Source organism: Camelus ferus, chromosome 9 (genome assembly GCF_009834535.1).
Source record: "Camelus ferus isolate YT-003-E chromosome 9, BCGSAC_Cfer_1.0, whole genome shotgun sequence".
Classification (NCBI taxonomy): domain Eukaryota; kingdom Metazoa; phylum Chordata; class Mammalia; order Artiodactyla; family Camelidae; genus Camelus; species Camelus ferus.
The window spans coordinates 63,412,762-63,541,756 of record NC_045704.1 but is presented as its reverse complement, the minus strand read 5'-3'; the positions used below and the strand labels follow the sequence as shown (position 1 = coordinate 63,541,756).

The following is a 128,995-nucleotide window of genomic DNA, read 5'->3' as shown; positions in this document are numbered from 1 at the left end:
GCTTCGGCATCCCTGAAATGCTCCCTCACTACCCGCTGTCAGGGAACCATGATCCGAGAGCTTGGACTCAGGTGAGCCGGGCATAATCCCCGCTCTTCCTGTGTAAGTGTAAGGAAGTTACGGCTACTTTTTTTCCCCATCAGCAATATGAGTATTAAACGACAGGGTGCTGTGAGAATCAAATAAGCTCTTACACCACCAAGAACAGGGCCGAGCACGTTACAAGTGCTCAGGAAATGGGAGCTGTCGTGCCTGCTACTACTGTTCATTGACTTGAGAACAAAAGGACCAGGAACAGCAATGAGGTTTGGAAATGGATCTGAATCCCTGCAGGTTGAGTCCCTCCCCACCCCGCCCCCCACGGCTGCTTAAATTGCAATACTTTTGTCTGCTCTGTGCCTGCTTTGTAGCAGGGTGAACTGGACAGTTCTGCTTGCAGTCTGATGAGTCCCACGCACACTTAAGTCTGAGAGGCGCAAGTCTGAAAATCACTATGTCACCCTGCTTAGGACTCCTTTGCTTATTGTACAGAATGTAAGCCTCAAGTCTAGTCACCTCACCTCAGTCAACCTAACTGAAATCAAGACGCACGCTCACCAAGCCTTCTGTAAAGCACGAGGTAAATCAGCAATCAATCAGCCAGCTTCTGTGAATGCTGGACCCCGAGGGTCTCAAAGAGGAATGAGGCTTATTGCCTGATTCAAGGTATTGATGGACCGTGGGAGAGGGGATCTGTCATGCGCTTGAAGCATATAAACTGTTTTGAACTAAATGTGGTCGAAGTTAAGAGAAAGGCGAGGGCGCCTTGGGCCGGAGCCACCATCGTGATCTTTCACTCAGTACCCAGTTCTTTAGGCCGAAGTTTGGCATTCTGGGTGGCTTCCAGGGTGAGTTCCCACACTTAGACTCCACACAGTTACAAGTTATCCATGTGCTGGCTGACAACAAGGAGCAGGAGTAGGTCTTTCTGGGCCACGCCTGACCTCGGCAAGAAATTTGGAATGATGTAGATCTGGGCTCAAATTCTGGGCTCGCCGCTCACTAGCTGCATGACGCGGAGTTTCTTGCTCTTTGAACCCTGCGCTCCCCATCCATCTGCCGGAATAGCAGTACCTTCTTTGTTAAGGTTCTAGGGAGGCTTAGACAGAATTTCTGCAACCCCTTTGGGGGCGGGTGTGCAAATGGTGATTATATCACAGGATCTAGTTAGTTACAGGAGAAAAGTCCAGCCTATACCATTCCTTTAAGGCTTATTTCAGAAGTCGCCTTCTCTGTGGGGCTCTGCAGGCTCCAGGCAAATGTGACCCTCTCTTCCTTGTGCTCCCGCAGCACTGTTTTTCCAAAGCTCTGTTTCAGCACTTAGCATGCCACTTATCCCTGTGCGTTTGCTTCACTTCTGCATCTTTAGTCATTTCTACATCAGCACCCGGCACAGAGCCTGGCATTAAATTTTGAAAGAATGAGTTTTAAAATGTTTCAATTTCTTGTACTGGTTTTGAATTTCAGTATAATTTGTATTAAACTGTAGGCGCTAAGACCTGAACCCCATTGCTCATAGTTTACGCTAAAATCATGTATTATGCATATGTGTCTGCGTAAACCTTGATTTCTCAATGCTGGGCTTATTCTTTAAGACCAACCTGCTATACTTGTTTTGTTTTGTATGTGATGTCAGTTGATCCTGCCCAGTAATAGTGAAAGTAGAATCTAAACTCTAAACTAGAACCGCCAGCAGGATTTTGCCCGGCATTCTCTCCCCACCCTGTGCACATCCGCTCCCCAGACCGTTTCTGGGCTTTGTGGGAAGGATCCTGAGCTAATGGGAAACGTTGTTTCAAGTGTCAGCTCTTAACACTGTTGCAACCATTAGCATTTTCTGAATTAATAGCTGCAAGATAAAATCCACCTTGAGCAACAGTTTTGAAAGTCTCGACTCTGTGCCATTAAAAATACTAGGACAGGGGAAACCTTCCCTAGAAAATGCGCTGTGAGCAGGAAGTTGCCCAAGAGGCAATTTGGTCACATGTGGTCTTGACCCTGAAGTGGCAGTAAGGTCTGTGCCAGAGGAGAGGGTAGTGGTGCTGAGGACTTAAAAATAGGTTTCTAGAAAACTTTGGGTCAAGTTATTCTAAAATCAGTCCTGTATAGTTTATACATCTCCCTCAACACATACACACAAAAGACAGAAATTCTGAGATATTCCTTGGAAATAACAACAATGAACAGCACTTGCTGGGTACGTGCTACGAGCTACGTACGCGTGAGCTTTAGACGGATGGTCTCAGCTGGTCGCCACCGCCATCCGCTAGCAGGCAGTGTTACTCTCTCCTAGTGGCAGAGGAGAAAGCTGAGGCACGCTGTAGTCCAGGAACTAACTAAAGGTCCCCTGACCAAAGAGTGGCAGAGTCAGGGTTTGGACCCGGGTGAGTCTATTTCAGAGCATCTCAGGCCTAACCACTACTCAGTCACATGGGAAAGGAATCTTTGTTTTTAAATTGTATCCTTCAAGCATCCTCAGTTAGGTTGATGATGTCCTTTTTCAGTAGTTTCTGAAATTGCATTCATTTGTGCTTTTCCCAATAGTATACTCATGCCCGACATGTGCCTTCCTGGGGTGACTTTACAGCTTGCTCTTTAATTGAAAAGTCTGTTATGACTGAAAGCAAACTTAATGAAAGATCGTGAAGTGTCTATGGCTCTGATTTTAGGCAAAATGAAATATACCAGGCCAAGAGCCTTGTTCTTAGAACTCTGTATAAATGGACCAATGATTACTAAGTGACTTTCACGTGGTAGATGCGTAGTATAAACTCAAAGTGAAACATGCGTGTGGCGTTCTCAGGAGCGACCTTCTGCGCCTAAACACCACTGGTGTGACTGTTACTACATTTCGTTTGCTTGCTACCATTTATTGAGCGCTTACAGCCACTGACCTAGGAACTTTCCACGTGTTAACTCATTAATTAAGTCTACAAATGACTGGCTCTAGCCATGAAGTAGATTATTCTAAAGATAATGAAACACTCTTAAGAGGTTTAGAGCTTCCTTATTTATTAAAAAGAAATACATTAAGATTTACCTTCTAAGGAAGGTAACTCGTTTTTCCCCCCAGGACTCAACATTTTCAGTCTTAACACCATATCACATTATGCATATAGAATGTGCCTTAGAACAGCTCAGATCACAGTTTGACATTGCCTTCCTTCAAATTTCAGTGGCATCAGCCCTGACAAAGCACCTGATTTCAGGCCTAAGGAATTACTCCTTACCTTTGACTAAGAAATGCTCTCTCACTGAGGCATGAAGCTCCGTGGCTCCAAGAAACCTTATTAGGTAGTGACACTGAAGACGTGCTTGTCGCTCACATACACGTGGCTCTCTCTCTGGGAAAGTCTGCTGGACAGTGCTCTGTATACTTAGAAAATGCTAGAACCGTGCCTAGCCGCTCTCTTCTGACACTGCCTCCCGCACTGACACAAGATACTTTTTCTTGAGCCTTTTTGGAGCTCATTTGTTAATTTCCTGAATAAACTCATGTTGTTTACCTCTCTGGGGAAAAAGCAACAAGAAAGCCTGGTTTGCCTTCTCAGTGTCAATGCGAATGCTCATTAAGAATCACTTTCATTGCTGGTAGTGAAAAGAGCGCACACTGGGATTAATAAGGCCTGGACTCCGGGTGCAGTTCTGCTGTTGACTAACTTAGCGACTTGGGACATGCCTCTTTGTATCTTTGGATCCTCAGTCTCCTTATCTGAAATGAAGGGGTTGGAGCAGGTGATTTCTTAGGACTTGTTCAGTGCTAAAACTTTTCACATTGATCTTAAACGATACATATTTTTCCTCTCTAGATTTGCCAGTAATGGATATAATCACCAACAGGTAATCAAAGGTGCAGGAAGGCACCCGTCGCTGCTGTTATGGGAAATGCGTCTGGAGCTGGGCAGACAACGTCTTCCTGAGCATCTTTCTCTTCCGCCATCCACTGCCAGCGAGATAAAGCCTTCCCCCCACTGAGGCCTTTCCAAGTAGCGTTCTGTAGTTCACTACCTTTGATAACCCTGGGAGACAGGGATCTGTGGTCAGAGTCATTAGGGGGAGTACTGTATCCCTCTTGGAGATTCACAGTGCATATTGACATGCTTAGGGTTCTGAGAAGTCCTACCTTAAAAATACTTGTTAACTTTGCTGAACCTAGCATTTCTCTAACATCATTTCCCATGGAACTATTTCCTTGGGCACATCTATCAACATTCCAAGGAGAATAAAATCTCTTAGAATAGAATATTTGAATTCTTATTCTAGAGTTGAAGATTTAGAGCCTTCATAAGATTTTCCCCCCTTGGAAAGAGAAGGGAGTTACAGGCCCTATTAATTAATTTAATGAATGCCTGCCAAGGGAAGCCCTCTTGATAGGTGCAATCTGCAGGCATTTTCCTTAAAAACAGCCACGACAGAGTGCCTGTCGTCTTTAATAAGACAGAGAGTGCCCATTCTCACTGGTAACAGTTAGCCTTGTCTCTACCCTGAGGAATACTACTTTGCCTTTACACATTTCTGTTAGCCTCTAGGCATCCTTCTAGAAATAGTTGAAGCTGGTATAAGACAAACTCATCCGTTCTGAGCACTCATTGGGACAGCACAGGATAGAGACACCGCTCCAGAGGTCTCTGGTATTTCTGCACATCTTGTGAGCAAGACACTGACCACCCTTTCTTTCAGACTAGACTTTCGAAGATATTTGTATAGTGAACAGCCTTTGGAGATACAGGTTGTATCTCTCTCTGGAGCAAAGGACAAGCATACCTCTGTCCAGTACAATAAAGACAGTATTTCCCTCCAGAGCAAAGGACAGAGAGACACTCTTGTCGTCACAGGCTCCCGTTCTCTGAGCTCACGCTCCCCTCCTGTAACACAATCTGCTGTCGATCTGATAGCGCTTGAGGACCTGACATGAAGAAACGCTGACGCTCTGGCCACTGCTGTTACTGAGAGCAATGGGCTTTTTTTTAACTCTGATCCAGGAGTTTCATGTCATCTAACAGCATCCACGAAACTGTGGCCGGCTGATTTTTTCTCTTGCAAAGAATAAAGTCTCAGACGTCTCACAGTCCTTGACAGTAACTGGCTTTTTCCTCCCTGTGAGCTGGCATTGGAAGAGTGACTTTGTATCCTCAGCTGTGCTCCCGCCCTGGTCTTGTGAATGTACTCTGCTATGAATTCTTGGCCTCTCTGGGCCTGTTGTACCACGTACAGCCTTCCGTTCCTGTTCCTGGGGAACATCGGTCAAGGGCTAATGGGAGCAATGTGCTCTGACTATGGAATTCAAAGACAGTCACCATACGCGTCTGTCCAGCATGGTAACATCTCATTAAAATGACTAGAAAGTATTTTACGTTCTATCTTGTTATTTTAAAGGAACTTAAGGGTTAATCCTCAGTGAACAGCGCGTACCATCTTACAGTAAAGAATGGAACGTGTGTGCTGGGGGAGGGGCGGGTACTTCTGAGCTGGCTACGCTGACTTCTTCCAAAAGGAGTGTAGACAGAGTAAAAGGCTGGAGTTCAGATAAGGTGAGTTGCTTCATGTAGCCAGAGGGAGAATCATTTTAACGTAACATGAAAACAACTGTGATCGCATTTAGGAAACTGAAGACGTCCGGATTTCTTGAATGTCAGCATGATCCTCTAGCTTGTGAAATGCTCCTGACAACAGTCTGTTTGCAGCCGATCTGACGACATTTCGTATTAACTGTCGGTTTCATTGGCTAAACCGAAACTCACAATTACGCTTTCTGTAATGATACCTTTGATCAATTGCTTTGAAAGAAACATTTTCTTATTGAAAGGTTTTCAGGGACTTTAGAATACAATAATAATTGGTCTGGGAGCAACCTGGTCTGGAAATTTTAAGAGGCTGTCTGACAACTTGCTATAGTGATTTGAACGCCACAAATACAGCAGTAAGTTAACGTTCGTTGAGTGCTCTCTGCCAGGCAGAGTTGAAAGGATTTTCCATGTATTATTTCATTTAATCCATGTAACACTGGGAAGTAGGTACTATCATTGTCCCCATTTCACAGACAGGGAGCCTGGGGCACAGGTAACTAATGTGACTTGCCCAAGGCCATGCTGCTAGTAAATGGCAGAGCCGGCGGAATCAAGGTATCTGGCTCCAAACCTGCAGTCTTACCACACTCTCCTACTCCCTGTCTGCCTTATAACGTCTGAATTTTTTAAACTGCTAGAAACTGTGATCTTTTTTTTCTGGAATGCTTAAGGGAAATAAACATCCATTTCCTCGCCTCTTTGGTGTTTTGACTCTGGATTATCTTCCCAGATATAGTGTCTTGTTCTTCATTTCTCTACAGTGAACATATTTCAGGACCATTACGGGTGAATTATGTCCATCATCACTGCATGCTGAGAAAGAAGATACTGTGTAGCCCATTTTGAGTAGGGAGACACTCCAATTAAGCCCCTTTGAAAAGTTCCACACAAAGTTTTGATGTATCTCAAACTCCAAATGTAAGATGTATTTGAAAAATCTTTTAATAATCTAAAGTAAACACAGTAGATGCCGAGTGTCTGTCAGTCTGTATCCAGAGAAGGAAGAGAACAGCAGTATTTTAAAGGTTGCTATGCCTTACTTGGGCAAGATTTAATTTTTCATGATCAGGAGGGACGCTGCAACCATCTTCCAGTTGCCCACAATTGCCACAGTCCCCAGAAGGGCACATTGTGACCCTGCCCAGGCTAACAATCACATCACAATGCTTTTCCTGAGGTCAGACCAGCAGCTTTTCCCATCTGAACTCCCAAGGAGCACGGAGGTGAGTAGGGGAGAGCAGGGGACTTCTGAGTGCTTTAAGGGGAGAGGAATTTTAAAAATCTTGGCTGACTACTGCTTAGAACGACAAGGAAACCATGTAATATGCAGCATTTGCAGATTGCTGGCCAGCCTCTGAGACCCCAAAATGATTTCTGAAAATGAGTGGTAGGAAGGTTTCATGTAAAACTCTCTGCATGTTGGATCTGCTCAGTGTTCTGGCTTTTGGAGAGAGAGGACATGGCACAAATCCAGCTGCGAGAGCGTGATGCGTGTCTGAACCCTGACCACCACGTGCACGAGAAAATGAGGGCGTCATCATGGGCTTTGCTGAACAACCTCTGTGGAGATTGGTGAGTATTTTGCTCTTTCTGCCAAGGACTGGAAGAAGTTTCTGCTTCTCAAATCTGGACTGAATCTAGAGGTTTAAAAGAAGCAAGTTGATGGTTGTCAAACCTCATCGGGAGCATCCCAGGTGTAATCTGAAACTGGTCCCCGTACTCAGAGGGCAGGGAGAGGCTGAAGAAAGAGGCAGACCACTCCAGATTGGTAGGTGGCAGGTTTAATACGGGAATCTATTTCCAAGGCTCATCTTGGGAAGACGCAGGACAAGTAGATGTCCACACCTGCCTGCCAGAATCCTAAAAGTTTACATAGATGCTTTAAGTGGGTTTGGTCATGTACACAGTCTAGATGGTCTCATCTCCACATTGTCACCTCCAGGTTTTATTCTTTATCTAAAGCTTCTGGGAGGAGGTGACACCAGTGGAATGCACGTTCCAAGGACAGGGGAGTAGGTGGGGAGCCTCCAGTCCCCAGAGTTTAGCTTGCATGTCAATTCACTGGCCATGTCTTCTCGATGACTTCCCCCAGCACAAGGATGGCCCCATCTCCTGATCTCTGCAAGACCTCAGGGAGCTGCACAGGAGTAGTGCAATGCCTTCACTGAAACGATTGGGATTTATCTGGATTTCGACCTGCGCTGCATGCTTCTGTAACTCGTATAACTGAACACCTACGGACCCAGTGGCTTTTTGGCAAAATCACTTTCGTGAGTGTTGCATTTGTTTGCTCTGAAGGGGACACACTGGCAGGTGCCGTCATCGGCTGTGTGACTCTGTACCACCACCTTGATGTTGTACATGTCTTCACACTGCCTTCTGCGTTCTCTCACTTCCCTTTTCTCGTCTCTCCATTCTCCTCCAAATTCCGTCAGTCTTTAAATGTCCTAGTCAAATTCTCTATAACTCTTTTTTAACACTTTCTTCTCTGTAAACTCTTACAGTAATTAGTCATCTTCTTATCTTCCATAGCTGTGGGAATTTGGGTAAACTGCTTATGCTCTCTGAGCTTCAGTGCCTCTGCAGGCGAGTGAGGCTGTGACGGTCCCTGCTGTGGAGTGTGGGTGTGATGAGACCAGCACAGCACCCGACGCACTGCGGACGAGCAATGAATGTTCATTTTCATTAATATTTAACAGCTAATTATCTCCTCTCTTTTTTGACACTTTACATTTTTTTCTGTTTCCCATACAGCTGAGGTTCAAAAATGACTTGTTAACTTAATTATTTTAATATAATGTCGAAGGAGCAGACTTTCCTTCAAGTTTTTTTTTTGAGTGTATTGAAAACATGAAGAGTTGCCAGTTGCCAATTTTCTTAAAAGTTAACATCTTGTAGCTTGATATATAATACATTTTTTACAGTAAACATAGTAATGCTTATTGCCTGGGTACACTGTATATATTTTTTACTATTTCATTTCTATTTCCAATTTAATGTATCACCCATGATACATTAAAATAATCATTTCTCTCTTCCCCCAAATTTAGACCCATGAAATTATTTTTTTGAAAAATTCTGGTCTAAAATATCTATCATATTGCAGAACTTCTGCAGATATGAGTGATTCACTGTTTTAATTACTAATGTGGAAAAAGGAGTACACACTGAGAAGTCTGAAATGTAACTTTTACTGTTTACTGAAATCTGCATGCTGAAAGAAATAGCTAGTTTTAACACAATGATGTTCTCTTTTACATGTGATTTACACAGGGCCCATCCCAGCATCCCTGCCCCACCCACTTCATGGATTTGCAACCTAGGGGAGGGAAGCCCTTCTTCTTCTTCTTCTTGTACTCAAAAATGAACACATTCAAAAGGCTATCTGAAAGGTAAAAACTGACAATATTCATTTGAATAAGCAGAAACAGTTCTTCCATTTGAAGAAAAGGGAAGGCAACATTTTTTTGTTCAGAAGAACAAAAGGGAATATGGCATTAAAGATCAGGACGGGGATCCTGAAGCTGTTCGAGAGGTAAAACATTAAGATCTTTAATGTTAGTTGAATTTTTAATGTTTAGGCTACAAAATTCTGTCAATCACCAAGAAGTCACTCTGTCAACATTACCTGGAAATCTTTAGAAAGCAGTTTGAAGCCTCAAGCAGTTTTCTTGACCCATTGCGTGGTGTTTCATAACAGAGACAGAACTTTAAATAAGTTGAAGTCTTCCTTCCAAATTTCAGCTCCTCCCTTGGCGTTTCCACTTCAGCCCAGTGCAGCGCTCGTCACTCTGTGGCTGCACAGTGACTCTGCCTCTTTCCCAGTCTCAGCCAGACCCCACCCGCCTTGCAATTACCTATCTTATTGTCCAAAAGTACTGCTCTCAGCTCTTATTTTAGGAACGGCTGGCCTGCAGTAGCTGCTCAATACATGATAATTACAACTTGCTTTGAGTAACTCCTCAGTGCCCAAAGGAAAAAACTCAAGCTCAGAGCACTGGCAGTTTGTAAATAATAAGAGGCTGTGGTACAATAAAGAATATACTTGGTGTTGTCCCTGCTCCTGAAACAGAGCTCCTGAAATTTGGAATTTCCTGAGTGATGGAGTGCCCTTGTTAAGTTGATGAGGCGACCACCTGGGCCTCTAGACAGTTTCAGGATGAGGGCTGGACATCAGAGAGACTGACCATGTGTTTAGTGTGTTGAAAGTTTGGGCCAGCCTGACCTCTGGGATTGGGGGTTCCTAGAGACTGAGTTCAATCATGAGGCCAACGATTCGCTCAATCGTGTCTATGTTGTGACACACCCTGACTATGACACCCCCCAACTCCGGAGGGAGAGGGCCCTGAAGTTCTATGTTCTCTCCTAGACTTCCTCCTCGGCACCTCATGTAGCTGCTCTTGAGTTGCTTCTTCTTCTTATTCTCCTTCTCCTTCTCCTTCTCCTCCTTCTCCTTCTCCTTCTCCTTCTTCTCCTTCTCCTTCTCCTTCTCCTCCTTCTCCTTCTCCTTCTCCTTCTCCTTCTCCTTCTCCTTCTCCTTCTCCTTCTCCTTCTCTTCTTCTTCTTCTTCTTCTTCTTCTTCTTCTTCTTCTTCTTCTTCTTCTTCTTCTTCTTCTTCTTCTTCTTCTTCTTCTTTTTTTTTTGGTGGGGGGAGGTAATTAGGTTTACTTATTTATTTTTGGAGGAGGTGCTGGGGATTGAACCCAGGACCTCATGCACGCTAAGCATGCACTCTACCACTTGAGCTATGACCTTCCCCCCAAGTTGCATCCTTTTTAATAAAACCGTGATCATTAGTTGAGCACTTTCTTGAGCTCTTTGAGTCATTCTAGTGAATTTTCAAACCTGAGGGAGTCATGGAACCCCCAAAGTTGTAGCCAGTTGGCAGAAGCATGGTTGGCCTGGGGATCTCCCAAGACTCGTGGCAGCATTTGAGGTGAGGGCAGTCCTGTGTGGGACTTTGCCCTCAACCTGTGCAGCCTTGCTGCCCTGGGTAGTCAGTGTCAGAGCTGGCTTGGGTAGAAACAGAGCTGACGGTATTAAGATGCTGTTACTGGAATCTACAGAAATGGATCAAGCCACCAGAGCATGACTTTGTATATCAGCTGTAATGGAAAGATTGATTTATTAAAAGCCTCTCCAGGGCCACAGAATAGCAACCCTGTCTCCTCTAACCTGGCTTACATGGAACCTGCTAGGATGGCCTCATAGTGAGAAATCATGCCTGTGAGTCATTTACAGACGAGAGGAGTCAGAGTATTGTGACTAGCTTAGCGCAGGGCAATTTGAATGTATGGTGATCTATGGTCTTAATTCCAAGAGGTCCTACCAATGGTTTATTTTGGCAGAAGACAAAAAAAAGTGTCCTTTTCCACCTAGTGTCTCTGAGAAACATTCCACCTGGGCAAGGCAACCAGTTCTGGCTGACGAGTCACAAGCAAGTGCGTAGGTTATGTGCAAGGATTTGGAGTCCTCTATGCTGTCTGCATCCCCAGTAACGATTCTGGGAAGAGCTGAGCTGAGACTGCTGGTAGTAGTGGCTATGGGAGGAGGGAGGGCATTGCCTCTTTGCTGCTCACCAAGCTATCCGTTTCCAATTTTGGTAGTAAAACATAGCAAGAGAGGGAGAGGAGAGAAGCCGCGGGCACTGAGCACCTGCTGCCTACAGGCTTGGTGTGAGTGCTTGCTTCATCCTGGTAACCCCCCTGAGGAGGCGGCCTTGTCTCCACATTACAGACTCTCCCGCTGTGGCTCTCAGCTCCCTGAGGTCTCCCGGCTAGTAAGTTAGAGGACAAGCGTTAGCCTTCGGGGCCATCTGCATCCAAATTTAAACTCTACACTCAACTTTAGTGCTGAGGTTCCAGCTTCGGGCCTCTCCCTGGCACGCCTGAGTTACACTCTGGGTTGGGAACACAGAAGGGTCATCTTTTCACCCTCGCCTGGCTCGGTGGCAGGGAGAGTGCTGGCTGTGGGTTAACCAGCCCCAGCCCAGGCCCCAGGGCCAGATTCCCCCGACAGGTAACAGACTGCCACCGGCAAGGCAAGGCTGAGAGTTTTTTGTAGCCTTTTCTCTCAGCATTCTTTTAGGCAAATTGGTGCCAATTCTGGGGCAGGCGGGGACAAGTCACCATCACAGCCTCCTAGAGACACTCGGTGCAGCTGCCCGGGGCTCCCCCTCTTCCCTGCATCACCTCTGCCCTCCTGCAAATAGCCAGCTATGGCTCTGCCAGCCAGAAGCCTTGAGGGTGCCTCCCTCTGTCCCTCAGAAGACCCACTCGTGGGCTCAACACAGGCTGAAACCACCCTGGGGGGCTGAGGCTGGGGCTCCGCAGTGTTACGTGTCTATTTGTCGTTGGTGAAGGGCCTTCCCTGCTGTGGTTGGCCAGGCGTCTAGCACTGGAGGTCCTGGAGTATAGTGTCCAGTCCCCTGGTGGCAAAGGCTCAAAGGTGCTGGACAAGACACGCTGATCTTGGCAGTGTCACCTGGCCACCAGCAGGGTGGGCAGCCCAGGACAGTGTGTCATCTGTCCAGAATTGTGCACGGCCTGAGGCCTGGAGCCTGGGCCGCAGGCTGAGTGCAGCCGGTCCTGGACGACACCTCAGAATGAACACAGCCTCCCTCTTGTTTCCTAAGGTTTCACAGCAGTTGATTTCCCATGGAAACAAGCAGAAATCTGTTTTAATCATCGGGCATTTTTAGTTTCCTAATTTGTGTGGGAACCTGGAGATACAGACATATGGTACGTTCATCATCCCAGAAAGCTACAGCGGAAAGAAATACAGTTAAAGCCAGTCTTAAACCTGGCAAGCTTCAGCCTCCGCCTTCAAATTACTTTCCTTAATCTCAGAGACTGTCAACAGTGCTGCCAAGAGACTCGGTTCTGTTTCAGCTCAGTCCTTCCAGCAGGATTTGCATTTGAACCTCGGTGCATGCCTCCCCCACAGCCCAGCCCAGCAGGCCGCTCTGGCAGTAGGATGGGGGCCCCCTTTTCGCTGCTGAACCAGGTGGGTGCTGGCCGAATTCTAACCCTGACCCTTGCACTGACTAGTCTTGTGACCTTAGGCTAAGTGAGCTTCTCTGTGCCTCTGTCCTCCTCTGAAAAATTTCATTCAGTCATTTAACAAGCATTTATTGAACATCTATTTTGTGGTGGGCCCTGTTCTAAGAGCTGGGAAGAGAGCAGTGAGTATTACGGGGTCCCTACCTTTGTGGAGCTTAGATGCTGTTTAGGGGAGGTAAACGAGAAAACAAATGAGTAGAAGGAATATGAGTTAGCTGGGACAAGTGTTATGGAGAAAAGTCAAGCGGGGGAAGGGGGTATCTGGGAAGGGAAATCACAGACTTAAAAAACACTGGTCCAGGAAGCGCTCACCAGAGAGGGAGCAGCCGAGAGAGGTGAGAATGGGCCACGTGGATACTGGACATGGGAGGGAGAGAACTGGGGAGGAGGCCCTGAAACTGGAGGTGACCTGCTGTCTTTGAGGAACAGCAGGCAGTTCAGCGTGGCCACCCAGCCTACGGCGTTGTGTTACAGCAGCGCGGATGGACTGGGACACCGGCTAGCGTTGGAAAGAGGGTGTTTATGACTAAGGGCGTCAGGAGATCACGGGAGGAGAACGTCTGTGCACATATCGGTTTGCAGCAGCTTTCTGGGCCCCGAAAGGAGACGGCTGTGAAGCTGGAATTAAACTGTGCAGTGGGAATTATAATGTCTAGCTGGCAAGGGTGCCCAGGGCCTGGCTCACAGTGGGACTCGATGAATCTTAGCTTGCTTTCTTTGTCTTAAGGACAAGAACTCTGTATTATTACTCTTTGTAGTCTGTGCACAGTAATCTTACTTACATCTAGATTTGGATTTAGTCACTTTCTATACTGATATTTCTAAGGTACTGAAGGCTTAAGGGTCAGGTCGAGGTAAAGTTAAGACTTCAACCTAGAACAGTGCTGCCAAGTCGAAACAGAATGCCAGCCACATGGGTATTTTAAGCTTTCTAGGATCCACATTTTAAAAAATGAAAAGAAAGCTATGTGCAAACTTGTGCTTGCCAAGGGGGCGGGGGGTGGGAAGGGACAGACTGGGAGCTCGAAATTTGTAGATACTGACAGGCATATGCAGAACAGATAAACAAGACTATACTGTACAGCACAGGGAAATATGTACAAGATCTTGTGGTAGCTCACAGCGAAAAAAAATGTGGCAGTGAATATATGTACGTTCATGTGTAACTGAAAAATTGTGCTCTACACTGGAAAATGACACAACATTGTAAACTGACTATAACTCAACTAAAAAATGTTAAAAAAGAAAAGAAATCTATGAGATTGATTTTAATTATATTACTTAACCCCAAATACTCAAACTTATCCTTTCAACATGTAATCAATATAAAAATATTGGTGTGTCTTATTGTTTTTAACTAATTCTTTGAAATCCAGCATGCAGAACACCTCAGTTGGAACTAGTCCCACTTCAAGAGCCTGGCGGCCACAGGCGGCCACAGGCGGCCCCAGGCTGCCGGCGGCTGTCATACCGGGCGGCGCGGTCCTGCTGACGGAGGGGTCTCCGTCTCTCGCATCATAATTCTGCAAGCCTGACATCCGGCTGAAGAAACGTGGTGTGTTTTGTCAGTCAGGCTCAGACCTGATGTGTTCCTTTGCTTTCTACGGTAAGCAGTTAGGTGGTGGCTATTCCTGAACACGCTGAAAATAGGATCTCAAGCCGTCTTTATGCCTCACCCACTTGGAACGGCAAATTGCCCCACAAAGCGCCAGCTCCCCCAGTTCTCACTCCCCGCAGGTAGAGACTCAGCCCAGAGCACGAGGGGAACGTCCAGTAACAAGACCTCTGCTTGTGAGGGCGGCCACCCTAAAGGCCGCACTTAAACTCGTTGGCTTTCTCTGGTTTTATGGTGGAAATTGCTGTGATGAAAAAGCAAAAAAATGCTGGAGTGGAGCACAAATAACACAAATTCATGGCAGTAGATCTTCTAGGAAGCGGCATCGACAGGAAATAAAAATAAAGGGAAAACTATCCTGGAAAATGTAGAGCTCTCAGTCACAGAATAGGTGGGACCTTAACTTACCTCAGCTCATAAAAATGACTTCGTGTACTTTTGCTGACTTGATCACGTCTCTGACTTACAAAATTCCTCCCTAACTCCAGAATGTTAGTACTGGAACTTAAAGGGGAGAAATACCACAAGCAATATGGTTCTAAGCACTTTCTACGTATTAATTCACTTAATCCTTATAACAGTCCTATGCCCCTTGTCATAAACCTACAACAGATTTGACCTGTGCGAACAAACAAATAAACAAACATACAAATACCAGAGAGTAAAATGGTGGTTACCAGGGGATGGGGGTGGGGTGCAGAATAAGACTGATGGCACTGAAGCGTGCAAACCTGTAACGAGTAGGAGGTTAGCCACAGATCTGATGCTCAGTGCAATGAATACAGACAGTAATATTGTGCTGTAAGTATGTAGTAGATAAATGCCGTTACGATGGCAATCATTACAATATATAAATATATAAAATTAATCTGATGTGCATCTTAAATTTATAGAATGTTATGTGTCAAGTTTATCCAATAAATAATAAGAAGAAAAAGAAAAGTTAAAAGAAACACTAACAGATTTGAATCTCAGCCCTGTCACTTGCTGGTTAGGAAACTCTCCGAGACACAACTTTCTGCTATTTAAAACATGAATAATGACTCAATTCAGAAGGCTGTTGTGAGAATTAACTCGAGGTGATGTGTTAAATGTGCATACGACAGTGCCTGATACAGTAAGCTTTCCATCAACATTTCTACTATTACTGGGGGCAAATGGCTACTTTACAAACCTTGAGGAGAGCGGTTACAAGTGCTCTACAGCGGAGAGGCCACAGTGTTAGAAGCTCTTCTTCTAGCTGTTAGCAGGCTGTTATTAGACAGTGGTTTTCAAGAACCGCCATCCCCCTTGTCCATGTATTAGAAAGTTGTGGAGTCCCTGCTAACCTTCAAGGCATTGGACAACTCTTTCTAGAGCATTCCCACATGACTATCATTTTTAAAGTAATTTTAAGATCGGCAATACATGCACATAATGCAAAATTAAAAGAAAGTACAAAAAGATGTGCATAGAAAAGGGTATACAGTGTTACTGTCTTTTTGTGTATCCACCAGAGATGTTCTGTGATCCCTGAGCTTACACACACACACGCTTTCAAATGTATTCTATAGAATCTATTGTTTTTGTTGAGATACAGTGCTGGCTGGGGTCTCCGCAGGGGCACTTCCTCACAGGCTCACAAGTCGCTGTTGACTCTGCTAGTGATCGTCTCACCAAAGGCCCAGAGGGCTGTCAGCAACCAGGCGCGAGGAGCGAGCAGCGTGCGCGCCTGTGTCAGGAGCTGCGGGAGAGAGTGCCTTTGTTTCCTGTGTGCCTTAGTGCTGCTGTTTCACAACAGTGAGGTTTCTGTGCCACTTATTTAAAGAAAGGTCAGGTAAATGGTTGCGCGGCTTGTATTTGCTCTTATCTCTCAATCTGCTCGTTGGCAACACTGTGCTCTATCATCCAGAGAGCGTGGGTCTGGCTAATCCACAGCAGAGAATCCGGTTGCTGGCCCTCTTCTCATCCTGGACTTTATAACCTGAGAACACAGTTTTAATGATATCTCCACAGCAAAACAATCAATCTGAATATTTAACACATTTTATTAAAAATACGATTTTTCCAGAAATATACAGGTATAAACTAATTAATTAAAATGTTATGTTGTTTATTATTAAAGAAAAGAAGCAAGCGGTGAATGAGAAGAGTGCTCAGGGACGGAGGGCAAAGCTGGTGAGTGACCCGGTGCTGGATGTGGCTCTGAGAATTTTAAATGTGCTGTCTTATTAAAATTTCCCAACCAGTTATTCCCTCCCATTTTGCAGCTGAGAAATGGATGTGTGGGAAAGTTAAGTGACATGCCCAGGGTAACACGGCTAGAAAGTCGAGGAGGCAGGATTTCGAGGTCCCAAGCCCAACGACCTCCACCCTCGGGGTGGGGACGAAAGGATCAGGCACCCAGGACGGTGGGGAGGGGCTGAATTGCCAGTTGTTCTAAATGCTCTGGGGGGAGGGGGAGGTGAGATCTGAAAACCCTAACGATTGCAACATCAGATACAACACCCACAGAGCGGGGACCGCAGTCGACGACCCTTCTCTGCCTCAGCAGCTCTGCAGACCTGGGACTTCACACGTGCACAGAGGTCGGCCCTGAGACCAGCACACAGCGTTGTGCTGGGGAAGACGGCGTTCTACGCTCGGTGCTGCCTCACTTAAGGGGCTAAGTGGAGATCAGTCATAAGGACCTGAGCACATAACCAAGATTTTTATAAAAAAAATCAGACATGCTCTTCAGGTCCGGAGCGACTGTTGTCTCCGTCAGTTCGGGCTGCTCTAGCAGAATACACAGACGGGGGTCTCACACAACAGACACTTGCTTCTCACAGTCCCAGAGGCTCCAAGTCCAAGGTCGACAAGTCGCCCCTCCAGTTCTTGGTGACGACCGTCCTCCTTGCCTGCAGACAGCTGATGTTTTGCAAGACAGGGAGAGGGAGAGAGCCCCAGACCCGTCCTCTTCTTATACGGACACTAACCCCTTCGAGGAGGCTCGGCCCTCACGACCCCACCTAACCCTAATTACTCCCCAAAGCCCCGCCTCCTAACGCCATCACACTGGGAGTCAGGGTTTCAACACATGCATTTTGGGGGGACACAGACATTCAGTCCTTAACACCAACAATGACAAAACGACACAGGCATGCAGAGTTTGGCAGCTGGCAGAGAAACTTTATGCAGATCGCCTCACTTGCCCCTCGTGGAAGCTGTCTGTACGTTAGCTGTCTTCAGTTTCCCTGTTTGACAGATGAGGAAGCTGAGCTGAGAAGGTCTCGGTGACCTCCCCGAGGTCACACAGCCAGTAAGCGGCAGTGGTGGGGTGCAAACTCAGGTCTTCCCATCCCAGTCCCCTGCTCTTTTCAGCCGCGTCAGGAGTCAGACCGCTCGGCCCCAAGTATCAGCAGCAGCAAAGCAGGAGCAGCAGCTGGCGTTCACCCAGCGCCCCAGCGTGTGCCGTTCTCTCTGAAGACATCATCTCCCGACTGTGTACACTTACTCCAGTTCACATCCCTGAGGAAACCTAAAATGACCAGGATTAAGTCACTTTCCAAGAACACACAGTTAGTATATGACACAACAAGTATTCGAACCAGGTCTGGCTGAATCTAAAGATCACGTTCAAATGCTCTGCTCCAGTGGCCTTTGACATGCTCTTTGAAGAACAGTATGTGAGATGAGCATGTTCCGTTAGCTGTATTTATGGAAACGTCAGAAATGAACGTCTTGCCCTTTAAAAGCGTTGGAGTCCTACAATGTACTCTATTGTGGAAGTCCCGTGTTTTGGGCGCTGCAGATGGAGGACAGATGTTCCTTTATGCTCTGAAAGGTCCACTCTGTGCAGCTGACCATAATGAGATTGCATCTTGTTCCGAACGGTTCAAAGAAATGGCATCAGACAGCTGATTCCAAACGGAGGCTGAACCGAAGGAGCGATGGCATAGATTTGATGAGGACAACAGCAGGATGTTACTCGGTGGTTTGGGGGGAGCTTTTCACTTCAGGGCTCATTCTGAACCACACATTTTCAGATGTGCTGTACCCTGACTTTCAGCCCGAAGGCCGAGAACGGCACGTCCGTCTGACAGCGACGTCTGTGATGGGGTGTGGAGGGCTAAGTCTGAGCAGTGCGAAGTTGAACTTTCAGAACGACGCAGAATTACAAGCAGGGTAACAGCCCCAAGGCGTGGAGAGTGAGGGAGAACTTTGCTGTGACTTAAGTGTGACTGTTCAGACACACAGATAAATCCTGTGAGGTCAGCAGTTACAGCTCAGCGCCTGAGCGTCTCGGGGAAGAAGAGTTAGACTTTAAGACAGTATTTCACAGCCTGTGTTGTGTTTTGGAGTCATGACTGCAACCGGTAAAGAAGTTGCTCAGGGCCAACGCACGAGTGCCCGTGGTTCTGGCTGAGCTGGTTTCCGGTCAGGAAGCCCATCTGTGCTCCAGAGAGAGTCACAGCGTCTCAGAGCCCAAAACTGGCCTTACAGCCACCTGGCTCAACGTTCCTCATTTTGGTGAAGAGGAGGCTGAAGTGGGCCCAGGAAGGGTTAGCGACATTCTGCCGTCGGCGTGAGCGCTCCCTGAAGGACTGCAGGGCCCCAGCTCTAGGTGGCGCTTGCAGACTCCGTTCAGTTTTTGCGCCGTGTCGAAGAACACAAACCCTGGAATCAGATCTGGGCTCTCAACCAGGTTTCTTGGCTTATTAGCTGGTGTGTTATTGTAAAACATTCGGCTTTCTCAAGCCCCGTTCCCTCACCTGGAGAACGAGCAGATTTCCGTACTTCAGCCTCACCACACCCTCAGAGAGCCCCAAGCTCCACTTCCTCACGCTGCTTCCCTGCCCACAAGCCTCCAGAGACTTCTCATTGCTGTCACAGTCCGTCCACAAAAGTGCCCGCTAGCAGTGTCTGGTGCGGACGCTTGTCCTTAGACTCCCTGGCCGACCCACTGGCCCCGGGACAAGGCTTGCCAAAGCCTGGTTTTCTGCCTTCCATTCACTCTGCACCTACAAGGTGAGGCACCCTACTAGCTGAAGGGGATACTGAGACGAATAAGATTTGGTTTCCGTTGTCAGTTTAGTGTGGAGGAAATCTAAAAATAACCTCAGTGCACTGTTATAAAGGTTAGGAATACAAGCACTAAACTCCAGCTTGGGAGAAGGAAGGTGGTCAGAGACAAAATGGTATTTTGTCGTAGTCTTGAAGAATAAATGGCAGTTTGATAGACAGACAGACAGATAATCTTCCAAATTTATATGGAAAGAAGGGACTTCTGATTGAGAGAAGAGCATGGGCAGAGGCATGGAGATTTAGAAAGGCCTGGAACAGGGAACTGGCACGCGTTCCATGCCATGCGCCTGCAGGAAAGCACGTGGGACGTCCAGCACTGCCCAGAGGATTTGGATTCTGGCCAAAAGAAAACCACTGGGGTCAGGTCACAGTGCTGCTTTGTTAAACCCCACAAGGCACCAAGGGGCCAGAACACTCACATCTGCAGTGAGTCACACGTAAGTAACTGCGTCTCCTTCTCAAGGTACTAAGGCGGGGGGCCTCTCGTACTGCGTGGCGGGGTGAAAAAGTCAGCATGGTTACATTTCTGCTGCTGTCACCATTCCAGTCATGCAGCGTTGGATTTAATTTTCTCAGCCTTCTCTCTACAGCTAGGAGAGACAAGACTTCTTCCTTTAAATGACACTGCTTGGCTGTGGGAGACAGACAAGAGTGTGCCTGTGGTGCCTGGTCTCAGAGAAGACCTTCCCGCCCTGTTGTCAGCAGTGCCCTGAGCGGTGGCAGAGAAGCACTTGTTAACAGTGGGGGCCCGTCATGTCATCCTTTGCACGGTGACTTGGCTGCCCGATGGCTTCCAAGGAGATGCAGGTCTGCCCAGGGCGTGGCTGGTTTTCTCCCCTGTCTCTTGGCTGTCCCTCCTCTTCATGTTAAGAGGAGGATGAGAGGGAGGGAAGAAAGGGCCCGTGTGCTCCTGAGGGATGTGTCACAGTCTCCTTTCCTTGGTCCAGTGTAGTTTTATCGTTCAAAGGGGAACATCCCCTTCGTGTGTCAACCAGTCGGATGGTCAGATATTCGTGGAGAACTCAAAGCCAGATGCGGAGGCTTCTGGTAGCCGTGGAGCCTCTCCACACCAGGTTTACAGTCTGGTCAGGAACACGAACACCAAACAAGTCGGAGTTACCAAGGTGATGGCTATCCAAAAGCAGAGTGCCAGCTCCCGTGAGAACGCACACCAGGGGGGCCAAGCGTGGGCCTGGCTGGGGAGGTGCTACCCTGAGGAAGTGACCGTGTAACCAGAGAAATGGATGAACAGGAGTTAGACAAACGGATCAAGGAAGAGCCTTCCAGGCAGAGAGAAACACATGGGTGAAGACTGAGGTTGGAAAGATATTTTAAAAGATTTTTCTACCATCTTTGGAGGAAAATTCACTAGAGCTAACATGAGGTGAGCACCCACGAGGGTCAGACAAGATGCTAAGCATTTTACATTACCTCCTGGAATCCTCCTGAGACTGAGCGAGCTTTGTGTCCCTGAGGGTGGGACCCTGTTGGTCTTGTCCTGACCCATCCTCCATACCTAAGGCAGCACCTGGCTAGGAGCAGGCACTAAATATTTGCAGAATAGAATTTACGTTTTGCAGATAAGGAAACTGAGGCTCAGAGAGATAAGGTCACCCAGTCTTACTGGTAGAGAGAAGGCTCTACCCAGGGTGCAGCCAAGAGCCTTTCCAGCAGCCGGCTGACAGTCCAGCTGTAAGACAGCGGTCTTGCTCTCTCCTCTTCTGGGCACAGCAGAGGCCCCGACCCGGCCTGGATCAGTCCTGAGCCGGGCACCAGAGCACAGAGTAGGTGCACAGAGTAGGCGCACGGCACGCAGCTCCAGGACAGCCCACCAGGGGTCAGTCTGCCCTTGGCGCTGGCGACACCTCTCAGGGTCCCCAAGCCTGGAGTGTCTCTCCAACTAGCAGCCGAAGGAACTGAAGGAACACTGAGGCCCAGAGGCCCATGGAACAGGAACCAGAAGACTGAAAACTTGGAGGCATGTGTTGGCCCCAGGTGAGACTGTGGGCTGCACAGCAGTGGTGATGGACCAGCCTCAGAGTTCATGCTTCGGTGTTCAAGCCCCAGAGGGCTGAGCGCCTCCCAGGTAACTTTCCACCGGTGCCACCCGAGGCCCTTTCTCCTTCCTGGGACGCGTAACCTGAGAGGACGAGGCCCCCTGGAAGTGTTCCCACCTGCCCTGCCCTAGATGGCGCCTCCTCCCCGCACACCTGCCTCTCCTGACGGGAGGCTCTGCAGAGCTACCCTCTGAAACAGTCCCATCCTCCTCCTCTTGCCATGATGCTTCAGGTTCTTCGGTGAATAAAAGGCTTGTTCATATGCCATAGAAGTGAGTCATTTCAAAACCTAAAAAAGTAAGTGCATGACATGCCCAAACGCTTGATACTCAGTGTTAACCCTGATCGACACTTCCCGCTCGCTGAGCATTTTATGTAGATCAGAATACTGGAGTTGGAAGGCACCCCCAGGGACCACTGAGGCTCACCCGCATTAGGCTCCCTCCGTCCAGGACCTGGAGCACACAGCACGCGCAGGGGACAGTGGAAACGGCAGCGTGCTGACGCCTAGAAGTCACTGGTCTCCCACGTTCTCTCCCACTGTGAGCTGGCCAAGCTCCGAGCCACAGCTCATCCTGAGAAACACGCGGATTTCCTGCAGCCCCTCTGGTCAGGGACTCGGCCGGAGCCTCTGCTGGCTATGTGAGGCAGCCCCGGGCTGTGGGCTCGTTTCCAGTCTGCAAAAAAAAAAAAAAAAAAAAAATCTCTGTAGGTGCTTGTCTCTAAGCTGGAGGAATTAGACTCACCTCCCAGAAAGAAAGAGGGAGGCGGGCCAGCTGCTTTCATCTTTTAGAAGAGCACAAAAAACAGCTAAGGTGAAGGTGCGAAGTCACTTGGTAAGTCTCCTTCTCCTGAGCCCAGTGCAAGGAGGAGGGACTGTGAGAGCGGCAGCCCCACTGTGTGGAGGGCCTTGGACGTGCTGATCTGGGTGCTCAGTGGGCCCGACACGCCCCCCGTCTTGAAGGGCAGGCACATTCTGAAGAAGCCAAGGGGAAATGCAAAGTGAACCAGTGCTTCGGGGAGTCAGTGCTCAGAGCCCCTTTAAGGCTTTCTCCAGGCGTAGACGTGTGTTCAGCCACAAGGCAGGGGCAGGGAGGGACACACCATCGTTTTGGGGTAAGGAACACGGCTTCTCATCTGGAGCACGGCACGAAGTCAGTAGGGACAGCATAGCCCGTCCCTCCTCCTCCTCCCCCTCCCGAAGTCCACATCAGCAGAGCACATTCAGAGCAAGTCCAGCCTGAGCTGTGCCCGGTAGCCCCTCTGCAGCTCTGAACGCTGGCCAGCATCTCCCTACGTACATCAAGACTCCCAGGGAGTCAACTGGAACTACAGTTCCGTATAAAACCCAAGCTGACTGGGAGCCCCCTCTGCACCTTGAAACGAAAACCAGAACGTCGGCAGCTCTCTTCAACAGGATGAGGTCTTTATCCAACGTCTCCCACAGGGTCTGAAATCCAGAATGGCACTCTGCTCTAAGGAGAGCCCATGTGCTCACAGTTTAGGTTAGGACGTTAAAATAAGAGCCCTGCTGTTGGGAAAAGAACCACAAGGTTTAAAATTACATCAGTCCTTGGGGTGAAATTGCTGTATTTATACTACAGGGTGTCGAGGACTGTGCGTGTGTGTGTGTGTGTGTCTGCATGCACACCACCCCTCTTCCAGGGTGTCTGCACATCCTGAAAGACAGAAGACTGGGTTAGAGGCCAGAGTCCTCCGCTGCACTCACCGCCATCACTCACCTGCCACAGGACCTTGGCCGCACGCACTGTGCAAAAGGCAGAGATGTGGTGCCACAGAGTCTGCGGCTCGAGGCCTCGGCCCGCTGCGCCCTGGCTCTGTGCCGGCCCACGGCCAGCTGCGTCAGTTAGTCTTCCTGGACCGCTTTCTTTTCTTCCATAAAATGGAGTCGGCGCCTGCCTTAACGCGTAGTAAGCATCAGCGATGCTTACAAAGTCTGGCAGACGCTTTAGCAGTTCTCAGTAATTGTAACTGTGGATGGTCCTTTCAGAGCCCTGTTCCCTGCCGAGTGAGATGGGGACGGGAGCCTCCAGGGCTGTGGGCGCAGTGACAGGGAGCACAGGGAAGGGCGAGCAACAGGACGCAGACCGTGGCCGCAGGGACTGCGGCTGCTCAGAGGCGGCCCGGGGCCGGGGGTCAGGGAGGACGCCTGGGCGCTAGCCGTGGCTCTTCCGCTAGGCTTTGGTTCAGCCGACTCTGTGCCCCGGAGGGCCACACGCAGTCCCTGTGCCACCTCCCTCAGACAGCCGGCTTCCGACCGCGGGCCAGCCACCTAGGCCTCCCTCTTCAGAACAGCCTCCATGGTTCCTCTAACTGGAAATCTCTGCGTTTCTAAATCACATTAAGAGATGAGGCGGAAACTCAATGGCTAGGAAGGGACTTGCTGGCTCAGGAGAAGACGGCTAGGACAGACGGGCAGCGGGAGGGCGCACCAGCTCAGAGCCGGCGAGAGGAGACCAGGGAGCGCTGGGGACCATGGCGTGAGCCCTGCGTCTTCAGACACCAGGGTGGGGGAGGGAGAGGCGTGCCGAGCTTGGGTGCTGTCTACCTGACCCTCCGTGGGAGCGGCTTCGCAGACCTGTGGGTTAAGTAGGGCTCCTCTTCTGAACAGCCATGAGATGCTGGGAGAGTCCTCATTTTTAAGTCTTCTTTCTCATCTGTAAAATGGGAATGACACACCGAAGCAGGCTGTCGGGTGGGTTGACACAGCACACGTGCGGGGCCGGTGGAGCCCCCGGCGGGAGGTAAATGGCTCGCTGAGGTGCTTCCCCAGAGGTGACAGACTCCACGCTGGAGGAGCGGGGATGAAGCAGCTAGATGTTCATCTTTCCTCAGTGTGGAGCCTCTCATGAGGTCTGGGACGCTCTGCTCTGCCCAGGTTCCGCGTCACAGGTCCAGAGAGTTTCCCTCAGGCCTCTTGCTGCAGACTGCACCGGCGCTCCTTCACTCGGCAGCTTCTTCAGGGTTTTCCTTTCCACAGAGCAACCGCCTGAGATGGGTTCAGTCTGTTGTGGAAAGGGGGACAGAACGCCCTCTTCTCGCCACGATGAGCCGAGTAGCCCTCCATGAAGTGCAGCAGAGGCAGGAAGACCGGCACGCGAGCCCTCCCCACCGCTCGAGGGAAGACTGGAGGGGGACTCCCCGCACAAGGCGGTGTTTGAACCCTGGACCGGGTGCTCACTTACAAGGGACACCGAGTGCCACCGGAATGACTGGTAAAGGGTGGGGACCAGGCCACTCAGGTCTCCACGTGCAGCTAGGTCACCAGCCTAGGGGACGCGACGGCCCTACTCTGTCCAGCGCAGTGAGCAAGTCTCTTCTTTGGAACCCGGAGTTGTGCCAGGAAGCCCCCTTGCAGGGAGTGGGGACCTTGATAACGGAAAGACATTCATTTTGATGAGCACAGGCTAAAACACCCCCTTTGATACGGCAGGTGTGTGATACTTTCAAAGCTGGGGTTTAGTGATGGGTGAGGGTACGTAAGCTTGGAGTATGCGGTTAGGCCAGTGCCAGACAGCCCGGAGAGAGACAGAGAGAGACAGAGGCAGGGACAGGGAGACAGAGGGGGAGGGAGGGGGAGGGAGGGAGACAGGCTCTGGAGTCTGCAGGGAGTGGGACCGGGAAGGGACAGAGTCGGGGCCGAAAAGCAGGGCGCCCCACTGGAGAGACGGGAAGGGAGACCCAGCAGCCGATGAGGCCTGGGGGACGAGACCATCCCCTGGGGATGGTGCACAGAAGTGCCGTGAGAACCCTCCTTTGCCCAGCAGCCCCCTCCCCGCACCTGTCTCTCTGCTCGTCGTAGTCTCGAAGCGCCACCTCCCTCTTGTACCCAGGCCGCCTGCTCACGTCTGGTCTGGTCCTGGTGCTGGGAACTGCATGGGGCTTCTCAGTGCATCTCACTCGAGATGGAGTCATCGAGACTAAGGAGGGTCCCTGAGTCCTCCAGCGCCTACCTCGGGGGCTGCACTAGACACAGGCAGGGCGGGGAGGAACTGAACCCACGGGAGGGAGTGGGAACCGAGCACACGTCTGCTTGACTTACTCTCATCTCAGCGGCAGAGGGAGGCAGAGAATCAGAAAAGATGTGTGTGAGCCGTCCACACACCAACAAGCAGGCCTGTGTAAAAAGGCACCGGACACAGAAGGTATTGGTATAAGCAGCAATTTGAAAAGCTCCTCAGAAGCACACAGGCCGTCCTGGAGACTCCGTGGCATGGCAGAGGCAGGACTAGGAATGCTGGCCTGGAGCACGACGAAGCTACGCGGGCGCAGAGAGCTGGCTCTCCAAAGACGACACGCATCAAAAAGTGACTTTTTTCCTGATCCTTCTTTGGCATATATATATTCTTCCTAAGTGTGGGGTTGAGTTCAAGGTCTGGCTCTGTGCTTTTGGATAACTGCTTTGCTCTAGACCTGAGAGATGAGAGGGACAGAGGACACACGCCAGGAACCCGGATTTCAGAGAACCGAGACGAGGGGCAGGAACCCAGGCACAAGCTGCAGCTCCAGAGAGTCAAACCGTGGCCTCCACGGCGCCAGCGCAGCCTCTCTCTTGCACAGCCAGGCCCTGGGTGTGGGTTGAAAAGTGAGTTTGCAAAGCAGAAGGGAGAGCTGAGGAACCCGAGGCCACCTGGTCCCCGCACTCTGGGCTGGGTCACAGGACCCGGCACCCAAGGCACCTCGCAGGGAGGCCCGGGCTCAGGCACTGGCTTCATTTCCTAACGCATCCCCACTCCTAAGGCACTTAGAGGTGAGGGAAAGCCTCACTTGCAGAACTGCATTTCCAGGAAAAAATACGGCCGCCTGGTTTCCTTCATCTGTATTGAGTTCTGTTCTCTCGGTACCTGCTTTACTGTGTGTAAACTCATGTGTGTGTGTGTGTGTGTGTGTGTGTGTGTGTGTGTCTGAAAGAGGAACGTCTTCCATCCAAAAGTTTCAACCAATGCATGCCTAGCTTACCTGATAATTCAATTTTTTCTCCCTTTACTAAGCCTTCTCAAAAGTTCCTACCTTGCAGCTTCTCACTTTTTACTGATCCAGGCCACCATTCAGTGTCGGTGTTGGACTAACAGCACACAGAGAAACGGGAGTCAGGAAGGAGGCGGGGAGAGATGGGCTGGTCTGTGAACACCAGTCCCCAAGGGTGAGCACGACTGGACAGATGGGCCTGTCAGGAGAGCGGCAGACTTCACGCCCTCCCCCACCCCAGCGCGTTCTCGGCTCAAGCCGTCTCTTTCCAGGGTCTTGATATTTTGCGGCCGTTGTAGTGTATTTTGAAAACTCCCACTACTGTTGTGAGATCTGCATGCAAGTCTAAAGTCAATCTTCCGGTGAATAATACAACAGGACAGCTGCCCAGGGAGCCGTGGGAAGAGGAGGGTCCCTCTGGCACCTGGGCCGCGAGGGTGAAAGAAGTGGCGGGCACTGCGTCCGACACGGCGTCCGCTTGTATTCGCCATTTATTAGAAAAATCAGATTTTTATTTTACACAAAAATTACCTTAAAAACAGTAAAATTTACCAAAAACTACTGAATCTCAGGCAGAATGGTTACTACCAAGATGCAGATTTACACGGTAAACCTGAGGGCCCAAAACATTCAACTCACAGCAAAACCTTACATCTTCAAATAATCATTATCAGAAGCAAAAACCAACTATGTACATGTTTCAAAAGACGTGACAAAGACAAAATAATGGATGCTAGCTGTCACTGTGAAGCTAGCTAACAAAAGAAAATGCCTCTACTCAGGGTTGGCCCATTACTTTGCTGAGAGTGAAACATTTGAAGAGTTTTTAAAAATATCTGAGCATAAATATTTAGGGTTACACACAACACACATACGCACAAACACATCCATTTTAATTCTGTGCCCCTTTGTATTTTTAAAATTGCACCGTCTCTGTCAGAGATAGTATGTAACATGCAGGAGGCATTCCTGTTTTTCTCAGCAGTGGCGTGTTACACAAGTCAAACGCAAACTTAAGAATGAATTCAGTTCAGCTGGAAGCCACTGCCACTCAGTACTTTGGCTCATATATTCTGTTAATGCTTTAGGGGTTGATGAAATTGTTCACATAAAAAAAAGTTGGAGAGAACGCAGTCCATTACCAAAGGTACTTGGTAGACAGTCCCCAGTGCATGCAGCAGTGCTGGGCCGGAAACTGGAAGGAACCAGTTAAACAGCACAGCAGTGTTCCCCCTGCTTCAACTTCCATATCCAGCTGAAGATAAGAAGTAATTATATCCAGGGCATTTTGCAGCAGTTATTAGTTTATGCCATTTCATGTATATAATGTCTTCATAATTCACACCAGGATGCAAAGTAACTCCTCTCCTCTCCTCTCCTCTCCCACCAGCCTTCCTCTTGTTTCCAGAAAGAAAGAAACACTGACGCAATACGTAGCTCCTGAAAACAAAGTGGGTCTCCAGTTATAGTCACGGGCTGCTGGCAGGGATGAGGGATCACGGGACCAGCCCTAAATTCTGCAGGATGGGACAAGAGAACTAAGCAGTCAGGCACAGTGATGGGCTCTGGCTCCCCCCAAGATACGTGCCCGAGGGTCACTGCACGTCCTCCAGCACAAACACACTCTGTTGCCTCACAAATTCAAGGAAGCGGGCGAGTGGAGAGGGAGAACAAAATTCCTTATCGGACGGGACAGTGCGAAGGGACAGTAAAGACGGAAAGAGCATTTCAATGAAAATACGAGGAAGGAAAGCTGTTAAGCCCTCAAGGATGATTGTTTCAGTGGTTTCCGAGCCCGTCGATATAACGCAAACCCTAATTAAGCCACAGGACTCGACTCACGAGACGCCCAAAGGACAGAAACAAGTATTTCACTATCAAACAGCAATGTTAAGCCAGTAACTCACTGCACTTACGCTGGAGCTAAGCCACAGCGCTGGGACCCCGAGGACCTCTGTGCACCCTGTTTAGCACAAACATCTGCTGAGTGACAGCAAGACGTGGTGCTATCTGGGGGAGAGATCGAAGGCTGAGGATGAAGGATGAAACGCCGTGTCTAAGTGCCACACAGACGTACCCCGACACAGGTTAGGGAGGGAACACCTTCCTTACCAGGAATGCTCAGAACCACCTAGGTTTGCAGACCGAGGCTGAGCATTCAGTTTTCTTTGAAATGTTATAACTAAGAGAATGGAGCACTCCGCGATTACAAGTGAGGAATAAAACAGAATGCCTATCCCAGCGCTAACCCGCAGCCTCTGGCGACTTTGGAAAAACACTAAACATATCCAGAACTAGTAAGTTACATTTTGCACACACAGGGGTGTGTGTCTGTGTACGCAAGCTCGTCTTTGTGCTTCTGTGTCTCCTTGTGTGTGGATGTAAGTAAATGAATCAATGCCATTGTCAGCATAAGCCTTAAACTTTGTTCTGAATAACATCTATATTTTTTTGGAAAATACATGATACATTCTTGGAAATCAAGTGCCACCTAAAGTCTCAAAATTATAAGTGAACAAACTTTATTTTCTTCGTTTAAAATCCTCTTATATGAATACAAACACTTGCAAAATGAAGATCTGCTCCCACAGAGCGGTAGAGGTGGCATCAAACACCAGACTTTTGCACATTAAGTGGGTGGCCTCAGAGTCCATGGCGTCAGTGCCACATCATTCGAAAAGCTCCCCAACACTGACGCGTGGGGCTGAAGCAAAGAAGAGGTCCAAAAGCTACGGCGTCAAGAACAGGGACCACACCCTGCTGTCTGGAAAGCAGCTTACAAAATTCACCATTGAGCCCGACAGTAACTCGCTTCTAGGGTTTCAACAGTGGGTGCGATTTAGTTAGTGACTTTTGCAGGTAAACAGAACCAGTGACTAGCCGTGGAGAAGGTCCAGTCTCAAAGAAATGGTAGCAAATCTGAAAACTGTTTTTGAAAACTCTTTCTTATAGAAGAGGGTGGGATTTTTCATACAAATTATGGCTAATTACATGGCCCAAAACATTTAAACATACGTCCATGTATCATATTCATGTTCCAAATGTCAGATAATCCTATCCAACAGTGGACTCGGTACACATGACAAGTCTATTGTGAAACACAGATGCAAAACATTAAAATGATCAACTCACATTAAGAAAATTGAAAATAACAGAAAACCCTAGAGAGAGTGAGAATCTGTTTTCTGAAGCCCTAGAGGAACACTTCGTCAGTTACGCCTGGGACCCTGAGAACTCGAGTGTTCTGACTAAAGGCAAGTTTTGGTAAGAATTGCGTTTTTACACTTGTTTACAACAAAATAAACAATGTTTTAGGCAGCCTTTGGTGTCTTGTGTGTTTTATAGTTAGTATTACTCAAATCTCGTCTGATGTGAACAATTCTCTTCTCTGCGGACCAGTCCAGGGGTGAGTGGCAGGTGAGGGAAGCTGCATTTTGCTGTAATTTAAAGACCCACTTCATCCTCTGGAAGGGGCAGAGCACGAAGCACTGCACCTCACGGTTCCGTGCGCCTCCCAGGTCTGTCCAGGCGCGGCTAGCAGATCCCTTCACGGCTACGTCCAGAGCGAGGCGGCAGCACGACGCCTGGGCCCGTCAGAGAAACCGCATTGGAAATGCACATTCCCCCGAACGAGTCAGTCGATTTTATTCATTTTACAACATGTGTGATAATCAACGGCCAAGCACAAAGCTCTTTATAAAAAAGAGCAAAATGGACTCCAGGAAAGTTGGACAAAGGCATGAGATGCATTTCAGTTAAGTGGACCTACTTCTTTCTGAGCTTTGAGAGCTCATCTGAACCACCGCATAGAGGCTGAGTGTTTTACATCATTATCACATCTAGAGATCATGCAGACGGAGAAGAAAAGTGTTTGGCTTAACTCTTACTTCTACAGAGTGTTTTACAGGCAGTTTTAAAGACCCAGATCTGTGCCTGCCCCTCCACCACAGCTCTGGGAGCAGTTAGCACAGCGACAGCAGGGCGACCAGGGAAGAGAGAGGCAGACGATACGGCCGTCCTCTTAGAAGGAAACCCCCAAATATTTTAGGGCATGAAACACAAGGCTTTTGTTATCCAAAAGTAATTAGTTGCAGAGTACAAAAACATTTTGGAGCAGAATGCACACAAATATGAGAATCAGAAGCCGCCCAAACCAAGCATATTAATAATAAATTCTTAAAGAAATGCATGTGTTCCCTGTACCTTACAAAAATCATTCCCACAGATTTTGAATCCAAGATTATATAATAGAAAATATTTATGTGTTTTACATTGAATATAAAAATTACTAGCAAATAAAAAAGGCTTTGACGATACACAAGAGGACCTTTCAGCGGACACATTCATTTTTAGGACGCCCCGAGGGTGACGTGCCCTAGGTACCCTGCTCCTGCTCCAGGTAAAGGCCAAAGGCAGGCACTTCCTCAGCGTTCATCACTGTCATTAAAGGAAGACTCAAGGAAGCTGGGACAGGAAGTAAAAATTGAGCCGAGAAGGAATTCTGCCAAGCACAATGCACCCTGCTTAAAAATATTTAAGAACAGAAATCAAAGACAGTGCTGAGGGCACATCAAGGGACTTTATACTGATGCGTTTATGGTCTAGGTGACAAATGTCACAACAGGAAGTCCGCTAAAACAAGTGTGCAAATAAGTAACAGGGGCTGGGGGGGGGAATGTCTACTCTTTAGGGTGTAAACTGCAGCAACGTCACGCCCCCATTCACCCTCCACGTGCACCTCGGACATCTCCGTAAGTTAAAGATCAGTGACTCACAAAACTTTGTTCAGTGTTAACACTTTTTTACCTGTTTAATTTAGGGATAGACACTGAGTTTCTTTAATTTGGTTCTAGTTACTCACAAAGATCCATTTTTCATCCTTGTAACTCAGGAAATTTTAGTTCTCATTTAAAGCCCTGGAGTGTTCTCTTAGAAATGATTTGCCCTTTAGGTCAACATTTATCTAAGCACGTCTGCAGACGTTCTGTTACAGGAGGAGGAAGGGTACTGAGCAAGCTTTCCTCGGCGATCAGGCAGCTCCGTTTTAGGGACTGGCACCCTTCCAGTTCAGGAGGAAGCGTTTCCAGGTAATTACCCATGAGCTCCAGATGAGTAAGGTTCGACAGCTCACCCACGTGAGGGGACAAACTCATCAGGCTATTTTTCCCCAAAAGTAAACACTGCAGCTTTTTGCACTGAAACAGCCCATCTGGTAGCATCTCAATCTGGAAAGGGAGAAAAAGAAGCTAGTAAAACTGGTTTTGGATGGCCTACCACAACACATTTGTTTATATACACCCTTACATTCCCCCCCAAAACATCTGAAGTGGACAGAGACGATTTTAAAGGAAAAATAAGGACATCCCGACATGGAGTCAGGATTGAAGCCACCACGAACTTCTAAATCCCTGTTATACACAAGTGGGCAACCGGTTTGGCTCGGAACGTTCTAACGAGCAGTTCTCAATTCTCAAAGAAAACCTCTCTGTCACACATTCATCCCTAAGATAAAAAAACAAACCAGTAACTCAGGAGAATCATAATTATTCTTGAGTCTTAGATCAGAAATAAATCGATCTCAAGAATCCTCATACGGAGTTTGCTGTGTGATGTAAGGGGCTCCACCGTCAAGAACGTCCTGAGAACAGACACAAGGCTATTTGTAAGGGTTTCATAGCATAGACTGAAAACTCGATTCTGTTAAAAAAAAAAAAAAGTTGACAGAAGCAGAGACCAAAAGATATAATACATACACATGTACAGTTCATTCCCCTCTACATACACACACACGAGTTTTCACTCTTCCTCCTCTCTGGGAGCTTTGATTAAACCACATGACAGAGAGATCACTTTAAATACGATAACCCGCCTGCAGTTAGGTCAACTCTCGCAGCGGCTCGGCTGCACTGCTCCGTCTCTGGTGTGAAGGGTGCCATGTGAGTTTCCGGGGGAGCCACAGTGTACATATAAATGCACAGGATTTACTGGGGAAAGAGCTCCAGCGAGAGGCCGAGCATGCACAGTGCCCTTCACCCTCATCCTGCCACTGAGGGGCACGTTTGCCCCGGGCAGAGCGAGCTGCACACACCCCGCCCTGCAACGCTCGGCACAGAGATGCAGCAGAGAGATGAGACAGAAGAAATGTAACCTTTCTGATCAGAGACACCTGCAGCTCAGGAGCAGGGTCGGTGAGCAGAGGGAACAATCAAGTCCTGCGCTGTGAGCTCAGGGTTGAGAGTGCCCTTTGATGCCGAGGCAACGACAAGCAAAAATGAGTTGGAAGGATGGAAGGCTTAGCTCACCTGTATTCAGTGGACGCCTGCTGAGCGCCTGGGCGGGGGTTGTGCCAGGTTCCCAGCCAGGTGTCGTAGACAGAGCGCTGAGTGAGACAGATGGGTCTTTGGGACCCATGCAGGGTCTTTCAACATTGGCACTGTGGACATTTTAAACGGCATAGTCTTTTTATGGGGGTGCCCTGCATACTGGTCAACGTTCAGCAGCCTCCCTGGCCTCTGACCGCTAGACACCAGTGCCACTCTCCTCCAAAGCTGTGACAACCAAAAACGTCTCCAGGCAAACGTCTTCTCGGGGGCAAAACTGTCCCAATCTGAGAAGCACTGGTCTAACAGGGGAGAGAAGTAGCAAACAATCATAGCAATCACCAGTCTGCAACGGCTGCCATGCAGAAGAGTGCCCTAGCCAGGGCTGCACCAGGGAGTCCCAGTCTCCTTTCTGCGGTCGGTCGGCTTCCAGATCCCAGCAGGTACCTTGCTTGACTGGACTATTTCCTGCTGAACACCCTGAGCCATTGCCTCCCTCTCCTTCTGTCCGGCTGTCGGTACTACCCTGTCTTACCGATGGTCCTTCGAATCTCAGAATTTGTGATTTGAGTGACTTCCCAGCCCCCAGTCCAGGCAAGGGATTTCGCCAGGTAATGGGAGTGCCCCTCTGGGGTCAGCCCCTCAGTTGTGTTGCTTTCGTGAAAGGAGCTAAGGGTGTGGCTAGAGGCATGCTCCCTGAGGGTCAAGTGTCCCTTTCAGGGGCTTTCTCTTGGGATCAGCAGCCAGCTAAAGCACAGGACCTCAGCTCACCTGCTGGAATTCATCTTTGCTAAAGGAGGCGGGGGAGCTGTGTTAGAGACTTGAGCAGTTTTACCCTGAAAAATCTACTTACACATTTTGCCTGAGCCAGTAAAATTTAAAAAGAAATGTTTAGATGGCATTTATTTATACTGAATTCATTAAGCATGCTCTTTCTTAGACTATATAATATGTGAGTCAGGAAGGAAAAAAATTCCCCAGTGGACTAGTGATTTCTTCTCAAAAATCAAAAGAAATATTTACAGACCATCAGATGATAAACTTTATAAACAGAATGGTTTTATAGGATAAATTTTATACATACATAAACTGAAAAAAAAACCAACCATACTAATGGCTACATGACCACTCTATATCCTAGAATTTCCTTACAACCAAGTGTCTTCAACAAAATCGACTGGACCCCCAGAACATGCAGGGAAGGGTGGCTCTTTCTCTGTGTCCACGGCTGACACTGATAATTAAACATTCGCCTGTTTCCCAGAGGCTGGGACCCCACTTCAGAACTCCTCAATGTCAGATTTCCTGTTTTTCTGGCCATTGACACATGCTGTCTCGGAACGTGCCAACCTAATCTATGAAATCCAATCATTTCAAGAAACAAAGTTGCGTTATTTCCGTATTAAGTAGTAATGTCAAAACCAACAAGCAGCACTGCCAGATAAATGGTCTTCCAAAGAAATTCCTGTATTATTCACCTTCTGGCTAAAGTCTTCCAATTAATTAAAGAAATGCATTCAATGCAGAAAAGGAGAAATTGGAAGACCTAGGTGTAAACTGAAATGGTTTTTAAGATGTGAGCAAAGCTATTACATCCTCCCCCTTCCCTGTGCTTCTCCGTCACATTTAACACCATCATTGTCCAACTATGCTTTGGCACCAGATAGAACTGGGTGCTGCCTCTCCCTCTCCCATCATCCACACACACCACCGCTTCCCAGGGATCATCATTTGGACCAGTGCGTCTGCGATGTAGTAGAAAGAGCACGCGAGCCGGAGCTGGAGCGTGGGGTCCACCCCAGATCCATCCCTGGGAAGCTTTGGATCTTGGGCAAATTGCTCTGAACCTCAGTTTCAGGACCAGCAAAATGAGGGCAGTGGACTAGAGCAGAGGTTAGCAAAGTTCTTCTCTAAAGGAGCTGGACAGAAAATATTTTAGGTTTTGCGAGCCAGGTGGCAAAATTGAAAATATTATGTAGGTACTTGATGACTTAAGAGGGAAAAAATTTCATGTTATATTTTTAAGTGATGAAGTTAAAAATATAAAAACAATTCAGTACAATTTTTTTGGAATACAGGCCCGCTAATGAGAACAATGGAATTTATTCATGAACACTGAAATTTGAATTTCCTATAATTTTCATATGTGATAAATATTATTATTCTTTTGATATTTTTTCCCACAACCACTTAAAAACTTAAAAACCATTCTTAAGTCAGGCTGTGGGTGGATCTGGCTTGCAGGCTGTATGTACTTTGCTGACCTCAGGACCAGGTGACCCACAGTGTTCCTTTCAGATATGAGCCTTTGTCTCCTGGTTTTAATCTATATTCCTACTTCTGAACCGTAACTGATTAAACCTCCCCATGGGGTTTCGTTCCTCGACTGCCCTCTCCCAACCCTTCTGAATGCTACCACCAGAGCCTCCTTTGAAGGTACCAGTTCAGGCTCACCAGCACTTTCAAATTCAGGTCTGATCCCGGCTACTACCCAGTGACTCAGCACTGAACTAGACTGGCAGACTTCAGGGCACTCTCCTCCCGACCCACCTTCTGAAGGCTCTCATCTCTTACTCCATCGGGGCATGCCTACTGCAGTCCTCTGGGCATGACCTCTATTCTTTCACATCACCCCATTCAGTGTTCCCAGCAACACTCTTCTCCAAGAGTTACCACGAAAAAGAATGCCCTGCTCAAATACGCGTGGCAACCGTTGTGCACCACATCTCCCTCTCAGAGAAGCACAACGCATGCTCACGGATTAAAGGCTTTGAGGAGTCCTGCAGCAAAAATATCATAAACGTGTTTAATGTTTTTTTGTGATAAGAACCATTACTACCCCGTGGAAGAAGCTCTGGAGTGCCCTCTCAGTGCACGTCTGCCATGTGGGGGCTGCCCAGCATCCTGATGTCTAGAGAGTTCCCTGTCTCGTCTCGGTGGGAAGCAGAGCCCACTTCCCACTAGAGGAACTGTATTTAGCATCTGTAACTGAGTTAGTATTTGTTTCCTCCATCTATATACGTGACACAATGCCTAAGTCTTTGGAGAAAAAAAGAGTCTTTAAAACCTCTTTTTTCAGGAATCTTTACCAACCTCCATTCCAAATGGAGGCGTTAAGTCACATTTCTGAGTATATGCATATCTAAATATTAATACAGCCAGTTTGATTTTTTGTTTGTTTGTTTTTGGAGTTTTTTGGGAGGAGTTAATTAGGTTTATTTATTGATTTTTTTTTTAGAGGAGGGACTGGGGATTGAACCTGGGACCCCATGCATGCTAGGCATGCACTCTACCACTGAGCTATACCCTCCCCTTTTATTTTCGAATTTTTACAAATATTTTGTTCTACTTCATAATATCATGAGAATCTCAAGGTTTCAAGAAGGAACTCTGAAGAAATTATTTAAATCCCTACGTGAAACGTGAATCCTCATTCCTTCAACAATATTCCTACCAAGGGACTGACCATGTATATCTGAACAGTTTCATGAATAAGAAGATCACTTCTCCCTTCTCAAATGTTCATTCAGTCTTTAGACAGCTTTTTTGGGAAGATGAGAAAGCTTTTACTGATTGTCTAAGCTCTAACATTTACAGCTACTCCCAATAAGCTTTCTTTCCTATGTAAGTCTTCCAAACATTTGAAGACCAATACTGTGGACTGTTCTCTCGCCCTTCCCTCCCCAGTACTTCCCATCATTAGGCTACACTGTCCCATTAGAGAGGAACTTGTCCTCTCTCTGGCTGTTGTCTTCCAAGTGAGTTCCTGTTCCTCCACATCCTTAGTAGGTAAGACTCTTTGTGGTTCTAAGGATGCTCAGCATCTGCTGGTCACCAGATTCTGGAGACAATGCAGCTAAAGGCACCACTCTACTCTGGCCATGAACTGTCCCCAGCATAAGGCTCCTCACGTGCTACCAAGTACCTCCCTTATTCAAGACAGACTGTATCTGACACTCACGCCTATTCTCTCTGTCAACCAAGATCAAGAAGTAAATGAGCTTGGTATCAAAAGTACCAACGTCTTACAGTTTCACTACCTTAAGGCAGGAAAAAAAACATTAACCTGCTTATACATTTAGATAATTCAAGAGCTGCTAACAATTTAATCAGCTCCAACTTTCAAAACTTCATGGAGTGATTTAACTGTACAACAACTTGGTAAAACCGATGCCTTTCAAAATAATTATATTTTTTATGATAGGTTTAACAATGGAAAAGGTGTCACCAAAATACTAACATTAATCAACTGCATAAATCAATGACACTAACGGTAAATCTCGAGACCTGTAGTTTTCCAAGGTGGTCGCTTGACCAGTGGCATCAGCTTCCCTTGAGATTTTTAGAGCTTCAAACTCTTGGGTGCTACACCAGACCTGCTGAATCAGAAACCCTGGAAGTGGGGCCCAGAAATCGGTGTTTTAACAAGCCCCTCAGGTGATTCTGGTGTACACAGATAATCCAGATCAGGCTTAAAGGAGTTTGAAAACCTCATAATCCTTTAAGACCTGAAGTTTTTTGTGTTTTATAATGGCTTCTAATCTTATGCATATGAGTAAAGTCACAGAGTTCTAAAAGCATGAATTTTGCTCTTCTTCCCTAGATCTTCGGTATTTTCCCAACAATCCATGGTTTCTGAAAATACCGTCAGGTGATTAATGTGTTTATCAGCCAACACCATGCTTACAGCTATATTTAGCATAAAATACGAATTACAAAGGAGGTAACACCTTTCGGGGTCGGGTAGAGGGAAGTCATCCCCATGTTCGACTAGAGAGGGGGCACCTCCATCGTCTGGCAGACCTGATTTCTGACAGGTTCTTCTCCTTCTTCCCGTGCAGATGTTACCATCACTCTCTTGCCCTTCCAGCCAGCATGGTTTTTGTTTTTTCCCTCCTCCTTCACATTTTAACCTAGGAAACTACTCATTTATTTTGTTTTTTCTTGTTTCAGCAAAGTTAAGTTTTCCTTAACTTGGCTTTACTGCTGCAAATTATGGTTCATTTTAAAAGCGTGGATGCTGGAAAAAGCTTCCAAGAAGCCCTAGTGTCGCATTATAGAACCAGGCCTTTCATTTTGAGTTGTCTTTCTACACATGCATGGAGATCTCAAGTCTTTCTTACTGCATCACAAATAGGGTTTATGAATAACTCATGATCCCAGTATTTTTAACAGAAAGTTCTCCTGTGACAGATTTGGAAAGCTGAAAAGTTCTACGAAACTTTCTAAGTACTTAAGGCTTTTCCAAAATGAACACAAGCTCTGTCATAACTAGTTAATTAGTTTAAAATACTTCAACTCTGATGGTTACATTAAAAAAAAAAAGGGAAAGAGAATAAAGAGAACATTTGTTGATCAACTACTGTGTGCCAGGAACTGTGCCAAAGGCCTATCCATTTTCTCATAAAATCCCCATGACAGCTTGTGAGTTAGATTAAAAACTGATGCTCAGTGCTCTGAACACTTGTCTGGTGGGTGGTAGTCAGGCCAGCTCAGGATGCTCGGCATGACTTAAAGTCCATTATCTTTACTTACATCACACGCTGTAACAGCAGATGCTTGAAAGACTGGCCAAACAAAGGGAAGAGTGGAGTTACTTACGTTGTTGTTGGTCACAGCAAAGTACTGCAGATTACTCAGATACTGGATTTCTTCCGGAATGAAGGTCAGGTGGTTGTAGCTTAGATCCAGGTAATGTAGTTTGGTGCACAGGAAAAGCTGCAGGGGCAGATTCTCTATGTTGTTATGGTCCAGAAAGAGCTGCTCGAGATTAGATAATGCCCCGATCTGTGCAGGAATATAAGCGATGTTATTGTGCCACAACTTCAAGCAGGAAAGATTCTGCAGATGCTGAAAGCTAATGATCTCTTCCACAGTTTTAAGGTTATTTTCTCTGAGGTCTAACTCATGCAAATTGTTCAGGCTGAAGATGGAGTGTGGAATGCGTTCCAGGTCGCAGCTGATCAGCTCCAGGCTTTTCAGATGGACCATCTTTTTCAAGTTGTTCAACACAACCAGTTTGCTTCCCTCATTATCGAGGGACAACTTCTGCAGCGAAGGCAGGAGGTCTGTGATGACTTGTGGGATCCGGGAGAGGCTGCTCTTCAAGTAGAGGGTCCTCAGGTTTTTCAAGTCCTGGAAGCCCTCCAGCTGCATGGTACTCACCTGCTCAGGTAGAACACAGCCCGACAGGTAAAGTTCCTTGAGATTCTTCAGGTGGAACACCCAGCGGGGAATTTTCCCCATTTCAGTAAATTTCAGGCGGAGGATTTTTAAATTCTCCTCTAGGAAGGCCAGGGCGGGATGGTCGACCACCAGAGATGAATGGTACACGTGGAGCTCCTTGAGGTTGACCAGCTGCGAGACTGCGGAGGGCAGCTTGACCTCAGGGATCAGCTCCAGGCTGAGCACTTCGATTTCAGTCAACTCAAAGACATTGTCTGGAAGACCGTTTAGCATGAAAAGGTGCAGCTCTGCCTTGTCCTGGGAATTCTTCACAAGCTTACCCTTCAGTTTCTCAACCGTCCACTCGTTGTTGAGGTTGATCTGTTTCAGTTTGTTCTCACTGACCTCCGACAGGAAGATGGAGAAGCGTTTGGAGTAAAGAGGATCGTACTGGTCAGCCAGGTGCAGGATGAAGGCGAAGTCATTCTTGACGTCCGGGATGTCACTGTAGTTGCTCTTCTCTCGCAGCGCCTCAAAGGAGTACTGCTTCAGAGAACTCCGCAGCATCCACCACAAGCTGTACGAGGAGGTGAGGCCGTAAAGTATCACCAAGATGACGTAAAACGAAGCCAGGACCTTAAATATCTCTGCCAAGGAGTAGACGCACTGGTAGCGCTTATACCCCGTGAAAGCCTGCAGGTCCACCGAGCAGTCGATTTCAAGAGCGATGTAGGTTAAAAAGTACGGAACGTATGTGATGATGAGGACAAACAGAATGACCTTGACGATGATCTGCTTCAGATACACTCTGTAAATGATGTCCTTCTGCTCCACATGCATGCGGAACCTTTTCACTTTTTCAAAGATGGCTTTGGCCTGTTCGCCCTCCTTCTTGTCCAGGACGCTAGAGGCCGGGCTTTCTAAGCCGGCTGACTCCAAGCCAGGCTGCGGGAAGGGCAACGGCTGCTTGTTGGAATCGACGTCGGCTGAGCACCCTGAGGACGAAAGCAAAACCTTGGACTTGGAGAGTGTCAGGGGTCGCCCTGACTGTTCGGCCACCGTTTCCGACAGGGCTCGGGTGGTCCATGGAGAATCGAAGCACTTGTGCAGGATGGCAACAAAGTGCTCGAGCCGGGAACTGGTGCTGGGGTAGTGAAGCCAAAAGTTGCTGCAGGCTGCAAAGATGAGCGTGTGCAAGAGCACCAGGTAGGGGAAGAACTTTGCAAACCAGTGGAGCTGCTTCTCGTAGCAGACAGCGTCAATGTAGGCATACTGCTGTCGGTGGAGGTCGTTCTGGATTCTGAGGGGGAGCGGAGGCGGTGGCCCGGGATCAGAGGACGCGTTCATGCTGGCTTTCAGGACGTCCCAAGGCACGGCGCAGTGATTGTCGAACTCCACCTTACATGGGAGACAGCACAGAACCCTGCTCTGTGTCAGCTGGAGGGCTCCAGCCAGCACGGCCACCAGCAGCATGATCAGGGTGATGTAATACCAGAAGACGTCCCACCACGGTTTCAGGATGTGATAACATGACTGGGCGTCTGCTAAACATTTCAGCTCTGTTAGTGTAATCATGACTTCCCCTTGCAGGAGTACAGAAGCTGGAAGAGGAAAGTAAAAGAAAAACTACTGGAGCAGGTACCCTCAAGCAAGCTGAAGCTCTAAAGCTCAAGCACATCCAAGCAGGACTCAGCTCAGGGGCAAGTCTTGGGAGGCAGGGCTGATGACCAAGAGGCAGGAGAGCCTTCTGGTTTCATGTGAAACCTCAGGCCATCCCTCTGTGCGCTACACAGCCCCTCAGTTGAGACACATTCGGTGCCGGCCAGGCTGCATCTGCAAAGGTATTCGGTGCAGGACATGGAGCAGCTACCTCGTTTCCTCCTGGAGCGCCACTCCATGCTAAGCTGTTAAAAACCGGAGGCCAAATTTTCTTCAATCAACATTAGGAAAACTGGTTTTTATGCCACTAAGTTCTAACAGCCACGTTTTGTACCTTCCAAACGGTCTGAATAAGCTCTTTCTCACGTCCCACTCACTTGCCCGGAGCATCGGGCACAGCCCCAGAGCTGTGCTCCCACCACTGCAAGGACTTCCTTTGAGCCAACACTGTTTCATAAAATTATCCCTTAGGGTTTGAGTGATTTATCAATTGTATGGTCAGAACAAACTGTGATTTAATACATTATCTCCTTTCCCCTCCGAGCTCTTGCTTCGTAACTTAAGTTCACACCCAACTTAGAATATTTAAAAGCTGACACACAGAGCTGACGGCTTAAAAATGGATGGGGAAGGAGGCCCCAGTTACGACTCCCCCATGGGGACGCTCTCACGTTTAACGGCCCGATGGCAAAACACTAATAAGATAAATGATCAGGGCACATGCTATTATTAAAGTATTTTTGCCTTCAGAAAAACAAGGTGGATTTTGCATTTTCACGTCAAAAAGTACTCAGACAATGCTCTTTACAGAAATGATTGATGTAGTGTTCAGCCTTACATGTACCAATTGTTTAAAAAACTGCTAGCTAGTAAAATCCAGACCATCTATAAGATGGCACAGATTAAGACAGATAAAAGGAAATATTTGGATCTAGTAACAATTCTGGTAAATATCGCAGCAGCATGGTTGTCTTTTGCTGGTGGTCCAGCTCCAAGCTTTGCTCGAGGGCTTCTCTTGCACTTTTTTGAGTCTGAAGTCTTAACCTTCCTGGGTCTGAGTTTCTCTCTCTGGACACCCTAGTACTGGGAGCACCCCCAAGGAAAACTTTCTGCTCTCACCAGTACCCCTCCGAGGGCCTGGTGTCCTGCCTTTGACCCTAGAATCCCATGACAGGGGCCCTGGGACCTGCGAATACGCATCTTCTCTTTTGCTAGTCAGTCCGAGCATGCTCCTGACCACCTGACCCTGAACCCTAACCCTTCATGCAGTCCCCTAACAAGGACACCCCCGATCCTGACTTTACCTGCTGGCCTGGGGCACCACCGTCCAGCTGTATTCTCACTGGGCACCAGCATGTCATATGGATTCAACTTCCTCTTGGGACACATGGCTTGAATAAATAACTCTCCAGGGCGCCTTTACTTTAGTTTAGTGGGTCTAGCTCTTAACTTCCTCCCTTCTGCCTCACCCCACTGCAGTTAATCATAATTGTGTGTGAAGACAAGACAAGACAAAAGCAAGAGGATTATAAGAGACAAACAGAAAATCCTGGACTAAGACCCCCAAATACTATAAACACGACGGGAGGAAAGGATGGCAAAAAACACTGCTGGAGGAACATGTGAAAAATATCTAGGGGTTTCAGTCGACATAAATGCATGCTTTAGGCTAACTGTGTCAGAGCTATTACGTAAAACACAGCTATGTGCTGTATTTATGCTGAGCAGAGTTATGACATGACTATAATCTAGGGGCATAGTATTACACGAGCCCAGTAAAGGGGCAACAGTCCTTCTGTGCCCAGCTGGTGAGACCATACCTGGCACCCAACATGCAGTCATAGGGTTAAAGACCAAGTGGGCAATAAAATAATCAGGAGCGACTTGCCTACGAACCATTTCCTATAGAGGAACACAGGTACTTGACGGAGGAACACATGCACTTGAAGATATTCAGCTGAGATAAAAGATGACTAGGGGAACCTGAGAATTTATCTTTACATCTTGCAGTGCCACCCCTTGGATTAAAGAATAAGTGGAATTCTTCCAGAGGCAGAACGAGGTGGGTGCTCATTTTAGGAACGACATTTTGATTCAGTTTGTAGCAGAGCATCCGTAGAACTGACTCCTCCGAGGAATAGCTGAGGCCCTTCTCCCGACTGGGGCAGAGCTGAATAAGATGACCATCCACCAAGGAGGCTGCAGAGGGATTTCTTGCAATGGATAAAGAGGGTGAACGGGACCATCTCCACGGGCTCTGGCAGCTCAAAGCTTAGGGCTTTCTTTATACTCTCAAAGGTCCTGAGAGTTAAAGTCATGTAAGATCCACAACTGAAATTATGGAAGAATGTAAACACAAATGGCTCTAACAACAAGGGTACTTGACAAGACAGTGAATATTTATCCACCAAAGAACATAAGCCAACACTGGCCAAGATAAAATACTTCAAATATTTATACTTACTATAGTGAGAAAAATGAATCCGAGAAGTTGACTGTTCTTCAGTCAGGAGGCCTACACCTTTTGAAATTTCTTAGACACACCATCTCTGTGATTGTCTTCATTCTATGAGAAAGCATAGGTAACTTGAAATAGCTATGGATGTTCAAACAAACAAAGCTGGAGACACTATCCTCAGAGACCCTCTCCATCGGAAAACTTTATATGGCAGATGGATTTTTCATAGACCAGCTTACTTTTCATATTGGGGGACATTCTGGCAAAGGTGTATAGACAGGACCCCACCCACAAACAGATCACACACAGCCCCTGAACTCCCTTAATTTACAGAGAAGTTTCTACAGAAATTTAGACATTAATGTATTTCAAAATGCTGTGTCTACAACACTTAGATGAACACGTGGCTTTCTCAAGTAGTTTATGTATGTCAAGTTCTCTCACTTGGTCCTCACACACAGTTGCATTTATCAGATGGCCTGTCAAACCATATAATTTTTGAACCTTACCATACATCCATCCAAATAAGACTCAATGCTCCTAAAATTTAGCCTACTGATTCATCAGATAGTTACAAGTTAATAACTTTTTAAGACATAGTCCCAAAATATGGCTGAAATTCTCTGAAATTATATTATTAAATATAGCTCCACCCTTTGTATTGGGCTTTTGTTTTTTACCTTGTAGGTGAATAAAAGCCATTCTTAGCATCTACTTAAACAATCATTTGCAGTAGTTTAAATTACACATATATTGACTAGTTTGAAATGTGAAAACATTCTAAAACATAAACAATTTTTTTAGCTGGGTATGAAAATTATATATTTAGTCCCTATGTAATCTCTGAAAAGTTGCTGGGAAGTTCTATAAATTTGGCTGAAGATACAATCCTTTTTTGGTTTATTAAGTACTTGAAATCCAGCTCAGAGTACTGACCCCAAATTGTATTTAAGGTATTTTTAGCAGTATTCTTGTAACTTTGTCATTTTCAAAGATCAAAAAGTTAGCATGTCTGAAATGTACTTTGGATTTACCAATCCATGTGTAAAGCCTGCTTTATAATTACCATCCAGTATCAAATTATTTTGCAAGCCAGAAAGCACAGTTAGTGTGTGACAACCCAGCTATGTACTAGTTCATACTCGGCGCCACTGGAGTATGAGTTTCTTGTTCACGACTCATTTTTGAAAGGCTTACAACATATGCTACATAACTGCATTTACGTGTAGTAAGCATGATAAAGACATTCACTGTGTGAAACATTTACATATTTCCCACTGCATTGCATCTGTAATGAGCCAGGGGAGAATTTATTGCCTAATTCCAGCATGCTACCAGGCCATCATGATCACTTCCTGCACAATACAGTTTCCTTTAAATACTGCAAATACACTTTTCTGCTTTAAACACGGTATTTCTAGGAAAAGAGAGAGTCACAAGCCAACTACAGTAATATTTTAAAATAATCATAATGAGAAACTTCTGCAACTAACCTGTCAGAGAACCACAGCTGAGGACAGGCTCGCCATATCTATTCTAACCAAAAATTTTTCTAAAGAATGCTTCTTGTTCACCTTTTTAAGAATTATTTTTAAAAAAGAATTATAAACTTTTCCTCTAATCACCTAGTTCACATTCCCTTTGATGATTTCCTTGTCAACAAGAAAGCAAATAAAAATCTATTATTAATAATCTAATGTCTGTTTCTCTATTTTCAAAGCACTTTCATTACATTAGTTTCATGCCAACAACAAACCATTAAGATAAATATTATTCTTCACACATTTCATAAACATGGAAAATAAGGCAGGCCCAAAGGAGCTATCTTGTCCAAGGTGACAAGCCTGGCAAGAAATAGTTACAACTAGAACTTAGGTCCTCCAGCTCAAATCTCCAGCCTTGTGCACACTAGACCATGCTGTCTCATTCAGTTAACTATGCCAGTCTGAGTTCTCTCAAAAGCTAAAGAGAAAGCTGAATATTTAACTCTCTTCCCTAACTACAATGTACTGAATGTTTGCATCCCTATAAAATATATACTTTAAAATCCTAATCCCTAAAGTGATAGTATTAGGAGGTGGAGCCTTGGGAGGTGATTAGGTCCTGAGAGTGGAGCCCTTGTGGATGGGATGAGGGCCCTCACAGAAGAGACCCCGGAGAGCGCTCCTGCCCCTCCCACCACGTGAGGACACAAGCAAGAACGTGGCCATCTGGGAACTAGGAAGTGAGCCCTCATCAGACATGGAGTCCGCCAGGACCTCGATCTCAGGTTTCCCAGCCTCCAGAAACTGTGAGAGATAAATGTGTGCTGAAGGGACTAAGACATCAACTTACCCCCACATCTGCATGATAACTGCTTCCATTTTAACCTTTTGAAAGACCAGGACACAAATGAACAGCTTTCTGCAGCGTCTCCAGTTATATACTATATAATCTGCTTTCTCAGCTAAACTTTTTCTACTAAACATTTCCCACTGAACTACCTAAGACTTTATATAAATCTGTCTGACTTTAATGATGTATGAAAAGTTTCAAGCATTTCTATGTATTAAATGATGTTAATTTTTCTAACTGAAGTGTTTAACTGGAGATTAGAACATAGCTCTCCTTTGTCATTACAAAATTTAATACCGTTTGTGTGTCTAGGGAATTTTTTCCAGACAATATTTTTGCAAACAATGAGAATTCAATCTGAATCAGATCTCTATTTCTAATATACCAATGCACTAAATCAGTTCAAAGAAACAATGTTAAAAGTAAAGGATTTTATGGTCCTAATTCCATTCCTTTAACTTTTAAACCTCATTAAAAAATCATAAAAGCTTTCAAAGCACATGAATTCATTTGGCAATCTCCCCCCCCCACCACCACCACCACCAAGTCTCTAAGACTGAACAACAACACTCAAGTTAGCTGGCCTTCACTTCCCACTAGTCCTTATTTTACTTTGAAAGCATTTCCAAAATAACCAGTGAAAAAATAAACAAATGATGATCAGATGGCATTTAGAGTCATTATATGCTGAGATCTGGACGCCACTTCAAAGGTCTCTGCCTCTGGCCCCAGGCAGGGATACAGCCAAACAATTCAGAATGGGGTTTCTCTATACCACCATTGAAAACTGATTTAAAAATCACCTTATATCCTTTCAAAATGCTTAGTCCTACTTCTCATCAAGATGCTTCTGGGGTTTAACATACACCTAAGTGAAGTTTATACTCACCTCTGTGAGTTCTCTCGCTGGGAGACAATGTGCTATATCCAGGATTAATTTGCTCCTTTTCTTTGTACTAAATAACCCCCGAACCTTCATCAGAAATCTGATGACAATCATTTAGCATTTCTCCAGCACTTGAATGATCATTAGCAAGACACTGGTTTTGAGGTCTAGAAGAGAACTAGGATTCATCTAGTAAAGGGTTTCTCTAACATCAGTGCTCGTGAATCACTGGAGAGCCTGTGCAGTCGAACACGACGAGCCCCTCTGCGCGTTTCTGACTCGTTAGGGCTGGAGGAGGCCCGAGAATGCGCATTTCCAACAAACCCTGAGTCGGCGTTGATGCTGCTGGCGCAGAGGTCACTTTTTGAGAATCGCAAATCTAAGACAGGGTTCTCAATTCTGGCTCACGTCAGAACCAGTTGGGGCACTTTTACAAGAAACTGAAACTCGGGCGCCACTCCTACAGAGCACTTCAATTGGTCTAGGTGAGGCCAGACTTTTTTTCTCCCCAACTCTCCCCAGGAGAAGAGGCTCACAAGACAGACTGGCAACAGAGTATCTGGGGAAAGCGCCTACCTTTTAAGTCTTCCCAGAAGTTTCGGGTGTCTAGATCCCCCCCCTCCCCCCCCGCCACAGGCCACGAAGTAACAGCTACCGCCAACCACACTCCAGAGACTCAGGCCTGTGAGGCAGTGGGACAGCGAGTCGCTGAGCTGCAGAGAGTTGCAGGATGGGTTTAAGGAGGAAGGATCAGAAATAGGGGGCCAGCTGAAAGGCTATTTCAGCCATGTCGGCCAGAGATGACATGGCAACACTTTGTAATATATTTGAAAAGAAAGCAGTATATGAAATAATCACTGTAAATAAAAATTCAACACCATTAGCAACATCAAATATCCAAAGAGAGGGCCATGGAGAAGCAGGGTTTAAAAGGGCTCTGATTCAGATCCTAAGGTACTATGGTACCTTCCATAGTTTCTAGCACGTGGTGTACAATAAACACAGCTGAACACACAAAAAGCGGAAGGCAGAAGAAAGTACGTTCACGCCTTAGGCAGGGTGTATCTAAGGTGATTAAGCCTCTCCCTGGAGAGGCTAGAACTCAGAAGCATATAGATGGGAAGGATTTTGGCTAACTGGTCTGCATATTCCAAACCTTAATGGCTTAAAAGTAGTTTTATTTCCTGTGAGTCTGTGGGTAGTTCTTTCACCTCGTGGTGCTGGCACAAAGAAGGCCCAGATGTCCTCACCCGCCAGGCTGGTAGTTGGCTCTGACTGCTGGCTGGAGCTTCACCTGAGACTCTTCTTGGCTGCTCGAGTGTCCTCACGTAGCCTGGGGTTGGGTTCTGCAGTGGTGCGCTCCGAGCAGAGAGGCGAAAACTGCAGGTTTTTTATGGCTCAGCCCCCAAAGCTACACAGTGCCAGCTCTGCCACATTCCACCAGTCACAGGGTTCAAGGGGACAGGAAGCAAATGCCTCCTCCCCGCGGGAAGACCACTGGGGCGTGCGGCCATGTTGGATCCACCACAGTCTCTGCCCACAGATGACTTACCGTTCTCCCGCATGAAAGGCCTCACCCTCTCCCCAGCCCTCCAAGAGCTTCATCTCACCATGGCATCAAGTTCAGCTTGAAGTCTAGGATCCTGTGCTGTCAGTCACGTCCAGGATGCTGTGGGACAACACCCTTAAGGTTCTGTCTAACAGGGCAGATCCAGGAGGCACTGCCTTAAAGCCTTTTGAAGTCTTAATGCAGGGTCCTGCACCCGTGCCCTGGCTTTCATTAGTACCTTAAGACCGAGTTTTACTGCACGAGCGCTCTGGATCTGTTCTTTCAGCTTGAGGCCATTTCTTACTTTGGGTCCCTTTTGCTGGGTGGAGAAGCTAGGAACAAGAAACAGTTTCATCCACGACCCCAGAAAACTCTGGACTGGAAACGTATCTTCTAAAATCTACTTGAAATCTGAACCGTTTCTTCTTTAATTAACCTCTCTCTTACAATAATTTGGGCGTAAGTGGTCTAAAAAAGTCAACTAGTACTTCTAATATTCCGCTGGAAAATCTAAACCAGAATCACAAATCCGTTAGGTTCATTTTCCACTTTCCACGTTACTGTGGGTGTCAATCTTGTCAATCTTCCCGTCAACACACAACCAGGGTACCACTTTACATCCTCCAACAGCAACTTCCTCACTGCCCTTCCAGCCACCATGAACAGTCTTCTTACTTCCCCTCCAGGTTCACCACCGCCTGGTCCCAAAGCCAGTGCCAGATGTTTTGTTACAGCAGAACCTCACTTCTAGGCACCAATTTTTGTTTTGGCTCTTTATTGCTATGTAACGAACCATCCCCAAACTTGGCAGCTAAAATAACCATTCATCATTTCTCATGATTCTGTGGGATGATGAGGCAGTTCTTCTGTTTCACATGGTGTTGGCCGGAATGTTGGGATGGCTGGACGGTCCAAAATCAAAGGGCTGCTGTTTCAGCTGGCTGCTGGCCTGAACTCAGCTTGAGAGAGTGGCCAGGCGCCGGCCGCCCTTCCACATCGCTGGTTAGGCTTTCTCACAGCCAGGTGGCTCAGCTCTAAGCAGGAGCAGCTGCAAGCACCGGAAGGCAGAGGCTACAAATCTCCTGAAGGTCCAGCCTTAGGAATTACTCCACACCATTTCTGCCACACTTGATGGGTCAAAAAGGTAACAGGGCCAGCCCAGATGCACAGGAGGGGAAACAAGACTCTACCTCTTCATGGGAAAAATCACAAAGTATTTGCAGCCATCTTTAGTCCACCACTGGGAGTCATGAGCATTTAAGGAGCAGACAGTGCCATAGAAATGAATTCATTCTCTGAAAGAATTTAGTCAGTAAAGAATAGAATTTCTCTTCCCTGTATAACATATCAGATGAGGAAGGACAATCAGACAAGGAAGATTTAGCAAAAGGGGGACAGAGAAGCAGAGTCAGTAACGTAAAAAAAAAAAAAAAAAAAAAAAAGCAGCAGTGCAGTGCTTGTGGACACAGAAGCCAGAGTCGGGCTTCGCAGCCGAGACACAGAGGAAGCAGGGGAGGGCAGTGACCGGCACCGCCTTTCTGCAGCTTCTTGCCCAGAGCTGTGAATCAGTCCAGTAACATGCGAAGTATGAGGAAAATCACCCTAACCAGCTGAAGCCCCAGGAGAAAGGTACTGGATGTGACAGGTGAGAGCATGTGAGCAACTCCAGAAACCCTAATTAAATCACTTGCTGAACTTTAAGGACTTTGGCTTCACGTCTCCTTGTTTCTGACGGTTATGAAATACATCGCGCATTTAATTTAGATGGTAATTGTGTTTTTAGGAAAAGACCTCTCAATTCTTTGATGCTTTTAGTAAGCTACCAAATTATCTATAATCCATTTAAAATGAAGAGAAGTTACAGCCACATTATTATAATATTAACACTAGAGCATAAGCTACCAGTGGCTACAGAATTCCTAGAATGTGTAAACAGAAGGCAACCTCAAACCCTTCTCCACCATCTTCATCGTTTATAAAATTGTTTTCCTGACCCCTCCTGTCTCCTCAGAGTAAGCAAGCCGTAAAGGAGAGCCAAGCCCAGTCACTATGCGTGGTCTCTGGTGACACACACATGCTCTCCTTTCGGATGACGAGCTGACGGCAGAGACCATCAGCCCACGCGTTTCTCCTAGTGCTTCCACAGGTGACCCACCTTCCACAGGAGCAGGACCACATGGACGACTTAACCCAGGAAGAAACCACAGAGTCTGGGTCTAACTCTCCTCAAATAAGAGAACTAAATACCAGAGGTGTTCGAGCAGCTTCTCTATAGACACAGGGTAGCAGAATGCGGGATTGTGGCCAACTTTCCTAATTTGAAAAGAACTGGGAGGTTGACAGCATTGCTTCTGGCCACCTACCCTAAGTAATGATAAGCCTCCTCAATAAAATAAAACAGGGTTTTGGAACACGAAGTGGCAAACATAGTCCAGAACATTTCTATGCTATAATTGTTTTTAAACTATAAATCAAAATGAGATTTTTTTTTGAGCCCTGGGACACAGAAACCAGCGTATTCCAGAAATACTTAAAGGTATGATTAAGCCACCAATCTTAACCATTTCTCTAAAGTTAACATGTATATGCATTCAGTTATGGAAGTTAGCATTACAAATGAACACCAAGGCAATAGGAGGCCTGTCTCTGCCTTCATGGGATTTGCAGTCTTATTGTGGAGAGAAGACATGCATGGTTGAGAGTAAGCCCCACCATCTATGCTGTCATTTCAGCACCAAAATGAGCAGGATGATGGCCAAATCTTTATTGGGTTCTGCATTTGGTTCTACAGAAACAAAATGCCGAAGGAGAATGGGTGAAAACTTACTGAGAACGGCAAAGCAGTACTTGTCAAAGAGAGGGCAGGATTTTAGTCAGTTCATGCAACAAATACTTAGAAAGCCTACTCTGTGCCAGACAGAGTTCTATGTCTTAGGGTAATATAGATGTGCAAGACAGACTAGATCCCTGCTCCCAGGGGCCTTACTGTGCAGTACGGGAAGAGAGAAAATTAAATATACACGCACGATGGAATCAGAAATTTTATGAAGAACACACAGCTACTTTAGACTGGGGAGTCAGGGAGAGCCTCTTTAAAGGGACTGCCGTTAGAGTGGAGACCTAAACGGAGCCAACCGTGTGATGGTTTGGGGGAAGATCCTTCCAGGCAGAAAGAGCAAGAAACTTAGGATGTGTGTAGATCAAAACGGAGGCCACTTGGCGGGACTGTCAGAAGCCCGGCGAGAGCAGTACAGAGGGCCCGCAGCCGAGATGAAGCATCTGGGTATCGGCAGCGGTGGTGGAAAAGCCACGGAAGAGTCCTAAGCAGAGAAGTAGCTCATCTGTCATCAGCTTTTAGATTCATGGTCAGCTCAGCGGATCAGCAGGGAAATGCGGGGACACCCAGGAGGTCCAAGGTCCACACCTTCAACCATGAAAAGAAGGGTGTTCAAGACGCAGCAGGGGGCAGACCCACTGTCCTCATTCCTGCCTCACCTGGACTGTGCGTTCGGAGCTGGTGACACGCTTTTAACACGTGTGTCGTATTCTCAGCACCAGAGGGCCATGCTGCGTAATACCGTGTTCACATTAATCACCCACTGTGTCAAAGTCAAAAGCTCTGCCACAGAGCTAGTTTAGGATTAAACTTCCAGAATCATGAAAGATGAGTGAAGTCTGCAGGAGGTGACAGAGCGGAGGACCTGGTTATTTCCGCCCCACCTATTCTAGGAGAGCGTGGCCAGCTTTCCCTTGTGGAAACATGGCAACTGAGTCCATGCGTTAAGAGTGCTACTTAAACAAAAGTCAGAAAAGTCTAGACATGGAGTCGTGGAGCGTAAGTCTCTCACAGAAATTCATTATATTCATTAGATCTCTAATGGTAAAGAAAATGACAAACACCAAACATACACCCCTTTCTACATGCAAAACCAACAAAGGATAAGAAGATAACATTTTACCAGAATGCATTCAGATTTACTTTTCTGTTTAATTGGTTTAAAAACATCAAAAGGATTTTACTCAAAACGTCTGTCTGAATAGTAATTTCTTTTTACACACCAAGCAGTCAGTACTTACCTGCCCCAAGCTACCAGTGTAATAGTAATTTTCCTTGCCGTGTGCTCACAGTTTAGAATAGTAATCTTACCCTGTGAGTGCTGGTCAACCGGAAGCTCTGCAGTTAGCTTCTGCTTGAAAAATTCCTAAAGAGATATCATAAACACATTGTTATATTTTATGCATCACAGAACTGCAAGACAATGCAGCCACCTATGTGGCTCTAAAATTTCAGACATGTATAATAACTTTATGCAACATACAAAAGATAACTTTTTTAAAAAGTGAGTGCTGTTAAAAGAGATCACTTTCTGACCTCTCACAAAAGGTGTCAGCTGAAGCCCAGGGAGAGAAACAGATCTCTGCCATAAGGCACACACTCAGTCCCATCCCCACGGGAGTTCACAGGGCAAGAAACACAAATTTTAAATTTGTAATGAAGAATGAGACAAGCATTGTATCTGAGGCACCACTCATTTTATAAGCAGAAGACAGGAAAGCTCACTGAAATCGTCTGTGCTTCAAATAGGGGAACATGGAGCAGGGGCGGCTTAATGTTTAGCATCACCTTCTCCTTCCAGTTTGTTGTTGCTCTGCTTTTTGCTGGCCTGCTGTTTGCACACGATCGCGCCATTATAAATTCAACAGCAGGACACTGAGGCCTCTTTTCGCCTCATTTCTCATACGCTTTCTTGACAATGTTGTAGTCTCCCTAGACATCATTTCTGATGGAAGCAGAGTAGTTCACACATGGCTATGTCATAGTTTACAAAATCACTTCCCTTCTGAATCTTAGATTTTCTTTTTTTACTACTAATTAAGCTGTAAACATCTGTAATTATGTTCACATGATTTCCTTTGCACAGACCTACAAAAGTAAGAGTGATGGGTCAAAGAGCATGAACGCCGTAAGGCTTCTGACATATAACATAAGTTATCTCCCAAGGAGATTACACCAATTTTCTTTCCTACAAACAGCACGAGCAGCACCCTTACCACATGTGGGAACCATCGTCAAAAATAAGTCTCTGCTGATCCCATACACGAAAATGGTCTCGCTGTTGCCTTACTGTGCATTTCTTTGACTGAACTGGGCTGAATGCCTCCCGACATGTCTGAGCAATGAGTTTCATTCCTCCTTCCTGTTTCACATTTACCTAAACTGGAGGAATATTTTGCTGGGAAGACTAAACGTAGAACTTAATGAAATCTCGCTCAGAACGACAACCTGTCATCTCAGAGTGAAGCCATGGCCGTCAAGCGAAAAAAGAGAAACCTAGCTCCATTTCTTTGCCCGGGGTAAAATCAAATCACCCAAACTAATTTTAGAAACCGTAGCAGAAGTTATCGTCTTTCTTCCTCCCCAGCAGCAAATAAAAACACAAGTGGGAAGGAAGAAGCCAACGCGAAAGCACTAAATGGCAATGCTCCTCAGAACAGGGACAAATGCTCCTGGCAGGCAGGGTCAGGGCAGGGGCTGGACCGCGACCGAGGCAGAAGGGCCACAGAGGCGGCACCCGTGGGATCCCCAGCCCAGTGCTCATGAAGGCCGTAAAGCCGGCATTATCTTCCCCTGAAAAATGTTTTCTCCCCCCAGAGGCAGGACACAAGAGACATGAATTTTCACTCCAAAAAATAAATTCCCAGATCATCTAAAAAAATGTATTCCGGAAGATCTGGCGATGACAAGCATATGCCGAGAACTCCCTTTCTCAAATAAGAGCTCCTTTCAGAAGGTTCCCAGTGGGGGACAAGAAGGGCTACTCCCAAGTGACTGCGGATTAAGGAACAACAGGGGGCGGTCAGCTTCCTGACGGAAAAACAAAAGGCCCCGAGGCTTTCACTGAAAACTGAGAAAGCGGGTGCTCCTACCTCCCTACTGTCAGGGGGGGCCAGAGGGGACGCACAAAACACACTCCTTGGAGGAAAGCGAAGAACTGCCGCACAGTTCTGGAGACTGGGGATGGGTGAGTTTGTCTTTCAGCGATAGTTAAGCAGACTCCTTTTAGGATTTAGCAAGGAGGCAAGAATCTCTGCAGAGCCACTCGACCCATTTTGCAGGTCAGATGTGGCAGGAACCACTGCGACGGCACACTTACGCGACCTGCCTCGTGCAAGCCCCCAGGTTGAAGGCGTTAGGTCGTGTAAAATTCAAGTGTCCTGTTTCCACCAGTTTGAAAGGTTCAGACCGTGAGTACCAGGTGCACTTAAGAGAAGGACACCTGACTTCACCGGCAGCCCCACCCTACGACCGACCGCTGCGTGGGCCACCCCGCCCTCCGCAGGCCACACTCACTGCTCCTCCACCTGCGCCCCAGAGCCCGCCACTAGTGGCTCCCTCTCACTCTTTTAAGAGACGTAATAAGCGACTGCCTCCAGACCTTTGAGGATGGGGGCAGAACCTTACTTGCCTGCATCCTCGGGACCTACCCCAGAGTCTCCTTCCAGGGCCAGGTTAAGGGCCCGGGTGTTACGGCAGCCGCCCTGTGCCAGTTCATCAACGGGCGCCGCAGCATCTCGGGAAAACTGCTGAACTGCACAAACATAGCACCTACCCGACCTCCCGTCGGGGCCTGTGCAGAGCGTGGCTGGAAGGGACGCCTGGGAGTCTGCTAGGGGACTTCTAGCCGGCTGAGATCCTGGGAGCTGGCAGAGGGGGGGCCACAAGGGGCTCTCTGGCTCCCTCTTCCCTCTCATACAGCTCCTGGCTCCTCTTAGAAATGCGGAACAGGTATTTAAAGAACAGCGGCCTGAAGTGGCGTCGGATCCTTAGCCTGCCCAGGACACAGGCTGACAACCCACCTCAGCTGCCCCCAGTCTCAGGCCTGCCCTCCCGCACCGTAAGCACTGAGTAAGGAATTACTTCGTGAGCCAATGATACTGGATCAGGTTGCCCCAACCAGGCAGGAACCAAGGGCACAGAGGAGCGGGGCTGGCGCTCTGAGGGACCTGGGGGCACATTCGGTGGGTCGGGAAGGACGATGAGCAAAGCAGTGGGGCCAGAGCCTCAGGAAGCCATTCCACCAGCTCATGACAGGCACAGAGGTTCAGAAGCAGAGGCTGAGCCTCCCCCCTTCAGAAAGAAAGGAGAAAAATTCATATTTGCCAACTTACTCACCAAACATGACATCTCACAAATCTGAATGGAGAACTGCTGTCACATTCAGCAGGATTGGCTGCGTTAAAACGACAGTGAGTCACTCTGAATCAGTGATGGATCACTGGATAAATGCCACAGCATCCCTAAATGATCTTAAGATCTTATCAAATTATGATTTCACAATTCTTCTTCCGTACAAATTAACAGCATAATGCAACAGGAATAATGCTGGGACCAGTGGAAGTATCAAGCTGCTGCCCCACAAGGATAGTGTGCACCATGCTGTTCGGTGCCCAAGTGCTGCCCAGTCCACCTCCCCCTGAGACCACAGGCTCCGGGAAGGTAAGGACGTTCCTTGTCGCCCAGAGCCTGCCGCGTATGAAGTGCTCCCTGAGTGCTGTAGTTCCACAACCCTGTGAGCTATGATCAAGATGACAATATTTCACATCTTGGGATGGTTTCAGTCTCATAAAACCAGTAACTTCCGACAGTGATCACTGTAAAGAACGCTTTCGCCGCTGTACCATGTTGTTAACCCAATGACAGAAATCAAATTGCTGTGCAGGGCAAATCAGAGCAGTGTTTAGATCCAGCTAATTTCTGACCCAAAGTGCAAACGATGTTTCAAATAAACACTGCTGCTCACTCTTCCCCCGAAACGAGCAGTTGTTCCACAGGAGGTGCTCCTTTGGCGCTGAGGGAGCGCTCAGTGCTCTATGGCTTCTGTTAAACGGCATCGCCATTAGCTGGTCAGGCGCTGCCTTCCTGCCTCTCAGAAGGGCTCAGCATGCAAGACAGGGGCTGACACACCAGGTATTCTGATAATCATCTGTTGAATGGAGAAAGCGATGGGAGGTGGGAGGGGGAAGGCTACAGCTACTGTGCACTGACTGAGGTAGGAATAACCATCCCAACTCTAATGGTGAGAAAGGTAAGGCCTGGAGAAACCAAGAAGCTTGCTCAAGCTCAAGCTCACAAGGCGAAGCAGAACTCACAGCAGCTCTAAGGGCCGTCCGCTACACCGCCTCTGCAATGAGCTGTGTGAAAAGGAGTTTTATATAGAATGTGACATCGCTTTACAAAAAAAACTACAGTCTATCTTTTAGAGAAACTAAAAGACACAATCTGAAAATCAGGTCCCTATAGCTGTGCTAGCTCATGACTCAGCATTCCATCTAGAGAAACAGAACCACCACTGCTCCCTCCATCCTGCCTGCCTCTTTTAAGTAATTTAGATCAACGTGACAGACGCCTGAGCAGGGGAGCATCCTGCCAGCACAACCTCTTCCAGAGAAACATTGCCCTCCCGTCTAACGACGAGAGGAATAACCTGCGTTTAAACTGTGTTTAAATGATGTTTCATGTGGCTTTTCTCCCTGGCCTTCCTATCAAATGTGGCTAAAATAAATTTATGCCACATCACCTAGATATGACCCTCCTTCTGAGTGCCTTGATAAAGATGCATCTCATGTCCTCATTGTTACTCTGTCAGGCCTGGTTCTTACCTGAAACTCATACAAGAAAGGGAGGGTGCACAGCGGGCAAGGCCGAGTGCAGACCGTGTCATTTGCTACCTGCTTGATCTTAGATAAGCCAAGTATCAACTTTCTCATCCCTAAAATGGAGATAAGAATGGAGTTGTTTTAAGAATTAGATAACTTAGGAGGCAACTATGAATCAAAACGCTTAGCACAGCAGCAGGAACTCAGTAAGTGCCCAGAAACGGGCACTCACTGGGCAGTAGGCTTAGCTACAGTGAGCTCTTTAAAGGCTGGCTTTACAGGGTTATCCTACCAAGAGAAACCAGACTGGATGTTAGAGGGTCTGGTTATCCACCCAACTTAGTGATTTCCGTGCCAGATTTTGCAACATATTGCATGACTCCAGTTACTAGAAAATGCTGTGAAATATAATTATAAATGTAACACCTCAATTATTTAATCTGTGACCTGCAGGGAAGACCAAAATATTGTGAAGTCAAAACAATATACAGCAATGCAACATTTTAAAAAGTTAACCGGGGCAAGCAACCTCCACTTTTTGATGCAACGCTTGTCTTCCCAACCGAGATTCATGCTGCAGACAGGTCAGATACAGCCAATGTCACACAAGCAAAGGCCATGTTTTAAAATCTATAATCAATAACTGAATCGCTATGCTTCACGCCAGAAATTAATACAACATTGTAAACTGGCTATACTTCAATACAAAATAAAATATTAAAAAATAAAATCTATAATCATAGATGCACAACAAAGTGAATATACTTCATGCCACAGAACTGTACACCTAAAAATGGTAAAAATCATAAACTTTATGTTACATATATTTTACCACAAAAAAATCATCATGTAAAACAGGAAAACTGTTCTGACTGCTTTAAAACAAACATAAATGGATGACACAAATTAAATACGCAGTGGGTCCCCACGTACTGGAAAACACACCAACACATGAAAATGTAACTTTGCCATGTCAGAGCTGCTTTCCACAATCCATAGGCTATGATGATAAATAACAGATATTTACCAAGTTTCCATCACCTTTACTTTAAAGGATTTGGGTGAGAGAGATGATATGATCTCACTAATTTGCCCAGGAAAGGTATGAGCTGCTTCTACACTAGAAAAACAGCCACAGAGGCAGTGAACACATTCAAAGGTCTTCTAGTGACGAGGTAAACACACACCTGAGATCTTTTTTTTTTTTGCAAAATAACCGTTGGAGCACCTATATTTACAAGAATCATTAATAACTTCAGATGAATTTGAAAAGTATTTGATCCTCTTGCTAATCTTCTATTAAGAGCTCAATTCAGCAGAAAGCATTAAGAACAGCCTTGTAGGGCGTGGGTGCCAGCCAGGGTGGAGGGAGAGGTTGGTGGTAAGATGGAGAGGTTGTGTGTGTGTGTGTGTGTGTGTGCGTGTGTGTGTGTGTGTGTGTGTGTGTGGCAGTGGTTAGAGAAGAGCCACCATGACCTTCTGTCTCAGTGAGAGGAGACATACTCACTGGGCACATACACTAGTCAATCAATCCATCCCTGAGGCTTTCAGAATAACGCACATTTTTGTAGGATTGCCTTGCTGCTTCCTTGGTCTCTGAGTTATGTCGGGGGAAACGTCCATTCAAGGCAGGAGTAAACACAGGCAGTGACCTATGTTAAATGAGAGCCGATTTAACACAAGCAACAGCTGCTCTGCTCTCTACAGGGCTGTACTGGAGGAGGAGGAGGGGCATGCAGCGACAAGACTGGATGTTTACATGAAGGGAAGTAACCATCACCAGGGCACAGGGAAGAATCAGGCTAGGAGGCATCGCACCCCAACAGAAAGAACCCCCGACCTGCTGTCAGAGACCCAGCTTCTACTACCTACTCTACATCTAACTGACAGTACAATGTTGGCAAGTCATCTCACCTGACTTGACCTTCTTTGCTCACTTGTCGTGCACGAGAGCGAGCCAAACGGTGCAGACAGACCCTCCGCTCCCAGCACTCCACCAGCCCGTGAGTGGGTCGCCTGCAGCTGGAGCTACGGGAGACCTAAGCTGAAGAGACGCCTCTGGAGCGGTGCGAACTGAGCAGGGCTTTCAAAGAAGACAGTGGTAGCACCAGAAAAGGCATGAACTCGAAGATGAATGCTGTGTGTTTTCTTAGAAAGAGAGCACACTGAATGGTCTACAATTGGCAACCAATAAATTGGTCTTGCTGAGAAGAGAGCGAAGTGGGTCACAGCAGGTGCAGAAGGTCATCGGGTCACGCGTGTAATGAAAGCACGGACTTTTACTGAAGGTGGAAAGGTAACTGGGAACCACGGACGGGTCCTAATGCTGCCCATCCCTTGGGCAGCGCGGTTCGCCAGGGTCAGTGGACTGACCGGTGGATTCTCTGCTCAAGCAGAAGCTCTCCTGGGTGACATCCTCTATCCACCACCTGTGCATGGACGATTCCCCAAAACCACACGCGCGTCCACTCCCTAACCCTAAGCCTCAGAACCGCCTGCCCATTATCCTCTTGGCCATGCGCACTGAGACTTGTGGGAGCAGTTTGGACTCAGCCCCAGACGGAACCTGCCGTTCCTTCCCACGCCCGCACCAAGCCTGCTGGGTCCCTGCAGGTCAGCAGCAGCATCAAGCGTGCAGGCTCCTAACCTCACGCCTCCTTTTCCTCTATTCCCTGAAATCAGCTAGCTCTTTTCTTAAACTACCCCTTCTTCTGCATCCCTGCCATCACTCCCTTGAGTGGAGCCTGCGCCATCTTTGGGGAGGACAGCTGAGATATCCTTTCTTAGTCCGTTTCCGTATTGCAGCCAGAGAGCTCCTTCTAAAGCACATTGCCTCCTGACTCGGTTGTTTGTTATTATGAAGGCAACATCTCGGCTGGGGGTGAGGGGAGGGCAGCGGCTGGCAAGGGGCCATGATGGGCAGGCACGCTATCCAGCTTCTCTTGCTGTTTTATTAGCTCTTGCTATTCTCAGCAGGAATGCGAGGATCTGACCCCAAAAGGCTGGGCAGACGGGACCATGTTCTGTGATCACCGTGACTCCCACTCCCTTGAGAACAGCTGGAACAGGAAGGAAGGACGCTGCACCACGCGGCTCCCGGGCGGCAATCACACAGCCTCGCGGGCTCGGTATGGCCACCGCTACCTCCAGCTCACGCTGCCCGTGTCGTGGATTCTGACGCAGTCCGGACAACTGTGAGGGGAAGGGGGCGGGGAGGCCTCTGGCTCCGTTTCTGTCTACCCGTTGCTGGCGTCTGTGCTCCCAGAATCAGGCACCTTTACAGAAGGTCCCCTCCACTTCCTGGTCAGCAGTGCTCGCTGCTGGGTCGGTCGGTTCTAGGAAAGCAGTGTTTGGCCCTCCTGCCGAGGCGCTGCTCTGTGAATGTTCTGGGGACGTTCTAGGTAACTGCAAACCACCCGCTTTTTATTTATTTGTGTATCTTTCCTTCCCCCAACCCTCCTCTCCCCTCCCCTCAAGTGAGAGTGAGCGGTGGGGGCTGGTTTTCTCTGCTCACAGTGTGGAAAACGTGCCCTGGAGCGGTTCCCAGGCCTGCCTCCACCTCCATCTGCGTGGACCAACGCAGCGCACTCACCCACCCCAGGCTTCTAAGCGTGGACGCTCATGCTGGCCTTGTGATTGGTAGCAGTGGTAAAAGAAATACTGTGGAAGCACTTTGAAATCATTAACGGTGCACGTAAATGTAAAGGGTGACTCAAAGAAAGTAATTTTTTTTGCCAGTAATTTTAAAAGAAGCTGCTTTTGGCCTTGGAACAGTATCCGAAGTTGACACAAACAGCCACGAAATGAGCCCTACTCACACCACTTTGGTTCCAAGGAAACAAAGCAGCACGTGCTGGAAGGCCACCGACACCCCCTCACGTTTAGGTCCTGCTATAAAGTCAAAAAGAACTTCTTAAACAGGCCCAGCGGTCCAGGTGGAAATGCGTGGCCACAACAGAGCTGCAGCAGTCTCTTCCCTGCGAGCAGGCAGTGACCCGAGGAGGAGGCCCTTCTCCAAGTCGACCCTGCAGCAATGAGCAGGAATGGAGCGAACACAGTGCCAGCCGGGGACCGACCTCTGCTCACGGTGCCGATGAAATGCGGCCGCGCCTGCCTGCCCGGCACAGAGACGGCTCTTCAAAACATTCCAGCCGGCCAGGACTGCTTATCTCTTCCGGCTCCTACTTTCCCTGGAAGGAGGTGCGGACGTAAAGGGTTGAGCAAGAGCATGAAGAGAGAAATAGGTCAGTTTCGAAAAAACAAGCTCTTGTGTCACCCACGTTTCAGGTAAAAAGTCCGCTTTCACCCTGGTGTTCAATCGGAGCCTCATCTTCGTAGCTTGGTTATGGCCGCTGGGGCTCTAGGCCACCGGCTTCCGCTGGCTCCTGCTGGAGCAGAGAAACATCTGGTTTCTACTCAGGGGAAACACAGCGAGTTGCCTTTTTTCTGACACCGCCCCCTCTGCACCAGCTGGGTGTCCGGTGACGCAAGCCTGCTCTGACACGTACGTTGGTGTCGCTCCACAGGTTTAAGTAAGTGCTCCGTCCCACAAGACTGTCGCCACTTCAGGTGCCAGCCTCCAGTCCCAGGGACCCAGGACAGCTCCACTGGACAAAATACAGGGGCTCTCACACCCCCCCTCAAGTTCAGTCATTCACCAGAACAAGTCACAGAACTAAGGAAGACCGTTGCTGGCACACACAGGCTTACTGTGTAGGACACAACTCAGCAGCAGCCAAACGGAAGAGAGGCCGCGGGCAAGGCACTCGGCGGGGGGAGGGGGGGAGCAGGTGGGACCGGGGTGGGGGGACCGGGGGAGCTTTCCACCTGCACTGAGCACGCTGCCCTCCTGGAACCTCTCTACGTTCCCCAGCCTGGACGCTGCCGACCTCTGGCGTTTAGGGGTGTTTGGGGAAATTTCATCACATAGGCATGCACGGCTGATGAACTCATGGGCCACTGGAGATGGAAAATCTCCAGCCCCTTCCGCCCCCTCAGCAGTCAGGAGGTGTACTGAAAGTTCTGCCCCTCCAACCACCTGGTCAGCTCCTCTGGCGACCAGCACCCCCACCCAGAGTCACTCCATCAGCATAAACTCAGCATAAACTCGGGCAGGATGGAAAGGGGCGCTTGTGAGTAACAAAAGATGCCCCAGCCGGAAATTCCAAGGGTTTTAGGAGCTCTGTGCCAGACGCCGGGGGCAAGGCCAAAATACACACGAACTTCTGACTGTACCACATGTGGCATCACACTGCAGGGGGACAGTCTTGCAGGAGGTCTAGTGCTTGTTTAGAGCAGCTGCACTCTGAAGCAGTGCCAAGCAGGCCACTTAGGAAGTTAAGCTCACCTTCAAGGACCAAACAAAGCAGGTGAGCCAGCGACACCCTGGGTCAATGACTAGAGCAGTCACTTCTGAAGGGAGGCCTTCCCTGGCCACTCTGACCAGGCCCTTCACAACGTGCTTTCAGTTCTCCATTCCTCGCTTTCACAGCACTTACCACACACTTTCATGAAGTTGTTCAATTAAGGCTTGTTTCTCTCCCACTAAAGTAAGTGCAAGCTCCGTCAGGTCTGCTCTACGTGTATCATGCTCATCGCTGTGTCCCCAGGGCTTAGCAGACAGCCGCTGCTGTTAAATATTAAATGAACATTAGAAGAATTAAAACTAGACCCTCCCCGCCGTGTGGAGCAAAGACAAGAGTAACTTATCATTGCTGCATCATCTTATCTTCAATTCACCAAATTCCACACGACACGCAAAAGCCTCTGACTCCTTCAGCAGGTAAAGACTCTTCCAGCCGTATCAGCAGAGAAGAGACTTCGCTCAGCCGCGGCATCAAGAATACTTCGAGGAGCTCTCGGGACGCTGGAGTGATGAGTACGGTCAGGCTTCCGTAAGATCCCACAAAGAGCTAACAGGGATCGGGGAGGACGCCCGTGGTCCAAGGAAGGGGAGTGGCAGCGTCCCTGCACATCAGGCTGGCTTTGGGCTTCAGAACCCAGGGTTCTGTGGCCTTGCTTGGTGTCAGCAAAGAGGAGAAACCATGTTCTCTCTGCAATTTAGTTTTGATGGCTTCCCAGGAAACAAAAGCCACATTCCCCATCTGGAAGCTTCACACAGGATTTCTAAGTCAGGGAGGGGCTCTGTCTGGCTCAGTCAGCCGCGCAAGCACCACCTCCGCTCAGCGACCTAGGCTCCTCCTCTGTTCACAGCAAGTAAGTCTACAGTCATTTCTCTGCAGCAAACCTGAATGTGGAAGGACTGCACCACGAAAGCTGAAGGCGTCTTTTTTTTCTGTCTCCCCCCCCCAACCCCTACACAAGAAACAGTATTTTTCTATTTATACTTGACAACATCATGTGTTTTTATTGTGGAAAGTCTTACTCATTCAAAGACGGCGACAACTTAGGCACTGTTCGTTGAACAGAGAAAGGAAGAGGCCTCATGTGCCACCAACGCACGTCATGACCAGAGCTGGGTACTGAGACCGTCACATCTCGCATCCTCTCTGACACAAGGTGTCCTCAGTAATCATGGCCTAACCGCTAAGGTGCAAAGCATCATCACCCCAGATGCTGAAGAGGATGGCAAGGCGTCCAACTCAGACACAGCCTCCACAAGGAACTCATGCTTCGTTGAAATAAGCCTGAATGTGAGATCAAACAAATGGCTTCCACAGTTGTGTCTTAAGGGAATCTGTGCCAAAGCAGTAAGAGTCACTGCCCAGGAGCTACGAGCTGGACCAAGAAAGATGCACGGGGTTCACACAAATGGAGGTGAGGGATGAGGGGCCGAGGGAGGAGGATTAATGGCGGGGCATGTAATACGTTACGTGAAGGAATGAGGAACAAATAAAGAAGGCGGGGGAAGACAAGGCGAATTTAAGGAGTTAGTGAAGAGACATCTATGGATGAAGTGGAATTTTTGAGACAGAAATAATGGAGATAAGAATGGAAAGTAGATTTTGGTCAAATACTAAAGTCTAGAATGTCTGGCTAAGAATTTTTCAAGACATAGCTCAGCCCTTCGCATCAACAGGCACCTGAGAAATAACTGCTTCGGCACAAAAATGCCACTTTCAGGATTAATAGCCAAATATCTTTATGAGAGCACAAAGGAATTTAGATTTGATCACACAAGCAGTAGGGAGTCACTGATGATGCCCGAGCAGAGGAATGATGGAAAAAACACACTGAAGGGCATGTTAGTGCGCATCAGGGACGCTGACTCGAAAGCATCAGGACTAATTCATCGAAGGGGGTTTGAGGACGAGACAGGGCGCCTAAGCCTGTACCAGGGCACATATCACATCACCTTGTGAAATAAAACAGAGACTTCGAAGGTAAAATGCCAAGCAGAAACATGAGGCAGTACAATGATGCAACTGAACAAGACAGTTAGATTTTGAGGCAGCAGACTGTTCCCAAAAGTCTTAACTGATATTTTCAAAAGAGGAATAGATTTGATCAGCTTTTCTACACTACATGCTACTTGAATACTTTGGTGAAATTTGATGCTCTGGAGTAAAAATGTTACTTTCAGAAACAGTAGTCAAGTATTTCATGCAATGCCACAGCACACAAGAGCAGTCACTTAACACACACACACACACACAATGGCGCCAGGTACGTGAGTGGCCATGCTGGATGCACCGTGAGCCAGCCAGCAGCCTGACAGCACGATGGGCCTTCCTTCTGGAAAAGCCACTAGGCGTGATGTCACTCACCACGCAATCAAACCTCTGCTTAAAATCAAGTTACAGTTATTCTAACTATGGGCCAACATTTCATTTGTTTCACAACTGGTGCCTAATCAAACAGTTCTGTAGACTGCACCACAAGGTAACTTAATTAAATTCGGTGCCAAAAAAGTGGGGTCTTTTTTTTTGTTTTCTTTAAGCAACTGATCTATCAGTTTAGACAACAGAAATCTCATTTCTATAAAAATTATCACATGAATTAAATCTAAATCAAACCAAAATGCATCTGTTAAAAAACAGTCTTCTCTCACAAACTCTGCTTAAATATTTCCCAGCAACCGGCTTATGTGAACAAACCAGGAAGTGAAACCAAATTTGGTCACGTTGTGAAAACCAAGTAACATGAAAGAATATGTCTGGCTTAGCTGAAGCACTGTAGAGATTTCACTTAAAAATTCACCCCCTTGGAAACATCGATTTAATTAAAGCAGCAACAAGAGGAATTTCAAAAGCAGAAGGTCTTCACTTTGTTGTTTGGCAACTTCCCTCCATCTTCTGTGCAAACGTCTTTTCCTGTAGCCAGGCTGGCTCCTCTGAGATGCGAGTGCTCACCCGCCGGCCTGGTGAGTGGGGAACGGGGATAAGCTATCATTTTCATGCTACTGAGCCAGCTCTGCCACAAACCGGCACAATCTTTAACGACCTGCTTTGGAGAAATGTACCTTTTGCCTCTAAGGTAACAAGCAAATCTCATTTCTCCTAATTGTTTTGGGGTTACTGTCATTCCCTGTATTTTGCTTTAAAATACAAACTCTTTAAAAACAGGAACTGTATTTTACTATTTGTAGTTTGTTTTTGAACTGAGTATGAAGATTCAGTGACCCAGACGTACTAAGTCATCAAGTACCTAATGATTACCCTTACTGTCCAAGGACAGTGGCGTCAGACAAGACTTGTCACAGTTATGTTCAATATCTTACGTCACCTGTAACGAGAAAGAATGTGAAAACGAGTGTATACGTACGCGTACAGAATGCTGCGCACCAGAAATCGACACAACACTGCAAACTGACTACACTTCAATTAAAAAAAAGACTTGTTACAGTTCATATGGCCCTTCTAAGCACAGCCGTAAGTCCCTGCACTCCACTTCCACCCTGACTCCTAGCGGGCTGCCTGTGGAAGAGACAGCTAGAAGATACCTGTGCAAAAATAGAACGAATTCTCATTTACTGATTCTTTTTCTTTATTCTTAAGCAAGATTTGAGTGAGTTTAATATGAAAAATACTGCAGTATTTTTATGGACATTTCTTAGCAATGAACTACTACGACTTCATCAAGTGGTCAGATACCTCCCATCAGACACCGCACAAACACAGTGCAAGTGCGAACACCAGCGCTGCTCTGCAGACTACGCAGACACGTGGCCGCTGCACATGAGAATGAAATTTAAAGAGAAAAAACCTGCGAAGATAAGCAGCGACGTGCAAACCCACTGGCGTGTGTGTGTGTGTGTGTGTGTGTGTGTGTGTGTCCATACCGTGTGTGTGTGCGTGACAGCCGGCACACTGACGTGGGCAGTGAACCCAGCAGACATTTGGAAGAGCTGTGTCACGCCCAAGAAAATGAGACGGTCCTACTGCCGTTTTGTAAAGAGGCCGAAGAGACTGTTGAGGGGTCTAACAGGCTCCCTCGTGGACCGTAAAGAAGTCGTGCGGAGGCAGTCGCCTCCTGGTCAGACCCCTGCTCTCGGGCACCTCGTTTTCTTCCTGTTACTCTCACTTTCTGTAGCAAATACCACACTGTCACGACAGCACCTGATACTTTGCATTCTTTGGAGTCTGGGAACAGGGTGGAATTTATTGCACATTTACTGTGGATGTGGGCTAAACAGGACAAGAAGGAATGATAATCAGTGAATGAGAATTCATTATTTCATTTTACTCTGGCATTTCACCTTAAATCTATCCTTAAAACACTCAAGGTTAGGGAGATGGGAGATACACACAAAATGAATAGGGAACAGGAATATATATAATCAAGGATTAAACAGTATAACTGAAACAGTGAGATACATTTGCATAATGCTTAAAGTTTATGGAGCATCTTTTCCCACAAGTCATTTAAATCATGCACTTGACTTTGCAATATGGACACCAGCTCAGAGAGAAAAAAATAAACTAAGTCACACGTGTCTGGTGAACGAGAGCTTGACTCCATAACTGACACCAAAATCGTGCTGTTCTCGCCGTCTGAGGCCGCCTCTCACAGCTCAGGGAGTGGAGAAAGCAGCCCGGGCGGTGTGCACCTGAGCCCCTGGGGGTAAGCAGGGGCCAACCAGGAGGAAGACGTCTCGCTGGGGCGGCAAGAGCAGCGGGGTCTCGCGTGAGGAAGAGCAGCGAGGCGGCAGGTCCCACTGAGGAGAGAGTCTTCACAGCCAGAGCGCGATGACGTCACAACGTGAAGCGGTGACGTGGTGAGGGCAGTTTGGACCTAAGATTCCATCCAGAATGAAGACTATGGCTTCACTTGACTCACAAAAGGGAACCATTATAAATTCTGAAACAGAACGTGAGCAATGTTCTGGGGAAATTAAGCTGGTGTGGCACGGGGGCTACCCTGGGGCGGGAGAAGGGAGGGGAGGGAGACAGAATGAAGGCAAGGGAGCCAGGCAGGATCCCACGGCAGTAAATCAATAACTGAGGAGTGAGGACCCGAACAGGGGGTGTCCGTGGAGATGTCCGGTGTGACTTTAAGTAGTGCTAACAGGGAAAAATCTGGCTGTACTGGCTGACGGGAGAGATGAGGAAAGGAAATAGAAGTAGACCTGGGCGAAGGCTTTATCATAAAGTGTGAGTTAATATTTCAATATTCACTGAAAAGCCAATGAGCAATCTGGTGAATTTTGCTCTTTTCCTTTGAATCAAGGGTAATTTACGAACATAATTAAGCTTTTATACCTTTATTAGGAGTTTGGCATAGCTAAGTTTTGACCGAGCATTGCTCTTGGGGGTGAATCCAGGGGGAAAGCTGAAGAAGGTGAGGTGAAAAGGCCATTTAGGTTCAGGTCATGATGAGACTTGGGTACCATGCTGTGGAATTCATGAAGGTTTTTATGCAAGGGAGTGAAATGTTCTGGCTAGTGTCAAATTTCAAATTTAGGAATTTAGCATTTGCTGCTTTGGCAGCAGCACGGAGGGTTCATCAGAAGGGAGAAGTGTATGATGTGGGCAGGAGGCCGGAGACAGGAAGGCTTGCGCGAAGACGCGACTGTGAGGAGAAGGGGGAGAGAAGCAAGTACGTTACGGCGCTGTTGAGTACCACCACTCCTAAGCACTTTCAAGCAGGTGTTCTGCTGAACAGCTTACGGGCACGGACTCCAGGCTCCCTCAGGGACTGACCAGGGCTGGTGGCAGACCAGGTGCTAAGGAGAGCCAGGACTCAAGAACAAGTGACCACCCTGGTTTTGGTCACAGAGTCGATGGTGAAAATTGGTCAGTGGAGAAGGGTGAGGAGTCTGGTTTTCAAAATACTGAGTCTGCAATACCCGTGGGTCATTGGGTGAAGGTCTGGCAGGCAGTTATAGATGCAAACTGGAGCCCTGGGTGAGGAGGACGAATGAACGAGCTTGTTAGATGCTCGTTGTTGCTGCTGGCCCTGGCCAGTGTTGGACTGAAAGACGTGCACTTGGTAATTTGGAAAAAATCAGTTACTTAAAATAAAGAACTAGACTGAGTCCATCTTGTCTGCAAAGGATGCACTTGGCACTTTCCTTTGTAAATATTTCTATTTAAAGATGAGACAATTTAACTTTTTACCAGGGCAATCAAGTTGACTAAGACATGAAGTCTGCATGTTATAACACACCCACACCCACACACACACACACACGCACACCCCTCCTTGAGTGGTTTCTGCTTGTCTGCCCAATCCAGTAAACAGGACTGGAAGTTCTCAGGTGACTTCCAGCCTCCCTGCTGCAGGTGCTCACTGCCTCCCTGTCCACGAACGGCCGGCTCTCACACGATACGCGATACACGAGGGCCTGCTTTCACTGCACTGCACTGAGAGAAGGCTGCTCTCCCCCCGCCCCCCGCGACTTCAACTACATTTCGTGCTCTAAACCTATTGGTTGTTTGAAGAAATAGTGAATATATTTAGCTTATTGAGGAGTTGACAGAAACAGGAAGGAATTTCAGACGTCATATGTTTTGTATTTTTACAAATACCGATCTTTCCTTTGCTAGCTCTGGTAGAGTTGGAAACTGTATCCTGGGGAATCCAATGCTGAAGAGCACTTCCTGTTCTGTTCTTCTCTATGTAATTTATCTCTGCTTAATGTACTATGTAATCATTCTGTCTGTTTTCTATGTCTACCCACTAGCTTCAAGAGCACAGAGCTTTCATCTGTAGGGTTCAGCGATGTGTCCCCAGATTTCAACCCAGAGAGCAGGAGATCAGTAAATAACTGCTGAGTAGACAGATCGCAATCCCGTGATTCCTGCACTTCGAGAACTCAGCGTGTGTTTTTCCTTAGCAATCATGGCTCGGTCTCCATATTCCAGCTTAACCCTGAACCACGACTTCTATTTATATCTCCAAAGAAACTCCTTCAGGATCTGCATCTTGGTGGGACCCTGTAGGGCACTGAAGGTAATTGGTGCAAAGAAATTACCAGTGGGAAGAAAGGAGGAGTCACGGTTCCTCTCCGCATCCCACTCTGGCTTCTGGTTTCCTGATCTCAATTCCTGTTTTCAGCACCTGCTTCAAGCCAGACTTCCTTTTGCTATTCTGACCCCGGCTTACCTGAGCCCGACACCTGTCGTCTTCATCGCTTGACATCTTGATTCTCTTTCTTGTGGTTAAACCTAGAGAAAGGCCTAAGCCTGTGCTTCTCACACAGCCTAGGCACTCACACAACTTCACCTCACAAGACAGTGGGATTTGACACAACGCTGTAAAATGACTATGACTCAATTTAAAAAATGTGAAAAAAAAAAAAAGACTGTTATACTTTCTCCTCAAGGTTCTTACTACCTTTTCTTGTCCCCCTTATAACACCCGATAATTTCCTCACCCCCTGTTTGATGGGATAATCACAGCAACCACTTGCATTTCTTACTCTACAGAATTTTTTCTGGTCTACTGGATTTAGTCAGCACGAACTATTATACAATCAAAGACAAGAAGAAACTATTACCATTCTCCAGATGCATAGTAAGAATGAAATTAAAAAGGACTTCAAACTTAGAAAAAAGATGTATTCTAAGCAATTTACGCTACATATTTTCCGTTTGATGTCTAGCTATGTTAGGAGAAAGTTCTGTGCTTGCGCATTCGTTGTGAGATGCAGCCAGTGTGCAACCTGAACTCTGCATTTCAAGTCGCTGGACTGGGTCGAATTTAATTCATCGGCCAAACACATCAATTTTATCAGCAGGGCAATGTTTAGAAAGGCTCTCGTCGTCTGCACAGAAGACAATTCACTTGACAGCACTTTCTTGAGTAATGACTCGAATCAGTCAGACTGAAAATAAACCTAGAGGGTGCACAGCTGTCACACAGCCCACAGCAGTCCTCTAGCAACAGCTTGATTCATTTTTCCCTCTCTGTACAACTGGTTCTGCAAACACGACTGCAATCCAATAAACGCATTCTCACCCCACTGTGAAGAGAGAGCTTTTCATTGTAGGGGGAGGGCCCTGTTGGATTCCTTTACCCTTACAGGTATGATAAACTGCACAGAGTGACTTCTGGATTCTATTTAATGAGAAACAGACATTTAAAGTCAATGATCTATGTAAACCAGTTACAAATTAGGGCTCTAAAATTAGAGAATAATGTTTTATCAATTATAGCATCAAAGTTTGAGGGACAGACAGGTACTAGACTGTCCACTGAGTAAAGGCAACTTATTTATTTACACTGTAACATTCCTTAGTTATTAACTTTTTAATCATGGAAAACTTTAAACATACGCAAAAGTAGTATATGAAACCCACGTGCCCATCACTCTGATACAACAATCGTGATACCTACCCTGACTGGATTATTTGAAACAAATTCTAGATATTACATCTTATCTGTCTTATTTCAGTATGCACCTCCAAAAGGTAGAGTTTTTTTTTTTTTTTTTTAATATAGCCACAATATCCTAATTGTGTGCTGGTGGATATTTAACAACCAGTTATCTGAGGGGGAAATAAAAGGCCCCGATCTGTAGTCTTTGCCAATTTCCATGGTGTAAATATTCCACCACGGCCAATTTCAAGCTACTGACACGATGTCACTGGATGTGCAGCTCCTTTACTATGCAGATACATTAGACATACATAACCTTAAGAGCACAGACAACAGCAAACTATAGTAAAATAGAAAATTAAAAGTTTTGAGTGTGACCTTTATTTTAATACTTTGAATTTTATAATGGTTGTGTTTAACAACTGGCTTGCAAAATTCTTGAGAACATAACAATCAGCTCCCATCAGCTCCAGCGCACCACTGAATCCAAGCAAATAATGAACAATTCCTTAATACCACCAACCACCCAAATTTCTCTTCCTTCTCTTCTTCCTCAGCAACAGAGGAGCATTTTCAGCAGGAAGGAAGAGGGAGCTCTGCTTCGGCTACATCGAAATGTTAGGCTTTCTAAATGGTTTGGTGCTGCTGTGTGCAGCTCCGTAGACTGTGAGAGGCTGTTTCTAGGCTAAATGAGACGCCGTCACGCACGGGTACCCCGTATTACTGGCAATCGGCAGTGTTTTTATTTCACTTTTACTGCCCATTCTCAGGCCCGTGAGAGAGAGTTTGAAGAGGAGCAGGAAAGCGACCTGGCAGAGGGAATTAAGCCCTTTCCCAGGTGGACAGCTGCGATTCGACGGAGCGCTCTGCAGGAGAAACTCCTGAGATGCCAGACAGATCCGTCCCACCACGGAGACTCAGTTTGTAAAAAGCCCGCTTGAAATGTGCCTTCCAGAGCTGAGTACGGCAAGTCAGATGTGGTGGGGCGTAAGCATCCTGCTGAATCCTTGGCAAGGACGCCAGGCTGCCCTGTGACTCCACCCTGAGCTCACCGTCAGGTGAAACTCAAGTCCAGTAAATGAACCAGTGTCTCCCAGCACTCGCCCAGACTCCAGAGTGTACCTTCACGAACCCCCTCCCACCACCCAATCTGTTCCCGAACATCACTCCCCACCCTGCCGTTGGACAAACCCTTTATTCCAGACAGGCCGGCCTGCGCACTGCCCCACAAACACACCCCGTCTTCATATATTTAATACATACTATTTTATATTTATTCAGAAGTATAAATAGTAGCACAAGGAAGCCCCTGTGGCCTTCACCCAGCTTCAGCAGTTCTCAACACACCACACCCACGCCTGGGATTACTGCAAGCAAATCCTGGACGCATCACTTCACCCACAGTTCTTTCAGTGCTGCGAACATTCTGCCCTCTGCACATCTCTGCTCAGACACGTCCCTCCCATCCCCTGCACCTTCCCAAATTCTATCTCATCCTGCCAGGCTCACCTGGGTCTCACGTCCTACATTGTTTGCACTGAACCTGCCCGAGTCGTATGTCTCCTTGGACATCCTTCTTATCGCTGTCCTGGGGCTCCTTACCACTTAAGTTGCACATTCACAACGTCATTGGCCTGGAAAGCAGGAAATTGTTCTCACTGCACAGACAGTGCAGTGACAATGCTTAGTAAAGAAAGAACTAAAGGATAACAATTTGGTCTTATAAAATTTATTAAAATTTGGTACACCAATTTCACACAGCAAACTGACTAAATTCCTCACGTGGCAGACGCCTCGTGGCACAGAACGTGGTGTGCAGTATGACAGGCCAGAGAGAGCACTAGACATGGGGCTAAAAGGCTGGTCCTTGTCCTGGTCCTTCTCTTCGTGTGTTTTTTGGGTACACTGAATGACTCAGAGCTCACCCATAAAATCACCTGTAGCCATCCTCTCTCCCCGTCACTGAACGGTCAGAATCAAATGCGATTATATATGTAAAGACGGCTTTGTAATTATAAAGCATTTGTTGATACACATCATTACCTGTAAATGTAGAAATAACTGGCCATCTGATTTGATTACAAGGAAAACTATTGCTTTGGATCCTGATTATATGAGAATAAATTAAAGCTCTCAACCGGGAAAACGAGAATGTGAAAGTCAGCATCGTGGTCAGACAGGATTCAGAACCACAAGCTTAACCCTGGGGGAATATAAGAGCACAGATAGATTCTAGCTTCAAAAACCACTGCCTTACAATCAACATAGACAAACCGAAGGACCCCTAAAAAGAGACTGCAAAAGAAGCAAGCCAGACAGTCGGCTGTTTAAGAAAAATTCCTGTTACATGACTTACATGAAAAGGCAAAATTCAACGTCTGATTCCCTCCTTCAAATGAAACTGCAGAGTTATCCAGTGGCATGGCTGTCATTCTGAGTTTATTCTCTCCTAGGACATTTTCAAAGTCTGGCTTCTCAACTTTTCCTTCTGCTTTGCCAAAGAACAATCATGACTATCAAACTGCAAATATTTATCGTATTACACTAAACACTACTTAAATTACAGTGGAACTGAGGTCTCTTCTTCCTCCAACAGAAAAGAAGATGGATGGCGTCATCAAAAAAAATACCGTTCTACAAATGACACTGCAAGCAGTGTCCCGTGAGGGAAAGACTCAGCCTACCTAAATGATCCACTGGAATATTAATATTACAAGTTTTCTTGCAAGTAAGTGAAAATTATGAGGGGTGAGGAAAAGGCTTCTAATTTTTTTTTTCATAAAACTCGGGATAATCTAGGCCAATGTAGAGAAAAGGCTTTTTCAACTCTGGACGTTAACACAATTTAGCAATAGCTGGTAAAAACAACAGCTGCTAAGCCTGGTAGATCCAAACGAGATTACTAGTTCAACATCACAGAAACACACAGAACATCTCAAGATTCACAGCACACTGACGACAAAGCACCAAAACGAAATCTCATTAGGAAAGGAAATCTTTTGTCTAGGGAGAATTTTTTTATTAGACTGAACCATGTGTAACACCTCTGAATGCTTCACTGGAAGGGAAAACACAGCATCAAAAGAATGAACCGCGGAGCGGCTTCCTTCCTCTGCCCGCTCCCCACTCCCCGCCCTCCGCCGCACACGCCGGCCAGCTCTCTGCACCCTTGCGGCTCGTTCTCCACTCACACACCCACTTAGACAGAAACCTTTTTTTTAAAAAAATCATCATTTTTCAAAAATGAGATCATATTGTTAGAATAAACCTTCTCTCATCTGGATTGCTTGAAGATTAGGAAACTACCCCTAACTGACTCAGTCACCTTCACACCCAACAGGAAGAGAAACAAAGGCGTTCTAGGACTTCTGACAAATAAAAATGAGCATTTCCTACCACTTAGACTTACGTGACTCTGAGTGTTGTTACCATGAGGAGCAATTATAACGAAAGACTCTTCAAAGTTAAAACCTATGTATCTCAAAATACGTGTTAAAGATGGGAAGGACCATAATTTTTTTTACTTATTCGTTTGCTGAATAACTTGTGCTTGAATTTCAGAGAATGCAAAGACTGAACATATTTCAGGCTATAACAAAAATTTAGAGGCTTTTCCAACCTGGTCTTGGAACAGCTATAATTTCTTCTAATTAGTCTGTAGTGCTCCTGGGCAATCAGTAACTATACAAAAGCCTAATTTTCCAGAATTAAGCAATTGGACTCTACTTTTAAGATAACCAGGAAAAAGGTCCACTGAAGCCTAGTTAACTGAAACAAGTCATAAATCATCAAGAGACAAACCGGGTGGCACCTGCCCTAACAGTTCCTCCTAGGTCAAAGGTCAATGGGACTCAACAAGCCCCGTGTTTTGTGAGGCCCTGAGAAGCGGCTGACGTGAGGCTGAGGTAGTCGAATGTGGCCAGTATGTTCTGACTCTCAGCTGCGGGAGCTGGTGCCCATCACAAGGTGACCACGTGTTCAATATGCTACTTAGCCCTTTACATCAATTGCCTTATTCATGCTCCCAACAACTCAGTGAGGTTATCTCCACTGTAAGATGAGGCAACTGAGGTAGTTACGGGATTTACCTACGTCTGCACAACCAACAATCTCACAAGGCTAGCACGAATGCGAATAACCTTCAAACAGACCTTGGAGGAGAGTCAAAAGCAGCTCAGCCCAAGATGAGATGAACAGCAGCCTAAACGTGCTTTGTGCCTTCGCGCCGCCGTGCGCGCAGCAGCAGTGCTCGGCAAAGCGGCTCGGCAGGGTGGCCCCTCACCCTGCCTGGCGGCACCTTCACTCGAGCAAGCTCGTCTCTCAGAACGCAGCTTAACTGGGAAAGCAGAAGCAACGCTGCCTGGCCTACTGTCTCCTCCACACTGAGACAGCCTCCAACGCAGCGGCCACTCCTTCCGCTCCGGAGGCGTCAGAGAACAATCGCCCACGAAGGAGTGAACTCCTCGCAAACACAAAACCTACCCGACAGCTCGCAAGCCTCCTAGAAGACGAGGAGCTGCCCTGCACGGAAGGACTACCTGGTTTCTGCAGACTCTCCTGTGCAAAAGAGTCCTTTTCCTTCCCACAGAATACACACTCCTTCTCCGCAGCCTTCCCTCGTCGCTAGTCAGAAGACACTCACGTCCAGAACCGTCCTAGTCCACTGGGGCTGCTGCAACAGACTCCCACACCCTGGGCGGCTCAGTCAGAAACTCTCACTGCCCACAGTCCCAGAGGCTGAGAAGCCCAGCATCCAGGAACCGGAAGATTCGGGGTCTGGTGAGAGCTCACTTCCTGGTCCACACACGGCTGTGGCTGGAGGGGCCAGGGAGCTCTCTGGAGACCCTTTCACAAGGGCACTAATCCCGCTCTTGAAGGCTCCACCCTCGCGACTCAATTACCTTCCGAAGGCCCCCTCCTACCACCATAACCTTAAGGGTTAGGTTTTAACATATGACTCTGGAGGGAGACGCATTCAGTCTGGAGCAGAAGACTCAGCTTTAAAGCTGTGCTGGTATGACGTATATTCACGGGTAATCTGAAATTTGAGGATTCGAGGGGCCTCATAAATAATCAGGAGGAATGTAATCCAGTCCTTCTGTGAAAAACAGCTGAAGAGCTAGGACTTAATAGTAAAACTAGCAAAACTTCAGCAACGTAACCACCATGAGACCCGTGATGAAAGGAAACGGGTGTATTTACTCCTCTGACCTCTTCCTCAGGCATTTTTTTCCTATTAGCCTCCTCTGCTCCATCCTCACTGCCCTGCTTGGTCCCTCGGCGTGCTCTCTCACATCTCCAACTCGTCCTCCACACAGCTGCCAGCATCGCTTCCTGGAGCAAAGCCGACGTCACCTTCTGCTTCCAAACCTTCCCTGCAGCTCCTGGGCTGCCCCTGATGAAGCTGCGTGCTGCCTGGGGGGCCAAAAGTGCATGTGCAGGCCCGCCCTGGGCAGAGGCTGCGCCGAGTCAGCACTGGGAGCTCCAGCTCCCACTCCAGGCTCCAGTGCTCTGGTTCTCCCAGGCATGGTACCAGGGGAAAAGCTGACTTTGGTGGCGAGGGCTACACTGTCACATACGGAAAAGCCCCAAAGCATGAGGTTGATTCCAAGCACATTTCCACATCCGTGTAAGAGCCAATATAGTAGATAAAATTGGCAAAGTCCTACTTCATCAGGCAAAAAAGAAAGGAGCCCTATGGCCTAAGAAACTCGAATTTAAAGCCAAAAGGAACTTCAGGCCCTCATGCCACACACCGTGCAAGACACACAGAGCATTCACCTTCTTCAGCTCCAAAAATGTGATTCACGCCCCTTGACTTTATATACTAAAACATGGTGCTAAATTATTTTCCCTTTACATAAACATAGACATAAAATATAAGTGATACAAAACTTAAGACATAATAATAAATTTAAAAATAACTGTCCAGAGGATGTAATTAGCTGGAATATTTTATTTAATCTCTGGGTATTTCATAGTGAGTGTCTAAGAACCTGACATGCGAAGACACAACGTATGAACGAATGACCATGCGTGTGGAAGGTCAGAAACTGCCCGTGGGCACCTTCTCCCAGATCTTACGAAAAACACTAATTTCCACGGTATCTAGAGAACATTTAACTGTAATTCTAAAACAAGCACAAAATAAGTGCACATTAGTTTAACCACTTATTTTTAAAAATTTAATGGATGGGAGCAAATACTGCAAGCTATCAGTAAGCAAGATAGATCTTTAATTTTTTAAAATATCTAATGCAGGCTAAGTACCTTGAAGAAAGGAAAGTCCATGCTGGCAGAGCCCCTCTCCTGAAAGGTCATGTTAAACAACGCTCAATCCAGCCAAGGACTCAGGACTGGCAGACCTCAACACCAGCCAAGATCCCCTCCCACGTGCTACGCTCAGTAGGTTTGCCTTTTGCAGTGGGCTGACTCTGCAGCACTTATCTCTGCCGTGCACCCCTCCACAGGCTCCCACCGCTCTCCATTCACCTTCATGACTACGGGTCAAGAAAGGGCTGGTGAAGCCAGAGCAACAGAAGAGCAGACCCTGAATCAGCTCGTAGCCCCCGCGCCCCCTCTCAGCTGGGCTGGCCCAGTTCTGCCACCAATAAAGAACAAGCCACGCCTGAAAAAACCTTGATCCCTTTTTAGCACTGTAAACCATGGAGGAGATGCTTATTACATCTGCTTTGTTCTCGATTTCTATGGTGCCCATCACCATAGTAACAAGGCACACAGATGGAAAAGTAGGCTAGAAATACCCAGAAACGGGAAGTGGGGATGGGAATATGGAAGAAGGGTCCTTTCACTGGTTCAGAGAGAAAAGGCCAGAATTTTTCTATCTATCAACATAACACTAAGGGGCACTTCTAATGGGGAAAGTAGGTTTCTTTGTCTTCAAGAGCAGCAATAGAAAGCAGCCTAAAAATTCAACAACTATCAATGTTCGCAGGAGGTAGCTGCCAAGCTTCGGAGGGTTTAAAGCCAGATGTGTTTTATTAGAAAATCCTGTATGCAAATCAAAAGCTTTATACAGCACCCAACTTTGGAAGTCACATATGCACTCCCCAGTGTGGAGGATTACTACTGAACATTTTTTGTTATTTTGCAGTGTTAAAAGTCGAGACATCTGTTAAGGAAGCGTGGCTGGGAAGATAAGCTGATACAGTGAGTATCTTCCTGAAAGAGACAGCTCTGTCTTCCAAGCTTTTGTAAAAAACGGCCCAAGAGGAAATCCCTGGGTGGGGTTGTGGGGTGGCTGTTATTCCCCCAGGGAGTCGCTGTCCCTGTTGAAACTGGGACAAGGTCTTTCCCATCTCCAGCCCCTCTGATGTCTGTACAGAGACCTTCAAAGGCGCTGTCAGTCCCTATCAGCTCTGTGAGAAAATTCTTCCCGCTCCAAGATCTCCATTTTATTTTTTTGTTTTTTTCCTTCCCTGCCACCAGCCCGGGTCCTAATTTTCTAGGACATTTGGAATACTTGGGATATTATTTATGTTGTTACTGGTCAGGAAACAGGAAAAGGAGACACACTAGCTGCATGAGCTAGTTGGGGAGGTTTTATGCCATGCAGATAAAAATGGTGTATATACAAAACAAAGCAGGAGATGCTTTATGGACTAACCTGAGAGAGTTTAACACTCTAGCAACCTACGAGTTTAGCAGAAAAAAGCAATGGGCAACTTTGTGGGACTCGTAGGCCCTTGACTCAGCTGCAAACCAGTCTGCCACTGGATGCTTCTTACCTTGATGTCTTAACCTTAATGTCTTGTCAGCAAAAAGAAAAGCTGAAATAGAGCAGGGGTGTGAACTGGAGGTGTCAAGGCACGTTAAAATGTTATGCATGTGTGTTATTCCGGGAAAGACTCTCAAGGCTACGTATGCATGTGCGATGTAAAAACTGAGATACTCTCTAAGGTCTCTTTCGCACAAGTCTAGAATACCATGAACTGAGTCAGGTTATCCACATGAACTCAAGGCTCTGAGCTCCGACTCAAGTGAGCGTAATATTCAGGTCTTCCCAAAAGTCCTCACCCTAAGCTGAGGGATGCTGTTCCTGGCCACCCTGTGCAACCCCCGCCACCAGCCACTCTCTAGCTCTCTGCCCTGCTTCATTTTCCTTCATTTCCGCTCTTAGCACACGACATCATGTGTCGGATTTGCTTACTGCCTTTCTTCTCTCCTCTGGGATGTGTGCTACATCCAAAAAGGGCTCATTCTGTCTTCTTCATTGTTGGGTTTGAATTCTGTTTTCTTCATAGTTGCATATAGATCCCAGTGCCTGGTGAGATGCCTGGTAAATATGAATTGCTCAAAAAATAATGAATGAACTTTTTTTAATCCATAACACAAAGCATGGCAGGCCCAAAATTCAAATACTCTTTTTCTCTTTGTAAAAAATCTGGGGGCCTGCTAAGAGCCGCGCACTCTACTGAGCACTTCACGAGCGTATCTATCTTACTCAGTCTTCACGTGCTCACCTTAAGACACGTTTTCCAATCTTTAGAGCCTTCTATAAAATAACACATCCGGGGAAAGGAGGCCGGCAGCATACTGCAGAAGAAGTTGCCTCATCAGGTGCCAGATCTGCACTCACGTGTGGCATCTGCTGAGACAAGCCGCACATCTCCTTATTAACTCAGTGTCCACGTCCGTATCATGGGGATGGATAACACTTGCTCCATCTCCCACAGGTCATCAGGAGAATAAATGCGAGTGTAAATGCTTTGGTATGAGAGAAGCGATGCGCAAATGTATAACACAGTAATGAGGTGGGGGCTCCTGTGAAGTGTTTCAGGAGAGATCTACTATAAGCTGTCGGGAGAAGGCAAGGGGACGGGGGACACCTGCACAGAGTCCTGACATACAAGGTGTCGGGAGGACCCAGTGAAGGCGTCCCACTCAGTGGCACGAAGCCAGACTCACCTCCTCTGCCTTCAGACTGCAGTGCTCTGTAAAGAAAACAGCGTCCCAAACCTAGCCTGGGACCAAACCATTTTGCATGTAATTCACAACCTCCTCTTGGAAAGAAATTAGCATTCCCGATGAAACACCGCAGAAATTTTCTTTTCAGTGGGATTAAAACTTGTTTTCAGAAGTCACCTACTGCTGCCGTAGGTGATTGCCGGTCAAGCACCTGGTGATCCTTACCAGCATTCTTTTTGTGTCTAATCTAACAGTGAGTATTAAAAATTCATGTACTATTTCTAAATGTTCTAGGAGAGTTTGAGCATACGTTCTTAAAACAAATAATGGTGATTCAATTACTTTGGTATCAAATTAACTTCCATCAAGTATTTTTAAAAGAGTCATAAGCTCCAACTATGTTCTTTCCTTAATGAATGCTCTTGTCCACCAAGAAGAAATCTTTAAACTGGTCTATTAGAGGCCTTCCCCCTTAAGAGTTGATAGTCAGTTTGACTGAAAAGTTTTCTTGAGCCCCCCAAACCAGCTGATCTTCAAAGTGGGTATAGGGTTTGGGGGCCTTTTGTTTTTGGAAGGAAGGGTACTCTGGTAGAATCCCTTTCCAGATCACCAGTTAACCCTTGTCTAAAAAGCATCTGCTTCAGAACCCCTGATGTCCAGCTGGTTCTTTCTGGCCATCTCCCGTTTTCCCTTTTCAGCCATCCTCTCCCCACGTTCCAGAAGAAAGGTAAACAGCTCACTTATCAGGAGACTGCTTACGGTGCATTGCCTTGGGCAGTGAAAATCTCCAGGGCCCAAAGCCGAAGGTCATTTGAAATACCTGTAGGGTGAGAGATGTTAAGAAAGAGAATGATTTTCAAGACCGAGAAATCCTTCTGGGAGTCAGGGGAAAATATCCATCCATGTCCTTGCTTGCAAACAGCACTAGAAGAAGACCTTATCAAGCTGTTAGACAATCACTTTTGTGGTCAGTCGCTACGTAACTTTTGGCATACACCTCAGGAGTTTTAAAAGCAGAGTGGAGTTATACTGCCTTCATGCCCATATATTCATTTATGCAGTAAAATAATGTGTCTCAAGTATTTACATTTAAAGAGAAGCACTTGATTTGATTATGAAGCCTATCTTGTTTTAGCATACGTGATATTTACCTCTGCATAAACAAGCTATTTTAAAGCCCCAGGCACCTCACTGAGAAATTATTTTCCAGCAAAATTTTACCTATGCTTAATAATTATTCATCAAAATTCTAATATACTTGTTCTGGTCAATTGTATGTTAGTCAAAATTAATAACTCAATCCAAATGAAATTTTATTTGAAGTATAGAAACTTATTGTCAAAAGAACTTAAAAAAATAGATTTGGTATGTGTACATGTGTGTCACAAGAGTATGACAGGTAATAAGTAAAAGATTTCAAACGTAAGAACATTGTATGGGGATTAAGTTTTACAGGAGAAGAGGAATGAAATGATTCCACGAGGGAAACAACTGTGTAAAACTCCCGGCTTCTCTGGAAGAGTCTGTTTACAATGTGGTTTTTACACGGATGACACGGTAGAGACAAAACCACTTTGGTATTAAATTTAGCTTCCGTTGTGTACATTAAAAAGAGTGGTTTTTAAAAATCAGTGTTTATAATATCAGAAGCACCATCTTTTATAACTATTTAAAATCAAGATAAAAATTTTTGATATTAACTTTTAAACTGGATGAGAAAAGGACAGTGTTTCAAAATCCTTTTAGAGGTAGTGGATGAAAAACATTCAGACACTTTGTTCTAAAGTGCCTGGAAGCCAAGAACCTGTGCCGACCATCTAACGTTTTGATACAATAAAAAGATAAAGCCAGAGTCATTTCAGGAAAGTCCGAAAGCTGTCTCGAGCATCCCCTGCAAATGGCCAAATCAAGCGCTCTGCACACAGTAAGTGTTCAGTGAACGCCAGCTCACTGACAAAATACTTCGGCCATCCAACTGGCATCTACTAACAGCACGTGTACAGTACCCCTTCTTCCTACCTCTAACCTTCAAGGAGGTCTTTCAATTTTTCAAATGCCAGCCAAAAGTGTCTTACTGAAACAAAGCCCCGGACTAGATAGTAAGCACACCGAATCTGACTGCTCAGTTCTTTTCCAGATGTTGATTCACGTGCCGAGCGTAATGCCTGGCCCAGGAAGCTCAGGAGATGAAGAAAGTAGCTTCACCACGAAGGAGCACCGAGCAGGCGGCGGAGACGGTCTCTGGCGCGGGGATTATACGAGGGTTAGTGCAGGCTCAGAGCCAGTGCAGAGAAAGGAATGAGGAGCTCCTGGAAGTGGTGGGCAGAGGGCAAGGGTCTGGAATGGTCTTTCAGAATAGGTACACTTGAACTGACTCTTGAAAGACGGGCAGGTGTTTGACAAGGCGATGTGAACACCACAGACAGAGGGGAGCGAAGCCACCTGGCAACCTAGTGCCTTCCTCCCTGCACCGCAAACAGTCTGGGATGGCTGGTGCGTGGTGCGTGACTGTGCACACTGTGTGCGTGGTGCGTGCACTGATGACTTAGAAATGACAGAGGGGCGAGAGGTGAAGCTGGAGAGTTGCAGAAGCACACAGAGGAAGACTGTCTTATGTGGGTCTCCAAGGCATCTGGACTTGATCCTGCGGCAAAGCAAGTCACGACACGATTATTAAACTAAGCAGCAGTGGTTGTGGAATTTGCCTTCCCTGCAGTGTGGGTGACAGATCTGGGAGGTGGAAGAGGGGAAAGACTACAAACTGAACTGCTGGCTGGAAGACAATTAGCGGTGGTCCTGGCAGGACTCAAGGCAGTCAAGAGGCTGTGAAGAAAGGGTGCTGAAGGGAGGGACCTTAAGGATGTGGCCTCTGGACAAACTGGTTACTATTGTTTAAGGAGTAGTTTAGGGGGGAACAAAGCAAAGAGAAGCCCAAAATGTGTTCTAAGTTTTTTGGGTTATGTAATTGGGTAAATGGTATTGATGTTTGATGGAATCAAAAGATGAATCACAAGTTTCAGGGAGAGAAAGTACCTTCAGCGCCCTAACTCCAGGCCCCACTTGTTCTACGAGGCAGGTAATTTTTTTGCCCACTATCACATGCAGCAGGTTGGGAAGTTCGCTCCATTCCAGGCTTAAGAGCAGGTAAACCAGGGAGACAAGACCCACGCTTTCACAGAACTTACATTCTGGTGTCTGTGTTGGGGGGAACAGAAGATGAACAGGTCGGCAAGCAATAAACCCAGGCCCGAGGACTGTGATGGGGGCAGGCAGCCACACTTTATCTAGGCGATCAGGGAAAGTATCCCTGAGGTCACACTGAAGCTGACCTTCCATTGAGAAGGATGCAGTCATGCAGATTCTTAAGGGAAGAATGTTCCAGGCAGAGAACAGCATTTGAGAAGTCCCTGAGGTCAAAACAAGGTTGGTGCACCCTGAGGGAGGAATTCCACATACAGGGCAAGTGAGGAGCTGGGGGAAGTCCCAGTTCCTGTGGCATTCCTGGGAGGGCGAAGGGGAAAGGCTTGCGGGCCCTTAGGGCAGTGCTGCCTAGCACAGATACTCTCGGGGAGGCTGGGAACCCGCCCACCACGCACACACTGTGCCTGCAGAAACGGCATCATGACTCACAATTGCTTTGGGAAGACAAGCCACTGCTCAGCTGCCTATTCCCGCACTGAAACAGGGCCAGGAACAAACTCCTTTAGGTTCGCCTAGACAGATGAACTTTAGACCCTTTAGACGAATGGAATTCACCCTAAACGTATCAGCTTAGAACAAGAAAGCGCCTGCAGCCCAGTGGCAGGCGGCTCTGCCCCGAGGCTCAGTCGTGCCCTGACATGGTGCACAGGAGCAGAGCCTCCAACCAAACCCCAAGCCCTACCAGGGGCCAGAGGCGACATTTCCCCCCAAGGATGCCCCACTAGCTCAGCTGGACAGGACAAGGAGAAACGGCACCCCACTGCCAAGGTGCCAAGCTGGGCTCTTGTCTATGCGGACCTGGAACACCTTGGAGAGACGGGTGTTGGGCTGCCTGCTGGCCCTGAGGTGGGCCGTCCCAAGCACGGTCCCGCCCGCTCTCTGGCACACGCTGCTCACACCTCTCACCCCGTGGTTGCCTTCCACTGCTGCGTTGTGGGCTACCTGTTCTTCTGCCCACAGTGTTTCATATGCCCCCCGTTCAGCCAAATGGCTTCCAATTCCACCCGCTAAGGGCGATGCAGATCCACCTCGGACCCTGTCTGAAAAGAGCCTGCTTTACGGCCAGTTTTGTCAGATGCCTGTGCTTGGTGTATCAAAAAAAAAAAAAAGTATGTGAATTTAATGTTTGTCAATATAACATGAATAAATTGTGAAAGAATTAAATTATTCCTAAATTATGCAGCCCCTTTCAGAGCAGCACGCTGAGAAGTTACATGTCATGGGCACTTAAAGACGGCCCCAAACCATGAAATGCATTCTTTGGAGTGGTGCTGGAGACTGTGGCATGTTCTGGTCCATGCCAAGGGCAGGCTCACCTTGTGTCTGAGCTCATTTCAAACCATATGCCCATAACATCTCTTTACTTCAACTCACTGGCCAATTTTTTGTTCCTAAAATCACCATTCAACCTCGGATCATAAGATGTTCGCACATACTTTCACAGCACCGGTATGTCTCCTTCCTAACAGCTTTAATAATGGCAATTTTTCATTTATTTTCAGTGATTGATTCACCTGTCTCCCTCAGTAACTGCAACTTCCACAGCAGCAGGGACCATGTGCATTTCTGCTTACCAATATGTCCCCAGAAACTAGCACAGCTTCTGGCACACAGTAGGGCTTAACAACTAGCCACTGGGGGAAAGATGCTATGAAATATACTCATTGGTGGAAATGTTTCTGCTTCTAAGAGTGGATCTGCCAAAAATCATTCAAATCAAGGCTAAATAAGGTTAAGGCTCAGCTATGCTGTTTTTTTCTTTAAAAAAAATACAAGAAAGACTTTGCTGCTATTTGGGTTTAAACTGATTTTGGAGACAATTATCAAAAGGTTTGACTAACAATTTAACAACACTCATTTGGATATGTATGGAGATGACCAATTTTAAAACTTTTTTTTTAATGGAATAAGAGTTCATTTTCAAAAAGGTTCACCCAGATTAGGCCAAATTTAAAAAGATAAGAAAAACTACCACTTACTTTGTCAGGCGCTCTCTCTCTATTATTTTCATTTAATCCTCATATCTGAATCTTACCCCAGGTCACAGATGAGGAAATGGAGGGAGCAAGAGGCTGGGGTTAGACACTGACTAAGCGGCAGAGCCAGGATTCACATCTAGGTCTATTTGATTCCAAGAGCTATGTCTTAAATCTAAGCCATACTTTAAGCTAAAAAATAAATGCTGACATTGAATAATAATGTGTTTGTTGCTCCCTCTCATGAAAAGGTACAAGACTACAGCTTAGTACCATCAACTGGGGCAAGTATTTAAAATAGAATTTGGATGCCAATGATGGGGTAGCAGGGAAATGAGAAAATTCACAAAAAAGGAATAAGGAGGGATATTAACTAACATTAACCGAAAGCTTGTTTTATGCTAGATACTGTATTAGATGCTTTCATAGTAACATTTATTTTAATCCTAAGACTCCTGTGAGATGGGTAATAACAGTCAAGAAAAAAGTGGTATAGAATAACTGGTATTTGGCTACTCCGATGCTCCTTTCCCCCTTTCTTTCTAAGGATGTGAACCTCCCACATTTCAGCTGAGTATTGTCTGGAATAAGGACAATATTCCCCAGTCTCTATTCCAGCTTGGTGAGGTCACAATACTAAATTCTGGTCAATGAGATGTAACAGGAAGTGTATGACAGCCTCTGGGAAATTTCCTTAAGAGACCATAGATTCTTGGAACCCTCCTGCACTGCTGGTGGGAATGCAGTTTGGTGCAGCCACTGTGGAAAACAGTATGGAGATTCCTCCAAAGACTAGGAATAGACTTACCGTATGACCCAGGAATCCTGCTCCTGGGCATATATCCAGAAGGAACCTTACTTCAAAATGACACCTGCACCCCAATGTTCATAGCAGCACTATTTACAATAGCCAAGGCATGGAAACAGCCTAAACACCCATCACAGATGACTGGATAAAGAAGATGTGGTATATTTATACAATGGAATACTATTCAGCCATAAGAACTGACAATATAACACCATTTGCAGCAACATGGATGTCCCTGGAGAATGTCATTCTAAGTGAAGTAAGCCAGAAAGAGAAAGAAAAATACCATATGAGATCACTAATATGTGGAATTTAAAACAAAAACAAAAACAAAAACAAAAACATAAATACAAAACAGAAACAGACTCATAGACATAGAATACAAACTTGTGGTTGCCAAGGGGGTGGGGGTGGGAAGGGATAGACTGGGATTTCAAAATGTAGAATAAACAAGATTATACTGTATAGCACAGGGAAATATATACAACATCTTATGGTAGCTCACAGCGAAAAACAAAATGTGACAATGAATATATGTATGTTCATGTATAACTGAAAAATTGTGCTCTACACTGGAATTTGACACAACATTGTAAAGTGACTATAACTCAAAAAAAAAGTTTAAAAACAAACAAACAAAACAAAAAAAGAGACCACAGATTCTTGCCTTCCTCTGTCTCCTTCCCTTCCTTCCTTCCTCCTTTCTACATTGCATGTGATGGATAAAGCTCCATCTAGGACCATGAGATTGAGGGCCTCATCTGATGTTTAGCAAACCTAAAAGGTGGAACCAGCCTAAGCCTCAGGAGATTTGTGAAATCATAATACCAGTTCTGGATTGTCTCTCTAGAAATTTTTTTAATGTGAAAGAGAAACAAACATCACTTTGTTTATGCCACTGTTCTTTGCAGTCTCTGTAACTGGCAGCTAATTTTAACTAATCCAGAAACTTATCCAAAGTGATCATGTAAGGTTCAAACCCAGGCCCACCAGTCTGCAAAGTCCACCCTCTTAGGCAGAAGCCTGAAGAACTCCTGCTTATAATCTGCAAAAGATTGGTGGTGGGGGAAGAGTGTGTGTGTGTAAAACTGCTGACAAGAATTTGACAGAAGAAAAGAAGGAAAGTTCGAATATGCTCGCAATTCTGCATACCTAAGAGACAATCAAAGGGAATATGCTACTGGACAGTCAAGAATGTAGTCTCCATCAGAGAGGGACCTGCACGGAGCTGAGAAGGGAAAAGAAACAGAAGCTGTGCAGCTGGTAATGTCTCTGAAAGATACTGCTGACTGAGGAGGAGGCACTGTGGAACAGAGCCCTAGAAATGGCCACAGGATGAAATAGATAAGGAAGAATTACAAGGAACCCTGAAATCAGAGAAGCAGGAGATAAGATGCACAGTCTGGAAAGGGACAAGCCAAGTCACATGACCCATATCAAAGACAGCATAAAGCCCAAAAAGGCAGAAAGAAAGGTTAAAGTTTAAGCCCTGACAACTCATTTTTATTCATTTCCTTTACACAGATTCACAACAGCATTGAAGAAGTGAATATAAATTGTGTTGCAATTGAGTGGAATCCTAAATGAGGGGAAGTCATAGAACAGGGAGTTTATTATTACCCTTTGTTCAGTTTCTAAATGAATAGCACTGATAAGAACTTAGCAGAGATCCAGTGATTGGAGTCAGGCCTAATTTTATTTGAGATCAATCTTAATAGTCCAGAAAGGGAAAGATAAGTTGTTATGTCTGCCAAAGACACTACTTTAAACAGCAGAAGGGGAAAAAACACAACTAAATCATAATAAATGTATACAGGAAATTTATAAAATATAGATGGGAAATAAAATACAAGTGGGTAATAGCAAAAAAAAAAAAAAAAAAAAAAAGGAAAGGCGGCAATGTGAAAGCAGACATGACAGAAATGACAATGCATTCTACAGCTAGTTAAATAAACTCTATGCTATAATTGGACCTCCCAAATTTCTTTTGAGTGGTCACAGATCAGAATTGTTTGCAGAGCATCCTGTACTCCCCAAGTCAGGAAAGCAGAGAAGAACATGCTGTATAGAAGACAATGAAAATCATGCTGCCAGCGGAGAGGGTAGCTCAGTGGCAGAGTGAGTGCTTAGCTTGCATGAGGTCTTGGGTTCAATCTTAAGTGTATATTTTCCCTGATGTTATCAGTGTATGCTAGATGGATGCTGGAAATGAGAAACAACAAACAAAAAAAATTTGGAACTTCAATGTGAGAGACACTAAATAAATTTCAGAGATTAGACAAAACAGGCTATTTTTGAATGAGCAGTAAAAAATCAAAAAGGAATATAAAAATACTCAAGTACCATCAAGAGAATTTTTAAATTAAAAAAAAAAAAAACCTTGTTTATAAATTTGAAAAACTGGCTTAAGCAAGAATCTTCTACATATTAAAATATTTCCACCCTTCGACCCCAGAAAACAAAACAAAACAAAAAAATCACTAATTTCAAGCCACTGCAGGAAAATGCCCACACAGTCTAAAAAAATTTGGAAGGATAATGGAATATTATTCAACACTGAAAAGAAATAAGCTATCAAGCCATAAAAATTCATGAGGGAAACTTAAATGCATAATATTAAGTGTAAGAAGCCAATACAAAAAGGCTGCAGACTGATTCCAATGATATGACATTTTGAAAAAGCAAAACTATGAAGACAGTAAAAATATGAATGGTTGCCAAGGGTAGGTGGGGGAAGGAGGCATGTATAGGTGGAGCACAGTGGATTTTGGTGGAGCACAGGACTTTTAGGTCAGTGATAATACAGTATAGTACCACACTCTGATGATACTGTAATGGTGGATGCATCATAGAATGTACACCACCAAATGAGCCCTAATGCAGACTATATATGGTCTGCGGGGGAGAATGATGCATCAACGTTCGTTCATCGATGTGTCAGATGGACTACTCTGGGGGATACTGATGATGGGGAAGGCTGTGCAGGAGTTGGGGGCGGGGGTATATGGGGACTCTGCGCACTTACTCTCAGTTTTGCTGTGAGCCTAACACTGCTCTAAAAATAAATTTTAAAAAACAAAATAAAACCTTGGAAGACATGATATCTTTTTCCAGTTATATTGACTAGGGCACTTTTCATTTTAACTGATATTAGTGCTTCCTTCTAAGGATTCAGAAGACTGAAACAGCAATGGGGAGAGGAATGGTCTTAAAAAAGCAAATCTTAACAGCAAATCTAAATCATTGAAAATGAAATCACTCTCAAAGTAAGAATGTTCATGTTAGGCTGGACATGTTGGAACACCTTTCCAAATGAATAAAAACAGAACAAGTTTCAAAGAATTGTAAATTTAATTCTAATAGTAGAGGGGTAAGTAGGGTTAAGTGCCGTAACTCAGCCGTGCACTCAGTGACAGCTGTGCGCCCTTCATACCTGAACGAAGAGCAACGTCAGACACGTCAGCGCTTCTACTCTTCACTCACACAGACCCAGTTACTTGTGCGCTTGGCTGCCATTTCATATTCCTTCAAGGGTGAAGCTATTGACTAGGAAAGCCGGGGCAAAAGAAAGTTATCTTGGCACTCACAAACCAAAGAGCATTTTGGGGTCTCAGGAGGTGGAATCTGAACACATGGAGGGTACTGGAATTGTTAACTAATTATACTGCAGTTTGGTTGCTTCTGTGTCTTCAAACTAACACTTAGGTTTAGCAGACCTAACAGTCTGATAAAAAAACATGCCATTTCATTTTCTCTTGGAAAGCAGTGAACACTGCCTATTTTAAGTTGGTCACATATTTGCAATTTAAAATTTTCATACTGATATCTTTTCACGGACTTTTAAAAGTTTTTGGCAAGGCAAATTTATTCAAGAAAATTAACGGGTAGGTTTTTGTTTTAAAATTTATCTGCCCTCCTCTCGGGAGGCGGGAAGGGGGCTGCTGAGAGGGAGCCTTTCTGACCACAAAGAAAGCTTCCACCAACGTCATCCGACTAGAGGCGACCTATGGACTTCGGGAAGTCAGCTGAGGACACAGAGTGACGAGCCAGCACCGAGCCTCCTCCCCGCCGGTCTCTCAGCACCTGCTCCGCTGCAGCCCCGCCGGAGGAAACTCTCGGCTTCTCTCTCGAAACGGGTGTAGGTTGCTCCCTTCGCCCTAACGAACGCCGACACCACCATCATATCGCAGGCCAACAATCGAAGGTTTCCCATGAGCAGAAAATGTTTGCCAACCAACAGCGCCAGGGCAGGGGTCAAAAGAGACAGGCCGCAGCGCAGACGCCCCCCGGAGAGGTCCGCTCCCCTAGGGAGGGCGAGACTGCAGCCCGGGGACCCGGAGCCCGCTTCCCGCACCCCCCGAGGACTCGCGCTCCGCTGCCGCGCCGACGGGGCTCGGGGAGAGAGGGGCTTGCTCGCCGCGGGCGCCCACTCCTCCTGCCCCAGATGACCCCAGCACTCGGAAGAGGTCCCCTCCGGGGTATCACTCCCTCTCTGCCGGGGACCAGGGAGCGGCAAAGCCGCGCCTCATCGCTTTGGCCCAGCCACCTGCCCGCAGGCCCGGCCCGCAGGTGAGACGGGGACAGGTACCCGCACCTGCTCGGCCGGCCCCACCTGCTGCGTCCCCTCACCCGGTCCTCCTCCTCCACCCCCGGGTCGGCTCGGCTCCTGCTCCGCGCGGGGGGCGCCCCGCCCCGACCTACCTGCGCGCCTCCGGCCCCGGACGCCGGCGCTCCCCGCGGCGGGCGCCCTGCGCCGCTCCGGGCGCGCCGGCGGCCGCCCCGCGCCGGCTCTCCCTCGCCGCCGGCTGCTGCGGGCTCAGCGGGAAGCCCCAGCGCTGCCCGGCTCGCCGCCTCCGAGCGGCTCCATTGTGACGCGGCGCGTCCGGGCGGCCAATCGGGGCGCGGCGGCGCGAACCGCTGACTAAGAGCGCGGAGGGAGGGGGAGGGGACTGGGCGGGGGCGGGGGCCGCGCCGGGGCGGCGGCGGCGGCGGCGGAGGAGGAGGAAGAGGGAGAACGCGCTGCGGCGGCTTCGGTGGCTGCGCCTGCTGTTGACTTCGCAGCCGCCGCGGCCCGAGTGTTTGCCGAGCTTCGGGACTGCGCGGCCGGTGACTCACCGCTCAGCGCTGGGAACAAAGCGCGGCTGCCGTCACCCGGGAGCGCGCCACGAGGCCGCCCGGCCGCCCCGCCGCGAGCGCCGGTGCGCGGGCAGCAGGGCCCGGCTGCACACCTCTCGCGGGCGGGGAGAGGGTCGGGAGAGAGGCGTAGGACTGTCCAGGCGCACATGCGAGGGGCTCTGGAAGTCCGGTGTTGGTGTCGGCCGCCGCCTTCCCACGTGTGCATCCTGAGCGACTTGTTATTTACAGATGGGTTTGCAGCCCAAGGGAAGACTGGGAGCAGGCGCGAACTTAACTCTCACCCGCAGAAATCTATCTTTTCTTACACCGCGTGCTTAGACAGGCTGCAGGGCCGCGTGGCAGTTTACAGTTGTACCAAACTAAGCGGCTTAAGTTAGGATTCTGGGCCTCCAGTAGCATCCGCTTCTCATAAATCCTTATCCTCGAGATGGGGAGGGAGCATCATGGCAGAGGGGCCTAGTTTTACTCATAAAGGGGGTTTTATGGCCGGTCCACCCGCCTACTGCCCCGCTCGGTTTCCTTCTGCAGTTGAGTGGCCTTCCTTTGAAAAGCAGGAAGGCTCCTTACCAAACAAACACTCCAAACCCAGGAATTTGGGGGATTTAAAATTTCTGTTTTCCTCATTCAACCCCTACTCTCATCCCCACCCCAGATTTAACTGATTCTTTTTGCACAGACTATCATCCTCAACACTCTGATTCAATTAGGCAACATCTCTATCTCCAGATTGCTACAGGGATCACACTCCCATTTAACGAAAAAAAAAAAAAAAGTTTTTACAGGAACCTCCCAAAGGAATAAAATAAAAACTATAAAAAACTCAGCATTTGAAGCATATCTGATCAGTTTGTATAAATGAAAATAAACGGCACAACTGCATTATATGAGACAGAGATTTGTCTGACAGAGACTGATTAGGACTATGGATTGAATTACCCTAAAAAGGAGTGACACTGCTCTATTCTATCTTTGTCCACTCCATTCTGAGCTGGCACCTGTTCTTCCTGAGTCTTGGAGGAAAGGCTGAAAGAGCATCCCTTCCTTTGGTCATCGATAGAATTTTTATTGAGCTTATGATTGTGAGACAGATGAGAGTATGAGTTTATGGACAGATTTCTTAAGGTAACTTAGATTTGGGTTTTGTCCTCAAACTGACTACAATCTGGAGGGGACAATAAAAGCTACAGAATTAAACATAAAACAGGGGAAGAAGTGAGTGTTATGAGAAATACTCATTGTGAAGTCATTACATTAAAAATTGAAAATGTCTAATTTCCCATATGTGTCTTTGAATATTTAGAAAGGAATATTCTCTCCCCTTCCAAATCTATGAACAGAGAATGCATTCTTCTGTCACAGCAATATCACTACCTATGTGATTTGGGGGAGTCACTTAACGTCCTTGGGAGTCAATCTCTTTATCTATAAAATAAGAGATTATAAACTAGGTGATCTGTTAAGATTTCAATTCCAATGAGGATATGAGTAAAAAAGTGACTCCCATCCTTGGTAACCCAAGTCACCATTAGCAGGAAGATAAAGTGCTCAAGTTTATTAAAACCATATCAACTCTGGGTTCATCTCAAATATGTAGCTTATAAATGTGTTTATTTTATTCCATTTCTCATTAATAAAATCACCCTCCATGGTAACAACACATATTACTAACACTGGAAAAAGTGGGCTTCTGAACTTGGGATATTGCTCCTGGGAATCCTCCTCTGAAACTGTAGCATCAAATAGATGTTTCTTTGTTTCTTCTTCCTCCTGTTTCACTTCACATAAACTGCTGCCTGCATTACAGTGGGGAGAAAACTGAATAACCTCAAACGCTCTTCTTGAAGAACTTTAATATTACTCACATGATTCGGGCCCCAAAAGAAAAGAGAATATTTAGGAACCAGAAATTACTGGCATCCCAGGGTAGGCCTTATAATGAGAAATACAAAACCACTTGGTGTTTTATGCCTGTTCACAGTTTTTTGACTACATTGCAATCTCTTTGAAAACATGACAGGTAGAGTCTTGAAATATGCTCAAGTCCTTAGAGGAATATCTGATATTCTCTAAGGGACCCTCGATCAATTTATTTTGATCAAAGAAAGTCAATTATTCTGTTCATAGAAAATTCTAAAAGACTCAGTCACTATTTCCACAGCCAAATTTGTCAAAGTGTAAAATTGTGTTTAGAAGTCTCATCATAAATATTAAGCACTCATTTTGTGCCCATCAGTATGCTAGATATCAAGCACGATATCAAAAAAGCATCAGTCTTGGTTTCTGACCTCAAGCAGCTCAGAACTTAGGTGAACACATAGAAAACAACCAAGTACTACTTACATGAAGAGATGGATCAGTGCAGGTGATAATAATCAGAAAGAGTCTGATGTTTAGAAAGACCTAAATTCTATATGTTTGCCTTATCTGCCCCAAATATTGTCTTAAAATGACCAATCCACCCTCAGGGCTCAGTCAATCTCTTTCTGGTAACCTGAGAAAATCCAGAAGAAAAAGACATAGAAATACTCTGTTTTCTACAGCATCCCATTGGTTTGGGGAATATCTAGTGGTAGGCTCCTCACATTCATATGATAAAGGAGATGACTGTGAGCAGCAATGTGGCCGGTTCCTCTGCCCAATGGCACAAGCAGAGTCACAAATAACAGAAATGAAAGGATCACTACAAATTGTGTTATTGAACTGCATGACCTACATGGAACAATCAACTCACTCCTAGGTTTGGCAGGGCCTTTCTGAGTTGATTCCCTGAAAAACAAAATGAAACAAAACAATAAAACCCAAACCAAACCAAAAAATAAAAAAAAAAAAAGAGAGAGAGAGAGAGAGAGACCTTGAGTGTCATCAGCATTAAGCTATGCTCCCATGTGGCTGCCTTGATAAGAGTTCAGTTTTCTGTGTCATGAGAAAATTTTTATGATTAATGGAAGACAGAATATTATCCAGTATTAACAGTTATTTTCCAATTCTGTATTATAAAATTATTTCTGATAATGGAAAATTCTCTATTTCTTTAAATTAATTAAAACATTGAAAGTCTACAGTGTATAAAAGAAAGCACTGGAGTTCTGGAGAGGTGAGGCAGAATACGAAGGTAAACAGGAATTATTATTCCTTTTCTCAGAGGTATGTACTCTACAGGGGAAGCATGCAGCACCTGAAAGGGGAGGAGAGGTTGGTGGGCCACGCAGGGTTGAAGGAGGAGCATAGGAACATGGGTCTGGGAAAGTTTGGCTAGCTTTACAGTGCTCAATTGAAATACTACTTTGGAATATTTTCTCAACACCAGGGTTCAAGTTTGTTAGTCCTACTGAGACATCAGGTCAGAAGAAAAGAACAAAAGTGAGAAGGCATTCATGGCTTTGCATTCTCAGAAAGTCACCCCCTGGTCCAGCTGTGCATGACTGGGCATATTGTCACTGAGGGAGAACTGTTATTTACTTTTGGCCAGAGACTTCACCATGTTTTCCTGACCTTTTCAATCTCCTGGTTGCAGAGTTTTAACGTGAGCTCTCCTCGGGCCTGGGAGAAATTCTGAGAATGACCCCTGAGAATGAGCTCAGTGGTGAGAAGTCCAAGGACAGGATGAGGTCGACATTGCAAGTGTTTTTGGAATAAGGTAGCTTGACTAGAAACTGTAATTGTGCAAGGCCAGCTGTGCACTTCTGTGTGAGCTGATCCCTTATCATGGTCCCAGTCTTAAATATTCACGACCAATTACTCTGTGTTCTCAGCCCACTGTGCTGATTGACCCTCTGCCTTAACTATATGACATCCCTTCCTTTTATGACAAGTGTTAGGAAGGTGATCTTCCAGGCTCTTCTTCAAAGGAAAAACACGATTTCCTGCAGCAGGATGCCCGCCATCTCCAGCTAATCTGTCTTCTGGGAAGATGTCCAAATATTTCTTTGAAAGTTTCCCATGCATCCCATTTAAAGAATATGTACTGTCATCTGGGTCCCATATTGGAATCTGCCACACAGGAGCCAGCCAGTTATTGACTATTGTCTCTTTCCCATCCATAAAATGAAGACTTCTAAGAAAATATTTGCAAGTGAAGCCAGGCTGAAAGCTTAGAATTAAAGCAGAGTTGGTGCTCCTTAGCTCCTGTGAAGTGATATAAAAAAAGCCCTGATGGGTTCTGCTAGTGACTGAGACAGTGCTTGCTGGGATCCCTGTAAGAATTCAATCTGTGTTCCCTGGACCATGTTGAAATCTGGGCAAAAGTTTTCCTGATACTGTGAAAGCAGCTGGTTTCTGAGGTTCCTCATAGTCAACTTTTTCATTTCTTTGATTTGAAGTAACCCAGGTCTAACATCAGCCAGAGTTTGATTCCACCCCCCTCCCACATTTTGTTCCTCAATGACTGTGTGTGTATGTATTTGTGCATATGTGTTTCTTGGCCTAATATTAGGCTATCTGTTAATTGTAATACACATTTAATACTGAACTTCAATTCTAACCTTAACTGATTCTCTAAGACTAGGACATAATGTGTGCGTGCGCGCGCATGTGTGTGTGTATAATTTACTAAGAATTTTTTAAGAATCAAAATAAATTGTAAAAGAACAAGATTCAGAACATTTTAGAGATAGAGAAAAAGAGATATGTGCCAGAAAGTGTATGAGAATTGGTATCTTGGGTTCTGCTGGTGGCTCTTCTGGCCGTGAGATCTGGGGCAAGCCACTAACAGTCTAGGCAGGAGTTTCTGTTTTCTATGTGTTTAATGTAACTATCCTGGACTATATCAGAAAAGAAGATAGGAATATTTCATGTTCCAGATATCTCAGACTTCGTTTCATTTTACCACTCATTTATCATCCAACAAATATTTATTCTATGCCTACTGTGTGCAAAACACTGGACTGGTCTCTGAGGATACATTGGTCCATTTGATGGATGTGGCCTTTGCCCTCCTGGGGTCCACAAGTCTCCAAGCATTCCTCCAGGGACCGTTAGGCTGGACATGATAAATCAGTGAGGACTAACTAACCAAACCCCAGTGTGTCCCCACACCACAGTTCTCTTTGGCTTTGTCTCCTGAATCCTATGTATCCAAATGCAGGCACACCTTCCAATTATCCACTTATTCTACTAATTTATCTCTGCTAACTTCTTTATCTCCAATTCAGTCTCTCCACCAAATTGTTTTTGGAGGATATAAAAACAAATAAACATGTGCCCTCAAGAAACTTAAAGTTTAAATAAAAAATAGAGGCAAACAGAAGGGACAGACTGGGATTTCAAAATGTAGACTAGGAAAACAGGATTGTACTGTGTAGCACAGGAAATATACACAGGATCTTGTGGTGGCTCACAGCAAAAGGGAATGTGACAATGAATGCATGTATGTTCATGTATAACTGAAAAATTGTGCTTGCCACTGGAATTTGACACAACATTGTAAAATGACTATAACTCAATAAAAAAAAAGTTTAAAAAAAAGATACATGCTTACCAAAAAAACAACAACAACAAAAAAAAATAGAGGCAAATATGTAGCTGGATATATGAGCAAATTCAGGGCTGAGTAAAATCTCCTAGTACAGGATATTGACATGGTTCAGAGCCTATGACTCAAATATGCTTTATAATAGCTGAATGTAACCAGGTCACCTTATGAAAAAGAGCAGTATGATAATAAATCAGGCGTCCTTTATCTCATTACAAAATTGAAGGGCAAAAGTAGTTGGGTCTTACATCGGTAGATGAGAGTGGGCTAAAGTGGAGAGGACTTCCCAGATTTCTCAGAGAAATTGAGACTAAAGGGCAAATTAAAGAACTTAAGGCTTAAGGAAGCCTGTTGTTTTTGTGAGCAGAATAGCTTTTGGTGTCTGGTAAAGGCCTCTGTGTAACTGGGGGAGTTACAGACAGATTGATTACAAGTAAAAATGAGGGGAAAGCATACTAAAGGATGGAAACAGATGCATAAGTGGGTGTAAATTTTACAATTTTACCTTCATCTTTGAGTGAACTTGATTATCAAATAAAATCCCTGGATTTGCTTAATTTACTTAACCAATTCAATAATCAGATACAATATTTTGCTCTTCAGGGTCCTCAAGGACACAAAAAAAAGATGTGTGCATTCTGACAAAACATAATCATAATGCAAATAATTTCTATTTATAAACTATTTTATAGTTCATGCATATCACTCAAACAGTGTATTACTGTCATTTCAAAATAACATGCTCTCTCCTCTGTAGTCTGCACACCTGAGAGTGACAGCATCTCTTAGCAGTCCCCAGTCTTGCTGAGTCATTCTGTTCATCCTCCTGTAGCTCAGCCATCATTCAGAGGCCCAACAGGTTGAGAATTGACAAGTGCTTAACTATGGATCCCTAACTTACTCTGGAGGAATGCTGTAAGACTGTGGACCTCAGGAGGGTAAAGGTCACATCCATCACATAGACTAGCACATCCCCAGAACCCAGTGCATTGTTGTGCATATGGCAGGCACCAAATAAATATTTGTTAGATAATAAATGAATGGGTGAAATGAAGTCTGAGGCTTCTGAAATGCACATCTTCTCTATCTTGTATAGTGCAGGGTCCTCTCAAGATTTAATCCCTAGCTCTGTCTACATTAACATGTTCTTATTTGATTGAAGAATCAACACACTTAAAGACTGGGATTTGGAAGTGAGAAGGAGTACATGGAAGTGATTCAGGAAAACAAGGAAATGAGACACAAGTGGCAACATTTGTCAAAGTAAGCTAAAAAAAAAATACTTATTACAAGATTACTTATTATATTTCTCATGTCTGTATGTCTTCATCTTCACCTTCTGGTAACATATACATCCACGTTGAATTGAGCCATTTTCCCCAAATCGAGGATCTTGTGACTTTGAAGTACCATAATATCTTGAGATTTCTTTGATAATTTTTGACCAATGGGTTCTAGAGATGCTGGAAACCCTGACAGTATAAAATAACAAGACAGTGTAAAAACATGAGTCAGAAAATCATGACTGCCTTTAGACATAGCTACTTAAATATAGCATGGTGACTAAAAGTATGGATTCTGGAGCAAGACTACTTAGATTCAAATCCTGACTTTGCCCTTGTGAGCTGTTTGATTTTTGTTGTTAATTAATTTCTCTGTGCCTTAGTTTTGTATTTCAAAAATGAGTTGTGGTGAGGATTAAATAAACAATACTGTTAGAGCAGTTCTAGGCATATAGGAAGTGCCGTATTAATCTTAGCTCTTGTCGTGATACGGGTAAGTCACTTATCCACTCTGGGTTTAAAGTTTCCAGGTATAAAATGAGAGATTTTGACTAGATTTTCTCTAAGGCCCTCCTGAACCTACTGTTTTCAAATGCTTACAGTCCATGTGCTTTTCTACATATATGTATGTAGTTTGTGATAGGAAAGTGCATGATTAGTTAGTAAATGCTTTCCTTGATTGATGGAAGGAGAGGTTATTAGGGGATTGAGACAGTCTTCTTCACTAGAGCTTAAATCCTTGAGGGTAAGAGTGTATCACTTCCTCCTCAGGATCCCAAGGCCTAATGTGGTGCCTGGGGACAGTGGGTGCTCTGTAAACTGTTGATGAAGGTGGCGTAAATGCCTGGGTCCTGTGTCCCCAGGGCTGTGGGGCTGGGAAGGGGCTGTAACTGCTTCCTAAGCCTTATCTCAATTAAAGCTACTTACACTGAATATTCAAAAAACATTAGTGCTCTCTACTGGAGACATTCCTAGTACAGGAATTCAAGTTTGAGTTTTTGATGGCAAATTCTGATTTGAGTTCATAAGTCCTGGATTTGAGAAGTAGGGTATAGCAGATACACATAGTTTACTGTGTTGCAAGCACAGATTTGGTGTTATGGCATTGAGGATGGCATGATCAGCATTAAAATGCCAAGTCTCATTTCTTTGCCATGTATTTATGCCTTTTTTCCAGAGCACCTGTATCTATACATTTGTACACATGTTGTGTTTGCTCTCATTCATTTTAAGTAAAAAAAGAGATGGCATTAATTAAAAAATTAAGGTTAAGAAAATGAAAAGACAACCCACAAAATGGTAGAAAATATTCACAAATAATATATCTGATAAGGGACTTGTATCCAGAGTTCATAAAAACAAAACTAAGCAAAACAATGGGATTTACACTTCCCATTTAAGTTATTATTTTCTCTATACCTCAAGTCTTTTTTTGGCATTACTGTTTTCTTTTTCATTAATTGAATATTTTCTAATATTACTTTTTAACTTCTTTAATGATTTTCTTGCTATATATTTTTAGTTATTTACTTAGTGATTGCTTTAGGCCTTACCATATATGTCTTATCAAAAACAGTTTCACAATTACACCAGCAATTTCAGAGAATGCAGAGACGGCGTTCCCACACAGCTCTGTTCTCTCTTCCCTCTTACTGTAGTATTCTTGTCGCAGTGTTATCTCTATGCATGTTATAAGCCCAACAATACATCATTATAATTATTATTCCTTTATGTAATTTTATGTCTTTTAAAGAAGCTGAGAGGAGAAAAGAGAGCAAGTATGTACGTGTAACTTTTCTCATATTAGCCTTCTTTCCATTTCAGGTTCTATGCATTTGTTCCTTTGGATTCAAGTGAAACATCTGGAGTCAATTCTTAACCCAATGTTGGTTTGTTCTCACCAACCTCTTTGCCCTGCTATTGGTAAATATATTACATTTCTGTATGTTATATGCCCACAAATACAATTAAATGTATACTGCTTTATGATTTTTAAACAAGATAAGAAAGGATAAGAAATAGGCAATTATACTCCTTTATAATTGCATAATTACCTTTATCAGTGTTCTTTGTTTTTTGTGTGTGTGTATTCAAATTACTGTCTTGGGTCACTTGCTTTCAGCCTGAAGAACTAACTTTAGTATGTCTTGTAAGGTAGGTCTACTGGCAGCAGATTCTTTCAGATTTTGTTTTCCAAATGTCTTTTTATTTCATCTTCATTTTTAAATGATAATTTTGCTGGATATATGATTCTTGATTAAGAGTTTTTTAAAATTTGAGGGCTGAGAATAGGTTATCCTATTGCCTTCAGCCCTCTATTATTCTGATGATACACATAGTTATTTTTCTCTTGCTGCCTTCAAGATTTTCTTTGGCATTTTTACTATGTGTCTATTCATGGGTCTTTTTGAGTTTATCCTACTTGCAGTTTGTTGAACTTCCTGGATATGTAGATTTAAATTTTTTAGGAAATGGGAAGTTTTTAGCCACTAATTTTTCAAATATTTTTCTGCTCCTTTCCTTCTCTGTTCTTCTGGTGCTGCCTTTACATGTCTGTTGGTATACATTAGTGTCCCACATTTCTCTGAGGCTTTGCTCATTTTTTCTTCATTCTTTTTTCACTCTGTTCTTGGATTGCATAATTTCTATTGATCTATTCTTAAGTACTTTTACTTTCTGCCAGTTTAAGTGTATTATTGATTCCATCTAGTGAATTTTTAAATTTCAGTTATTGCTCTTTTCAGCTCCAAAATTTCCATTTGGTTATTTTTAATAATTTCTGTCTCTTTATTAATGTTCTCTATGTGATGTGACACTGTCATCATGCTTTACTTCTAAAATCATGGTTTTCTTTGTTTCTTTGAACATATTTATAATGGCTTCTTTTCTCACATCTGGTCTCTCCTGCAGGTGGCTTTATTGCCTGCTATTCTTCTGGTATCTAGGCCATAATTTCCTGCTTATTTTGCATGTCTCATATTTTTTGGAAAATGAACATTTTAGATATTGCAGCAACTTTGGGTACTGGCTTCATCTCTCCCCTCTTTCAGTGCTTGTCATTGTTGTTAGCTTGTTTACTTGTTTAAAGACTAACTGGATTATTTTAGTGATGTCCATTCCCTTCTCTTCCTCCTCTATCCCCTAAACAGACACAGGGTAAAGCCTCTGATGTTTTTCCTCAGGGATTCATCCTTGGACATGCCCAGCCACTCTGGGATAACAAGGTTTTAGCAGGACTTTGGCAGTGTTTGTCTAGTTACCTGACCACACTAACCTATGAAACTCCACTAACTGCTGGTTAAAAGCTCTATTGTTCGTAACAATGCCCTGGAGAATAAATTATTTACACCCTAATCCAGTCAAATTCAGGCTGCTATGAAGGGACAGTTCCTGATGGTCAATGTTTGAAATTTATTCAGACTCTAGTTCTTGCAGCTGGTTTCTTATTTTTCTCCAGCAACTAGTTGGCTTATCATTTAGCCTGTATCTTCAATGAATTTATCAGTCTCCTCCCCATTGCCTCTCACCAACACTTCTACTGTTTTTGAAAGCACCCTTAGATTTGAACTTCATATGCTGTTGCAAATAAAGTTGGCTCCTTTGGGGAGATAATTTGAGCTCTCTGTTCTATGGTCTGCCTTTCCTCCCAGGGAAAATCTCTGAGCCACAACTCTGGTGCTGGAGTAAGGAACAATAGGTCAATTCTAAGTGACAGCCCAGTTTGAAGAAGTAAGTGCTCAGTGGATATATGGGCAAGAGCCCCAGGTGTCCTTGGCTTGTCTCCCTTGGCACAATCCCCTGTCCTATGAGCTGAGTCAATAGCAATTGGGACCTCAATGTCCTACCATGCCCAAGGTAGAACCTTTGTCTCATGAGAGGAAACTTGGTGGAAGAATGGGGCCCCCACCTGTTGGCTGCAGTAGTACAGAACTTTGCCTCAGCAACAAGTATCTAGGGGCAGTATGAGAAATGCTAATGTCATGTCCTTCCCAGGAAGACAACCCTCCAACCAGGACCTGGGGGGAGTCAAAAACTTGTGTTCTTGGTTGTACAAGTCTGGGTGGAGTTCCCAGCTCAATGAGTGGAGAGGGGAAAAGTACGGATCTTCAAATACTAAAGACTCATCATTTTATGGAGCTTTAGTAAATATTCTTGAGTAAATGTGTCCTCATTTGCTGTATATCTGTAGCAGCATTTCCATTTGTGTATGCTCATAAGGCCAACTATTTTTAAATGTGTTTTAAAAAAATTTCATCAGTTTTTTTGAGGAGTGATTCTGAGTTGCACACCATCGTGCCAGAAGTGGAGCCAGGAAGGGGAAACTGATACAGTATAGATTAGCATTCTCTTTAACTGAGGGCTTGCTGTATCTTTGGTTGCTAGTGGAAGGCCTAAGATATATTTGTAGTATTAAAAATAAAAATTAAAAAAATAATTTTCTAATGTTAGTATGTTAGAAGCAAAGCATAAGATGGCAATTCCTGTAGATGATTTGTTGCTTGAATCCTCTGAGAAGAAATCTTTAGAGAAGTGGAGACATAGGAGGATGCAAGTTCCCAGGCATTTCTCAAGGGAGATCATGTGAGCATTTCTAGCAGCCAGCACTCAAAGCATCTTGGGATGGATACTCTGCTGTAAAGAGACTAAGAGAGTTCAATATCAGCTATCAAAATCAACCTCATAAAAATAATCATAGTAAAGAGTATGTAGAGTAAAGAAACTCAGTGTAGAGTTTACTAACAGCTGCTCCAAGAACCCAAATCAACCACATAAACAAAATTGTAGCAACAGTAATAAAAACAATATAACAGCCACTCTTATTGGACACTTTCTACCTTTAAGGAAGTACACTTACTATCTCTAATCCTCATGATCACACAGTAAATTAGATATTATTCCTACATTTATGCAAGTGAAGAGATTAGACTTAACATCTTCTAGGTCACTTAGCTTGGTTCTAGAGCTTAGTCTCAGATGCAAGCTCTCTGACTCCAAGGCCTGTCCTCTGTCCATTACTTACACAAAACTGTCCAAAAAGGGGTGAAGAAATGAGAAAAGAAAGAAAAACAAAGGGTAAAAACAGATAAGAGAATAAAGTGGTAAGGAAAAATGTATAAAAGTATAGTCATGCATGGGAGTGCCAGGGCAGGATCAACAGGTTCCCCTGTAGCTCTTCATTAGCACAAATACCCTCCAATTTGGTCTAAGCCTTCTGAGGTGAGCTTCATCAAGGCTCAACAATGCTGAACTCTTTTGGTTAATATCACTCAAGGGGGAGAATTTGAGGAAAATTGCACATGGGTCCATTTCTCACTCAACTTGCTTAAATTACTTGGCTTAGCAAGGAGCAGAGCTATTTCTCTGAAGCAAGAACCCCACATGGCAAGTATTTTCCTTCAAATTAATTGGCAGTGGAGAGACTCCAAGTAGTGCTCCATCCCCCGAAGCCCCATTGTGGTTCAACTGCTAAGTGTTCAGCTGCTCCACGAACATCAATTTAAATAACATCCTGCAGCAGCCTCTTCCGAAAGAGCCAGATTTGTGTAAACAGAGAATACACACACCTGGTCTCTCTTCACAAGGTAGCACTGTGATGTTTCCTAGTAAGAAGGAATACATGTGTGAATGTGCATGACTGGGACATTGTCTGTGCACCAGAAATTGACACACTGTAACTGACTGTACCTCAGTTGAAAAAAAAAGAACATAAAGGAGGACTTACAAGTTGAGCCCCAGTCGCTGTTAGATGCAACAAATGCTTTCCTTTTATGTTAAAGATACTTTGTGAAGTAGATCATGGAGGCCATTCCAAAGCCTTCCCTTTTTAAGATTAGGTTAAAGAGAAAGTGCCATCCGGTGAGAAAATGGTTCTACTGAAGTGGTAAGTTAGGCGCCCAGCTAAACTGATCTATGCCAGTGAGTGTGCAGTTGGAGTTAGAAATCACTTTCTCACTTTGTCTTGCTACTTTAAAAATGCATTAGCAGATAAGTAACTCTCGCTCGTGACTCCAAACGGTGTGCCATCTGAATATCACAGAAATATTTGAAAGTGGTGATTTTTATCACAAAACAGAAACTTGCCTTTTCTCCTAAAAACAGAAGTTGTAGTTTCAGACCTAGAAACACCAGTGCAATCTGACAAGTTAATAACTTCGACAACAAAATTATAAAGACCTCATTGGCATATGAATAATGTGGGTGTTATAACAAAGACATTTGAGAAAAGTTTAGATCTATTACATCGAAATGAAATAGTTCCTACAGTTTCCTCTAACGTCTGCTTCTTCGACGCCAGCCAAGGCTGGTAAGATGATTGAACTATATTTCTAGTCTCTTGGGTTTCACATTGTTTAAATTTGTCATGCAAGAATACTTTTTAGCATATGGCATTTCAATATTTTTTAAGGTTTCTTACAGCAGTTTGTAGGAGAACTTAAAACTAAATTCTCCTCAGGAAATCACTCCTTATGCACCAGTAGAAATGTAGTAACGTGCCAGCAGGAATGGACGAAGAAGTCACAGCTGGCTTAGGCAGAGCAGGTGAAGCACTGGTACTGATGACTGGCATCCTGCTAAATGACCACTTCCGGTGCTTCCTTCCCTACAAGGTCAGGCTGATCCGTAATTCACTACTATTTTTATTATGTTTTTTTATTTTATGATGCAACTAGAACAATGGACAGTACTTTAGGACATAATCCAATAGGAAAATAATCTATACTCTGCTTACATCAATTTTTAGTATTTCTATGTGTTGTCTCTCACATGTATTCCATTTGCAGTGAATTACTACCTTCAATGGCCCTTTATTTCCATTCAATGCCCGACAACTCCACTCTCCGTGGAGAGGGTAAGTCCTTCTCCATATTTTCAATCTTATTCTTCTTTTTGCTAACCCTTGGGACTCTGCCCCAGTTAAATCAATTCAACGTGTGTCTGTGGCTGACAACAGCTTAATATATGCTAAAATCAACAGTCACAAAAAGTCATTAAGCATCTACCATGGACTAGTTGGAGTATATGCTTATAGTCCATGTTATAGCATACACACACACACACACACACACACACACACACACACATCAGGCAGGCTCTTTCCCCAGAAGACTGAAATGTAACAATGGCCCTATTATTTGAAAAAATCAAACATTATCTCTGACAATAGTGTTTTCAGAAATCAATATATAGTAAACATTATACAATACTCTTTTTCCATGTCTACTGACATTGATGAATAAATACATAATTTTAGGCTTACAAAGAACTAAAAAGAGACATGTCCCATTTTTATTCATGTAGGACCCAGAAACTCAGAATTATAAAACAGATTAATTAGATGTGGTTATTTTTTTCCAAACAAGGGTGCTACCTCACAGGATTCTTTTAAAGTGTGAACTCTGATTTTAACATCGTTAATAATTAGATTTTTAAAATGGAATTTGTGCACCAGCTTTCCCGTAATCATTACAGCTGCATAGATTTACCCATCTGAGCTACTTCCTGAAAAATAACAAGCATTTGGACAGAGTGCTAAATTGAGGTCAAAGTACTTTTTAAAATTTAAAAACATTGTATTTGATTCTCTTGGAACATTGAAGCTAGAGAAGGAAGCAGAGGTAACTAAACTTCATTTAGTATTTAATTTTTCCAGACTTTCTGCTAAGCATTGTGTATCCCACTTAGCCTCAGAACAGGCTGAGGCGGCTGCTACTGCCCTTACTTTGTAGATCAGGAGCAGAAGCCCGTACGTGACCGCAGCGATGCAGTTCATCAGGGCTGGAAAGAAGCGTATGATTCAGGCCCACGCGGCTCCTCAGTGCATACCTTTTTGAAAACAAACAAACAAAAATACAGTTCATCAGCCATAAGAAAAAGCAACTTCAAAAAACCTTGATTTTGGAAGGAAATAATAAACAAATATTTTCTGAGTACAAAGGTCCAGATCGTTATCCTCCAACAATATGTAAAATAACTTTTCTTTTCTAGTTAGCTAGCTTTAAGGTAAAACAATCTAGGCTCTTGCAAATTGTAGGTTTAGCCTCTTGGAAAACACTGAAAATTTACCATGCAAGAATTGAACAATTCATTGGACCAATTATAGCCTACTGGCATATTAAATGCCCAGTTTTTAGGAGGAAGCCATGCCAAATATAGGGTAATTTTAGCCACTGAAGTCTGTCTTTATGTAAATAGATGTCTGCTCTCATCGGTGCCATCCCCAGGAATACAGATGGGCTATTTGTTGCCTGGTGCCAGCCTGTAGAAAGAGCTTAGAAGTACCACAGACTGGTCTGCTGTTTGAGTTGGAACTGAACCAACTACCATATGATAACTCCAGTCATCTATTTTGATAGTCAGTTCTCTTTATTAGGATTCATTTTTGCTCTGGGGATTCGGCTCTTACACAAAGGGTGGGTCCCTGAAAGCATCTGGTTTCCCCCTTCCATATCACTGGCTTTGGATATTTTATTAATTGCCGTGTGAGTTGGCATCATTTACTAGTTTTGAAAGCTCTGCAAATGCCATCAGTATAAGTAATTCTTTGTTCTTTCTTTACAAAAAAATCACAGGGTTCAAAGTCTCTGGCTCATTACGATGCTGTATTTTATTTCATTCCTGATATGAAGTGAGCATAGCCAATCTCTCAGAATGTCATGACAGATTTTTGCTGCATGACTACAGCATTTTTCTTGTATGATTTCATTTTATACTTTCCTTTAATCTGCCCTGCCTACTCCTGGAGCTCCTTCTGTTGATCCTCTCCTGTTTTCAGTTCCTTCTCAAAGTAGTAGATGTCACATCTATGCCACTTCCGAACTGTCATGTATCCATACCCAAATGATGCCCTTTACCACCTCCATACTAACATGTGACTATGGACCAAGTGGTTACTCAGGCAACTGAGGGATCTAGGCTATGACACGACTGGTTTATCCTTTTCTTGACCCACTCTACCTCCAAAGTAAGAGTAAAGTCTGGAAAAATACTCAGATTAGAGACATGAAAATTCTGACGTGGCATACACGTGACAACTATTACTGTGCATGAATCCTATATGTTAAAAGCATCAGAGTCTCGTACAGCATGCCAGTGAGGCAGCGTGCTGGACCCTGCCTCAGAGCCTGCAGGACCTAGAAGACCCATGAGACACAGAAAATGACAGAGCCTTGGACAGCACATCAGATATCAGCACACATGCTGCCTTCTCTTATGCAAGCATCTGTATTCTGGGTCTTGAAATGGAAATACTGAGATTCCTCTATTCCTTGTTTTACTTCTTTTTTCACTCAAATGTTTACTGACTGCCTACTATGTGCCAGGAAGTCTGCTAAGGACCAAAAATACAGCTCACAATCATTTTCTTGGCATTGCAGTGGATTTTCCCCTACTTCCCTCACAAATCACGATGATATCATTGTTAGGTACTTGCCAAGCATTGGCCCTGTGCTAGGCACTGTGGTGAGAGACACAGTGTCTCTCATCAGCATCATGATCCTGTACGGTAGACACTAACGCTCCCATTTTATAACCGAGGAAACTGAGACTCAGAAAAACGAGTTCGTTCTCTCAAGGTGGTGGAGCCTGTGGACCCTGGTTCTGGTGGGCTCCAAACAGCTCTACTACACCTTCTTTTCCCATTAAGGGGTAGAAAACCCTCCCGGACTGAGAGTTCAAGTGCCCAGCATGCCAGACCCGACAGCTCCCTGCAGCATTTCGGAGCCATTCCAGGTCTCTTCCTGCCAGGACTAAGTTCAGGCTTCCTCCCCTCTCCAGGGTTTTGGCAACTGAAGGAAGGTTCTTCTCCCAAAACCAGTCTTTTTCTCTCGTGTCTCTTGCCAAGTGTTGTCCAGTTGCCCAGTTAGCAGATTCAACTTTTTCTCCTTTTTTACAGCTCTTCTCACCTGTGTATGAACAAATTTAAAGTCATTTGTTCTCTCTTACCTTTCCTTTTTCTGAAACGCACTTGGTCTTCTATATGTGGTTGAAGTATTTCTGCGTCATTTCCCAGGTAGATTAAATGCTTTATTTCCTGGTGAACGTGTGTGTACCCAATGACCAGTTCTTCTCCCTCCTGTCCCAGGCTGCTTCCTTGCAATGTTCCTTACCTGCTGAAGTCTGGTCTCTGCTGCTTACGAGCAACGAATGTTGGGTAAGTTATCTAACCAGTAGGTGCCTCAATTTCTTCTTTTGTACAAGGCAGCAGTACCTGCCTCACAGAGTTGTTGTAAGAACCAAAAAAAAAAAAGATACTTTACAGTGAGACTGGAGCTTAGTAAGATATTAATAAGTGTTAACTGCTATTATTATTGGGATTTGGTAGAACATGTCAGTTCTTTCCACCAGAATAGGCTCGGTGGAGGGGTTAGGCCTTGGCAATAAACCCACCCAGTGGGGAGCTGGCACCTGATGTATGTGCTGGGCTGGGTTTAGGTTGTCAGGTAAGCATGCGTTCTGACTTTCTGAGGGCTACAGTCAGGTTCAATCAGATGTGTAGTTGGTAACACAACTGACAGTGAGGTAGCAGGGAGTCCTGGCTTGTGAGCAAGACACAGCAATGAAGACCTGAAGATCTGTCAAGGGACGTGAAGGCTCAGTTCCCTAGGCTGATTTCTAGGCCAGGCCTCCAGTCATTCAGAAGGAGCCTTGGAAGAAGTCCTGGGGAGGAACTGAAACACAGACAAGTAATCAGAAACTTGGAGATGGGCAGAAGCCAGCGTCAGCCATGGAGGTAGATGCCAAGCCCTGGGAATGCAGTCGAGGCCCAGACATCAGAAGAGAGGCCCTGCACTAGGGTTAGATTTAGGACAAGGCGAGCAGCAGGGAACTCCGAGACGTGGGGCTGGGGCAGTCCCAGGCCAGGACTAGGGACCTAGCCAGCCAGTGAGGGCCTGGATCCAGACCCAGCGATTCTGGGAGGGGAGAGATACAGAGGCAAGGAACCAGGCTAAACTAGATCTTTGTAAATCTCATATTTTATTAGGCTATATTGGATGTACAAACCCTGTGAGTTTAGATAGCTACGTACGCATAGTTCTCTCGATGCGGTGCTTAATTAACATCTTACCACTACTGCGAAGTATTATAGAGGTAAGGAAAGAAAGATGTGAAAGGGATTTTAATTTTTTTAATGCTTTTTAAATGTAAGGCATTGTGGCTATTATTTATAATCATACCTTTTCATGATAGCAATTCAATTTTCCATTAAATCCTTATTTTTCTTTATAATCTAGCCTAAAAAATATTGCCACTACAACAAATAGAACTGGTATATTGAATAAGCATGGTTTGAGGGATGTAATAAAAAAGCAATTTTATTTTTGCCTCCCACTGTCACTTTAAAGTGTATTCAGTAAGATAAATGTTTTTCCTGCTGCTGGATAAAAGCTCAAGGGATCGTAATGACAGAAAGTCCCAGGGTTGCTTTAACTTGCAAAACAGCTTGATTCAGAAATTAGACTGTCTAGTCTAAATTTTCATTTTTGCTTAAGAATTCTTTCCCCTCTCCTTCTCCCTCCCATTGCTAGCTGCCTCCTCCAAACCTTGTCAGGTAGGGACCGTGGGTTGCCTGTCCCACCTAAGCAGCCTCATGGACGGACCAGGAAAAAGCGGCCGGAATGTTCTTACTTCACCGGTACTTCCATTCTGTCTCTTTGCTCTCTGGGCTCGGTTAGTGTTTAAAGCTGACTTTCTCTCTCTGGGGCCATTCTGGATTCTTTGACAGCTCACCTGCTGGGCCCCTCAGACCTCACCCCCCAGCGTGGACAATGTCCCTCATTCGCCGACTATGGGTGCCCTCTTAGCTTCTAGGTTTGCTGCAGTCCACCCAAGCGCAGACTCTGTTGGGACCTCTCGCCCTCCAACCAAAGCTCTGTTCGAACAGAGGGGAGCGCTTTTAACATGGCTCCGGCAGGGCAGTCTCCCAGCCACCAGTCTCTGCTGGTGAGCTGACAGCAGCAGGTCTCACCTCAGGCCAGCAGCCGTAGCGTCCAGCCACCGTCCTCAGACATGTGACACGCCCCAGCCCAGCTTGCTCCCACAGCTGCAGGGACACAGATTATGTCTCCCAGAGTCTCCTTAAGGGTCCCCTGCCTTGTCTGAAGAAGGACAATGCTCTTTTCAGTAGGTAAAATCTCTTCATAGTTCCACCCTCTCCATCTACTCTCAACTTCTTACATCAGCAAAGTGGGTCAGGGTACCCAAACTGGTTCTCATAATTTTGTTTGAAAATTGATACATGGTCTGGTGCCTAACTTTGGAATTAAATATCTATTGTATCACGATGTATGAGACAAAATTTCCAATTTGCTGTCCTAACATACAAACAAAAAATGTATCAGTCAAAAAAGGCTTCTCAATTATTTATGTTTCGAATACAGGGAATTTAGAGTTTGTCAGGCTGCAAAATCGGTGGGAAAAATAAGAATCCTTATTTACTCCTCGAGTTCCAAGCCCAGGCGTCTCCTGACTGTGAGAGCGCGAGCCCACTCTTCCCTGTGCCTTCGCGGTGCTGGGGCAGCGCCAGTACCACTGCACTCGCCGTTCCACCCTTACGTTTACTAAATTTTAAAATCCTGGAGAATAAGGACATGTACTTATTTTCCCTTGTATTTTTGGTGCCTGGTGTAGTATTTGGAATATTGAGGAAGCCCAAAAAATGTTTATTAAACTAAATTAAAGAGAGGTGGATCTGGGCTCTAATGATAAATGAGTGAGTGACGTAGGAATGCAGGATTCCTGTTTTCCAGGCTCCTCATCAGCAAAATGGGGAAACCACTATTACACTAATTAATAATGATGAAAACTACTAAAAATGACTTAAAAAACATTCTTAAAACAAAGTGACTTATAAATGCTAGTAATTACTTCTATGACTAGATGTACTGTCAAAATGACCTAGAATCACAGATTTTGCCCAGCCTAAGGGACAGGAGGGCGGACTCTGTGTTCCTCTGTAGGATTTCTTGATTTCACAGCCCTTGACAAGTCTTCATTTATTATACGGCTAAAAGGAAAAAATCTCAGGTGACGTTTGAACTGAACTACACTTTTTATTTTGTTAATCACCAAGTCAGAGTGACATCAGGCGTGGTAGGAAAAGCACATTGTCTGTCTGTGAACATCTTCAGGAAGAAACCTGCAAAACCAAGAGTCCCAGTCCCTTGTTCCCTTACGCTTCTGTGAAGTACGCCTGCCCGAGTCAGCATACGTCAATACAGCTCTCATCTAGTGCTGCGTGGAAAACTGCCGCAACACTTACCAGCTTAAACCAGCAAACATCTTTATTGTCTCACAGTTTCTGTGGGTCAGAAATCTGTGGAAGGCTTGGCTGGGTGGTTCTTGTTCAAAGCTTCTCATGTAGCTTCAGTCAAGGTGTCTGCCAGGGCTGGAGGCATCCGAGTCTTCTCTAAGTCTGCAGAATCTGCTTGGCTGAGAACTACAGCTGTTGGCAAGAGGCTTCAGTTACTCTCCATATGGGTCCTCTTGGGATTGCTCGTGACGTGGCTTTTCCCAGAGTGGTCTAAGAGAGAAGGAGAAAGAGAGAGGGGGAGGGAGACAAAGAGAGGCAGGGAGCAGGGGGCTAGCGACAGAGGAGAGTAAACATCTCCCCAAACAGAAGCTTTATGCTTTGTAATCTGACTTTGGAAGTAACATACCATCACTTCTGCCGCGTATCCTGGTCACAGAGACCCACCCTGGTACAGAATGGGAGGGAAGTACACAAAGCTCTGAATTCCAGGAGGTGGGGATCACTGGGGATTCTAGGAAGCTGGTCACCTCCCGCAGCACACCCGCTGGCCCCACAGATTCACCTCCTCTCCCGCTCTTGTCTGCTCCCAGGAGCCCCACTGCAGTACCAGCCTGACGTCCAGGCTCTCATCATCCAAGTTGGGCGCACATGGGGATACGACTTCTGGGGTGTGTTTTCTTAGGTATAGAAGCTCAAGTACAGCTCCCCTAGATCTGTGCATTTGTGAGCTAAAGACACAAGGATATGTCCCTCTCAAAACACCCAGTGAACAGCGGTGTGGAAGGCACAGGGTCACTGCTATACATACAGCTGCACAGAAAGGGGACACCGGGGAGTCACTGATCAGAGCAGTTATAAAACCCAATCAGACGTGCTGGAATTCCTTGATTAGGTCTCTAGCCCTGGGGCCACTTCATCACAGCTCTCAGTGCCTTTCTCTGGGCTCCTGGCATTGCTCTCTGAATAACCCTTCTTTTTTCATGAAAGATAGCATGTGTTGCCAGCTAAGCAGTTTTCTCAGCCTGCGTCCTTCCAGTGGAATTTTGTAGTCCAAAGGTCACTCTCCATACCGGACTGCTTCTGTCCTTTCCGGGCCAAGCTGGTAACATTTCTGAATGTGTAATTCTTTTAACAAACATTGTGGATTTTCTGTGAATCTTATTAAGTTGTACCATTAGACAAAAGCCACACCCACAAATCCTTTCAATGTAGCCCTATCTCTACCTTGGGTTTTTGCTGAGAAGGCTGAGGAAAACTCCCTTAAACTTTCCAGAAGCCCAATTGTTTGAAAATATCTATGACACACACTGCAAGTCTCCTCGGAGAGCCTGTTTCTGGCCGTGTCGCACTCCAAGGACCCAACCTCAATGATCCTGAGGGTTAAACAAAACACTCTGCAGTCACATCCTTCGTTTCATATTTGATCCCCACCCCCACCTTTTTTTCCCCCCCTGGCAACACCCTGGATTTGTTCTTTGCTTGGAAACCATTTCTTAATTTAATTTTAGGATCATTTCCCTTCCTGGGAAGCTAAGGACTTTCAAAATAATTGATTCCTGTCTCTTTTTTGTTTAATAAATTCTTCCTTTAGTCTATCTCCCCTTGCATTCTACTATAAGCAGCAAAAAGAAAGCAGGTGGTACTTTTAACACTCTTGTTGGAAATCTCTGTCACCCAGTTCATTAGGTACATTTTATACTTTTTTTATAACTACATGCAACACTGCTGCTGAACTTTCTGCTATTTAACTGAAGGCTCTTCTCCATTCTGGGTTCTAGTAACAGTTATTTTGCTTTCTGGTCAGCCCTCACTCAATGCCTTGTCAAAGACTACGAGGCATCTGTTTACAGCTACTTCAAGGCACTTTACGCTTCCATGAATGCCCTCTTCAATGCCCACTGCCCAGTTCCTAAGCTACTTCCACATTTTAGGCTTTGGTTATGCCTATTCCAGACACCAAAATCCATACTAGTTATCTATTGTGTAATGAATTACTCTCAACCATAACACCTTTAAATAGCAAATATTTATTATCTCACAGTTTCCAAAGGAAGCTTGGAGCAGCTTAGCTGGAAGCTTCTGACTCAAGATCTCTCGTGTGATTGTGGCTGAGCTGTCAGCTGGGCTGCAGTCAGTGGAGGCTTGGGTGGGGATGGGGTTCCATTTCCAAGCTCTTTCCAGTGGCTTTTTGCAAGAGGCTTCAGTTCCTCCTTACCTGGCCCCTCCGCAGGGCTCCTCATGACGTGTCTTCTCCTCGAGTAGGTCATCCAGGGCAGAAAAAGCGCGTTTCCAAGGAGGAGTCTGCAGACCTTTTACACTCTAACCTCAGAAGTCAGTACCATCACTTCTGTTGTATCCAAGTCATTAAAAATTAGTCATTAAAACTAACCTACACTCATGGGGAGGGGATTAAGCTTTACCTCCCAAAGAGAGAGGGTTCAAAGAATTTGGGGGCATACTTTCAAAACCACCACAGGCAGCATGCTGACTGGGGAAGGTAGTTTTAGATGGTTTTAGTTACTTTGATTCCCTGTTGTCAGAGTTTAAGATATAAACTATCTTAAAGTAACCCCATCCCCTGAAAGAGAAGTCTCAAGTAATATTAGCTATCTGAAGGCATTAAAGGGACTGGGCATTAAAGGGAGTGGGCATTAAATTCCACAATCTAGTTGAGGCTAAAAGAAAAGAAAAAGAAATCTTGTGTGTGTGGCTGGTTTATAAAGCATTGACATCAATTGATTGAGCATATTCCTATTAGCAGTGAAAATGGACAACTCCTGCTGATGACTTTATCTTGTGGTTCCTTTCAGATTTGTGGTTAAATAATATGTGGTCAGAAGGTTTTCATCATCTACCTTGTCATTATAAATACTTCCTCTTTGTGGACATCTAGTTAACTTTGAACAATTAATCCATTCCAATCTAAATAAGTCTTTTTCAGAGAAAGTTCATGAATTTGAAAAACATATAACAAATGGTATGAAAGGCACAGTTAAGTATTATTACAGACATGGCACAGACATGACATGTAGGTAACATTCAATGATCGTAAGAGGTTGGAATGGGTCTAGAAGGGCTAGATTGTAATGCACTGTTCTGAGAGAAGCTAGAGTTCACCAGGCGCACTCAGGATAGGAGAAAGAAGCTTTTCCCAGTCTCCCCTAATATGCCCACGTGCGCTGTTTGAGCTGAGCGTTCAACATCGAGCCCTGAGAACGGAAGAGGATGTATTAAGCAGAGTTGGCAAACAGGAAGAACGCTTCCATTCATTACTTCTTTTAAAAAAAAACTCACGCTCCTTGGCCCTGGGCAGAATGCTGTGCGGGATCTGGAGTGGCTGAAGTTAGTGATGAAGATGATGTTAGTGATGGGCTGGTGGCACTGGGTGGCCGTGTGTCTCAAAGCCCTGGAATCGTGCATTCTGCACCTCGCAGCTCCCCCTGGTGGCCGGAACTTGATCTTCTTACAGGACTCCCCTGCTTCTCACAGACCCCTCTTTCGGAGTCACACCAGAAGTCGGCACAACACTGTAAACTGACTGTATTTCAATTAAAAGCCATAATAAAGGATAACGTCTCCTTGCTTCCTTACTCCTACAACCAACTCATTAGAAGTGGGAACATAATTATCATGATTTCACTTGCCTAGTGTGTTCAGCAGTGGTAGAAATCAAGACATCCTTGTCGACACTGGCTGGCTGGATGTTCACTGCTGCTCTCCTGTACCTGCAGTCCATACAAGCATTCACGGCTTTTCTCTTTTTGTTTCCTCAAAGCATGACATAAGCAGAAATTTAAGAAATCCCTGTATATGTATTTTGACAAAGTCATAATCTTAGGGGGGTTATAAAATGAATAAAATCTCAATAATTTCCATGAATTATGATATTAAGGTGAATGGAACAAACTACAGCGATCAGAAGTAAATAGTGTCATTATGAAAGTGTTAGAGAAGACATCTGATGGTGATTTACAGTGGTGATGAGAGAGGAATTTCCTAAGCGGCAAACCTGGAAGTCTGCAGTGCGCTCGTCGGCTGATGGGTCTCTGATTATCACAGCAGGTGCTGTGTATCACCATAGTATTTCATCAATAAAAACTTCTTTATAAAATCATACTTTCCACTGTAGAACAATAATAATAAACAAAAATAAAGGAATAGTTTTCCATGTTTTGCATATTTCCATTTTTTAATTAAAAAATAGAAGTAAGTATGACAATTCAGAAAAATGAACTAATTGTAAGTGTTCAGCTCAATAAACTATCACAAAGTACACTCACAGGGTAATCACAACCCAGGCCAAGAGGCAGAGTGTTATCTTCATTCCTCTCCCAATCAATGCCTCCTCCCTTCTTTCCCAGGAGCACACGTTATCCTGACTTTTAGCATCATTTTGGCTGCTTTAAAACTTTGTATGAAAGCAACCACACAGCATGTATTCTTTAATGTTTGGGTTCTTTCGCTCAACATCGTATTTGTGAGAGTCATCTATGTCGTGCTGAGCTTCAGTTCTTTAATTTTAATTGTTATATAGCATTCCATTTTATGAATATATGCTATGTGACCATTCACTCAGTGTTGGTAGACATTTGAACCCTTTCTAGCTCAGGGCCGCTGGAAGTGATGCTATTACAGATGCTCGTGAGCGTGTCTTTTGCGGCACATATGTATGCATTTCTGTTAGCTGTAAGCCTAGGAGTGGCTCTGCTGGGGAGGGCTGGCTTCACGGGCATGCAGCTTGTACGGCTGCACAGCACCCTGGGCTCACTAAGGCCCTGCGCTTGGCTTAATGCTCTGCTATTGCTGCCTTGAAACTCTTGATAGTTTCGCCTTGAAACTTGTGTGTTGTAATTGAAGTCTGATGGGGATAGTGAGCATGTGCATAAACAGAGAAAGGCACAACATGCGTGCTCGAGGCGGTTCCTGGTGACTTCATTTACCTGTGACTGAATGCCAACAAGCACAGAATTCTGGTGGAGCCTCTATTCATGGAAGTTCAACAAGATTCAAAACGAATTTAAAACAAATGTGTTAAATCTACAGCCCGGACTGAGTAAGCGGGGCACTGACAGCCTGTGGAGGCCACGCTTTCATTCGATTCAGAATTTGCATTGAATGCAGGGAGGAGGCAGTGCATTCTAAGAAACATGACTTCCAACCACTAACTCTGAAAACGATGACAGAAAAGGGAAGGGAAAGATGAGGCAACCCTAGTTTCTTTTCCTTTTCGTCCTCCCTTAGTAAGGGCTAAAGTAAGCCAAAGGTAAAGACTGTTGACAAAATGCGACCATGTCAAGACGCGAAATGGAAACAGCAGAGTTAGTTTTGTGCAGTCTCTCAGCAAAGCACGTCTGCATGAATGGGGTATGAAGCACAAGGCGTGGAATGTCGGAGGCTCCACATACGCATCAAACACGCACCCTTGAACTGACACTGCACAGTACAGATTGTAACTGTGAAATTCACGCCAGCAACTTAAAATTTTAATTTCTCTTTACCTAGAGTGGCATTAAAGAGCAAATAAACAGCATCATGACAAGTTGCCAGAGGACTGAGGAAGAAGGGAAGATATGTTTCACTACCTTTTGCAGAACTTTCTCCCTGCTGTTTGGACAGCAGGCCGTATTTTTAACTTTGCACTGGACCCGCAAACTTTGCAGCTGGCCCTGCTACTCAGGGTTGTAGGGTATGCGCGGCCATTTTAGAAAACAGTTTTTGGAAGCGATTGTACTAATTTACACTCCACCTGAAGGGGACAAATTTCCTGCTGTGTCGCAAGTTTGTCAGCACTTGACGTTGTCAATCTTTTTAAGTTTAGATATTCTGCTGGGCGTGTTGTGTGTCCCTGGTGATCAGCGAGACTGAGCCTTTTCATATGTTTGTTGGCCACTTGGTTGTTTTCCTCTGTGAAGACTCTTTAAAGAGACCCATTTTTAACTGGTTTGTGTATTCGCCCTTTCTGTACCCGTTAGTAGTGTTCTCCTGTTTTCTGGACGAGCATGTTCAGATTTGGGGCCGAGAACGCCTTCTCTCACTTTTTATGGCCTGGATAAAGTCTTTTTATGAACTTAAATTCGTAATTTCGATCCAGTCTGACCTGTCCATCTTCTCCTCTGTGATGTCTGCTCCGAGTCCTGTCTCAGATACCTTGCCCTACCTCCGAATCCTGACGCTCCTCCGTAACAGCTTCTGAGAGCTTCACTGCCTTGCCGTTCACATGCAAATCTACAACACATCTGGAACGGATGCTGGTTACAGTGTGAAGCAGAGGTGACGCTTCATTTCCCTCACGTCGGGATCCAACGAGTCCAGCTCGGCCTGTCCCAGATGCTCTGCAGCGCTACCTTTTTCACACAGTGAAGGCCCGGGAACATGTGGGTCTGCCTTCTCAGCCCTCCGTTTTGGTCCACTGTCTATTTGTCTGTCCCTGTTCCCACACCACCTGACCACGATGGCTTAGCTCCTGAGGCTTGGTAATGCATGTTTCCTGATACCTCGTACAGCACATTCTCCCAGTGGTTCTTCCAAGGTGTCTTGGCTAATTTTAGCGCTTTGTATTCCGTTTTTACAAATCTTAGAATCCGCTTGAAAATTAACATAACATAAATCTGTTGTGACTTTTATTGGGATTGCAATGATTTATCAGTCACTTTGAGGCTTTCATCTTTACAGTTTTGAGGCTTTTAATCCTTGAATAGAGTGTACATAGTTTTCTTTAATTTCCCTCTATACTGTTTTATAATTTTCCGTGTAGATATCTTGCATATTAAAAATTAAATTTAAATTAATTTTATTCCTAGATATTTGATATTTATTTATGCTAATATCTTTTTAAATTTTAATTTTCTAACTTTCACAGACATACATATATAATGTACTGTAAACAGGAATAGAATTGAGTTTTGTAATATTGACCTTGTGTATAGATTTTTGTTTATTTTATGTATATTATATTTTTGTGTCATTTGCAAATAAAGACAAATTTCCAATCAGTAATCATTTTATTTCTTTTCCTTGATTTATTTTACTGGTTAGAGTCTCCAAATGTATGACATTGAAGTGGGTATATTGAATATTTTTGTCTCACTTCTATTCTTGAAGGCATCGACTCATTAGGTACAATGTTTTCTGTAGTCCTTTTGTAGGTTCCCTTTGGAAATTAAGGAAGATCCTCTCTCTTTGTAGCTTACTATATTAAATTATGAAAGAGTATTGAAATTTCTGCATTTATTGAGATTCATATGGGTTTCTCTTTTATTTTGTTAATGTAAAGAACAATATTAATTGATTTAAAAATGGTAACCAATTTTGCATTCTTTGAATAACCTGGAGTTAGCTGTGATGCATTATCCTTTTTACATATTATTGTATTATTCTGTTTTTATTTTGTTTGGGATATTTGCGTCAATTGTCATCAATAAGAAAAACTCATACATTTCTTTCCCTGTAGTGTATTTGGTAAAAAAAAAATTTTTAATTTCGTTGGTAATCTTTTGGGCCTAGAGATTTTTTTATGGAAAATATTTAAATTATACACTTGATTTTTTAAATTATTATAGAACTATTTAGATTTTCTATTTCTTTTTGTGTCAGTTCTAGAAAGTTATGTTTTTCTAAACAAATGTATTGATTTGTACCTAAATTTTCAAATGTATTTGGATACTATTTTTCCTAATATCCTCTTGTGACATTTCCAATGTCTTTGTGATCCACAAGACGTCACTTCGTTAACTCCCAATGTTATTTATTTTGTACCTTCTTTCTCTCTTTCCTTGATTGCCAGGGTTCAGTCAGTATTTTTACACATTTCAAATAATAAGCTTAAGGCCTTGCAGGTTTTTTACTCTGTGTTTGTTTTTCTGCTTTGTTAGTTGCTCTTACTTTTCTTTCCCCTGTTCTTTCTTTGGGTTTAACTTGCTGTTCTTTTTCTCAGCTTCATAACTGAGCTTAACTCATTGATTTTTGACCTTTTTCTCTCTCTAAATATGTATTTTAAGTCTATAAAGGTTTGGCTCTAGCTGCACCCTAAAAGTTTTAGTGCTGGCTCTTGTCATCACCATTTAGTTCAAAATAGTTTATAATTTTCATTGTAATTTCCTTATTATCTCATGAGCTATTTATTCAAAATGCAGATAAACAAGACTGTGCTGTGTGGCACAGGAACATATATACAGGATCTTGTGGTGGCTCACGGCGAAAGAGAATGTGACAATGGATGTATGTATGTTCATGTATAACTGAAAAATTGTGCTCTACAGTGGAATTTGACACAACATTGTAAAATGACTATAACTCAATAAAAAAAAGTTTAAAAAAATAAAGTATATTTAAAAAATTCCAAATGTGTGAGGATTTTTATTTTATCTTTGTATTATTTATTTTTAGCTTAGTTCCATTGTGGTGACATAATATGTTCTGTATGATTGCAGTTTTTGAAATTTGTGACTTGTTTTATGACCCAGAATGTTTAAAAAAAAAAAAAAAGTGTAACTGTAGACGTTTGGTGCAGTATTTCACGTGTTTCATACATTAACTAAGTCATTGCTGCTTTGTCGTTAAAGCTTCTCTAGGCTTATTAATATTTTTATCCCATTGCTCTAGTTAATGAAAGAGGCATGGTAAAATTTCCCACTATGCATATGGATTTATGCATTTTTCCTTGACATTTATCGATTTTTGCACCATATCATTTGAGACTATATTACTATTATACATGCATATGATTACAATTTCTTGGTGAATTGAAATTTTTACCATTAAACGGCTTTCTCTAACTACAGAAACCCCAGGGAAGACCAATGAGAAAACCGCTGAATGGGAGGGGCCCCACGCTTCACTTCTGTGGACTGTCCCTTAGTTACTTAACCAAGTGACGTGCTTATGACACGCTCAGATATGTGTATTTTAACTGTACAGATATGTCTGAGTTATTTCTATTTTACTTGTAGTTCAAGTCCTGGCAAAATTGCCATTTCCACCGTGACACCGTTTTTGACACCTCAAGGTGAGATAGTTGCTTCCTCTTTAGAACCTTCATATTTGTATGGCTGCAAAATGGCACCGCAACATTCTGTCTTCACTGATCCTACGTTACTTCCATTTGCAGTTTAAGCTATTGAGAAGAAGAAATTACATCTCACCAAAATACACATGCTCTGAAACATCTAACATCGTATTTCGAATGTAATATGAGCTTAATATATATTTGCAAGGTAAGTGGAGGGATAAATGAACAAACAAGTATGCTGCATTGCAGTGAAAGGAGTGTTTTTTTGAAATAAGATCTAGGTTAATGGGCCATCTCTACATCGGGCAAATGTTTTAAATGTTTTCTCAGTGTCGTCATTTGTAATATCGGAATAAATGCTTACCTCAAGGTGTTTTGAAGCTTAACAACATAATCTATCTTCATGTGCACTCTAGGGCCTTACACAAATATAAGGTGGCCATTTAAATTTTAAAAGCATGGGAAGGAGAAAATATATGCCTGTAAAGGCATAAAATATCTTTAGAAGAACACAGAAGAAACTCTAGACAGGGGAACTGGATGGTGAGGAGACAGGATAGGAATTTGACTTTTAACATTACATACCCATTTGAATTTTAGTCCATGCGAATATTTCAACTATTAAAAATAAAACAAATGGAATTTAAGAAAAATATAATGTATTGTTATTTCATTTTGTGTCAGAGAACTTGGCTCAACAACAACAACAATAAAAAAAAATGCTTTGTGCTGATAATAATCAAGCTTGAGGCCATTCATTATCTAAACAAATCAACTTTATAGATAGAGATTTAAAGAACTTGTGAATTAATTAATTTGCGTTTATTATTTATTAGAAAGTTCTTAACCTGGTTCAGAGGCTGGAACACATATTGATTATTTTAAAAATTCGTTATGTAGTTTAGGTTTGTTAGATTATCACATAACTGGATTTGGAAAGGTCAAAAAGCTAGAGATTTGTGGAATGTGAGGCTTCCTGTCATTTAGTATAATTTAGAAATGTTTCCTGTACACTGAGCTACAAACAGAAATACTCTTTTAGGACATCGAGCAGGGAAGGCTACTCGCGTATCCTTGGTGATGATACTGTCCTCCCGGGCTGACCTGACGGCACTGGCAGGGACACACAAGACCCAGTGAGGGGGGATGGGGCCCCCCACCACCTGAGTCAGCCGCCCACCTGGGTGATACAGGGGATGGCACATGTGGCAGACTGACGGCCTTTACCTCCAGAACTTCTGTGGGGGCTTTCCGAGTCAACTTTTCAGGCATTTAAAATATTTCTTGATATCCAGGAACATTTCCTAGCCTTTAGCTTTGTCTATGTTCTGGCCACTGTCAGTTGCACCAGGCGACCAGGAATCTTAAATCCAATCTACGGAAACCCTGTTCTCTTTGAGTAGCTCTTGCTGAACCTCAGTGGAGGAGGGGAGTGAAGCTAAAACCTCACCTGAGGATGGAGATTGGCTCTGGAGCTCGGCTCTGGAGCTCATTCATTTATGTCTCCCAGGTTGGCAGGAAAAAAAAATGACTTCACTCTGTCTCCAGCTATTGTAAAGTGATTTCTGATTTTCTTAAAAAAAAAGTTCTTCTCCTCCTTTTCAAACTCTCCAGCTTCACTAAATTCAGTTTATGGTGTTTTAAACTAAATAAAATGAAACAGACTTTGGGAGGATATTTTCTGTTCACAGTTTGTTTAGGTTTTCCAGTTTCTTAGTCATATCTTTCAAAAGACTCAGGATTTTTTTAATATTTCAAAAAGCCTCAGGGTTTTTATCTTTTAAAAGCTTTTATAATTCTCTTGAGAGGCACATGAGGTGTCTTCCCAGGCCCTGCAATTTCCAAATCTCAGTATCAGAGATGAGTCGCTGCTGGAATTATATTAACAAATTTTATAGTCACCACTAAGCTGAAAGTAATATGAGAACTTGTTTAGTTTCAACTTGATTATAAAACTGAGCAAATCATTGTACAGTCATGATTTTTGGTTCTGTTGCTTAATGTAAAATGTCATATAAACCGATTTTCTAGGTGTTTCAGTTCCATACTGTTTATGATTTAAGGTGGTTTGTTACAGAACAACGGGTAACTGCAACAACAGGCAATAACACCTGTTCATTTTCTCACGATTCTGCGGTCTGCGGTGGCTCAGTGGGGAGGTACTGTCTCTGGACCACATGTGCCGGCTGGGGTGGTACCAGCTTCACTCACACGCCCGATGCCTCACCTGGAGTGGCCGGGCCACCTGGGACTGGTCTTCCCTCTTTTCTTGCAAATTCTTATTGTCCAGGGCTTCTCTCTCTGTACAAGCTATCATCTATCTGTCTGTCGTCTGCCCGTCCAGCATCTATCAGTCATTGTCTGTGTATCTGTCTGCTCATCCACCCACCCACCCACTCACCCACGCACCCCTCCACCCACCCAAGTGGCTTCTCTCTTTAACACGGTAGTTGAACTTCCTTACGTGGCTGCTACCTTCCAAGAGAATTAAAACAGGACTCACCCTATTTCTGAAGGCCTAGGCCTGGAACCGTGAAAACGTCACTTCTGCCGTACGCTTTTTAACAAAACAATTCACAAGGACAATCCAGATTCAAAGTCGGGGGAAGGGACTCCACTCTTCAGGATGAAGTGTCATGATACACAGAGGTGAGAGGAAGATGGCCTTCTTTGGAAACAATTATCACCTCAAGACAGCCAGACCAGTCTATTAAAATATCTCTTTGATGAGCCCCTTTGCTCCTAAAAAAGAATCAATTCATTTCCCGAAAATGTGTCCTTTTACGGAATCTGACCTTTTAATCTTTACCTGATTATCATCAATATGCACAGGTTTTTGCACTTCTCACCTAACAGATTAGATGCTTAAGTTTGCCTTCCTTACTACATTTTTTGGTAACAACTATGTAGGCTTTTATGAACACCACACACACACTCACACAAACATACACACACACAAACACACGCACAAAAACGATTTCTGCGATGAGACAGAATTAGGTTTTAATCCCAAGTTTTATCACACATTAATGGTACGACTTTGGGCAAGCTCCTAAACTCTAAGATTCTCAGCTTCCTCATCTGAAAATTGGATTGATAGAAATATTTATTTTATGGCATGGTTCTCAGGTTTGAATGAGACGGGCAATATCTGATAAGCCTTCGATCATTATTAACTATTATCATAGCTTCTTTTATAATTCCAGGATCATTTATAAAATTGTTTATTTTCACGCTTATTTTTCAAGGCTCCCTGTAGTTTGAGACACTAGGTGAATGGTGGTGCCATTACTGAGGTGGAAAAGACTGAGACAAGAGTATGTGTTGAGATAAGTAATCTTCTGGATAAGAAATTATCCCAGAGGCTATTAAGATGATATGTGAGCATATAGTCAGTTGTGTATATATGTTTACATACACACGCATGCATTTACGTGTATACAGATACATAGCAAGACATGCAGACTCAGAATGGGGTTGGCGGAGGAAGGGGAGGAGGAGGAGAGAGAGAGAGAGGATAATTTTGGAAACAATTATCTCAACTGATGATGGACAACCAAGGGCTATTCATCACTCTGCTCTCAAAGGCAGAGATTTTGCCGTATTCATCTTTCTAGTCTCCATAACACATATCACCATCCATCACCTCCATGTGATAAAGTATTCATACAATTCATGTCATCTTCTACTGAACTGTATGAATACATTCCTTGTAGAGCTGGCCTGAGAAATAACCTGGCAACAATTTTCAGAGCTCCTTAATATTCCACAGATCCAGTCATACCCAGGTCACATCACGCCTCTCACTTGCTGAGTGTGTTAAATGCCTTTCTCTGCTTTCTCGATACGGCAGCAGAGCGGGGAAGGACTTAAAACGTGGGTGTTCTCCTTGTCTTCTAAAGCCAGTAACTTCTATTAGAACTTGAGCAAACAAATATATTTTGTTATTTATTAACATTCAATGCTAATTAACACTTATAATTCACAAACCATTTTCATAGTCATTACAGAATTTGATAAATACAAACCCTTGGGGTATCATTAGTATGCCCATATGACATGCTCAGGGTTTAAGCATGAGCCAGTATGTGTCAGAGCTGGGACTCAAACACGTGTCTTCTAACTCCAGAATCTACACAATAATAAAATTTTGATAGGAGAAGCATCTTTGGGAATGTATATGAATTTAAATTTTTCCTGATTCCTATACCATGAGTAATTTGGAAGGACTACATATCTCAAAATTTCTAATTTGATTTTTGGTAACATATTTAAAAAATGCACCATCTGTGACTCTCCAGCAACTTTTCGTGGTGGATCTGTAGTTTCTTTTACATACACAGGTTATTAATTCATAATTAAAATGAACACAATGCTAGTCAAAGAAATTCACCAAAACAATGATAAATCTATCATTAAAAATGATTCTAAGAATCTGTTCTTTCGGCTAGTTATGAATAAGATTTTTGAAATTAAAATCACTCCAATTATAGCACACCATTACTCGTTTTCGTTTTTCCATCCCACAGCGGGTTCAGGACTTGATTGAACTTCATTCCTGGCAAATCGCTTCTTCCCTAGCACTGAAAGGCCGTGACATGAAATCGCGGTTTCAGTACCAGCTAATGGACTGGCGGCTGCTCTCAGTGCTCTTACTGGTGATCTGAGAGTTTGCTAGGGTTGCCTTTTGAACAGCTTCTGACTGAAGACGCTTCTGTTACTAACAATAGCAAACCCATGAGCCTGCAGCCTGTGCCAAGCATTACAGAATTATATTTCACAGAGGTATTTAGTTCCAGACCTGTTATAATAGTCCTGTCTAAATGTTCAAGAAGAGAGCTAAATTAGATGGCACAAGAAGTAGTCGTTGCTCAAGGGATGCTGAAACACTCCAGCCTTTTGTATGTTCCTGACAGCTTGCAGAACACTTTCTCAGACTTATCTAATCCTCGAGGTGGCTTCAGGCTCAGGTGTTATAACTGAGATCTTACGGGAGAGGAAGTGACGTTTAGAGAGGTTAAGGTCCCCTTGGTGCTGGCAGAGTAGGGTCCTGGGGCATCGTGGTAAGAGCAGGGTGTCAGAGAGACTCAGAGACACTCAGGTTCCACTGTCTTTGCTGTTTCCTAGCTCTGCGACCTTGAGCAGTTCCCTTGAAAACACCTGAGTCTGCTTCCTCATCTGCCTTGGGCTGCTGACAGGACTGAGTGGACACTGGGTATGGAGGTGTCTGACCCCTGAAAGGTGCGTGCTAGTTACATCATCCAACCTTTGGGGAGGAGAAGGGAGACGGCTCAGTGCCGCGGACTGCAGCGTTTCGTGTCAGACAGGACTGGCTCCAACCAGCACGTGCTGCTTGGACTTGCGTGTGTTACTTGAACTCCCTGGGTCTCTGTCTCCTCTGTTGTGAAATGTGTGTCCTAGTGTGACCTTGGGGAGCTGCGAGCACCGACCGATGTGACAGAGGCGAAGTGCGGAGCACGGCACAGGCCCTCCCCGAGGCACTGGGTGCGCATCAGGGCTCCTCTCTCTGGCTCCCGGCCTGGTGCTGCTGTCAGGAAAGCGCTGGCTCCCTAGAGAGCACCGAGGGGGTGGCCCAGCCCAAAAGCGCTGTGACAGGCTTGCAGGGCTCTTCAAGGGTGAGGTCTGAGGCCGGAGGGGCGAACCCACTTACCCAGGTCACAGAGCTAATGGCAGAGGTGGACCTGGAGCCCAGTTCTGTTCTGAGCTCCAGCAGTCTTTTCTTTTTCTTTTTCTTTTTCACAAAGTTACAATAACCTCACGATCGCATTATTCGTGCCTCCCTTGCCCTGTGAACGTGACTTTTATTAAGAATCATTAGTATGTGTGAATAGCATTGCTAAAGCAGTTGAACCAGACCTGCATTTCTCCGCTTCACAAGCAGCCAGCTCTAGGACCGCAAGCACACAAAGCTTTCCTCCTGTGTCGTGAGCTGTCCTCCGGAACAGAACCACGGAGGTTACTTGGTCACTGTGCCTGGTGTTTAAAGCTGTGCTCCCTTGGAATCAAGTCGCACACTTTCAGCGTCTACTCACTTGGCTTCAAATTCGCTGTTGCCGTTGCTCCAGAGACGCGCGTGTCCGCCAGAAGACGTGTGAGAGAGCCCAGCGCGGAGGCGCCAGGAAGCCCAGATTCTGCTTCCACGCTTGGCGCTAACTGGCTGTTAAACCTGGTTGGGAACGAATTTACTGCCTCTCTGGTGCCTCTGGAGATCCCGAAGTGAGTCTGGGAATTTCCCACGGCGGCGCTTCTTACTGCTACTGTGACAGACTACCACGCGCCTAGCGGCTTTGAACAACACAGATTCATCTCCTGCTAGTTCTGGGGTCAGAAATTGGAAAGGGGTGCTATGTGGCTAAAATCAAGAAGCTCGTTCCTCCTGAGGCACAGGAGGCTCCGTTCCCTTGCCCTTCTCAGCTTCTCGAGGCTGCCTGCATCCCTGGGCTCCTGGCCCCTCCCCTCCGTCTCCTGCTTCCATGAGCACATGCCCTGCTCCTCTTTCTGACTCCTTCGACGTCCTTCTTATGAGGCCCTTGTGGTTTCATTGGGCCCAGCGGCGTACTCTGGGACAATCTTCCCATGTCAAAACCCTTGACTGGGTCGTGTCTGTAGTCTCCTCTGCCACATGAGGAAGTATTTGGAGGTTTCAGAGATTAGGGTGTGGACACACTGAGGGGGCAGCATATCCAGCCCACCATGGTGACCCAAGTGCTCACACAGCAGAGGCCTGGGGGTGGAGGAGGAGAGAATGAACCTGCTTTTAGTAACTTCTTTCATTTCCTAACACTGTGAGCAGCAGCAGAAGACGCAGCGCGGGAGCCTCGGAGCCCTGCAGACCTACAGCCAGACCCCCTGCGCCGCTCGCCGGCTGTAGGGCCTCGGCAAGCAGCACGGCCTCTCTGAGGCTCTGCTTCCTCCCCTGCAAAATGGCAATGACAGCACGGACTCTTTTAAACGTGAGGATTCAATGAGATAATGCACAGAATGTCGAGTTACCAGACAATGACGAGTGTAGTTCCAGACCTCAGCAAACGAGGCTGTCAGCACTGCCACAGCCCAGGCCTTGCTTCTAATTCAGTCCATATTTTTTCCTTTTAAAGTCTGGACCTTGGGTGCAGGGCTGAGATCGCTGTACTCCTCCTTCTTCCCCTGGTCCCCACCCCCATTTTCTCCACCGCCTCCTCAACAAACCCTCTCTAACGTGCTTGATGTGTGTCTTCGGATTTGTATGTATTCTTTTAAAATATACACTATGGTGTAATACACGTGTGCTTTAAATTAAATGTTACGTATTGTACTGCAGAGTGTGTCTACTTTTTTTCCACTCACCGCCGCACTGCTCAGGGCTTCTCCCTCCCAGCCCGTGTTGCTTAGCTACTTCGGGGTGATGGGCATCTGCCCCTACTACAGATGAGTATCCGTTTCTATGCATCTTTACAGACTTGTGCAAAAGGTTCTCCAGGTTATGCACATGCTAGTAGGAAGCAGGGTCGTGAGGGAAGTCCTGACAGACTGTGCTGCAGAGAGGCTGCACCATTTCTTCTTCCCTCAGCTGAACAAGTCTTCTTGTTCTTCTTCTTTGCTAACACCTGGTGTTTTCTGACTCTGATTTTTGCCATCTGATGGGTAAAAAGTGCTATCATTCATTTTTTTTATTTAATTGAGCACTACTGGAGTTAAGCATAGGTTTGTATACTTGCTGGTCCTCAGGTTTCTCCATTCTGTGGATACATATTATATATGTGTACGTATAATTTACATGGATATTCATTCTTTGCTCATTTCTTTCTTGGCCTCACTAGCTTTTTGTTGTTGTTCTTTCTTAATTCACTGGTGTTCCCTGAATGTTCTAGATGCTACTTCTTTGTTGGGGCTAGACATTTCAAATTTCTTGCCCCATTCTTCATCCTTTTATTAACTCTGTCTGTGATATATGTTCTAGATATACTCAGGTGCAGATATCATGCCAGTTACAAGTGCTGTGACTAACTGTGCCAGATCACCTGGATCTTAAGATTGGGAGTGTTTCTTTGAGGAAAAGAAACTCAACAATTTTCCCCTGTGTGATGTATGATTTGGGGGTCTCATTAAAAATCTTCCCCACCCCAAGAGAACAAAGATGCTCACCTATATTTTCTTCTACTAGCTTTATATATTCCTTCATACTTTTAGTTCCGTAAAGCTTCTATGCTCACTTTTGTGTATGGTGTGAGGCAGAGATCCAGCTTAACGGTTTCCCACGTCAGGACCGGTTTTCCTTGTACCATCTCATGCACGACACACCCTTTCTCCACTTGTCTGTGGTGCTGTGTCCATCATATGGCAAGTTTCCAGATGCACATGGACCTATTTCTGAACTCAGTATCTAACTCCAAGGTCTATTTGTCTGTCCCTCCATGAATATCATGTGTTTTTAAAAAATTCCTGTGGATAGATAGCATGTCAATTTCTGATGGGCAGAGTCCGCCCCTTCTCTGTACAAGAACAGTTTTTGGTATTCATGAACTCTTGTTCTCCCACATCCTAAATGTGCCGAAGTCCTCTAAAATTTCTCTTATCATTTTGATTGGGATTTAATGGAAATGACATGTGTAATCTTTGATTTTTGGCACTAGGTAATTGTGAAGAGTCATGGCTATAAATACTACAGAGTTATTTCTAGCTTTTGCTATAAGTTACGGAGGGATAAATATTGCATTTATGCATAGGGACTGGGAAGTATCTTTGAAATATAAACGGTGGCCTTTTGCTTAACTTGCAATTACAGCAAAAGGTGCAGTGCTGCAAGAATGTTTCTACAGCCAGAAGACTGTAGCATTTGAATACCACTTTATGAAGCCTCTATGTGTGCAGACACAATCGCAGACAGAAGCTCCCAACAGAATAGACTCTGTGGCCACTGACTGTTTCTGCATAATGTGCACCTTGTGGGCTGTCAAGCTCATTCTGAGGCATTTTTAGTCCAAAGCCTGACTTCTGGAGCGAGAGGTTAAATGAGCACTTTTTGGGTGGTACATGTACAGTTATCTGTGTAGTTATCTCACTCTGGAAGCATGGTTATTTAAATGTTACCATGGCACATTTGTTCTCCGACTGTCTCACAAAAGCAGGTCTCTTTCTCTAGAAACAAATATTCTGAAACATGTGACCACTGGAGAGGTGCTGGCCAGAAACATTCTGCTCTGTTCTGAATAGAGTTTGCCTGGCATAAGATTCTGCAGTGGCCCGTCTGCCTTCAGTGCCGTCTCGTGCCTAGACCTGTGTGCATTTCCCACGTAGGTGCTCACTCTCCCACTCCTAGTAGTCCTGGTCTTTCCTGCCCCAGTCGGCTGGCTCTCAGGAAGTAATCTGAAACCCATCCAGATCAAGGTGCAAATGGCCCCGAGACCTCACGGCCTGCTCTCCCGTCATCCTGCATAAGAACAGAAATCTCAGTCTCAAAATAAAGATATGGATCTGCAAGGTATGCAGCCCCCCAAGCCCCTGGACGCATAACTCACATTCCATTTATGCACAATCTCAGCTTTAGAACTAAGGAAAGGATGCTAGCAAAGACAAAAAACCTAGACTGGCCGTTAATTTTTTTAAATGTACAGTCACCAGGTGACCTGCAGCGACTATGAAACTCCATGTAACTGCTGCCCCACTCCTCCAGCCCCAAAGGGTGACATTCGCTGTGAGTCTCTCTGTGAATGGATGGTGCGAAGGTCACCTCTCTCCACTCCCCTCTCCTCTGGGCTTTCTGCAGGAGAGTGGGGGGCGTCGAGCACGACCCACCTGAGCACAGCGTGGCC

General features: G+C 45.2%; 1 protein-coding gene and 2 long non-coding RNA genes across 4 annotated transcripts; 1 reads left to right on the top strand and 2 right to left on the bottom strand.

The window, feature by feature from the left end:
- Positions 1 to 16,303: 16,303 nt before the first annotated feature.
- Positions 16,304 to 23,573, bottom strand: LOC116665875. The gene is made up of 3 exons (XR_004322632.1): positions 22,762 to 23,573; positions 21,814 to 22,062; positions 16,304 to 17,781 (listed from the first exon to the last, which is right to left on the bottom strand). It is a non-coding gene; the product is annotated as an uncharacterized LOC116665875 (long non-coding RNA).
- Positions 23,574 to 26,847: 3,274 nt separating this feature from the next.
- LRRC8B (leucine rich repeat containing 8 VRAC subunit B) lies at positions 26,848 to 89,928 on the bottom strand. 2 transcript variants are annotated; one of them, XM_032487033.1, is made up of 5 exons: positions 89,740 to 89,928; positions 51,893 to 51,947; positions 42,983 to 43,084; positions 38,296 to 40,460; positions 26,848 to 31,599 (listed from the first exon to the last, which is right to left on the bottom strand). In XM_032487033.1, the coding sequence occupies exons 4-5, from the start codon at positions 40,432 to 40,434 to the stop codon at positions 31,327 to 31,329; spliced, it is 2,412 nt and encodes an 803-aa protein (XP_032342924.1). In that variant the 5' UTR covers positions 40,435 to 40,460; positions 42,983 to 43,084; positions 51,893 to 51,947; positions 89,740 to 89,928; the 3' UTR covers positions 26,848 to 31,326. The 2 variants fall into 2 exon arrangements, with proteins under 2 accessions (XP_032342924.1, XP_032342925.1); XM_032487034.1 differs by lacking the exon at positions 89,740 to 89,928 and adding an exon at positions 78,609 to 79,371.
- A 2,286-nt stretch (positions 89,929 to 92,214) lies between these two features.
- On the top strand, positions 92,215 to 101,988 carry LOC116665874. Its single transcript, XR_004322631.1, has 3 exons — positions 92,215 to 93,811; positions 96,807 to 96,907; positions 98,752 to 101,988. It is a non-coding gene; the product is annotated as an uncharacterized LOC116665874 (long non-coding RNA).
- The last annotated feature ends 27,007 nt before the right edge of the window (positions 101,989 to 128,995 follow it).

Coding starts and splice junctions, on each gene's coding strand:
- LRRC8B (XM_032487033.1), bottom strand. CDS start 40,434: ATGATTACACTAACAGAGCTGAAATGTTTAGCAGACGCCCAGTCATGT. Junction 31,600..38,295: donor TTGCTGTGACCAACAACAAC/GTAAGTAACTCC, acceptor CTCCCTTTCCAG/ATTGAGATGCTACCAGATGG.